At 41.2% G+C, this 131915-nt stretch overlaps 11 protein-coding genes across 12 annotated transcripts; 4 read left to right on the forward strand and 7 right to left on the reverse strand.

The window, feature by feature from the left end:
* Positions 1 to 5890: 5890 nt before the first annotated feature.
* LOC310938585 (DNA-binding protein SATB2-like) lies at positions 5891 to 21265 on the reverse strand (the record flags this gene model as incomplete). The annotated part of the gene is made up of 11 exons (XM_083903108.1): positions 21040 to 21265; positions 18224 to 18412; positions 15021 to 15147; positions 13723 to 13846; positions 12362 to 12464; positions 10882 to 10932; positions 9666 to 10186; positions 9376 to 9588; positions 9138 to 9290; positions 7828 to 8019; positions 5891 to 6514 (listed from the first exon to the last, which is right to left on the reverse strand). Exons 1-11 carry the CDS (start codon positions 21227 to 21229, stop codon positions 5891 to 5893), a joined length of 2487 nt encoding a protein of 828 aa, XP_083759234.1. The 5' UTR covers positions 21230 to 21265.
* Positions 21266 to 28977: 7712 nt separating this feature from the next.
* On the reverse strand, positions 28978 to 55130 carry LOC310938584 (voltage-gated delayed rectifier potassium channel KCNH8-like; the record flags this gene model as incomplete). Its single annotated transcript, XM_083903107.1, has 15 exons — positions 28978 to 29547; positions 29654 to 29688; positions 29782 to 29879; positions 31277 to 31560; positions 35084 to 35298; positions 37298 to 37547; positions 37780 to 37979; positions 40007 to 40390; positions 42507 to 42714; positions 43171 to 43328; positions 44025 to 44283; positions 44375 to 44520; positions 45175 to 45306; positions 45381 to 45614; positions 55055 to 55130. The coding sequence occupies 15 exons, from the start codon at positions 55128 to 55130 to the stop codon at positions 28978 to 28980; spliced, it is 3249 nt and encodes a 1082-aa protein (XP_083759233.1).
* A 1737-nt stretch (positions 55131 to 56867) lies between these two features.
* On the forward strand, positions 56868 to 60241 carry cyp4f3 (cytochrome P450, family 4, subfamily F, polypeptide 3; the record flags this gene model as incomplete). The annotated part of the gene is made up of 13 exons (XM_083902939.1): positions 56868 to 57071; positions 57410 to 57554; positions 57645 to 57698; positions 57849 to 57976; positions 58328 to 58449; positions 58541 to 58687; positions 58827 to 58944; positions 59135 to 59201; positions 59301 to 59430; positions 59513 to 59646; positions 59733 to 59797; positions 59883 to 59965; positions 60034 to 60241. 13 exons carry the CDS (start codon positions 56868 to 56870, stop codon positions 60239 to 60241), a joined length of 1605 nt encoding a protein of 534 aa, XP_083759065.1.
* Positions 60242 to 61173: 932 nt separating this feature from the next.
* On the forward strand, positions 61174 to 66692 carry LOC310938593 (lymphocyte function-associated antigen 3-like). 2 transcript variants are annotated; one of them, XM_083903116.1, is made up of 11 exons: positions 61174 to 61398; positions 61905 to 62060; positions 62155 to 62280; positions 62369 to 62532; positions 63344 to 63446; positions 63549 to 63647; positions 63886 to 63906; positions 64190 to 64210; positions 64313 to 64339; positions 64434 to 64505; positions 65059 to 66692. In XM_083903116.1, exons 1-11 carry the CDS (start codon positions 61335 to 61337, stop codon positions 65085 to 65087), a joined length of 882 nt encoding a protein of 293 aa, XP_083759242.1. In that variant the 5' UTR covers positions 61174 to 61334; the 3' UTR covers positions 65088 to 66692. The 2 variants fall into 2 exon arrangements, with proteins under 2 accessions (XP_083759242.1, XP_083759243.1); XM_083903117.1 differs by having other exon boundaries at positions 64443 to 64505.
* A 2195-nt stretch (positions 66693 to 68887) lies between these two features.
* slc19a1 (solute carrier family 19 member 1) lies at positions 68888 to 71941 on the reverse strand (the record flags this gene model as incomplete). Its single annotated transcript, XM_083903109.1, has 5 exons — positions 68888 to 69088; positions 69296 to 69437; positions 69540 to 69732; positions 70101 to 70887; positions 71666 to 71941. The coding sequence occupies 5 exons, from the start codon at positions 71939 to 71941 to the stop codon at positions 68888 to 68890; spliced, it is 1599 nt and encodes a 532-aa protein (XP_083759235.1).
* A 2802-nt stretch (positions 71942 to 74743) lies between these two features.
* LOC310938591 (C-X-C chemokine receptor type 1-like) lies at positions 74744 to 75820 on the reverse strand (the record flags this gene model as incomplete). The annotated part of the gene is made up of 1 exon (XM_083903114.1): positions 74744 to 75820. The coding sequence occupies one exon, from the start codon at positions 75818 to 75820 to the stop codon at positions 74744 to 74746; it is 1077 nt and encodes a 358-aa protein (XP_083759240.1).
* Positions 75821 to 78643: 2823 nt separating this feature from the next.
* On the forward strand, positions 78644 to 84603 carry arpc2 (actin related protein 2/3 complex, subunit 2). The gene is made up of 10 exons (XM_083903115.1): positions 78644 to 78853; positions 79915 to 79949; positions 80374 to 80486; positions 80940 to 80985; positions 81124 to 81310; positions 81396 to 81489; positions 81770 to 81896; positions 82008 to 82108; positions 82768 to 82868; positions 84147 to 84603. Exons 1-10 carry the CDS (start codon positions 78780 to 78782, stop codon positions 84166 to 84168), a joined length of 900 nt encoding a protein of 299 aa, XP_083759241.1. The 5' UTR covers positions 78644 to 78779; the 3' UTR covers positions 84169 to 84603.
* Positions 84604 to 85822: 1219 nt separating this feature from the next.
* LOC310938447 (keratin, type I cytoskeletal 18-like) lies at positions 85823 to 89779 on the reverse strand (the record flags this gene model as incomplete). The annotated part of the gene is made up of 8 exons (XM_083902940.1): positions 85823 to 86118; positions 86963 to 86997; positions 87601 to 87830; positions 88140 to 88265; positions 88347 to 88508; positions 88606 to 88762; positions 88995 to 89077; positions 89390 to 89779. The coding sequence occupies 8 exons, from the start codon at positions 89777 to 89779 to the stop codon at positions 85823 to 85825; spliced, it is 1479 nt and encodes a 492-aa protein (XP_083759066.1).
* Positions 89780 to 90233: 454 nt separating this feature from the next.
* On the forward strand, positions 90234 to 93198 carry LOC310938448 (intermediate filament protein ON3-like; the record flags this gene model as incomplete). Its single annotated transcript, XM_083902941.1, has 9 exons — positions 90234 to 90293; positions 91130 to 91338; positions 91415 to 91475; positions 91552 to 91647; positions 91731 to 91895; positions 92350 to 92475; positions 92562 to 92782; positions 92880 to 92905; positions 93047 to 93198. The coding sequence occupies exons 1-9, from the start codon at positions 90252 to 90254 to the stop codon at positions 93196 to 93198; spliced, it is 1098 nt and encodes a 365-aa protein (XP_083759067.1). The 5' UTR covers positions 90234 to 90251.
* Positions 93199 to 96334: 3136 nt separating this feature from the next.
* On the reverse strand, positions 96335 to 97372 carry gpbar1 (G protein-coupled bile acid receptor 1; the record flags this gene model as incomplete). The annotated part of the gene is made up of 1 exon (XM_083902942.1): positions 96335 to 97372. One exon carries the CDS (start codon positions 97370 to 97372, stop codon positions 96335 to 96337), a length of 1038 nt encoding a protein of 345 aa, XP_083759068.1.
* A 6633-nt stretch (positions 97373 to 104005) lies between these two features.
* aamp (angio-associated, migratory cell protein) lies at positions 104006 to 107358 on the reverse strand. The gene is made up of 11 exons (XM_083903113.1): positions 107064 to 107358; positions 106747 to 106887; positions 106542 to 106661; positions 106278 to 106417; positions 105969 to 106113; positions 105777 to 105860; positions 105163 to 105278; positions 104960 to 105051; positions 104605 to 104695; positions 104293 to 104447; positions 104006 to 104201 (listed from the first exon to the last, which is right to left on the reverse strand). The coding sequence occupies exons 1-11, from the start codon at positions 107152 to 107154 to the stop codon at positions 104126 to 104128; spliced, it is 1251 nt and encodes a 416-aa protein (XP_083759239.1). The 5' UTR covers positions 107155 to 107358; the 3' UTR covers positions 104006 to 104125.
* Between the last annotated feature and the right edge of the window lie 24557 nt (positions 107359 to 131915).

A 131915-nucleotide genomic window follows, 5' to 3' on the forward strand; every position in this document is an offset into this window, starting at 1 on the left:
AAGGAACGAAGGAAAGAAGGAAGGATCAAACAAATAACATTTCAAACTAGAAAAGCACTTGGAGAGCGCAGACCTCCGCCAAGGCAGCTCAGCTGAATTTTGAATTTGTCATTTTGATGAGAAAAGCAAACAATAATCTACCGCTCTCTATGGATATTATTGTTGGTGGGCCAGCAGTTCTGACCACTGATGTAGAGCGTTGTTATTGACTGGTGTTGCTAACAATGGCTAACAATGGCTAGCTAAATATACGCTTGTTGCTCAACTGGAACACGGTGAACTTGGGGGTGATGTTACGCCCAGTTCCAATGGAAATGGAACGCAGCACATACCAGGTGTGAGCAGAAGTGAAAGGATGATAAATTTGGGCTAAATTTAAGCTATTTCATCCTACATCTCAAATTTCCTTCAGTTTCTGAGTTTTGCCTGGAAGAATTTTCATCACACAAGTGAACATGCAGTGGAGCGTTCGCCATGGGCTCGCGGAGGCACTGTGGAGAAACAGCCGGTGTTAATCCAACCCAGTAATGATTCAACAGGCTGCAGAGAGCGGGAGAGAGGGGAAAAGAGAGTGAAAGAGAGAGCCAGTGAAGGAAGGAAGGAGCATGAAGTCCCAGACACCTGGTGGCTCTTTCTGCAGCTGTCTGCAGTCTGGTGTCAGGAGCCCACAGCCAGCCGGGCCATGCAGCTGTCTCCATGTCGTCTCCACTGGCGTACAGTGAGGTCACATGGGCCCATTTTAGCACCATTTTAGTCCAGTTTCTGTAAGCTGTCAGCCAAAGACGTTCAACAGTCTGCATTTGAGGAAGGAAGGAGTTAGTCCTAAGTTTGTGACAATCTGCTGTCTCAACATTAGAGGTCACTATTTCTTACACACTGGACCTTTAAGTGTGATTTTGCTGGATAGCAGTGTTCATACTGTTATACTGTATGTTTTACCAGTTATAATCAATCTTGTTGTCTATGATCAGCACTATATTTGTGGTTCAATTGAGTGCTTTTCTCATTCACACAAGGAAATAAAACTTATAGGTATCAGAGGTACCGCAGCCTTGTTTTTGTGGGTTGATTTTGTTTTTAAATGTTTCTCTTTTTATTATTTTTAAAGTTGGATTCAAACACGGTGTGAAATCCAGGGGTGGTGAAGCGCACTCGCTGTGCAATGACACAGTTATTTACAGAGCATGAACCAAACCACCCCTGTCTTATGCAACCACAGGATGAGAAATAGCTCATATATACTCTCACTCTTGCTATAGTCAGCAGGCCCAGGGATGTATTACTGCTGAGTGCTGAAACATACTCACTAACCATATTCTCTTTTGTTTGGCTTTTGGTCATGAATGTCCAAGTATGACTGCAGCATTTTAAGGTCAAGTAGGTCAAGAATTGATTCATACACCCAGAAATAAACCAACCTGCATAGAGCAGCAGTTACTTTTTTATAGTTATATTATTTATCTATTTTTAAACATTTATCTAAATCAACCGTACAGTATTTATCCTCTCTTTTTTTTTTTTATCAATTAACTTGAACCATTCATATTGACAATGCATCATTTACAGCTATAAAATGAATTTTTACACAGCCCACACACACAAAATAGTGTGTGTATTATATACGTTTTAAATATTCTTAACTTTTACCACCACATAGTGCACACAAATTATGAATTAAATCACATGTCAAACGTGTTTGAGAAGCAGTCATTGGATTACTGTCTATCAATAACTGAAATGCACACAACTGCATGTGTTTTAGCTCACAAAATCAACTCGTTTAGCTTTGCAGCATTAGCTAGCATATAGCAATAGCGTAGGTCATATATCACGTGACATGTTGTATAGCAAGAGCCCAATTGCTAACACATAGCACTAGTTGATTGGTACAGACAATTATCCACACAGAAATGAAAAAATGTACCACATTCTCAAATTCAACACCTCCGGTTGGTTTTAAACAGTATCTCAGAAGCGTAACGGCACAAAATAATTCATGAAATGAGTGAGTAATTAGCCGTGGTCGGCAGCCATTAGCACGCTATGCTACACGACAATGGTTACTACTCACCAGAATTTTCTCTCGAAATACGACCAAACGGCGATGTCCAACAACCCCAAAACCTCCTCACATGTGCGGATACCTTTCAGAAAGTTTTATCCAATCTTCATCTAATTATTAACATGAACTTGCTCTCTCTCGGCTGTAGCATGTCTGTTCTCCTTGGTGCCGGTAGAGGAAAAAACCCTGGCGCGAGCCGGGAAAAAAACAAAGGAACGATGACCGTGAGTATCGCTTGTGTTTGGCTAATGCGCACCCTGCTGGTGAAAATAAGGAACTACAACAACACTGTGTGTGTAACTGAAGGGCGTCTTTTAAAAGTTAGCGCATGATTAGTTTTTTTGGTCATTTTCCCCCTTAAAAGGATTTGCATTTTTAAGTGTTTTTGTGGGTGTAAAAATCTTATTTCGAGGTGCACATCAAAACGCGATGATGCAGCATTTGCTGCAATAATTAAAAAGTTTGTTTTTGACGGAGATGTGATGTGGTTGTTTATGGATTTGTTTCATGTTTGGGTGTTTTTGGGAGGGTGTTTTTCACCATCTGTGTGGGTGTGTGTGTGTGTGTGGCAGCACTGTTAGGCGTTAAACTCATGCTACACACACAGTCACCCTCCCACACTCTTTACTCTAACCTTAACCATGGGTGTTGCAATTGCCTAAGGCCCACAAGCTGAGAAGGGGCTCACAAAAAAAACCCAGCTGATTACATTTAGCCTGTAGCAACATCTTTGTGAAAATATCCCTTCATTTTATTATTAGGCAAGGGCCAGGTTGCGCAGGTTCGATTCAGTGTAGGGCTCACAGGTCTCTTTTTCCTGCCAGTTAACTCCATGTTGTTTACCCTAACCTAAACCCAAAAACCAGGTCTTAACCTCAAAAAAGCCCTTTAAAGTTGTGGGGCCAAAGGTCAAAATGTCCTCACACAGATATAAATTCATGTAAGTACACACAGAGCCACACGTTGACTTAACTGATTACTGTGTTGTGCTCAATGTTGTGTAAAGTGCTGCCGCTGTGAATATTAACCTGTTTATCAGAGTGTGAATTAACGTGCTGCAGAGCTGGAGAACAGTGTGCGTGTTAGAGAGTGTGCGAGCGAGCTGGCGATCACAGGTGTGTTTGCAAGCTCCACTGAGAGCACAAACCCCCGCCATCCATGCCCCTCCCCTTAGCATCCTGAGTAATATCAGCACATGGAGCACCTGCATCCCTATTCCCCCCCACACACACACACCTCTAATGGCCCTGTATCAGTCTGTCATATGGCTCTAATAGCCAGCTGTGTGAGCACAAATCCACTGGAGCGTACCAACACTCACTGATGCAGTTGTAATATTAGATGTGAGTTCAATATGACACAGTGGACATTTGTAAAGTGGAGTCACGACAACTCCATCCATCAGAAGTCAGAAATCCAGCGATTGCTCCTTTCGACGTGTCGCAGAGAGCACAGGGTGGCAGAGACGAGAAGAGGAGGCACACTTTCGCACATGGCAGCTGTTAAATTGTAATTATTCAAATTGTTATCAGATGCCCCCGACGAGCAGCGAGGACATGAAACTGCGCTGCACTTAGCACGAATCGTAAATTAATCTGTTTCATAATGATTCCCAGAGTGAGGAGAGGAGAAGGAGAAATCAAACCAGATCTCTCTGCACATTGAACCCGCGGTCGTATCGTGACACGAGAGTATAATGGATGTGCGGCAGTTTGACCCACTCGTTTATTAAATATCTGCATTTTCCTCAGAATCAATGTCTATACATCTATACAGTCAATATTTATATATATCTATATCTATCACACACGGTGCTCAGGAGTCACCGTCTGTTTTGAATCAGGGATTTAAAAAGAAGGCCTGTTCCTGCCACTCCTCTGTACAGTAGATTTGGTATTTACATGTTACAGCTGCTGGTTTAGGTCTGAGGGGTCAAAGGTGAGGAATGACATCTTGTCTACTTTTGATATGTGACAAAGTGTGACATTTAGACAATTTAAGACAATAATTAAGTCTTAATCTTGAGAATAAAGTCATAATATTACGAGAATAAAGTCATAATCTTTCAAGAATTAAGTCGTAATCTTTTGAGAATAAAATTGTAATGTTTTGAGGATAAAGTCGTAATATTATGAGAATAAAGTCAATTTTACAAGAATTAAGTCGTAATCTTTTGAGAATAAAGTCGTAATATTATGATGATAAAGTCGTAATATGAGGATGCAGTCGTACTTTTTCGAGAATGAAGTCGTAATCTTTCGAGAATAAAGTCGTAATATTATGAGAATACAGTCAATCTTTCAAGAATTAAGTCGTAATCTTTCGAGAACGGAGTCATAATCCTTCGAGAATAAGATCTAAAATATTATGAGAATAAAGTTGTAATCTTTTGAGAATAGTCGTAATCTTTTGAGAAGAAGATCTAAAATATTATGAGAAAAAAGTCGTAATCTTTCGAGAACGGAGTCATAATCCTTCGAGAATAAGATCTAAAATATTATGAGAATAAAGTCGTAATCTTTTGAGAATAAGATCTAAAATATTATGAGAATAAATTTGTAACCTTATGTGACTAAAGTCATAATCTTTTGAGAATAAAGTCAACAATCTTTTGAGAATAAATACATTCACTTATTCACCACTGCATGCTCGGAAGAAAAATGTTTTTTTTTAAAAAGGGGGCAATTTTTACACAATAATTTGAAAATGTTTTATCAGATTTTCTTGTCCTGAAACAAACAGAGTTAAATATCAAAGTGGAACAAATAAAAAGCTTGTGTGCGCTCGTCCGGCTCTGCGTTACAAACTGAAACAGACTGGGAAAGGAAATGCATTTCATACCCTGTACTTTTGCGGCACAAAATCATTTAAAAACAACGTTGACAGTAATTTGTATCCATGACAACAGATTGTCAGCGTTTACATACATAAGTGTAAATTGACTATTGGATGATTATATATTCGCCAATATCACAGAGTCTATTGTGATAAGATTTGGATCGATACGATTCAGGGAATTCATATGAAAATGATTTACTGTTACATTTATTGCAACTGAAATATGATTTCATGATGTCATGATTTATATTCATTTTCACGTTTAAATATAAATAAGAGTCTTTGTCGTCGTTTTCACTTTTTGAAATTTCATTTCAATTAATCAATATATTGACCCGGATCGATCCAGAAACAGCAAATAAAAAGATCATGATTTCAAAGCTCAAACTTCCTCTCTCGTCACATTTACAAAGATCACAAACAAAAAAACCCATGACAGCAATAATACTTTTTGATTTCCTGAATACAAAGGTGGCAATAAATATTAATACAATGGTTTATTGTCCGTAAGAGTCCCATTCAGTTCAGTCCATGTTGAGAGTCAAAGCAAGACAATAAACGACACGATAGAAAAAAAAGAGTAGAGTAGAAAACTGGCTTCATTTAGTTGTGTGACTCTTTACACGAGCTCCTGGAAGTCGGTTCATCTTCATTTATTTATTCTTTTAAATATCTTAATGGATTTTCCACCACGGCTTCAGGGAGTTGTGATTGTGAATTGTCCTCCCTCTCTCTCCTGAAGTCTGCACGTGTAACTTACGTGAGCTTAAAGCTCTCAGGGAATCAAATCCTCAACTTTAAAAGATAAGTGGACTTTTAAGAATCTGTGTATGTAAAGATACAGTACGTACTGTATTTTCAAGTCATAGGAAAACACCGGTTTTATCTGAAGGGGGCGCTCCTTCAAATGTAGTCATGATTCAGATATGACTGAGCTCTGATCAGCTCTGGTACAGAGCATGTGTGTGTGTACTTCACAGTTGTTTGTTGTTATCTCTGCTGCTCTGCAGAGTGCGGACTGTCCATGCTGCTGTAGGGGGACAGCGAAGACGTCGCAGGGCCTGAGGCTTTACCATCATCCACCTCTTCCTTCTCCAGCTCCATCTCCACCTCTCTCTCCTCTCCTCCTCCCTCTGTTCTGAACACCACTGATCCTCTCCCGTCCTCGCTGGACTCCTCAGACACGGAGAACGCGTCCTCCGCTCTGCTCTGCTCCGTCGCGTTGACGCCGCCGCCCTCGCTGGGGCTCGAGCTCTCGCCGTCGTCCTCGGGGACGGACTCTCTGGACTGGCTGTGGTGCTTCACGTTGTAGCGCTGGTTCTGAAAGAACTTGACGATGGTGTGCTTGGGCAGGTCCAGCTGAGCCGACAGCGTGTGGATGGCCTCCTGGTCAGGGTAGAGGCCCACGTCGCCGATGAAGCTCTGCAGGATTCCCAGCGCCTCCAGAGAGATCCGTGTCCGAGAGCGGGCCTTCTTCGGTCCGCCGAGGCCTGGACTCATCCCGCGCTGGGGCGTCTCCTCTGAGCCATGCAGCACCGGCAGCAGAACAGGCTGTGGCTCTTCATGGACTGGAGATGGGGAGGTCTGAGGTGGCAGGGGCTGTCTGTGGAGAGTCTGTTCAGAAGAATTCAAGGATTATTCATAAGCACAAACAAGTGAAAATTCATAGATAGGACTTTATTAGATTACACTTTTAATGCCCATTAACAGTATCTGGAATCAATAAATATTATTCTTTTTTTATGAAAGGATATTTTACTTTTGCTACTACATAAGTGACACAGACTATATGTGGAACTGTGTGAACACGACTCGTGAACCACTCTTCCTGTGTCCTCGCTGCACCATCACTCAGAGGAAATGTCGTACAAGTGGAAGGGTGATTGACCCGCTTCCATCCGCTGCCAACATGAACACTCCGCTCGTCCCCAATTCATCGCACAGGGCGACCACACTGCTCAAGCCTATTAACAGGGCGGGGCAGCCAGCACACCCAAACACAGGAATTCCAACATGTAAATCTTTGGCCCATCAAAATTAAAGGACCTAAATAAAGATAATGGCAATTCCTTTTTTTCTCTCTCTCTCGGCTTCAATAATTACAGGCTGTGTTCTGAATAATATTGAGGTTAGGGCCTGACTGGAGAGCGTTCTTGGGTTTTGGGGTAGAGGGTGGAATGGAGGAGTGTTTAGCAGGAAATGTGTGGGCAGGTCATTTACCACTTCTATTTTCAATGACTTATGGGATACGGCGATGACAAAGAGGAGGGCAGGTGGTGGGATCACAGGCGCAGAGAGACAAAAACATTTTCTTACTCATAAAAGATGCTTTGATATGGATTGTCATGCACATTTTTTTTGCGTTTTTAACATCAAGTGTACTACAGGCCTGTATGTGTATGTTCTACTGAAATACAGCAGAGGAAGTCAGCTCAGACATTACTATTCTGCTGATTTCAAAGGAAAAATCATTCATACGCTCTTCTACATTTACTTATACTTCTATAACGTTGAAGCAGTTACAGCAATATCCCAGTTCCCACCTTGGTTGACATCAATGTAACTTATTCAAGGACTTTCCAGGATCAATTCCCTCAAATTCAAGGGCCGAATGTGGTGGCACACCTTAAGATGGAACGGCAGCTCGTAAGAGCTGCTTCGCCCATTGGAATCTTGGTCAAAGCCAGTCTTTTTTTGGTGAGCGAGAGACCCTGGCATCACATGTTTTGCTCACTCTTGCTTAACATTACCTACTCATTGTTCTGTTTGGAGTCTCACGGTGGAGAGAGAAAGTAGACAGTGTCCACAACATCGCGAGTAATTACGACTTTGCTTTCTTTTCTTTGCTTCATTTTCACTGGCTGTGCCACGATGAACATCTTAAATAATTGAGTTTCACACCCCTGAGAGGCTCCAATTGTTGGTACCTGCTGGTCTGGGATGAGGAGAACGTTGTGGACTCTGTCGCTGTGCTGCTGCCTCGACTCCTCTTCGTAGACGTGGTCGCGATCCGACTGCGTCAGCGCCAGGAACCGACGGATGGTGCACAGGTTCTCCCACAGCGTGCGGTTGTCAGGGCTCGGACTCTCCTTCCATCTGAGCAGCTCGCACAGCCAACCCTGCAAGACACAGTGGGAGGGAGGAAAAAAAGAGTGAATGACGGCGTAACACAGTGTTGACATGACCATATCGGGCCTGAACATGACACATAACTTTGAAATTAACTCACTCACTCGACAAGTCTTTAACTAGGACAGTGTAATGATCTGGCAAATTACTCCGTGTGTAGAAGCAAAGACTATTTGTCTCAAACCAAAATCACAAACACATTGTTTCATGGAAAACAACTGCAGTGTAAAACATCTGCAGATCTTTTTTTGACTCTGAAAATTCTGATGAGCAGAGAAGGTGGAAGAGAGTGAGACTGAGAGAAACGTGCGTGTGTGCGTGTGTGTAAAGATTGGATTATATCTGCTAGGCTGACCCGGGATCTGCCACCAGCTGTTGTTTATTCACAGCCTTCAGCCTGCAAATTAATGGTAATAATGTGATCATCCCTTCATCATCTAATCTCTTTTCTTCCTCCTTCTGCCCCCCCCATCCCATCCCTCATTCACTCACTTTTTCCTCTCAGACACTTTCACTTCTCGTGCCTCGGTGATGAAGAACTTGCAGGAGGTTTGTGTGACAATATGAAGACATTTCTACAAGCTTGAAAACCATATTGCTCTCTCCCTCTCTCTCTCCCTCCCTCAAAGCACAGACTGAGCTTTGATCTCACCCTCGATCGCCCGCATTGTTTATATGAGGATGGAGACATGATGGCATACCACAGCGGGGTAATCAGATACTCCACACACCCACACACGAAGAAAAATCACTCACACCTCCCCGTTACACCCTCATCGGAAGCTCAGGGAGCAGCTATATGCAACTTCAACTGCAAGATGTTTGTGTATGTAAACATTAAAAAAAAAAGCCTTTATTTCATTGGGGGATAGTCATAAAGATTTATACAAAAAAGCACTACTTGTTATGATGTTTACTTACAGTATAATGACATAAAATAATCAAAAACAAAAAAAAAAAGTAAAATTTTGATGTTGAAGGCAATACATTTAATACTGTGATATAACAACCGAAAGTCTTACTGATACCATCGTCGTCATGTCACATTCACAAAGTTACAGTGCTATCAAATCAAGGACTTTAAAACAACTGTTTGACTGGGACTAACCTGACTTTTATTGGCGGCGACTTTAGCGAACAGAGCCTGCGAGACCTTGGCCCTCTTCATCTCCTGCTGGATCTCGTCATAGATCCCTGACGTGATGTTGACCAGCGAGTCGAGCTTCAGCGGCAGCTCTGCACTGGACACGCTGCACTTTAACTACACACAGTGAGAAACAATGAGAAATGTCATTTTATTTTAGGTGACGTTTCTATGAATGTGTATGTGCGTGTGTATGTGGTACCTGTGTGTGTCTGTGTGCGGTAGGGGTGGAGATGTGGTTGGTGGTGTGGTTGTGGTTGGTGCTGGTGCTCCTCTCTCTCTCCTCCTGGTAGATGCGGTCTCGCTCTCCCTCGGGCAGGTTGAGGAAGTTCTGCATGGCCTTCAGGTTGACGAGCAGCGACTGAGAGGCAGCACGAGGGTCCTCCTCCTTACGCAGGATCTCTGACAGTAAGCCCTGCAGCACACACTCAGTTACTATCACCGTTATCTTCAGTCTGTGGTGGACAGTGGCGTCTTTTTATTTTAGATTACCTGCGTGCGGTTAAAAGCCACACGGGCAAACACTGCTTGGGAAACACTGGCCCTCTTCAGCTCATTCCTGACATGCTGGTAAATGTCTGGCGAGACTTCAGCCCCTGAGCAGTTGAGGCCCGGCTCATTCACTCCCCCGGGGCCTTTGCAGACCCTAGCGATGGGCGGGTGGTTGAGGAACTGCTGGTTGACTCCTTGCGGGTGCTGGTGGGCGAGCAAGCGGCTGACGGCAAGCTGATGGTTGATGAGGTGGGCCATGGCGAGCTGCTGGCGGACAAGCTGAGGGGACAGGAGGCCGCTGTGGCCCATGAGCGGCGGAGCCTGGGGACGCAGCGGAGGACTGGGGTGGTGGTGGCCCGCTGGGTGAGGCAGACCATGAGGATGGGCGGGCGTGGGGGTGTCCCCGAGGCCGCTCTTGATTGGAAGAGTTCCAGGGCCACCAATGGTGGCCAGATGTGCGGCGGAGGGTAAGAGAGCGGGAGGACGGTGGCTGATGATGCCCAGGTCTAAATCCCTCTCCACTGTGTCAACGCACACACACATGCATGAATGTTAGGTGCACCAATGTGACCAAAGAAACATTTTTTGTCGCACTTTTGGTAGCATATGCAACAGAATTGGTCAGTACTCTACATACTAAGACAGACAAATCAGTAGTTCAAATCAGAGCTGGGATGTTTTATTTCAGCCTGGGTTTCAACAGAATCAAACTTGAGCAACATTCCTTTAAATGTGCAATTATATTCTGCAAACAAGCTGAAACTAATTAAACAGACATCTCTTAAAAAACACATCAACAGTTTGGCAGAATTCCCATGCATATTTGAGAGAAATCACTAAATTGTCTCAGTTTTCCCCACCCACTTCCATCCAAAGCCTGGGCATCTCAGGGTCTAGCCAAGGAAGCTGACCTCAACAATGAAAACACACAGTTTTCATGTCATCTGAAGAAGTAAAAATCGAGATATGGGATTCCCTCAAAACCCCTTCTTTAAATATTATGCTTAGGAGTTTCATTTTTGTCCGGACAGAGAAATAGTTTGAAACCTCCTCCCTGCTCCACTCTGGAAGACTCTCTGAGGAGTCATCACAAGTCTTACTGCAACCTAGCAGAGGAGGAAGGGGCTAAAACATGTCGTCTCACCCAAAATCTGATATTTGTTAACTGTAAATATACACACTGTATATGTAAGAGGAAGTGTGCCTTTGAACGTACCTTTTATATCCGACTTGTCCTGTGTGCTCCACATCTTCTCAATGTATTCACCTGAAAAGGAAACATGAGGTCTGCATCAGATTCAACACAGTCATCATAAATCACTAATTTCACTGCACCGCTTTTATTAATTTCTAATACTTTATGTCCAATTTTCACATGACCGGTGACCAAGAGTCATTTTAAACAAGTCACTGTGAGTGGCTGCTGTGTTCTTTATAGTGGGGGAAGTTGGCTACAGGCTGGTAAAGCAGCACCTCAGATGAAAATAAGTGAAATGATTCTCTTCTCTATCACTGAGGTGAACTTTCCTCTTCTGGATTCTTCACGGCCTCGCTCTCTCGCGTTCTCTCTGCTGTGCGGCACATAAATCTGCTTCTTATTACGCTTCAACTGGGTTTGGTTCAGAGTCACATTTTCAGTTATTAAGGGAATAAAAGTTGGAGTGAGGTTTGGCAGCGCTTCAGACTTTTACCTTCCCTGTGTGTGTGTGTAAGACGAGCTTGTGTGTGTGTGCGTGGGGCTACCACTGCTGTTTTCCATTTGGAGTTAAGAGCATTTAGTTTTGTCATGTGTATTAAGGGTGACATTAATGTGAACCATGTGACAGTTCCTTCCTACTGAGAGCTGTCATTGACAGACATCTCATGCTGCAGATTAGACACATACAGGCTGACAAATGCTCGTAAACATGCAGGGGGTGGACAGACAGAAGAATGGGAAAGAACTTCATTAAAATTACACTTCGCTCTTTTTTTGAAGCCGCACAAAAAAAACAAAAAAAACACAAAAGGAAACGAGGCAGGTGAGACCAGTCACGAGTGTCACTTTTGAAAGGGCTCTGCTTTTTTTTGTGTGAAAAGCAACATGAGGCAAATAAAGTATAAACAGCTGAACGGTTTAAGTTGGTCACAGAAACTGTAAAGTTTTTTTTAACAAGGCAGGAGTTGCTGAACATCATAAACCTTACAGCCTGTGTGCACTTAAGGAGTCAGGCAACTGTGAAAAATCAGGATTACATGCGTCTCAATGAACTTTTCTACTTGAGAGATCGATATTTGACGCAAGGGTTCAGTCCACTGAAATTAGACAAAAGAGTCTCCAGTGGTAGTTTTGGATTTGCGCTGAGGCTTTGAGAATTCATAAACCAATTCATACATCCTGACACAAAAGGCGGAGTAACAGCCATTCACTCTCACATTCACACCTACAGTCAGTTTAGAGTGTTCAATTAAGAGCTGCATGTTTCGGGATTGTGGGAGGAAACCAGAGAAACCAGCAAAAAGCAAAAAAAGACCCCAGGTCTTGCTGTAAGTGTGACCACAGTATTGTACGTGTGTTAAATATTCATCCCGTCTATTTGCCGTGGTGCGTCTGGGATCAAAGTGTCTTTTTTTTCACTCAGAGCAGAGGTCGTGTTTCTGTTGGACAGGACAAATCTTCACCGGAGGAACAAAAGCAGAAGAATGCAAGTTTGTACCTTTGAAGCGTTTGTATCTCTTGTACCAGCGTCCAAACTCTTGGCACTTTGAGGTGGAGACGTTGGCGTAGTAGGAGCTGTTCACGATCGCTGAAATCATGCTCTGTCAGAGAGACACAGACAGAGGAAAGGAAGTGTGAGGAATGAAAAACAACCACTGGAAAAAAAAAAGCTTGAAAAGCACAAACTCGCATCCAGCCTGTATTCTCTCCCTCTCATTTAGATTTATATGTCTAGTAAATATTATTGAGTAGAGCAAATTATTGGAGAAACTTGTGACTACAGGCCTGAAATAAAGCAGAGGAAATCAGGTCCAGCAGTACAGTACTGCTGATTTATGTTCTTTTTGTCAGTACTCCAACTGATGTATGTACAACTTTAAAACAGTAGTCCAATGTTGATATTAAGCCCGTCTCACGCTATTCCATGATTAAGTCAATTAAGCATATTTAATGCATTAGCTTGCTTTGTTCTGATATTATTTTGACCTCGTCAGACCCTGGACGCATGTTTTCATTTCAGCCCCTTCAATAATATATAAACATTATTACAGATTTATGACTCCACAAAGAGTCGAACTTTATTTTAATATAATTAGGGCGTTAATAAAAGCCTGAGGTTTGTCCTGGGTGTGGCTCTGCCTCTCGAATAAGTGGGTGATGAGATTTCAGCGTTGACCAACTCTCGGCCGATTCGTGACAACTCTTGAGCCTGACTTTTTCTTTTTTCTTTTTCTTTTTTTTTTCCCCCAGCATGCACTGTGGTCAGTTCCTCAGATAGATGCACCAACTCTTAAAGAGAGCGGTGGAGGCTCCACATGGGAAACAGTGAGGATTAAAACTCACATGAGTCAGGCTGCAAACACACACCACCCACACACTTCCCCCTAATCACTAATTACATCATGACGAAGTCCCGTGTGTAAATCACAAGTCGAAATGACACACTCTCAGGTCTAATGACTGCAGGGTGTGTGTGTGTCTCTCTCTCTCTGTGTGTGTGCAGTATAATTGAGGTGTGTGTGTGTGTGTGTGTATTTGCATCTTTTCCCATGGGATTGTATCAATAACTGTATGTGTATGTGAGACAGATTACATACTGCAAATGTGTGGGTAAACTGATGATGAAACCACATGTTTATAAAAAATATTTTCAGCTCACACACACACACACTGAATCATTTAGCTTAAGCAAAGGAATTTAAAACTCTATCTCTGTTTGCTTGTAACTTCCTGTAACATACTTACAATAAAAGTAATCCATAATGTGGTAATCTGGAAACGAGGAAAGTACCAGTACAGAGTCAAATCATTTAGCTTTTTCGCTCTTTACGTACGTGTTCAGGTAGAGTGAGCGCTCACCTGGGAGAGAGGACACTCTTTAGCCAGAGCGCTCTGGTTGGTCTCTCGCAGCAGCTCTTTGAGGGCGTTCCTCACCGTGGCATGGGTCCACTGCTCTGACGGCAGCTCCTCCAGTCGCGCAAAGCTATGGAACAAAAATGTGCGCGATGACACAACTGGTGACCACTGAATCATTAAGAACACACCAGAAAGAAACTTCCCACACGTTTATTTATTTCAAAGCTGTAATGCGTAACTTTGGATTTGATTTTTGTTGTTGTCATTGGTGGTCTTTGTCAAAAGAATGCAAAATTTTTTGTATGCAGCGTGCTTCATTGTGTGTATACAGCAGCAGTGCTGGGGCGGGTTGGGAACACAAAGTGTTTAATGAGCAGATGAATTCCTGTTTTTGAACTAAACTTAATTAAGAGAGACAAAATTGGAGCACATACATCTTTATCTGATATAATGGACTCCTCCTATCCTATATAGGCTGGTCATTCACCATCTATATTGACTATATTGAATATTATTCAAGTTTTTGGATCTTGATATTTAATAATTTATCCATATTTGTTTTCCTAGAGGTTAACCCTTTAAAACCTAACCCTCAAAAGTTTTTTTTGTTTTACTATATTTTGCTTATTTTAACCATAAAAGGACCAGAACATGTCCTGTGACCAAGTGATTTTTCCCACTTTTCCAGAATAACTTCCAATATTTGGCAGTTATTCATATTAAAATACTGTTTTAACAATTTCAAATGAAGAAAAACAAAAAAGTTGATTATAACACCAGATTGTCGCGTGTTAAATTAGAAATTTAAGTCTCTCAATGTCCAAAAATATGCCAAAAAAATGGAAACGTGTGTACTAGCTGTTCTTCCCACCCTCTCCTCTCTGGCGACAAAGACGGTGATTCGCCCACGTCCTGCAACAGTGCTAGTAAATCTACCATAATAACTAAACATCGGCTTTGACGTGCAACTTCTCAGCTTTCCAGAGGCCGTTGGAATTTTTCCAACAGCACCAAACATCATGAAACTACACTATGTGTCGGTAGCGATTCCAGCTCAGTTTTAAAGGGTTAAAATCCATGTTTGCTATTTATTTATTGTACTTATGATTATCTTTGTTGCTCTAACACCTTATATTTTCCCATTTCGGGACATTAAAGGACTTTCTTTACAGTCGCGGCCAAGCTAACCATTAAAGGAAAGAAAAAAGAAAGAAAGAAAGAAATAGGTGGCTCTGACAATGACAACATTGCTACTATAAGTACTATAATTTAGATACAATAATAAACATTATGCAGCTGACCTGTGCAGCATGATGCGCAGTGTGACCATGTGATAAACGTCCAGCAGCATGTCAGCCACTGTGGCCTCTGGTGCGTCTGTTAGATAGTGGATGGGCATCGGCTTCCAACGGCCCACTTTAATGATACCTGGAGAAAACACAGACACACACACACACACACAGAGCATTTTAATATAATAATTATCCTCTGTTGGACACCGATGTCCAGTCAGTGTGTATGGAAGGAGCTCAAGCTGCTGGACCTGGTCTTGTTGAACATTCTCTCAGTTTGCTCCAACCATGACTACAAGTGCAAATCTAAACAGGCCTAATCACGTTAGGAGCTGCTAAATCAAAGCCAGACGCTGCCTGGCCTGTCAGCCTCAGTCATGTGTTAGTGTGTATGTATGTGTGTGTGTGCTTGATTTTGTTTCCTCGTTTCTGGCATAAACACATTGACCTTGTCAGGACCAGTAGTCCTCATGGAGACCAAAACCTGGTCCTTCTGAGGAAATGGTCAAGTGTTAAGGTTAAGATTTGAATCGTGGTTCGGTTAAGGTTAGGGATAAGGCTTTCAAACAAGATGCACAAACCTGTGTGTGTGTGTGTGTGTGTGTGTGTGTGTGTGTGTGTGTGTGTGTGTGTGTGTGTGTGTGTGTGTGTGTGTGTGTGTGTGTGTGTGTGTGTGTGTGTGTGTGTGTGTGTGTGTGTGGGGCCCAATGGGGGCACAAGAACAAAGACATTTTCACTGGCCTCTACAGCTGATTAATCAGAGAGGGGAAATGTAAAACCAGCTCGACGTTAAACCTGAGAGCAGCTTTTTGATGCTGACGCTCTGAATAAACACAGTCATTGTTCCTCTGTCTGTCTGTCTGTCTGTCTGACAGCAGGATTCTGGCACTTACTGCGTTTTCCCTCTGCTGCCCCAAGCTTCGCTTTTGTCATGTCATCAGTTTGTCATTGATATAAATCAACATTTTAAACTCCTGCTCTTAAATACATTCAGTGAACAGAAGTAAATATAGTTTTGATGACTGCCACTAACGACCATTTTCATCATCAATTCCTAAATTGAGGTCCTAAATCAGGAAAGAAATCAGGAAACTATTCCCCTTTAAGAAGCAGAAAAATCAGACAACTTGTTTTAATTGTTAAAAAAAAAAATCTATGTATTATAATATCAGCTGACGATTCATTTAGTAATCGATTATTTATCGACAGACTTCATTAAATCTCACTTTATAGACATAAAAATGGAGTGTATGTTAGCATGATCAAAAAAAATTATACAAGTACTGTATAACACTGAAAATCAGCAAATTGTTTTCTTTTCTTATTTAAATATTAAATAAACCGCAGTAATTTTCACCAGGTCTGATGCATTGGCAACATTTTGTGAGTTTGAGCATGTTTAGGCCCTCAAAAATACAATTAATTTAGGGGAATAATAATAAAAACAATAATTCCTTTAACTGATGTATAATCAGGTTTTTTTTTCTAACTTCTACTGGGTGAAATTGATGCCCACATCCTCATTTTATTTTCCCAAATGATTCGTTGTTTACGCCATAAAATGCTGATTGTGAGGCCTGAACATGCAAGTCAGTGTCCTGAAACTATTTTCACTCTCTTTGGTGAAGAAACATGTTTGAATCATAGACGTGTAATTACTCAAACTTGTTTTTAAATGATTTAGAAGTCTGGGGAGGGGGGGAGAGGCGTATATAGTTTTAAATATACATGAAATAATTTGGTTTGGAGATAAACGGTCTTAAGTGCAGTTTGTTTCTTAAAAAAAGGGACTTGGTTTGTGTCTGGGATCCACTTAAAAATATAAATTTACCATATTTTAAGGTTTTAAGTGAGTAATCAGTGAATGTTTCCCAAAACATGGCCTCAAATTAGATTCGACATGTCTATTTTTTGCTCGGCAATTTACCTAGGGTCATATTAAACTCGGAGGAGAAACCATATACACCAAATACGAAAGAGCTTCTTTTTAATTAGCCTTAATGTGCGAGTTAATTAAAGAAAAAAAAGGAAAAGGAAAAAAAAAAACCTGTGCCAGTTTAAAAGCTTAAAAATACTCATCCAGCCAAAGTTATGCAAGATGCAATTCAATCGCAGAAGAAAATAGCAGACTGTATAATTTTGGTTGTGACCACACTGGGGGGAAAAAATGCACGACTCCAGCCAAAAAATATTTATTTGAAAAAGAAAAGGCTTATTTCTCAGAACAAAACCTAGCTATTTGAGAGAGGCGAGGGGGGTCGCAGGGCGTCGGCCACTCGGTTACAGGGCCTGTGTTTATGGGGACACACCAGGAATGTCTTTCTGTGTGTGTGTGTGTGAGTGAGTAGGCTGCTGTTTCACGCTCGACTGGATGTTGTCTTGCCTCTTGTTTTGATCTCCAGACGATGAGAAACTTTTGATTCTGGCCCCGAGACGCACGGATTCAGATATTTGGTGGGTGAACTGGATCGGCAGGTAAAAAGTGAGAAAAAGAAGTAAGCCCCAGCCCACTTGGAAAAGCAGTTGCTGCTGCTGGACATGATTAATTACTCATAAATGACCAAACAAAGCAATAATTCCCATTGGCATGTAATAGCAGCAAAGTGAAGCAACATGCACCACAAACGCTGATGAGTCAATATTATAAACGTTCTCTGTAATGATGAGATGTTACTGAAACTCATTACCCAGAACGTTTAAAATATTGACTCATCATTACCGAGAAGGTTAATGATGAGATGTTACTGAAGCTTTTCCCGTTGTCTTATTATGTGAAAACAGAGCAAGGATCCTCAAATGTTGCCATGAATTATCATGTGTATATTCACATATGGAATTAGATTTGTGTCAATATTTTCAAACTTCACTTATCACGAAACAAGCAATGAAATAATTGTTCTAAATCATTCAAAAATATTGGCCGTTGAATTTTTTAAAACAAGCTGCTTTTTTTAACTTTAACTTGAGTACATTTTTAGACCTGTACTTTTACTTGTACTCAAGTAAAATGTTATCAAAGTAGCAGTACTTTTACTTGAGTAGAATATTTCACATGGCCCACTATTTACTATTTTTTAGTAATATTTGCCTTTTTAGTCATTTTAGTATTGATTCAGACACTTTTATTTTGAAATTCTGTGAAATATGATGCTATATTGTGATATAATTTGAACCCCATATAATTTTTATGGATTATAAAACACGATGCTCACCATGTGCCTGCACCGCCAAGCTATGAGAGTATCCGAGAGCGACCAGCACCGTCTCCACCAGCTGAGTGAAGAGGACGTCCCTGCGCACCAACACAAACTCGGCGTGACAGTCGCCGTGGCCGCCGAAGCTCCCCGCGGACCCCGCGGCGTCGCTGTGCTCCACCACACAGTAGACCGGGATCATCAAACCTGGAGGAAACGAGACGGATTGACAGAGGCTTTAGGAGGAGGAGGAGTTCTGATTCTACAAAAAAAATGTAAACTACATCGAATACTTGAAAAGGTCCAGAGTGTAACATTTAAAAGGGTTTATTATCGTTAGAAATTAAATATACACCACATAAGTATTTGTACAATTTGTGCAACTAAACACACTGAATGGCACCTTGGATTTAATCGATATGTTCCGAATGTAAACAGTCGACTATCCTTTAGTTGAGAAAAGTAGGTAGGAGTCAACAATGGACTATCAAAATAAAGCTTTACCAGGTTTATTATCAAGGGATATCATTCTCACTTAGGGTGCGAGTGGTTCAAATCCACAATTTCACAAAACCTTTAGTTTGTTGCAGGTGTTTTCTTGGGAGTTGGGAAGAGGGAGTCTAGAATAAGCCTTTTTATGCACTTAAGCTAAGGGTCTTGTTTTATTGTTTTAAAAATGTAAACCTTGGATTGCATGGACATGTTTAGTTGTTTAGTTTAATTTCATGACATTGTGTGGCAGTGAAGCTGCTTGGTGGTCTCAGTGGAAGCCGCTGGTTTAAACTGGGCAGCTGCCTGTAAGTCGCTGGGAGATTTGTACAACCATATTTGTATTTTCACCACATATTAAAGCCCACAAGGAATACGAGTCAAATCCAGAACCGCTGTTACAGGATATAACGTCTTTATCATGGAGCAGTCAGGACGCAGGGAGGGAGGGAGTGAGGGAGGGATGCCATAACTCCAGTGGTGGGGCTTCTCCTCAAAGAGAATCTAGACCAGACTCATTGGGAAAGTACCAAGAGTTCCTCCAGGCCTGGACCCATTCACACCCAACCAGTCCACTGCTGCGTCCCACAGGAACTGCTCGTTAACCCGCCATCAATCCTGCGCCTGATGAGGGAGTGACAGATCAGCTGGAGCCAAACCAGAGACGTGTTAGGCTCAGGATCAGCCAGTAACAGCCAGTAAGCTCAGTGAGAGGGTGGAGAGAGGTACGACTGTGTGCGTGTGTGTGATGATGCATGATGATGTTTTCAACTGCATGAGAGAATAATGGGCATCTGTGCAGGACTGTTTCCTGTGTCGAGTGCCAGCGCAGAGTGCCAGCGCAGAGTGTGTGTTACCTGTGTGCAGAGTTTGGAAGAAACAGATTACATGTTACAAAATAAGTAACTGTTATCAGCCTGACTGTCAGTGAGGGCATCACTATATATAATGTTCCTTATTCACTGACTAAATACAAGAAAGATGACATTGTGTCAAAGAAATGTACACTATGTCAATGTCAAATGTCAAGTGAAGTGTATGAAAACATGATGAAACCATCATGACCTCCTCCCTTTCCCTCTCCCTAACCACAGTTTCAATCATCGACGTCACTAATCAACTCTCAAAACACTTTCTGCATCTGGTTAATTACACAAAATTCTATGTTTCATTTGCCTGCAAACAGATAAGAGCCTGGATTTGTGCTGCTTTGACAGACAAAGAAACGTGATATCTAACAGGACAGAAGTAAATGAACAGACTGAAGGAAAGACATTAGAATTGACATTTAACCCAGAGTGTCCTCTTAACTTGAGACTTATAGGATAACAGTAGGCGTGGTTCAGTGGTAGAGTGGGTTGTCTTTCAGCTGGAAGGTCATCGGTTTGATCCAGGTTCTGTTAGTGTGTCCCTGGGCAAGACACTTAACCCGCAAGGTGCTCCTGATGGGTGAATGGGTACAACTGAAAAAGTCTTTAACTGGAGTGCAAAGACTAGGTGATCGAGACTAGAGAAGCAGTGTTTTCTCATTTCTAAAAGGCGACAATTACGATGAGAACCCACAAAGAACCAGACAAATTCTGCCTTGTTTCTCTGAGGAATCAATCAAAAAGGAACGCGTGGATTGTCGTCATTGCCGATTACATATAGATTGTATTCCAACAATACATTCAGCCCATTGGAATAGATTCATTATTTAATATACGGTACAGGCCACCATTAGTTGACTTGTTTGTAGCAAGGCTTTAATGACCAAAATGTAATTAAAAATAATTTCTCAGTCACTTTATAGGAACATATCCAGACAATAAACCTGTACTTTAACTAAAATACTCACACTAACACTTGAAACCCATTCAAATCACTATTTTTGATGCACCATGACAAAAACTTGGCAATTTAAGGCCCCCTAAAATATAAAAATAATTAATACTATTTGTATATCTTGAAATGTTATGAGCACATTTTGGTGCCCTAGGTGTAAGTATTTTATAAATTATGACAACGTAAAAAAAAGTCAGCAATAATCAACCCCAAAAAAATCTAGTTTGCATGAATTATATTGAAAATAATTAATTTATGGACCATAAAATGAAGATGCATCATGACAAAACTTGTCAATTTAAGTTTTTAATTTGTATGGAAAGGACTGATGATTTTATGAACATTAATTTTGGTGGTCTAAGTGTGTTATTATTATCATCATTATGACCCCATACATCATGACACACTGCTCTCCCATATATGACAGTACATCAGTATCAGAGATATTTGCCTAATACTGATTGAATCTCTCACATCACTGGTATTAAAATCAGGAGCCTGTGCTCGCCTCGTTGCCTCACCTCCCATTGTTGTCAGCGGCGTGCCATTCTGTCGGCTCTGTGGGTTTGCCGGGCTGCCGTTGACCTCCGCGCGGCTCAGCTTGCAGACGGGGCTCAGGTCTTGCCGCTCCTGCCACTCGGGGCTGGCGCTGACCTGGAGGACAGGGTTCTCTGTCCCTCCTCCTCCTCCTGCACCTCCTCGCTGATCCATCCCCACGAATGCTTCAGGAGGTGCAGGCAGCAGAGTGTGTGAGTGTGCTGGAACGAAAAGAGACAATCACTATGTTTTAAGACCAGCCACATTTACTTAAAACGGTTATAAACTACATTTCATACCTTTTAGCTAAATAGATTAAGGTTGATTCACAGCCACAGCCATATTCATGTGGTTTTAAATGATTAAATTGGACAGTTTTTCACAATTAACAATACATAATTGAAATAAAAATCAAATAGATGTGAATACTTCATAATTAAACTATACTTTTATATAATTTCTGGAGTATGAGGCCAGTTGCATACATTTATTTCACACACAACACAATTTAAATTTTATTTCATTCTGTGGATGTAAAATACTTCTAATGTTGCCAATATGGTAACAAAATATTTTACAATAGAGTATATAAGATGAAATGCCAGTATATTCACGAAAAAGGACGATAACATGTTTTAACTGCTTGTTATCAAGATTTTATCAATATGTGATCAATGTTTCCCGACAGGAAAACCCAGAAGTGACTAATCCACACTGTTTCATCGATCAGATATCGCTGTTGACAGACTGTTTCCATCGCACACTTTCATCCTCTTCCTCCTGAAAGAGACGAACGACCACAACATACACGGGACGGTCGGGATCATCTGGAACAGATCACAACGTCGACAGCCAGTGGCGTTCGACTCGCAGACTAAACACAGACCAGTTTATTGTCCCGAGTTTACACGCAGAAGGAAAAAAAATCACAACATGATGTGAAGGTGTGGAGGGCAAAGATGTTCGGAAAATGACATAGAATTAAGATTCATTGTAAACCAATTGCGTATGACGATTATTCTTCTATATCCAAACATGCTGATTAGAAAGTGACTGAATGTATCGTCGCAGACTTTGCTTTGCAGCAGATTTTATACAGAGAAATAAACAGTGTTCTTTGATGTGTGAATATAAGCAGAAAACAATACACCAAATGTCATCACATTGTGTGACATGATGGGATACAACACCAAAACTGACATAACTTTGCATTTTTACTTTTACTATTAATCAAATAAAAAGATTTAATTCCGCTTTTGTGTCTCTGAAAACCATAAAAGCGTCTCTCTGCTTTGTTGTGCTGTCAGAGAATTTTAAGGCGACATTTGTTTCGCATTCAAATGTCGAGAATGTGCAGCGTCATGCACACGCAAACATCCACTGCCTGGGCTTTGTTTTACCTCCTCGCACAAACTGTGGTTTCCACTCCTTTGACTGGAAAAGACGCTGAGCAACAATTGGTGACCAAAAGCGACACATGATTATCATTAAAAAAAAAAAACACATGCAAAATTAAGTGCTGCCAATTAAAACTCAAAAGAGATGCCGTTAAACGCGATATCACAATTTCTCTCTTTAAGCGTAGCTAAACCGGAAATGTAAAACTGAGATCCTGGTGTCTATATATGAGATAAAATGTGATATCATTTTAAGAGATATTTGGTAAAACTTCCAGTTCTGTTAAAAAGACATCTCCTACGACCCATCTGTGGGTCCTGACCCAGTGTTTGAGAACCACTGCTTTAAGAAAACGTTGACTGTGTGATAACTGTTGCTGAGTATGCTGAGAAGAAGTCTACACTTGGCTTTTTAGAGGCATTTAGTCAGGCAGGTGAAGACCTTTCCTTGTATTACAATGTATTTATCATCTCAGAATCATTGTATCCTGATAGTATCATATTTGTTTATTGTACATGTATCGCAGATTGTCTCTTTAAAAAAATGTGCAATCCTGCAACAGATGCATGATTAGACGCCTGAAAACCAAGGTGTCTGCTCAGTCTTGGCAGAATAAAAGGTTCAAGACAAGTTTGATTATTATATATCGGCGCAATGTCAGTATTGGCTGAGACTGACTTTAAAATGTATTGTTGGATATCGATGACCTGATACAACCCAAAATATCCGATTTGTATCGCATGCTTCACTATGCACAGACTGGATGCAAACATGTAAATTAAAAGCATTTTTAGCCGAGTCCTGCTGTTACACAGTCTTTGAAATAGCGAGTTGAAAAGGTCTAAAATGACTGTATATGACTAATATCGGTACCGGTAGATACTCAAGTTTGTGATATTGGTATCGAGAAAGCGGTATCGTGTCAGCCCCAATATACACACAGTGTTGGTTATCAGCCCAAAAAAAGGCAAAAAATCTGGACGCAGCTGTCTATCCCACACCGTCTTTCCCAATTTCCCCCATCACTCTATTAAAGGATTTAATCATGACTGAGCATTCATTCTCCAGTCCACACAAACCACAAACCTCTCAAGTGTTTCCTCTATTTTTTTTTTCCTCCTGCTGGGACTTAATTTCAACCCCAGGGATGGGGGGGAAAGCAAAAAGTTATCGCTTTATTCCCCGAGTTAGATCGACAACAATAAACAAGGTTACTGTGCAAAAGAAGGGAATGCTACACACACTTATGCTGAATCATGAACAGCTGAGAGAAAAAAAAGAATCAAAGTGTGTTAACTATTTGATTAAAATGTCTTAAACTTAAAAGCGTGCTCATGTGCTCGCTCTGCTTTGAATAAACGCATATTTGGAATATCTGAACCTTGGTAATTTCTCCTCTAAACCAGAGCAATATTTAAGTCATTAATGAGGAGGCAGAAAATGTGCAGCAGGGGAGACGAGGAGGGGAAAAAAAGATAGTTTTGGCATTTGAGAGAAATCTGTGCAAGACAAACTTACAAAACAGAACAGCTGGAAATTTTTACTAGTTAGTAAATGTCATCCCTGGGGGATTATTTCCAGCATCAAACAAATATTTTCCCCAAACTGAGCTCATTTTTAATCGTTTTAGAAATAAAAACATTTGTTTTCTTTTATTAAAAAATGCCTCATATTAATAAAAAATGTGTCATTATTAATTCAATAAATATAAAAAGGTGTAAGACCAAGCCTGGCCTCTGTTTATAACCACTTTTAAAGCATCTGTTACTCACACACACATATATAACCACTTCAAGCAACACATTCAGGGGCACACAGCCATGAGACCACACACTCCTGTTCACTTTAGCAGCACACATGGAGGCCAAATGTACAGTTGCAGTCTCAGTAGCCTGCGACTGACAAATCACATCGAGGCACACGACTTCAGCTGGCTGCAAAAAAAAATTATAATCGCAGACTCATTTAGGCAGGGTCTAATTTACAGGGTCTCTTGAAGTATTTAACTCTAATTAGGTTTAAGTGTGGATTCTCTGTGTGGGCTTTTATGACACCAGAGTGTCCTTGAGAGGTTCCAGGTCATCACGGGGGAATATTAGGATAGAAAAAATTACAGTCTTATCAAATTTAAGTAAATTTAAGGCCATGTTTTTATCACTTTAAATGCCACATAAACCCCACAAACAGCACAGAAACACCTCAGGTCAGTAAAAGCTTCACAAAGTGAGCTAAATGTGGGTCAAGTTTTCCACATGGGGAGAGTGAAGGCAACAACCTCAATGTGAATTAGTCATAGCAAAATGCTAATAATGAATCAATAATAATCATATTTAATCAACATGCTTAACTCAAACACATCTAATTGACCTTAACTTCAATTAAAATCACTTTTAGACAATGTTAATAGATCATATTTTGTTCCTGAAATGTTAATAATAAATAATATCTATATTTTAAACAACTTCAATGGTGCAGCATCAGATTGCTTTTAACCATCATACAGAGACATGGAGCAGCGCCGAAATGTATTTATATTTGTCCACCATTTAGTCTTCAAAGTTGATATATACACAAATATTAGTGCTACTAACACAATTTCCAGAATGTTGCGGTGTACTCGGCTGTCATGTTGAGCTGAATACTTACTTCATTGTGGTGAAATGTTCGACTTTTAGAGCTGGACTCCCCGCAGAGAGTCTGCGCTGAGAGCGGATATTAGAGGCTGAATGTGACAGCAGAGCAAACACAGGTGCAGCTGATATCATAATTAGGCTAATAATGGCTCGGTTTGATTCAGGTGAGCCAAACGAAGCGCTATTGACGACTTGTGCCAATGAACGCGGACGAAACGGTGCCTATTGTTAACGCTCAGTGGTTCAGTAAATCCGAATTGTATTAGCTGCAGCTGTGTTTAACCAACAGAACCTCGGGTTATTAAACTGCCTTCAACAACACAATATTGGAGCCAACTAGCAACAAACCCCATTCACTTTTTGTCTATTTTTTTTTTCTACAGGTACATTTAGCTTAGCTTCAGTTTCTTATTGCTATCTGACGTTAGCACTTGTACGAGCAACACAGAAGTATTTACAGTCAAAGCAAAAGGCGTTAAAGTAAATGTAATAATGTTTAAATTTAGTTTTAGCTTTAGCTTGTTGTTTAGCTCCCCGAAGTTAGCTCTCGCGCAGGCAACACACAAGTAAAAAACATACATTAAAAGTAAATGAACAATTGAATCATGTTTAAATGATAATTCTCCACAATAAACGACATGTTCTTAGTCATTAGTGTAATTAACCTTTTCAAGTCATGTGTCTGCATTTGGCAATAAGTAAAAATAAAACCCAGTTTGCTGAATATTACAAAAAAAATGAAAGCTATATTCAGCAAATTAGAGGTACGATGCCAACCACAACACTGTTTAAAACACGTTTAGATTATCAATTTGAGAATAACAGACTTACAACAGGATCAAAGCTTAATTTAAAGTGTATATTAATTGACCACAATTAGCTCAGATTAAATACTTTATATAAAGTGCAGGTGAAAGAACTTGTGCAGTAAATAGAGGACATTTATTTACATTCTACTATGCATGTTCACATTAAATTAGTAATTCACAACCCTTTGTATTTGTATATAAGTCAAAGCTGACATTAAGTTTTCATCCCACAACTTTTTTTTTTTCCAGTAAAATGCTCACTCACTTTTCAAGATGTCACTGTTCTTGTTGGGGAGTAAAGTCCATCCACTGGTGTAAACGAGTGAATCCAGCCTGAGAGAATATGGATTTCTCCAATGTTTCCTTAAAATTAAAATTAAAAAAAAAAGGGGGGGAAGGAAAGAGGGTAAAAAAACGCAGAGCAGATTAAGAGTGGAGGCGAGGAGATGTAAAGACAAGGAGGGATGAGGAGAGACTGCTGCTGCCTGCTGTGTAAAATGACACATGGACTGACAGAGAGGGAGGGAGGGAGGGATGGAGAGAGAGGAGGGAGAGGGAGGAGGGGAAACATTAGAAAAAAACTTTAATTTATTCATACAATCATCTTTAATGTACACTGATGTGAGGCAAAAAAAAAGTATTTGTAGAATTAAGTGATAAAAATAAAAATGAATAATAATGTGATAAGATTCATTTGTTCACTCCTCAGATGCTGTGGCAGCAAAGAAAATGGGGTAGAAAGAGTTGGTGAGCAATGTTTAAAATATGTCAAAAAAATATAGAATAGTGTCAATAGATAACAAGATATAAGGTACACATAATATCTAGTGATCATATACAGTACTTGTCGATGACGCCACCCAGTGGTGACAGAAAGTTAACTTAAAGGTGACGTTGAATGACCCTTTTCAAATTAAATATGTGAGTTAGCGAGGTCTACTTACAAACATTAGCTTGTTTTTATGGTACAAAAACAACCCAAAAAACTATTATATAGTTTCTACAGAATGAGCCAATCTACTTGCCTGCCTCTGTGAGCTGAGTGGTTTCAGGGCGAGACCACACCCCCAGAGCACATACTTTCTTGTGATTGGCTAGCTACCCGAGGGCATGGCACGTCCCCTTCCAGAGCCACAACTTTGCTTCTTATGGCGCTTTCCCACGACATGGTCCCGGTGCGACTTACCTCAGTACGGCCCGGCTATTTTGCTTTTCCATTAGCTACTAGGTACTTTTTTGTCGTACCTGCACTAATTGAGTGCGGCGTCAGGCACGAGGTTCAAAGCGAACAGTGCCAAACAGTTAAAAAGACTTCGGAAAATCCTGAAAACCTGCGTTTATTTCCAACCTTTAGCACGGAAATGTCAAAAATATCAGCAGTTTGTTAGTTTATTATATACATGTAAAACATAAAGCAATGGTCGGGAGATAGAGATATGTAAATATTATAATCAAATGTATTATTAGGGCCATAGTAGATAAACATGTTCACTTCCTCAGACAGAGACAGTTCATGAAAATGAAAGCAAAGCTTTTGCTGGGAATTTATTACACATCTAAAAAAAATGTCTGCCCATCCATCACTTTCAAGTTTATTTACGTGTCTGTTAAAACAGTAGGTCTGGATTTGACCAGCAGTGGTCAGTGTTCCTTGATTTATTCTCGATGGAAGCGGAGTCACCTATCATTACCACTGAGGCTGTCTGCCTTCTTGTCCTGTGTGTGTGTATGTGTGTGTGTGTTCTTGTATTTGTCACCTCTTCAGGACCTTTCTCTGGCATAAACGCTGACCTTGTCAGGACCAGTAGGTCCTCATGGAGTGCAAAAACCTGGTCCCGGTGAGGCAGTACCTAGAGCTTTGAGGTTTGAATCGTCGTTAGGTTCAGGTTAGGGTTCGACATTAACGAAGTTATGGTTAATTTTAGGGATACGGTTTTGTTCAGGCTGTCCAAATAAATGGAAGTCAGTGCGGTGTGCTGAGAAGAATAGCTGTGCAAACCTGTGTGTGTGTGTGTACTGCCAACACTGATGCCCTACACATCCTTCATCTTAAGTGTCTCTGACAGCTCACCACAAGTTGTTCACCATGAATAAGAGGTATATTTGGTATATTGTGTCATATGCAGTATTTTAATAAATCTTATATATACATATATATTTACTGTTATTCTATCTAATTCCATTATTAATAATAACAATAATAATAATATACACTATACAAATTAAAGATATCCTGCTCTGTTCTGACATTTCACTTCAAACTGTAATAAAAAACCTGGACCCACACGAGAAGCAGGAAGTTGAGCTTGTTTCTTTTCAGTGTGGAAATGCTGCCCCCCTCTGGTATTTAATGTATTCACATGCAAGTCATGTACACACACACTCTTGGATTCAAACTGTTCGCTTCATAAAACCCAAATCACACATGTTGTAAGTTGTATGTATGGCACAAAAAACCCCATTAATTTCAATATAGGAATGTTGATTGACTTTTTAAAAGTGCTATGATCAAATGATAAATATTGTTGTGTGGATAAAAAAGTATTGTGATCATACCAAATTAATGAAATAAATGATCAATTTGGGACAGCAGCATCTAGTGGGGATTTAGAGCAACTACAGCGAAAGACTTGTGAAAACCAGATGTCATGTCTGCAGCCTAAGACACAGCAAAATATGAACAGGACCGGACTTTAAATCCACAGAGATCAACCAATGTATATCGCAAAGCTTGACAGACTTATCCTCGTAATGCCTTCCAGTATGCAGTTTGTAAAGAGGTGGAGAGGACATTACCTGCAGTATCCTGCCATCTTCAACTTAGAAGAGTCCAGATGGAAACCGGAGACGCGTTAGCATGATCCACCATATTCACATTTATGATGAAAAACAGGGTACTGTGTGTCAAACTGTAAAACAAACCCTTTTATTATCAGCTCTGCTCACACCTGGTGCTCATATTCATTTTTAAATCGATGTATTTACATGGCAGAGTTTCGGGAGAAAAAGTTTGGTCATGCAGTAACTGTGTGACATGCTGCCCTCGTCTGTCCGTCCAGTGTCAGTGTCCACGCTTCTCAGCTCACACCGACGGTCGTCCTTCGTCGACAAAGCTGAGCTGCACGCTGTGCTCTGCCCACTCCCGGGGTTGCGATGTCACGCCGCGAGGCTCAGCTCGGGACGTGGCATCGTACCGGGATATGAACCTGGAACTTGGCTGAGACTCGGAGTGGGTCAGTAGCTGGAGGTGAGGTCCTGATAGGTCGACAAAGAGGGGAGCGATGGGTGATGGGCAGCTCGATGAAAGAAGAGAAGGGTTAGAGGAGGATGAGGAGGGAGGTGGCACAAGTGCGTGCTCATGGGGGGAGCTGTGGAGCGATGACGGAGCTGAGGAATGGGACACTCGAGGGGTCACGCTGGTTCTCGAGGGTGAACACATCGGGCCGTTCCCGTCGACCGACGAGTCAGCGGCTGCGTTTTGGGTCAAAAGAGGCGGGGCTGGGGAGCAGCCGTGTGAAGACACGCTTGGAGGCGGAGTCACGGCGCCGGACGTCAGCAGCACGGCAGGGACGTGGAGGAGAGGTTTGAGGAGAAGGGTCACTTCCTGTAGCTCGTGACTCACAGCAGCGACCTGACGGGAGAGGACGCTCATCTGAAAAGTCAGAGGAGAAAACTCAACATTAAAACAAATCTTTGGCTCATTTTTTTTCAACCAATCACGACATTTATTTTTGATTATAAGACATCGGCAGCGTCACCTCATGTTTTAGATTTGTAACAGTCTGCATGGTGTCTGCATCCTCATGAGCCTCTGTGGACACAAACATACACACCTAGAGTGAGTGAATTATTTCAAACGGCGATGAAATTTGTGTATTTTATGTACGGTAACCTGAGCGAGCAGAATCAGGGCTGGGTAAGAAACTCCGAGTTGCACTGGAGGAAAAATCGAACCTCTGAGCTGTCTCAATCCCGTCGACAAACCTGAGGATGGAGTATTTACATGATTTAACAAGAGGTAGTCACGTAAGTCACGTAACGTCTGGCGCACTAATGTTTGACGTGTTAATATTTAATGTCCACTGCTGTAACACAAAGCAAATTTCCCCAGTGTGGGACTCATCATGAATAATCTTGTGAGATGAGATGAGATCAGATGACATGAGGGGAAATATAAAAGAGATGAGACAAAGTCAAATAAAATGAGATTCATTGGGATAAGATGAGATAATTTAAGAGATGAGACGAGACAAATTAACACAATGGAAGATGAGATAGGATGCGATGAGGTAAGACAAGAGATGAGACAGTATGAGATGCGATTATAGATGAGATAGGATGAGAAGTGATGAGCAAAGGCAAGGTGAGACAAGATAAGAGATGAGACAAAGTAAACTAAAATGAGATTAACTGAGATAACATGAGAAGAGATGAAATGAGAAATTACATCGGGTAAAATGAGATGAAATGGGATAAGGTAAGATGAGAAGAGACAAGATAAGAAAAGAGATGAGACAAAGTTAAATAAGATGAGATTAATTGGAATAAGCCGAGATAAGATAACAAAAGAGATGAGACGAGACAACATGACATAAGGTAAAATGAGATTAGATGAGATAAGGTAAGATATGAGAGGAGACAAGGTAAGATAAGAAGCGACTGAATAAGATGAGATAGGATGAGACGAGATGACACCAGAAGAGACAAGGTTAGACAAGATAGGATAAAATGAGATGAAATGAGATAGGACAATGTGAGATAAGAGATGACACAAGACATTATGCGACGAGGTAAAATGAGATTAGATGAGATGAGATGAGACAAGATGAGACAAGGACGAAATGAAATAAAATCACATGGGACTCTGTGAAATGAGATGAGATAAAATGAGATTAATTGGGATAAGATGAGATGGGATGAGATAAGATAACATAAGAGATGAGATGAGACAATATGACATAAGGGAACAGAACAGGAAGCAGCAAACTGCAATAGAAAGTGATAAGAATAGAAATTTGCACAGAAACCAAAGTGACAGCAAAATATAGGTAAACATACACGACCACAAGACTGACATTTATTTCTTTTTGGAAATAAAATGTAAAAAAAAACAAAAAAAAAAAAAACCTGGAGCTGTTCTTTTTCCAAAAATAATGTAATGAACCATAACAGTGTGCAGTCTGCTTGTGTGCATCTGTGCCAGAACTAGAATCATTTCTCTGTCCAAGCGTCTGCTGCCTCGTCTCCAGAGGCCTTATGCAAATGAGCCTGGAGACATTTGAACATGTCCATGACAGATTCAAGTTCAAATTCCCCACCGAGGAGGATTACTTTCAGCCACCGGATTAACACAGTCAGTACCTCAGTGAGTGATTTCCTACCGTGGGCTGAGGTCCGACTGCAGGCAGCTGAAGCTCATCACAGGGATCTGCAGGCTGGAGGGCCGAGGGTGAACACTCGCTGTTCTGAAGGCTCTTGACAGCAGGGGGGAGCGCAGCGGGGAGCGCAGCGGGGAGCGCAGGGGGGAGCACAGGCCCCGGCCCAGCTTTCCAAGAGCAGGAATCTTGGGGAGAGCGGAGCGTTCCCCCTCGGACCCGGGGCCTTCCTCGTCCTCCTTGATGGAAGGAAGCTTCCTCACGATTCCTCCGTTGCTCTCACAGTCAGTCTGAATCATAGAGATAATGGCAGCATTTAAAATTATCTTTTAAATCATCCAAACAAACTATGTATTTTAGCCTTCAATGTTTCATTTGCTCAATTAACTGTTTATTTATGTTTATTCCCATCTCTTTCCTTCTGTTCTTTTTCTCTTCCACTTTTTGTGAATGAAACACCCTTAAAGAGACAGGAAATAAACTTAAAGAGCCAGGAAACTACCTTAAAGAGCCAGGAAACAACATTAAAGAGACAGGAAACAACCTTAAAGAGACAGGAAACAACATAAAAGAGACAGGAAACAACCTTAAAGAGACAGGAAACTACCTTAAAGAGCCAGGAAACAACATTAAAGAGACGGGATACAGTCTCAAAGAGACAGGAAACAACCTCAAAGAGACAGGAAACAATCTCAAAGAGCCAGGAAACAACCTTAAAGAGACAGGAAACAACATTAAAGAGACGAGAAACAACATTAAAGAGATGGGAAACAACCTCAAAGAGACAAGAAGCAACCTCAAAGAGACAGACAGAGAATGAAACATTAAAATGACCTCTGTGATTTGCAAATTGTTTTAAATTGCCATTTGAATTTTAAAACAATTGTTCAGCTCAGTTCCTGAAACCATCGTCACCATCTATCCACTCATTTTTGGCAGATGAAAACGATTCGACTATTCTTTCTTTTTTTTTCCCCCACTATTCTCAGTGACAGTTTGAGCATATTTGCTGACACATTTCCAGGCCAGACTCGTAGTCTGTTTCTGGAAGTGAGTTTATGAATTAATGAGAGGTAAATAAATCTGGTCACTTTTCAGGAGGCGCTCTTTGAGCAGATGGGGGAGCTGCTGAGCCGTGTAAGAAGCCTCACTGAGGGCACGCAGTCTCACATCAAGATGCTGATAATCCATTCAGTTTAGGAGCAAGTGAGCACCGTCATTCAAAATCAAACATCGGCACCATTCACCTACAGTGGCACGCTGTTGCTCTGAGGGATTATTATCATTTCAGATTTATGAAGAGTTTCTAGGAGTTCCGGGATCAATTTTAAGGTCTTTATTGTTTTTTATTATTTTTAAAGTTCTTAATGGTGTTCATATTTATCCGACGTTTATGAAATAACCTTATTAATTATTTTACTTTAGTGAAACATCCATTTTCTTTTCCATGCCATTTCTCTTCTTTGAGCTTTTATTTTATTTATTTGAACCTCTTTGTGCCTTAAGTATCGTACCTTTTATTTTATTTATTTTCCCCTTCATGTTTGGATACTCTCATCCAGCCTCTATCGTGCACGTCTCTCCGTTGATGGTGATGTTTCCTGACAGTTTTGTCTCTTTAAATGTCATTTTGTTGACTCCATGGCCTCAGATTATGGTCCTTCAATGACTATATAACAAGTGGCTGTCCTTTCAAAGTAAAGTTCAGTCAGCGTAATATAGAGAGGCACATTTTTGACACATTTTTCCCGAAACCTCCTGCAGACTGAAATTGAAAGGTAATTATTTCCTTCATTTTTCCCCTACCATCATCATCCCTCTATTTGTTGTCTTCTCCATTCAGTCTTTGACTCACGTGCCAGGCTGGTATTTTTAGATCACAGAGGTTTAATTTTAGCAGAGGTTTGCCTGGAAGGGATGTGAGCGGAGAAGGCACTGTTGGGAATTTCAGTATGTGTGTAATATGTGTGTAAGTGTGTGTGTGTGTAGCACGTGTCACTCTTGGTATGCAGCATGCCTATATAGGAGTTACGTGTGTGCCCTTGTGGGTATAAAACAGAGTGTGTGTGCAGCATGTGAGAGATGCTGCATGTGTTATATGGTCACTGTGTGTGTGTGAGAGTGTGTGTGTGTGTGCGTGTGTGTGTGTGTGTGTGTGTGTGTGTGTATTTCCCTCTTCTTCTCAGCCTGATGTTTTCCCCTCATCTCCTCTATATCTGGGTGCTGCTCTATATTTATTCAGCCAGGGATGAGCCCACCCCCCTCTCCACCCATCTGACAGCGCTATTTTTAGGTACACACCACACTTGGTGGAGGACACACTACTGCTCATGCTGCACATATGTGTGTGTATTGTACATGCATGTTTTTGAGTACCTTTTCCAACTGGTCGTCACTCTGTCACACCTTAAAATGGCTCATTATGGGTTATATAATTGTTTTTTAAGTTCAGGTTAGGTTAAAAAGGTTAGGGTAAGGGGCTCTGGGATGTTTTTTAAATGAGGTCTATGAGTAAACCTGACCTTGACAATGGATAAATAAATACTAAATGACACCACATCATTGTCTCTCTTCTTTGGGTTGAGGCTAAATGTGTCTAAATATCAATGAGCAATATGGTATAGATCGAGAAAACATTAAAACGACTGTTCAGTGACATACAGTGTTAATCTGATAATCACATGTCCAGGTGTTTAAATTATGGTCCCATATTGGCCCGTATACAAGTCAGTGAATTGTAATGATACAGTTTCTCTTGGATGTCTGCTCTAATTACGCAGTAATTTCCAGTATAGGCTGGGTTATTCATGCGCACGCTGCAGCTGAGTTCCATCTTTAAATCCCCAGCATTAGAATTGAGCAAATTTAGCAGAAATCTTATCTGTTGGCTGCATCTCAAGCAGAAGACATTTGCACTTCCTCCTCACTCCCAGTCCAGATGGCTAATCCTTTGCAAGTGCAGAGCCATCACTCCATCACTGTGTAAAATGCTGGGTGGAGGAGATCAATGTACAGCTGAGACTGGTGGGGGGAAACAGAAGGACTCTTATTGTGGAATTGTATTTAAGGCATTTTGAACATGAGACAATGATGATGATGATGATGATGGTAACATATTTAATGTTTATTCAGCAAACCTGAAAGAGACATGCGATGTGGTACCAATGTAGAGACAGGAAACGACCTGAAAGAGACAGGAAACAATACAAGTGACAGGAAATGACCTGAAAGAGACAGGAAACAATACAAGAGACAGGAAATGACCTGAAAGAGACAGGAAGCAACCTCAGAGACAGGAAACAGGCTCAAAGAGACAGGAAACAACATACAAGAGGCAGGAAACAATATACAAAAGACAGGAAACAACCTAAAAGAGACAGGATACAATCTCAAAGAGACAGGAAACAACCTCAAAGAGACAGGAAACAATCTCAAAGAGACAGCAAACTACCTTGAAGAGACAGGAAACAACATAACAAGAGACAGGAAACAGCCTTAAACAGAGAGGAAGCAACATTAAAGAGACATGAAGACGTAGACAACGACACATCACCCAGAAAGTGCAGAACAGCAGACTGCACACTGCCTCGACTGCAAAGGAAAACAGATGAATCTTTAAAAGAGATTTAAAATTAGACAGCAAAGTCCATTCCACGAAGGCTGCAACAGTGAAAGCCCCCGATCCTCTAACCCTCTGAGCTGTGATCGAGGAACAACTAAGAGTAGCTGAGTAGCAACAAACAAACAAACCATCCATCCTCCATTCTGGGGAATAAAGAGTGTTTGATATCAATCTCCTGCTTGTTTTCATACCTCAGTGTCGTGTCCCGCCCGCAGGTTGTACGTCAGGTCGTGCTGGATCTCGGAGATGAACTTCTGAGCGTAGTCCGGGTAGAGACAAAGCACCTCGCGCAGACCTTTAAGGCTGATGTACTGGAGGTCACAGTAGGTCAAGGCCTTCACACAGGCGTTTGTCTTGATCACTTCCTCTTGTGTCAAACAGTCAGAGCCAATCAGGTCACCCCGGCCTGGAAAAAAAAAGGAGATTTCATATAAAAATGTAAAAGTTTTTTATCAAGTAAGTCAGTAAACCTGGACTCTTCCAGTTAGTTCCGTTTGTATCAAAACTGTTGGTTTGTATCACAGTGACACACCATGAAAATAATCTTAAAATCAGCTAAAATGTAGCTGATTCAGTTATGGTGATACACACAGAGTGTATATATATATATACATAAATATATATATATGTATGTATACATATATATATATACACATATATATATACATGTACATATTTATATATATATTTATAGCCTACTTTTATGTACTATCATTGTTAGAGTATGGTTAATACAGGTGATTTCTCTTATGTTAAATTCTATCTTAGATTGAACAAATTGATATATCATTTATATGAGCGTTACATAAAGTTTACACTGTGTGGCACAGATGTCTGTTCTGTGCTATTATCCTTCTCGTTTTTTGAATTCTGCGTCCTCTCTCTCTCTCGTCCTCAGTGCTTCTCTGCAGCCGTAAATCTAAAGTGGCAGTGCCAAAACAATTTGTGCATCTGTGTGTATATGTGTGTGTGTGGCTCTGTTTCTGTTTCAATCCCCATGTGTACTGTATGTGCATGGACTGTACACAGACAGCAGGAACATGACGATGATAAATCCCCCCCCCCATCTTTTGGAGGCAGCAGTCACTTCATTATTTACAGCAGTTAAATCATTAATACAGGAAACAGTATTGCTAATTTGCTCCCTCTGCTTTGTATTGGACTGTTTGTGTTTCCCTATTCTGTTTCATCCATGTACTGGAGAACAGATGTGTATGTGGACGCATTCTGGTATTTGATTGCGTCTATTCTATCTATCTATCTATCTATCTATCTATCTATCTATCTATCTATCTATCTATCTATCTATCTATCTATCTATCTATCTATCTTGTCTTCATAGTGTGTTCCCCTTGCGTCCAAGTGGCAGAATTAAAGCTCCAAATTATGTCAAATCTGATTAATTTAACCCCAGGATTAGCCTTAGTCAGTTCCGTTTTGGACCACCATGTTTTCACCCCAGCCCAGAGTGGACAAACGAAACATCTTTTGAGTCTTCACGCAAACAAAAGGCAAAATATGTATATGTAAGGGGAGCGGTGGGGGGGATCTTTAGCTGCAAAATGCAACGTCAATTCCAATAGAGGTTGCTCAATTTGACACACTGCACCTTTAAAACACAAACTCATTCATTAAATAATGCATTCAAACTGGTTCTTGCTTCTGATTGCTGCCATCGCTGGGTAATGCTCATCCTTTGCCCACAGAGACACTTAAACATGGGGGATGATTGCAGTTTTATCAGCACTGATCGGCTCCTGCTTCATTATATTATTCCTCGTAAAAAAAAAAAAAAAAAATACTGGCTTGGCAACTAAATGCTAGAAATCTAATGATTGGCAATGGTAAGAGCCCTTTCTCATCTTCTCCTCATTAAGAAATAAACCAAAGAGAAGAGATTTTTTTTATAATGAGACAAAACTATTTACAAAATTGACATCATGTTCTGTTCAAGAAGAACTGAAACTAGTGATTGAGACCATGAACGCTGCAGGAAAATGTTTACTCATGTAGTAAATCAAGTGAGAGGTGCCCCCTGGTGGTCATTCAACATATTCTTACTTCCCTCTTGTCTTCACCCACCAAATAGGACTGCTTTTATACAATTTTATATACAGGCTATGGTAATATTCACAATTTTTGGTTTTGTACATATTCACCCAGGGCTGGCCCAACCCTTTATGGGGCCCTATGCTGAATTGGATTTGGGGGCCCCCACTACCTTGGAGTAGCCAGTGCTTGACTATTATTGATACAAATAAACTGCATTAATTGTAGTTGTATTATTTACACCAAACCCATGTCAGTTTTGTTTTTCTGCTTTAACCTTAAAGGGAAGCAAAGTCAAAAAAGTAGCCTAGTGTTAATTTGCACTTATGTATTAAAACAGTAAACCTCTTATTTACCTAGAATGGCCAGCACAGTGTTGTCTTTCAGCACTTCCATGGAGCCGGAGCACACAAAGTAGATCGCGTGGAGGGCGTCTCCTTGGCGGATGAGGAACTCCCCGGGAGCGCAGAAGGACGTCTTGATGATGAGGGACAGGGAGCGGAGGCACCCCCTGCTGGCTGACTCGAAAAGCGGCAGCTGCAGCAGCTCCTTGTTCAGGTGCATGGCGATGTCGGCCCTCAGTTCGTCTGGGAAGTCTTTGAGCAGCTGTGAAGAGGATGGGGAGGAATTAATATGAGCTAATAATAATAATAATAATAATCAACTTAATGACTGTGGTTCATCTCTTTTAGTTTAATTATCACTTGAATGCGAGTGTGTGGGAAGGTGAAGGTAACAGGCAAAATAAAACCTTGCACATTCCAATGTAGTCACACCCGAGGCAATAAAGAACATTATTTGGCAAAGGGAAACAAATACAAATGCAAGCCCCTCCCACCTCGCTGACGTCGATGCCGTTGTTGACGGACCAGGTGGTCTGGAAACACTCCATCATGCGTTGCTCGAGAGCCTTGGGCAGCCGGTGCACGCGGATGAAGTCCTTCAGGTCCTTGGTGCGCGTGTGGTAGAGGGAACGGCGCGAGTACATCCGCTGGATGATGGCGGTGACGTTGCCGAACACGACGGCGTGCATTAGCGCTGCAGAGGAGACGGACAAAGACACACGCACACAAAAAAAGCAGCACTGAATTACAAAAAACTTTATATATATTGATTAGAAAATACTACAAAATCATACTTGAAAAAAGTCACTTAATAAAAAAATTTCCATTTTAAGTGATTTGTTTAACATTTTATGACATTTTATGGACCAAGCGATTAATCGAGAAAATAATCGACAGCTTCATCGTTAGTTGCAGCTCTACAAGTCTTCAGCATCATTTGCACGTCTGCAAGCATGAGGCAGAAAAGGCTGCTCTCATCATGGCTTGTGCTGCTGCTGCTGCGTTTACAGAAAAAGCACGCTCTGGAGGAGGAAGCAGGGCAACTGAAGGAGGAGAAAAGAGCAACTGGAGATTGAAACGGTAATTGCAGCATCCACAGCATGATAACATTCAGTCAAAACTGGGGAAAAAAAGGGTTGAAAACATCAAGATAAAAATACAGATGTAAAGTGGAAAACAGAGTCAAACGTCACGCCAGTCAAATCCTGATGGTCAATGAAGTGACAGCACTACTTGCACAGACACAAAACTCACATTTCTAACCACATAGAGAAATTCCTGCAATTTAAAACCTTTATCAGAGCCTTCCTTCCTTGGTGTGCAAGGAAAAACAAACAGCAAAGGGGATTGTTTGGATTACTGTAGCCCTGTAGATAAGGAAGCCAGTCAGCAGGTAACAACACCCTGAAGGCAGATAAAACCCTAGCAGTGTTAGTGTAAAAAAAAATATCTATAAGTCTTTATTCAATCCTCCAGGTGTTTCCAGATACATTAAAACCAAATTGCATCGACAGGTTGACGTATATCGCACAGTCTGTACACCGGCTGCAAACTCACAGCATCTGGACGATAGCTGGCTTTGAACAACAACCAAGGCTGTAACAAAACAAAACACAGTCGATCAAACTCCAATCAATCCCATCATGAAAAATACAAAAGAATATTCACAATCCACCAGCTGCACAGCGAATACCCAGTACACGCCACACAACTATAAACAAATTACCTGCTGCACCAGCAGTCCCCAAGCACACGGTTGTGCACAGATGCTTTTCTCACAGACCTTGGTCGTTCCCCCCCGACTCACTTTGTCGGACCTAAACCTCTTCTGTGTGTTGATAACACTGCTCAGCCTCAGACAGACAAATACCCGAAAGCCACACTAGTGAGCTGCAAACAGCTGCCTCTCCTCACCTTGATTTTTACTACAAAATCTGTCCCTACCCACACTTCATTACCTAGAGCAATTCACGAGAGGGCAGCCCAGGGATCGAGTGAAAATATCTCTAATGACAGAGAGGAGAAGTCGATGTCAACCCTAAAGTCAGAAGAAACTCAGCTTAAAAAAGGATCTTGTTTGTTTTAAGTAAGAAAAATTCAACTTTTTGAATGTCAGTGTGGAGTTGCAGAGGTTTAAAGAATCACTTGGACGACAAAGGTTGTCTGCAGATTATCTTCTTGAAGCTGAAGTACCAATCAATTAGAAAGATTACCCAATGAATGATTGCTGCACTTAAATCTGGAAAATGGACAGCATTCAGTTTCTAAAGGAGGTGTTCTAAGAGTTGGAGGAAAACAAAGTAAGGCGTCCATGCTTGAAGACAAAACAACATATCTCCATTCTTATACTAATGCCATATAGCTTTGTTTTTCTCCAGTCTGAGAAAAAGGTACTGCATGACAAGCGGTCAGAAAGGTGAATGTTATTTCGGCAGGTGCTGCAGAAGAAAGATGAGAGAACAAAGAGTGGATGACCTAACTACAGACAGAATTGTTCCTTGGGGCAAGACTTAGGGGCAGACCAATGACTTGGTGGAGAAATTATATCTCCTTGCTGGCCTGGAAGAGCTTGGGGATCCCCCAGTCAGAGTTGGACAATGTGGCCACTGATAAGGGAAAGTCTGGGGGCCCCATGCTAGAGCTCCTACCGCCATGACATGATCTCAGCAATCCTATTAATTCATGTGCCAAATGTTGGTGTGTTTGTTTTTTTTACCCCACCTCCAATCAACATGGTGCAGATGGAGAAGATCTTCTCCGCGTCGGTGTTGGCCGAAACGTTGCCAAAGCCCACGCTGGTCAGACTGCTCAGAGCAAAGTACAGCGACGTCACGTAGGAGCTCCTGACAGACGGACCGCCGCTGAGAGTCATCCCTGAGCCGTTCAGCGTCCTCACCCTGGTCCTGCTGCCGTTCCACGGGGCCGAGTCCAGCAAACCGGCCGCCCCTTTCAGCAGCTCCGAGCCCGAGTCATTCCACTGGCTGTGATTGGCGAGCACGGCGGCCATCGCGGTCTCCTGAGGGGAATCGGGAACTCCGAACAGGGAGGTGAGCGGTGCCAGAAAGTATGGCGTTCCCAGACGTTTGGCGAGTTCATGGAGCCAGCCTGGTGGTGGAAGAGGGACAGTTTAATGAGAATGCATCCACGCTCGTTAGATGAACTTTATTCTAGCAGGCTTCATTAGCAGCGGTAACAAGGCTGGAAGGGCAGAGTAATTAGTTCTGTGTTGGTGTTTGTGCAGGGCTGACATTTCACATGTCAGCTCCCATTTATATACAAGTATGAAGTGTTTATACTTTAAAAATGTATGATATTCAGTTTAACATCATTTAGATGTAGAATCCAAACATTTACCATGTTTTCTTTTTCTTCTCTTTTTCTAAACCATTATGGCTAAAAATTATACATGGAAAAGTTCCAAATTAAACAGATTCTTTTTTTTTAACACATTAGTAAAAAAAGAAAATAATTTATAATATACATACATAGTATGTTATATAATAACTAGTGCTGGGCACATTAATGCACTTTAACGTAAACGCGTTTCCATGACCGGAAAATGATGTGCGTGACGTCATGTTTATGTTCCACAGCACCGTTTATCGGTTAGCTCCGTTTAGCCCCTTTAGGGCCGTTAGCGAGCCTACAGTCAAACTGGAGCGGTCTTTTTATGAAACAAAAAGAGCAGCACTACAAATGACCAGTGTACCTGTGTGCTGCGTATGTGTGACTCTGTTTTTAAAGTTTAGCATTAATTTTACCAATCGGGAGTCACGTAAACACGATGTCACGTGGGTCTTTTTCCAGTCAGTCATCATGGAAACGTGTTAACATGCTAACGTGCCCAGCGCTAGTTTTTAGTAGCATGTTAGCACTTTATTAGTAAACATTAAGCACGTATTAACACCTTATGTAGGAAAAACCTTAATTCATGTCGTAATAGAGGTAGAATAAGGTGTTAATACATGCTTAATGACTACTAATAAAGGGCTAGTATGCTACTTATATATGTTAGTAAGCACCTAGTTAACGGTGAATATGTGTTCCCTAATCTTAAGTGTTACCTGACATGCATACATTTTCATTAAGCTACATCAGCATCATTGTATGCAATCAATTAATTGTAGACTTATGTAACATTCAAACAAAAGTATATATTTTTATATATTAAAAAAAGTAATTTACACCATCTCAGTTAAAATAAACAGTTAGTTTACATACTGTGAAAAGGGGCGAGAAAATCAAGCGTTAATGTGGGTTAACGTGTTATTGCTTTTCAAGCCTATGATTAATGAACATCCCACTCTTCCACCTGAGCCATGGTCACTGCACGTGTGCCCATTTCCTCATGTGTGTCACACCACGAGTGGAATCCTTCGCTTTATCACAGCCGGTGCTGGCTCTGCCTTGCCGCTCCTCTCCAATGTTCATTCTAAGCTGCAGAGTTTAATTGCTTGAGCAGGGTGACCAGCATCTCCACATGCACCTCACAGTATTGTTGTTATCTGGCACCCGTGTAGACAGTAGGAGGGGGAGACAGCTCACCAGAATTAGAGGTGTTTTCTCAGTGAAAAGGGACATAATCTCACACCGAGCGCACACAAGCATGTTTTTCCCTGCTCAGAATCAGTCCAAAAAGACTCCGGTGATCTTTGTTTCAATAAGTCAATGGCAATTAAAGATGTAGTACGCGACTTTGAAATACGTTGTTATTAACACAATCTCCATGGCATTCAAACCATTCTAAAAATGAGTTGCACACAATGCTGATTAAGTCTATCTGCACCACATGACTCAATATTGCAATTGTTGGGGTCACTTGGGCCACATTCCAACATTGCTCGCGCTCATTAGCTCGGTTCGCCACATCGGAATTGGTCTTCTAATTCCTCCTCCCAGATGTTTCTATTAACAAACACATTTCTAAAATATATTTTGGGTAACAAATTAGGGAACACATATTGACCGTTAACTACGTGCTTACTAAAATGCATATAAGTAGCATATTTTTAGAGGTTGTACTGAGGCCTTTTAGGTTTGATAAAGTTTGGTATTTACAACAAAGAAAACGTGCTTGCCTCAACACAGCTGAATTAATGCCTTTTAAATCCAAAAATTAGCTAAAAAGTTGTCATCAGTGAGGCCAGTATTTCAATTTAACATGTTTTCTGTCATGTTATTTGTCACGTTCTCATAATGGTAAAAATGAATCCACACAAACCTATATCCCAGGAGCTGGAGCTGTTACTTTCAATCTCGTTGCGTCCGATGAAGTACCAGACGCAGGCCATCCAGTGAGCCAACAGGGCGAAGGTGGACATGAGCAGGGTGAGGACCACGGCGCTGTACTGCGAGTAGCGGTCCAGCTTCTGCAGGAGCCTCAGGAGCCGCAAGAGCCGCACCGTCTTCAGCAGGTGAACCCCAAAGTTCTGGAAGAGAGGTGTTTTCGGTGTCATGTCTATGGGAGTGTAATTTTGGATGGAATCATTTCCTGTCAGTTAAATTTCATGTTAAAGCTTTTTCGCCCTAGCTCCCCCTTACATACATAATTCCATCCATCCATTGTCTGCCTTTATCCTCACTGTTTGCAATAGTGCTGATGCACATGAAACACCATGTCATTACATTCATAAAGTTTCTCATTATACTGATTGATAGGATCTTGTTTTTTTTTTTATCACCAGTAGAAATTGGCTTCTATAGTATGTTAGGATTCATTTGTGTGTGTGTGAGATCTCATTAATCACCGGTGAAAGAGGGTTGAACAGCAGTAAAGCACCTCGTGGTATAAGAAAGTCGATTACCGCTGGCGAGGTGAAGGTATACCTCTACATCGCACACACACATTAATGCATAAATTTAACATAACCTTTACAAAAACTCACCACACTGATGTTGAAGGCGTAGAGCAGGTCAAAGGGCAGGGCGGCAATCAGATCCACAAACAGCCAGGAGGTGACGTAGTGAATGCAGATGGAGCGGGCATCGTACACAACCTGACCCGACGTGCTCACGTAGGTGGTCCGGAAGTTCAGCACGATATCTGACGCACAGGCACAACACCGAGGTTATTATAGTTTTTTCAAATTCTCATTAGTGACATGAAACTCTTTTTGTTTATATAGACCAAGGTTGTCAAACGCTAAATGACCCTGGGGGCGGTGAGCAGTGTTGCCAGATCAGATTGACAGTTTCCAGCCCAATCACATCTTAGAACCCGCCCATTCCAATAAAAACCAGCACAAACCACGAAGTTGCCAGACACCAGTGTAAACCCGTAAAATCATAACACATGCAATAGAAAACAGCACATCCAGAGCTTCATATCGGCATCAAATAAGCACACATAAATGATAGATAAATAGGGTTTTGCAAATTGCAACCAACAAGAGCGCAATAAATCAGTCATAGGCTAAAAAAGGTGCAACATAAGCCGTGTAGGCCTACTAAATATCATTATTTACATCACAAATTACAACAAAAACTCAATAAGCCCAAATTTTGTTCATCTGACTGACAAAAACAAAAGTAGCCCAGGGTGGAAAACTAGTCTGGTCAATAGGGGGCCGGTCTGAGTAAAATAATATCAAAAACAGAGAAATAAATCTAAAATCAAGTTAATAATGTGCAAAAAAATTTGAGTTTTCTATAAGAAAGAGAGATGTAGCACGTAAACGTTTAAAAGAACTAATAAAGACAGAGTGCCAAAAAAGTCCCAAAATGTCAACAACCGTCTTACCGATGATGAAAAGGATCTCCACCAAGATGTCGCTGACGCTCGGCGGATTCCGCGCCACGGAGCTGCCCTCCTCCCGCACCTCCGCGGCAGCGAAGCAGACGTTGTAGGGAACAGTGACGGCGACGTAGAACGTGGCCAGCAGGATCAGCCAATCCCAGCAGGCCTTGAACGCGCCGTAGTGGAGCAGGATGAGACGGGACTTCTGGATGTCTGCTACCTTGTACTCGGGGACGGGGTTGGCATTGGCTCCGAGGACACTCTGGGTATGGAAACACATATTAATATTGTGGAATCACCACTGGGAGCTCTTACTTAGGAAGGATCAGACGATATTAAACCAAATGTCTCACGTTGTTGATCTTGAGCTTGCTCTTGGTCTTGTCCTGCTTCTGTAGGTGTCCCGACAGCTGGTAGAGGACAGCGCGGCTGCGGCGGCGCTCGGCGTTGAAGCCCGACGGGCAGCTGATTGGACGGATCTCCAAGCTCTTCTCCTCATCTAAAAAAGACAAGAGGTCACGAGGACACGTGGAGGGGAGCTGCAGCTGTAAAGTGTGGGCTTCCCAAACCACAAACTAATAGAAAGAGGACTTTAATGTGACTGCGAACGGCCACCATTTCACAGCTTCATGTGTTCTAATGTTGCACAGTCTGCTTTGTGATTCTTTTTATTTTTTTTTGTCTCACTTGATGTCGTTGCTTTTGCTCGCTTCTGCAAACAAAAAACCCCGACCGCAAATGCATGAGGCCGTATACGACACCATTTCACAGCCTGCGGGTAATGAAGGCATTAAATTGCTGTGGTGTACATTCACTTATGCCGCCTGCTACTGTGAGTTAAGCCGACTCTCTAAATATACTGTGAGTTCTGTATGTGTGAAGTTTTTCTCTGGGAAAAATTACTTGAAAAAGAGGCATCTGATCATGTTCTTATGCATAATTTAGATGTCCTATGGGCATCTTACTGATTTTTACAAACCTTTCCTGCCAGAAAAACAAAGACTAAAACAACAACAGCACATAGTTTACAGTATATAAAATAAACTATCACTTGCCACAGTTACAGGAAAGCATGGGAGAATTGAACAACATCAAATCTGTGAAAGCATAACTAGTCACCAGCACGGCTCCAGTAATCGTGTATAACTCTCACCAGTGTCTGATTCATTGCCAGGGTCCAGGTCTTTGTTTTCAGTGATGTCCTTATGTGAGACCAGGAACAGAACCACCTCGCTCTTCTCATTCTTTATTGGCACAATGTCCAAGAGACACCAGAACTTGGAGCCTGAAGAATGAGGATATGGAGATCAGAAAACATCCCAAAAAAAAAACCTCCAAAAACTCCACCATCAGCCTCACCACTCTTCTTGTACAGGACGATCTCGGTCTTGAACTCTCGCCGCTCGTCCAGGGCCTTCTGCATCTGCGACGTGAGGCGGTCGCTGGTCTCGCCGCCGTACAGGAAGTGACACGTGCAGCTCTTCTGCATCAGCTCGCCGCGGGCAAAGCCGCTCAGCTCGCAGAAGCCGTCCGAGCAGTAGACGATGGGGTAGACGGACTGGACCTGAGCGTTCCCCAGGACGAAGTTACTGTCTGAGGTTGACGAAGGACAGACAGACATGGACACAGAGGCAAACACATGGGAGAGGTCACAAGACCACAGGCCTGTGTCATTTGCATTAAAGCTGCAAACTCCAGAGCCATTATAGTGTCCACAGAAACAGAAAAAAGAAAAAATACCTTTCTTAACTGCTGCCCTCTGTTTCTTCAACACCAGTATCACTGTGTCTCTTCCAGAGAAACTAACAGTAACATCAACACTAATATACATGACACGATTTCCCTCATCAATAGTGCAATCACGTGCAGTTTCACATAAGACGTAAAAGTTAATTCAAAGACAGCAGAATTCAACTTTTATGTCCAGTGTCTTCCCCCTTCATGTTGAAGAAATCCCCCTCTGGGAAACTTTAATCCACCTGCTGCTCTCTCTCTCTGACCTCTACAGTGTGTGAGCAGGAGCAGCAGCAGCAGCAGCGTATTCATCACACGTACTGAATCAGGCTACAGAGAGAAACCTTACACAGTCAAAAATAGAAGTAATGCTGTGTATTCAAAAGGGCACAAATGCTTGTTGCCTTGTGACCTTTTTGAAATGGACTTTTTTCCACCATTGGACAGTCTAAATTGTCAATTTTTTTGTACCTTATCAAACTGTACGAGTTAAAGCACATAGCTTGAATATTATTGCTACTAATGTACTATATATTGCATTAATTACAGTGGTTAGATTGTGGGTTTTTTAACCTTAGAGGACAGTAAAATCCTAAAAGTGACCCAATATGTGCAAATACAATTGAATGACTTTGGTTTTTAAAACTTAAAACAGCTGTGCAAACTTCAACAGTAAAATAAAATAAAATAATTTAAGCTTTATTTTCCCACACACTACTAAGCAGTTTGCTTATGTCTATGGTACAGTAATGTACCCACTGAAAAGAGGCAAAAATGAACAATAATTGTCCACATAATAACTACATTTGACCATTTATTAAAATATTATATATTAAAAGCTAATTAATGTGGTTAAATTGGTAAACATACTTAGTGCTGTGGTAATATACAGTAAATAACTTTTATCTTTAAAAAAAAAAAAAAAACATTATAGAAGTTGTGTGTCTGTACCCTTGTGGTGAAAAAGGTAAATTATCTGCACATTATTGCACTCTATGCTAATTGTCTAAGGGTCTTGTATCCCTATTTTTGGCGCACCAACGCAGCTCAGACATCCCAGATTCAAATTATCCAAGTAATTCCTTTATTTTTTACAGCCTTTGGATGTATTTGCAGTGGTCATAATATTTCCATCCGTGCATAATAGAGACAAATGAATTATCGTGCACGGCACATATGAGTGTGGGAATTTGGGATTTTCACTTTTAGCTGCTCGTGGAGCTGCAGACTGTGCAGTATTTCACACTGAAAGTAAAGGGTATAACCAAGATTTTTAAACCCTGGTGAAGCTGCTAACTATAGGTAATTAACACCATTTCCATTGTGAGTGGTGATGCTACACGCAGAAGAATCTGATGTTCTGAAGCCGCCAAAATTGCCATTTGGCCGGTCCACAGACATCACCTCACACGAGCTGCTGAAGTTGGAACTGAGCATCAGAATGAAGAGGAAAGCTGACGTCAATGAGGCGTGGTTGCCTATCTACTGGGATTTTGACACACAACCATCTCCAAAGTTTAAAGTTCAAAAAAAGGTTTGGAATGACCATCTACTGAACATACAACACTTCAAACCTTGAAGAAGACGAGCTAAAGCAGTAGAAAAGGCTGTCCTGTGTAACCTAATGGCCTGGAAGCACGACCTCTGACAAAACAGTTACGACAGGCTCAGTTATGGCCATGGTCTTGAATAACTCATTATGGAGGCGAGTTAGGTACGAGAGGAGACGAGACACTCGCTCCCGCCGAGATCGTTAAAGTTCATACATAAATGAATCTGGAAGGCCAAAGCACTCAATTTGAGGAACGAGAGCAATAAAGGAACAAGGCAGGCGAATGACTGAGAGGAGCGCGACAGACAGAGTGAGAGTTGGATGAATTAGTAATGACAGCGAGGCGGCATGGAAAATGAACGGCTGACAATGAAATTTAATGTCCGCGCATAAATAAAGCGCGTCCAGCGTAAACACTCTCACAAAACCACCACTCACACGAGACGTTAACTACTTTTCTGTGCAGGAAATGCATCAATTTAATAGAGACATTTAAATGCATGTGCAGTAACTTGTCAATTGTGTTTATTCTTAGTGTGTTTGAATACCTGTGTGATTCTTACCTATTATATCTTGCATTGCTTACCAAAACTACGTCAAAGTGGGCGCTGCACACATCGGTGCCCTTAGTAAGTTCCACCCGTCAGTTGGACAGCTATGCTATTAACAGACGCTAACGTTGACGCTCGACATTTTGTGCACACAAACATCGTAGCAACGTCTATGGATAAAAAAAAAAAAGAGTACGACGTGTACGACTGATTTACTGTGAAAGAAATGCGGCAGAAGTGCAGTGTTTGTATTAGGGCGGCCATCTTGGAATCCTAACACGCGGTTGCTCAAACGACTACAAATCAAACACCTGAATAAATATACGGTAGATCAAGACATCTAGCAGATAGATATAGTGCATGGATGTGTTGCCAGGGTTATGACCGTGTGTAGCTAGCAGATGGAATATGTGCTTGCTGTGTATGTCATTCTGCTGGTGTGATATATTACATCATTGATTATACAGTATAATGAACATGAGGAACATAAATTGCATACAAGAGCATTTCACCTATGCTTGTATTGTTGTTTAAAGGACAAATGCCATATTTATTAAGCTGGAATTGTTTATTGTACACATAACTGATGTGTAATACATCAGTGGTAGTTCCTGTTAAAGGGATTTTTGACCACGGGAGTAGAGCAGACGTTGAAACGTTGTTAAATCATTCAACGAGGCTCCGAGAGAAGTAGTTCTGGGAGAGAGTTTGGGACATATAACTAACAGGTTTTAAACCACAAACATGCATGCATTGTGTTACACGTTTGAACAAGAAAACCGAGCCCAACAGTTTGTCAGATAGCACTAACGGTTTGGCACTATTTTCTGGCCCGTATCACTACGCCGCGCAAGTCACAAGTCATGGTTTCTCAGCTGTTTTAGTGAGAGAGAGTGAGGGAAAATAAATAAACAACAATAGCACACAATAGGATTTGACAAAGTGCTCCTCCCAGAAAAATGGACTTGTACTTTTCATGAATTAAGTGGTAGAATAGAGGAATATATGAATATTGAAGATCACAAGAAGAGTGCTTTTTATTTAAGGCTGAAATGTCAGCTTTTCCTGGGACAATTACAGTGCAGCTTTCTTCCTTCAATGATAATGGTAGTTGTTTTTTGAGATGGTCAGGACGGTATATTTACATCGGAATACGACTATATTCATGTGGCTCAGTGGTAGAGTGAGTTGTCGTTCAACTGGATGATTACAGGATGGATTCCCAGCTTTGATGATGCAATAATGAAAACATAAATAAGAGTAAGCTCATGTGTGGTTTTGTGTGGCCCAGTAAATATCCTCCAGAAATCATTTAGCAGATAATCTTATCGAAACTTATTTCACAAGTTACATTTGCCGCCAGGAGCAACTGAAAGTCATGCGCCTTGCTCAGGGACACGTGGCATTTAGACGATTAGAACCCACCAAGACACTCAAAGCAGCCTATTTAAATTCAAGTTTTAACTGCACACTGTCCCTTTTAAATAAACGGAATAACTTAAAGTATTAACTACATTTATATTCAGTCTTCCTCACCAGACTAGATTCAACCCTAAAGGCTCAGACAAATGTGACAGATGTATCTGTCTGCAGAAACATCCTGCACCATGCAAATATTAAATATGTTACTAAAAAAACAGAGCACAAAAGCAGCAACTGCCTCCCAAAAAAGTCACATAATGTGCACCTGGATGTGTGATATATAGTCTCTGCCTGGGCTCATATATAGTGGTCAGCTCCACACATAATAGGGACACTGATATTAATCGACTTCACTTTTAACTGTGCCGTCATGGTCACGTAACCCTGAAGGCTCGGCGACTGTACCATTCAGGGTTTTTGGTCACACTCTCAGGAGCACGAGGAAAATGTGTTAAGTTAATAGGCTTGAGGGTTAAAGGGCAACTAAAAAACCCTCTTCTGAGGCTATCTGTCTGCTTTTGAATAATGCCAAGAAAATGGCTGAGAGAAAAACAGAGGGAGAGAGAATAGCAGTGCAGGGGGGCGTGGTCTGGCTCAACCACTTTGTGACTGGAGCCGAGAATGAGAAATTCAGCAAAAACCTAATTAAACCATTCAAAATCAGTTCAGTTAATCCAGTTTCAGTATTCAGTATTATAATAATAACAGGACAATAGGGCATTTTCGTGCTCCAGCCCTAATAATAACTCCTTTGTACGCTGGGACCCAAATAATAATCGTCATACATATACATAAATTAAACTGGTAGTGTACACAAAATGCCATTTAGAGCATCGTTAATGACTGGTATAAGAATAGTTGACAATAGCTATAGGCCAAGATACGTTTACGTCCATGTTTTTGTGAACTTTATCTGTTGCAGATCAACGCTTTATGTCCTCCACCATTTTGCTTCCACAGTGGCCTTATGCACTGAGCCCTTTTCCCTCTGCGTCATATTCCTTTTTCTGAATCCTTCCCCCAGGCAGGGGGAGATGCCTGTCACATCCACGACGCAAGCCAGGTGTAAAAGCCAAAGCACAGAAGCACCGAGACTCAGCCCCAATAAACCCTGGTAGTGATGGCAGAGACAGTGACAGCCCGTCACAATACATCCACCACCACCATGCACAATGCCCTGCTACACACACACACACACACACACACAAGCTTACTTTTAAGAGGCCAACACTGCAAATCAACAAAAAAAAAACTAAATGTTCACTGAAAGCATTCTCACTCAGCTTCAAAACTTCACAGCCAGAACTCCCCTGACAAAAACACTAAACTCCTGTTACAAGAGCATAAGATCCGGTCTGCAGTGACCTATTTGCCATTTTTAAAAGACTAAAACAGTTTCCAAATAAAGGTGCAGTCTTGCAGTCCCTTGGGGATGAGCATATTTTAGAAAGCAAAATCATTACCACACAGTCGAAAAAACTGTTTGCCTCTCTCCTCAGTCAGCAACAGCAAAATGTGCTCATTATCACCTGAGCTGCATCACCTTGTGCAGATTGACAGCACATCAGCTCCCAACAGCAAAATAACATTTAAAACACCTACACTCAATATGTGTGACCTTCAGAGGATCGTCAATATGAACAAATAATGTTCAAGGCAGTCCCTTCAGGATTGATAATTTTAAATCATAATTCATAGTATACCGTATGTTAAACTTTTAAATTACCCCCCCCCCCCCAAAAAATGAATGCAGATAGAAAAAATAATTAGCACAACCACCTGGGTCTTCTGTTTCCATTTATGCAGATCAAAGCAGAAGCTGTAAAAAAAACATGCGATGCATGCAATGTAGAGTCAATTGACTCAGGAGTGAATGCTGATTAAACACATTCCCAGTGGTCAAAAACCCAATTAATCCAGGATTAAAAGGGGTTTGGACCAGTGGGAACAGGGTATTAGCTGCAGCAGCTGATTGCATGAATTTAAGGACTTCATTACCCATGTAAAGGGAGAATAAAGGTGATAAAAATTGATATTTGGGAAAAAACAGACCTGTATTCCCACAAAGTAATGAGACATCTCTGGGTTACAAAGAGCTCTAACTAAAGCTCTCCACTGCAATATCAGAGAAAGGGGGCGAAAAAAAAAAAGGTGAGAAATCCCTCAGAGACTCTGTGGGTATCGTGCTGCATTAATGTTGTATGGAAAACATGGAAGATCCCATGCAGCTTCTGAGTTGAAAACACTGCTCTGCTCAGCCTGGCTCTGACGACACACTGCAACCGTGATGAACACCGCACTGTGCTGTTTCTCCTGTGAGCCAGATCACAAACTGGAACATGGAACCACAATATCTCAACACTTTTAGGACAGTGCCTTTTACAGTTGTGTGGTCAGTGAAGGACTTCTTTAAAAGTTACTGGAGTACTCAAAAGTATCCCATAAGCGTAATATTTGGGTCCCAAGTGGGGTTAGTTTGTGGTCCAATATGGTTTCAGTATCATGGACTCCACATGGACGTCCCATGGTGGAAAAACAAACCAGTACAAACCCACTTGGGATCCATATTGTCGGCCCATTTTGGTGCCCTTTCCCTAATCATCTGGAAACTACGGTGAACACATACCGAAAAGGTTTATTCTGAGGCAGATTTGATCAAATTAAAGGTCCAGAGTGTAGGAATTAGTGATCTCTAATGGTGAGACTCACCCCTTCCTTTTCCAATCATGTCACTGTCAACTTCAGTGGCCTCCACACACCAGAAAGGCTGTCTTTTACAACTCTCTCCCACGTTCCACGTGATTACATGCATTGATACATATTTGAACCTACTGAGATCGAAGAAAGTTGTTCCAAAGTAAGGTTGTGTCATGATGTCTGAAGCCACTGTTGTTGTTCAGAGCTTCAAACGGAGCGAAGGGAACATGAAATACCAATAAAGCAGCTGTTTTAATTAGACCTCACGAACCAGCAGATGGGGGATCGGCAACATCTACAGTCCTCAGAGCAAATGAGGAGGAAGAAAATAGAGGTCTGAGAGACTGTGAAGTCGCGTCATTAGTCCAGTCGAACTCAGATCCTTGCCAAGGCTTTTCTCCGAGGGAAAGTAGAAATGTCTTGGATTCGTGCAGAAGAACCAATTACAGGAAATGTTGGTGCCAAAACACCCAGAAGGGAGCAGGACTGCTGAGGGCACAGGGGTTTTGAGTGCCTTTTCAATGTCAACAAAGGTTGTTTAAGGTGTGATCTCACATTTCGTGATTACACACTTTCCAGACAGTCTGGTGTTAGCCAAGCTAGCAAAAAGCAAGTTGATCTTTACCAAAGATTGGCACCAATTTGAGTGGACACTGTCCTATTGCAATTAAGTTCCTACTACACCGTGTGATACATAGCTATGATAAGTAAACTAAGGTCTAAAGAGTCAGAATTCCTCAAGTCAGGTTGAGTAAACATACTCCGTAAACCCTGAAGAGTCTAATGGAGAAAACCATCTGGCAGCCTGTACGCAGGGGCTGCAGGGCAAGTACCGAAAGTTGATCAGATCCAGGGGAAGTGCAATCTGTTCCACTTTCTGACCGCTGTTGACAAAACGAAAAAATCCTAATTGAATCAACTCCACCTCATAAAGCAGTGCCTGTAGGGAACGCGCTGCAAACATCACATACCTGCGGAGAATACTAAATAATATTACAGATGCATCTTTGAACATTTAGATCAACATTCAATCTACACTAATGAAATTCTTTATGTTTTCTGCTATACACAGATGTGTTTTTAGGAAATAGACCGAGCCTTCAGGGTCTGTGTGCTGCAGCCTGGTAGACTGTGCCTCCAGAACTGTGTTATGTAACACTGTTCCACTATCCTAATAAATACTGTTTGCAAATTGACGAAGAGTGATTTCCCTGTGGCGCGCCGTTCTGCGGTGAATTCTGTGTGAAAGCAGGCGAGAAAGAGTCTGTTAAACAATATGAAATAAATGTCTGCCTCGGTTTGTTTTTGGAATAGTGTGAAACCGTTGTGATGCAATTCATGAAATGCTTCAATGTCAGGTCTTTTTTTTAAAGCAGAACTATGCAGGATTTGTACCCTAATTTAACAGCTTTGGAGTCATTGTGATGTGGCAAAGGTTGCATTGGAATAGCTTGGTTTAACAAATTTCCACCAAATGGAAATTATTTCACCAAAATCTTACACATGGGACCTTTAAATACCTTTAATTGAAAATGAAATACACCATAATCATCAGGCCTGATATAAAGGCTTTGGAGGGGGGCCTTGCTTTCACATCTGATCATAAAGCCTTGTCTGGTAGGATGTGGGTATTTTGTGTTAACAGTTTAATCCATAACTTTGACTCTGTGAAGTATCTTCAATTAAGGCCATATCCACATTACAAAAGTTTCCCTTAAACACGGCCCCCAAAATGACTAAAATTGGTGTAGTACATATGCCAGGCCTGTAGGTGGTGCTGTAACGCTACGCCAAAAAATGTGAAGAAGACGCAATACACGTTGCAACGTATATAATCACAGAAATGGAGACTGAACGAACCAAGCCAGGGGAAAAAAGGAAATAAAGAAAATCTGTGTGGCTACATCCACACAGAAATGGATTGAAACGTGCGTCTGTCTGTGTGTGTTTTATTCGCATATCTCTCGAACCGATGGTCCGATTGATTTCAAACTAAACAGACGTCTGGCTAAGCGCAAGAGCAAGTGCAGTGGCAAGTTTGACGTTGTTTGGATAAGTAATGCGAAAGATATCGTTAAATATATCAGTAAAAAGCAGCACACATTGGCTTTCGCTGCTCTACTGTAGCCACGCCCCCTCTCGCTCACACAGCACTGTGGACAAAAAACACACGCACACAAAAACAGATTTTGCACGGGCACTGCACTAGTACAGCATCATTTCAGTTTATGTCTCCATCCACACAATCCATCCGCTTAAACATCAAAAAAAGAGAAGCGACTAGCGACAACTGTATAGCAACTTTCTGTCCGTGAAGGAATTTGCCAGTTCTGCAGCACGAGTGAGCTTCATCGAGCTGTATCTACTGCAGACGGACAGTCAGTTTGACATCTCTCACAGAGTCACAGACATGAAGGAGCTGTGGATGTGCAGTGCAGTTGAATGTGCGTGGAACAATTGCTAATCCGTATTGTCCATTCAAGTAAAAATATCACTGTTAATCTTCGACACAGATGACTGGATGGTGTTTTCACAGGCTGGCATTTTCCATTTTTTGTGACAATACATTCATTAATTGGTTACAACAGCGTTGTGAAGAGGATTTTTAAGCAAAACAGTAAAAAAAAAAAATCCTCCAGAAAATGAAACCTTTAAGTGGCTCTGCAGGAGAGCAGACATAAAGATGTCTGGAATTAACCCTTGGAATACAGCCTGACGGTTCAGCTGCAAATCAAAGCCTGTCACTGGTAATTATTATGCTGACTGCATCAATTAAATGGTGAGTCAACATCTTATCACCATTGATACAGTCAGAAACAAGTCATGATTCTGCTCAATAATAAGTTCACACGTTTTTAATTTGGCCCAAAATTGGGCTGTGTGTGTAAATTAATTAATTATTAAATAATTACTTTGTTGATTTTACATTTGTGCATCAGATTATGTTTTACTCCTAATCCTCATCCAACTCCCTGCAGGATTAAGACTTTGCCACAGTTTATTTAAATGTTAAAAGCTCGAACATTTTCAGAGCAAATGCGCTCCAGAAAACGCACATCGAAATTAAATTAACTTACGGGTGCCATCGAAACGAGTGGCGATGGTGTCCAGGAAGGTGTTCTGTGGCGCAATCAGTCCCCGCATCACCGGCATCCGAGAGCGCGTCGAGCCGCGTCTCTCCCGGCGCTCGGAGCCATGGCTCTCCCCGGCGGTGGACACGAAGCCCGGCAGGAACCTGGGCGAGATCCCCGGCGCTCCTCCTAAACCCTGGAGGAGGGCGCCGAGCCGAGACCCCCGCTGGGACTCCAGGGTCCGCGAGTGAGTACCGACCACCGAGCAGGTGATCCGCGGGGAGGAGAGGAGGAGAGAGCAGCCACTTGAGGCTGGAGGAGGGATGGAGGAGAGAGGAACAGTGAGAGGATGCTCACATTTACGCACGGATGCAGCGCGACCTCTCTCCTCCTCTTTCTCTCCCTCTACTCAAACACATTTATTCCCTCTGTCATCTCTTTGATATTCTCCCTCTCTACTCACTGCTCAGTCTTTGATGCTCTGATGAATGAATGAATGAATGAATGAATGAATGCATCCATGAATGGCCCCTTCAAAGAGGGCAAGTGAATTATATATGTTTTCAGCAGTCCAGTCTGTCATGTTTCTGCAAAATCCATGTAAAAATGTTAGAATATTTTACATTATTACATAACATTATCACTAGTTTGTTTGTTTTGTGCTGTTATGTTATGAGATATAAGATATTCGGGACAAAATATTGCATTAAAATGGGATGAACTGTTACTTTTGGACTGCATTCATCACCTAAAATAAAATATTGATATTAAGCAACTTTGAGTTTGTAAAAAGTATATTGATTAGTATGGTTATTTCTGGCAACCAATTGAATTTAATTATTTTATTATTATTTTTTTTACTTTCCAAGTTAAATTCAAAGGGTAAAATACCACGCCACGAAGTCCTTGGATGCGTTTGTGTCAAGTTCACCTCCCGACTTTAACCCTCAGAGGATCAATGGGCTATTTTAACACATATAATATAATATATATATATATTATGTTATATATATAATACAAATATATAAGACATAAATCTTAACTAAAATGTCAAGGAAAATTCAGCAAAACAAGAATTGTCTGCAACCCATCCATGGGTCCCCGACCCAGTGTTTGGGAAAGTAAACCATCACATTAAACTGTCTTCTCACACAGTGGTGCATTTGTAATAAAACAAAACAATGAATATTTCTATGAGGTTACTGATTTGTGCACTCCATACACAGTCATTGTCAAAGTAAAGGAGCATTTAAGTGGGCTTTTTGAGGGGTATTCAAGCTTGTGTAACAGAATTTCAGAGTAAAAAAGGCCCACGTACAGAATCCGCCTGCAGATTAAAGCTGAGCCGACCACTTGTCACCGGCTGGATGAGCTGCTGCAGTGGCTGAACAAAGACGTAGGAGAAGCTGCTGCACAAGATAAAGAGGTCTGGAAGAAAGTATAACGTGGAGGAGAGAAGAATGACCACACACACGTGTGACTGTGGTCCTGATCCTGTGAACAATGTGGTGTAGGTTTGGTAGAGTGGTATTAGTGGGGAAATAGTGCCATCTACAGGATATGGCTACAAATGAAGAATGTCCATGGACATTGGTTCTTAAGAAAAGGGACATTTATGTCATTGGAATAGATTTGTGTGCTGGGGTCTTGGCATATTTTATTATTAATTATACTATTATGAGAAAACTCTCCCCATAGTACTTACATCAGCTGGTTACTCCTCCCTCCATTTCAACATCAGCAGCTTCTCAGTGTGAACACATCTGCTGTTCCTGTCCGTCCGTCTGTCTCCGTGCGTCTCTTTCTCTGCGTTCCCACGATGTCTGTCCTCCAGGGCGTCCTCCACGTGGTCCTCAGCTGGGCCGACCTCTGGCAGATCCTGTGGGTGGTCGGCACAGGGCTGGTTGCCGTGGTGGCGGCGTGGACCGCGAAGCTGCTGGTGCGTCACGCCTGGTACGTGCAGAGACTGTCATGCTTCAGCAGGCCTCGCGCACACTCTTGGCTGATAGGTCACCTGGGCCAGGTAGGACAAAAACACACAGACACACACACATCATCATGGCTGGAGAAAGAAACCACTTCTTTACAACTTTTCTGTATGGAGATGTTTTATGAGAGAGGTTTGCCGTTGACGATGATGAAAGACACAGGAAATGTCTTTTTGTTTCTGTTGCCACACAGTATATTACAAAATGTGAAATGAGAAATCAGAAAGGAAAACCTCTACCAAATCGTACTTTACTCTCTTTATCCAACTTTAAAGAGTATTTTTTTTTAAAACAGAGACTCAATGGATTGTCATCTTGTATTTTAGGAGTAGCAAATGAAAGAAAATGGCTGCTTTTATGTTTTGTGTGCCAGATGCAAAGCACAGAGGAAGGCCTCCTTCAGGTGGACAACCTGGTGCAGACATACAGACACTCCTGCAGCTGGTTCCTCGGTCCTTTCTACCACCTGGTCCGAGTTTTCCACCCCGACTACGTCAAACCTTTGCTGATGGCACCTGGTACTGTCACACTCCTCAGTCATATCAAAACTTAAAAAAAAAAAAGCAGGTTTCCCCAAGCCTCATTTACATTGTTCTCTTTTGTTTAAGCGAGCATCACAGTGAAAGATGAGCTTATCTATGGGCATCTGCGTCCATGGCTTGGTGAGTCAGACGTGGTTCTCTTTAAAGTTTAAATCAAGACAGGAAAAACAGATTATTCTGCTAGATAGATAGATAGTAATGTCTTATTTTAGCTAACTTTAAGCTGTTGCTGTTGTCTGTTATTACAATCCGATTTTCCTTGTGTTCCAGGACAGAGTTTGCTGACAACCAGCGGGGACGAGTGGCTGCGCAGGAGGAAGCTGCTGACTCCAGCTTTTCATTTTAACATCCTGAAGAACTACGTTAGCATGTTTAACGCCTCGGCTAACACCATGCATGTATGAAACACACTTTTACGGAAATGTTCTTTTTTTGCATAATCTCGTTTTTTAAAGTGGGTGGCAACTACCAACTACCAACCCCGACATGGGATTCCAAGATGGCTCCCACCATACAAACACTGCTACCTTTACCGTTAATAGCACTTCTGACGCATTTATTCCATCGTAAATCAGTGGTATTTCTATATGAATAACAACGGCTCGCCCGAAATATGTTTGCATCCATGTATTTTTCCGACTTCTCAACTGGAACGCAGTGATCTCGGGGGCTAACGTCACTCCCGGTTCCTCCGATGTGTAAATGTAACGCAGGATAATGTTACGTGTCCACCTTCTCTCCCACCCCAGGCTAAATGGTGCCGCCTTGTGGCAGAGGGCAGGACCAACGTAGAGATCTTCGACCATGTCACCCTGATGACACTGGACAGTTTACTGAAATGTGCCTTCAGCTACAACAGCAACTGCCAGGAGTGAGGACAGACACTTAACCACCCTCCACATGTATTGCATATATGCTATTTTTGTTTTACTTCTCCATTTTCATTATTTTTTTGTCCGCAGGTCAAACAGCGAGTACGTGTCAGCGATAGTTCAGCTCAGTGACCTCATTATCGACCGTCGCTTTAAATTGTTGCATCACTGGGACTGGATTTACTGGAAAACTCAGCAGGGGAAACGGTTCAAGAAAGCCTTAAGTGTTGTGCACAGGTAGAATACATAAAGATATGATATATATGCATAACAAAAATTAATTATTATGCCTATTATCTACAGTCAGATTATAGTAAGGTATAACATAATGGTAATTTTAAGGGTTTTATATAATATTTTCATGATGCCATGCCAGGTTCACCAGTGAAGTGGTTCAGAGGCGTCGTGCCCTCATTAGCCAGCAGAGGGAGACAGAATTCACCACTTCACCTCAAAGAAAGAGAGACTTTGTGGACCTGATATTGCTGTCAAAGGTAGGACAGAAGAAAGAAAGACTTGTGTTTTACTGGTGCATGTGTATATGGTATAGTCGTATGTTTGTATGCTGCCTTTTATCCACCAAAACAATACAATTTACTGCTTTTTATGAAGAGATAAAATTAATATTGAGCAGAAGTTAGTTCAGCCCATTGTCAACGATGCCTGTGTGTGTGTGTATTGCAGGATGAAGATGGACACGGCCTTACAGATGAGGAGATACAGGCTGAGGCCAACACCTTCATGTTTGCGGGTGAGTCTAGTAACACAGCGCCATCCTGTGGCCACAATTTTAAGTCACAAAAGAATGGAATTAAATTCAAGTGATTTTGCCCAAATCTCTTTCCCACAGGTCACGACACAACAGCCAGTGCCATCTGCTGGACGCTGTATAATTTAGCACGCCACGCTCATCATCAGGACAAATGCAGACAGGAAGTGGTGGATTTGATTCAAGGACGGGACAGAGAGGAAATAGAGTGGTCAGGCAACACACAAAATCGAAACAAAATCTGTTCAGGGTTCTAGTATTTACACGTGAGTGTGTTTGTACATCTCTCCCAGGGAGGATCTGTCAAACCTCACCTTCACCACCATGTGCATCAGAGAAAGCCTCAGACTCCACTCGCCTGTGCAGGCTGTGACGAGGAAATACACCCGGGACATGATGCTGCCTGGGGATCGAACAGTACCTGAGGGTGAGGAGGAACAGACTCAGACACTGTTCTGATGTACAAAAAAAAACAGGTGTTTGACTCTACATTTTTATTTATTATATCCTCAGGTGCCATTTGTTTGGTCAGTATTTATGGAACACACCATAACCCCACTGTCTGGACTGACCCACATGTAAGAAACCAACAAAGATCGATTCATAATTTACTCTGAAACAACTGAGTCATCATACAGTATCTCACCTGTGTTGCTTTATTAGGAGTTCAATCCTCTGCGTTTTGACCCGGCCGCCACAACAACCAGAGCCTCTCATGCCTTCATCCCCTTCTCCTCAGGCCCCAGGTACGCTGTCCTCACTGTCCTCTTATGACCACTTATGAAGAGCTCATACCGACTCTGTGTGTCTGCAGGAACTGCATTGGTCAGAAATTTGCGCTGGCAGAGCTGCGAGCGGTCGTGGCGCTGACCCTGCTCAGGTTTCGTCTGACCCCGGGACTGAACCCAGAGCTGGGCCCAAGCAGCGGTGGTGTCCGCCGTCTGCCCCAGCTGGTCCTGCGCGCCGAGGGAGGACTGTGGCTGCAGCTGGAGCCTCTGACTGCACATGACATGGAGAAATGACACATAAGCTCTGGCCTCACACTGCATGATTTACAGTTACATTAAAGAAAAATGACTGGCTTATTTTTTAAATGACTCCTATTTAACTTTAACTTCCTATTTACAGTTTAATATACTTGAAAAATGCTTTCAAAACGGTTCAAAAAGCTCTGTAATTACAGAATTCAAAGCATAACCGTACATTAAAAAAACAAAAAGTTAATAAAATCATTATAGAGGGGTTTGAAACAGGTTGATGGCTAAAAAATATATACATTTTAAGTGTATATATCATAATGTTGACGTTTTATCCTGTATATTTGCATTAAGTTACAGATTGTTTTTTTGTGTGATTTTTATGTTTTATTCTACTGTGGAATTTTGACTATTTGGTGCAAAATGCTACCTTTTTCTTTCCTTTGTTTTTGCCAGTCCTCCTTTATATCCTCATGGAACTTTTTCCTTCTTTTCTATTATTTTTATTTGTATTTATTTTTTAATCAATAACTTCAAATAAATCCTGCTTTAACATGACCAACTACAATAATGTCATGATAAAAACTACCACAACAGTTATGATGGTGTACTTATATATCGCTGGTGATGTGGAAAGATATATAGTTCCCAATAACAATCTATTTATAAAGCAAAACTAATATATTACAAAAAAATGTGCTGTTTTTGATGTTTCCTGGCTTCAATTACAACATCTCAACGCTAGGAGGCGGAAAAAGGACGACATTGATATTTCATATTTAAACTTATGTATATTTTAAACATTTTAACTTGATAGAGTGTAAGTAGGGTAAATATGAAACAAATACATATATGGCGAGTGTCGGTGAGTTTTTTGCCATTATTATTATTATTTTGTGTTTATTTGGCATGATGATACGTCAGTGAAGGCGGAGTCTGTCGAGGTTGCTATAGGTTGAAGTTACTTTCACTTTCAGCTGTTCGCTAGCTGCTTCGCTTCTCGTCGACGAGCTTCTCCGCCTCTCATGTTTAAGCTGGCATTTTAAAGCTGACATTTTAAAGGTGTCATGTTGTTTTTAGCTTAGTTAAACTACCTGAACCCGAGCTCGTCTTGTCTGTTGGGGAGCAGTGAGGAGACATGTTGCGGACGGTGTCACTGACTGTGTTGCTCTGTTTTCTGGATCCGGTGGCCACTCAGTCCGGTAATCTTTACTGCATTAACTCACTGATTTATTTACATTTTAGCTTAGAAAAAACAGCTGTTTTGTGTATAATCTGTTGTGCTGCTCTCTACGTAGGTACAGTGTTGTGGTTTGTCCACATCCATGACCCCACCCAGTTAACACCGTGGTTAACACCGTGGTTAACACCCGTATACGTCATGTGGTTTTTATCTAACGCGAGATTTGCACTTCTTTGTTATGAAATCATGAGAAATGTCACGATTTTTGGACGGGATTTCGAAACCCGATTGAAAAATCGTCAGATTTTTAACTTTTCCTGTTTTCTGTTGCGTTTGTTAGTAAATCACCAAGTGACCAACAAACAACAACATGTAAAAGATAATTCGGCGCACTTTATTTTAAGAACAAAACCTCTCTTTCAGTCAATTAATCCTTTCATTTACTTATTATAAATAACATCCAACTGCAAAACACAGTGAAAACACATCAGCTTATATTAAAAATGAGTGCTTTTTGTGTTGCAGAAATAACACTCCACAAGAAGGTGGGTGATGATGTCACCCTCACGCCTGGCTCCATCACTGCTCCCATCACCAGCATCATGTGGAAGGTTGGCAAAAACATGGCCGTCCAGTGGGACGACTCCGAGTCTGACGCTGTGTATTATCGTCATTTCAAAGGTGAGCTGGCGACTTGGCTCCAACCTGGTGTCGAACCAGTGTGTGTTTTTTTTCTTGAGAAGGGTTAACTGTGTCCGTTTTTTGATTATTAAAGAACGTGGGAGGCTGGACATTTCAAGCGGAGCGATGACAATAACGGGCGTGACTCCAGGCGACAGCGAGTTGTACACGCCGGAAATAAACGGTGCCGAGGCAACGCCTACTCGTCTGATCGTCATCTGTAAGTACCAGAGTGCCACTCATACAATGTCGATCGAGTGTAGATATGACTTTTTCCTCCTCGTGTTTTTCTCTCTAAACGTCTGCAGCTCCCGTTCCCGTGCCCACCGTCACTGTGTCCTGTGATTACGAGAAGGGCAGCTGTGTTTTGACGTGCGGAGCGAACACCACGGGCGCCGAACCGCTCTCCTACAAATGGAAGTCGGACGACAGCGAGCTGACGACGACGTCCAACGAGTACCGTATTGAGAAGGTCTGTGTCTTTGTTGTTTGTCTTTGTTTCAGCTAATTAAATGTGAACAGTTTCTTAGTTTCTTTGCTCCATGTAACAAAGAAATCATTAATACTGAATCTTTTTGGTTTGTGGACAAAACAAGACATTCGAGAACATCGTCATTTCCATTGGAGCAAGCGATTAATCGAGAAAATAATCGACAGATTAATCGATGATGGAAATAATCGTTAGTTGCAGCTGTAATCTCATGCCCAAAAATCAAGCTAGATACAATCTGGATATGCTTAAAAATCTGATTGAACTGCTCCCCCTTGTACAGCACATAGGCAAATGATTTTAAGGGAAGACACATTTCTTCTTTTAATTCAAATATGATTAGCTACCAATAAGCTACACTATTGAAAATACTTGCATACCTGTGGACTGGGACTAAAACACAGGCCCCGAAATGTTGAAACTAAAATGGAGCAGATTCTATTTATTTTTATTATATTTATTCTCAGTTTTTTTTACCTTTATACTCACCCATTTAAATCCAGGGTCTATGTGTGCATGGCATAAACGGATATGGAGTTGTATGGATGCAGCCTGTTTCCTGTAGACCTGTAAAAGATGGAGTGATTTTTTAATTAAATAAAATAAGTCATTTTCACTAGTTAATGGACAAAACAAGTATGAAATGGTAAAAAAAAAAGTCATATTGTGGTTATTCCTGACTGATATTGCAATGTGATAATCTTAAATCTATCCATTTTGGGGCCAGTTAGTTTCTGCAGCACTGAAATGATATGACTATGATATGAATACAAATCACTCTTATGACTCCCAGGAGAAAAGTTTAAGCGTGAAGGAGTTCAACTGCGAGCTGGGTAATCCAGTGAGTCGGCAGAGCAGCGAAGCCATCGGCAATCCTTTCAACACTAAAGCAACTCGTGAGCTATTTTGTTTGTTTTTATCTCGGGGATATCGTCACATAATGTACACGCACTCGAGGGTGTGAGCGACGCCTCATTGCTTTTGTCGCCGTCTTCCAGCGACTGAAGGAGATCTCAACATCAATGGAGGACTCGTGGTTTTCATCAGTCTGTTGAGCGCTGTGCTGCTGCTGGTGTTCGTACACAGATTGAAAGCAGGTATGATACTATGATTATTAACTTAGAAGGGTTATATATATATATATATGTGTATATATATATATATATATACACTATATATACATATATATACATATATATATATATATATATACACACCATATATATATATATATATACACCATATATATATATATATATATATATATATATGTACATATACATGTATACATTAAAAAATCAATTCTAATCAATAATTCTGCCAATTTCTCTGTAGGGGTGTGGTTCTTCCAAAAAGGTAGGAAATCAATCAATTTTAAACCAGAAATGAATGTTAAAATAAAAAAACTAAATGTATCTATATTATGTATATTTTAAGATATTTTTTACATATTTAGTTTGAATCTGTGTAATAAAGATTCAATATACAGTAACTGTGTCATCGCCACTGTGTACATCAAATGGATAATGGTAAAAGACGTAAATTCAGGTTAAAAAAAATCATACAAATCCTATTCTTCATATCCTAAAATACATCTGATATGTCTAATATGTCCTCTGTTGTGTTTCTGTCCTTGCAGCATCCATGCCATGGACGGCAGGTCAGTAAATTCTCCTTTTTTTTAATAAATTTAAACTGACAAACAAAAAAGGGACTTATTCAGTAACCGTAATGCATCTTGCTTTTCGTCTAAACATTGCAGACTTCTGGAGGAAGCAGGAGAGGACATGTAGGTTCAAGCAACAAACTCTGCTCTTCAGTATAGTATCGTCCCATGTTTTTACTATTCAAAAAATACAATGATGAAAATCTGTCCATATCAGTATCAGCAGTATCAGCAGTATCAGAAGCCTCTGAAGCTAACGGCGGGACAGCTCATCGGGAGGACGTTAACGGTAACAGAAACTATTGTCTTTATAATACGTAATATATAATTACTTTATATGTTTATAATCCACTTTTTTTTTACTTAAAGGTCCAGTGTGTAAGAATTTGTGATATCTAATGGATGGAAAAAAGTAATACTATGTGTACCGGAGTGCGAATACCGTTAAAAGTAGCTGCGTTTGTGTGGAAGCAGCCATCTTGGAATGAGTCCAAGATAGAAATCCGAGTTCAGGGGCTTTCCTGTGTGAGGAAATTTTGTGGAATGTGCCCAAAACACTCTCTGGCTGGTTTGAGCCTTTAGGCCAGGGGTGTAAAAACCTTTTTCAAGGAGGGCCAGATTTAAATGGCAATGTTTCTTTCACATCTGGAGTCAGATCATAATAATATAACAGCAATCACAGAAAGTATGACCTGTTCCTTTTGGAAAACAGGATCTATTCAAATTTCTGCCCATTATGCCCTCATAAATGTTACATACTGGACCTTTAATTGCATGTATCGCTTAGTGTGAAGGTGTAAGCAGCAGCAGTCTGTGACTCTTTTTTTTCTCCTATCTGTCAGAGGAAACAGCGCTGAGGCAGGATGTTTAAAGACGGGGCGACGATCCACAGTCTGTGATATGAAGTGTCGTGGAACTTTTTAATGAAATCCGGAAATGAACAGGTGCTGTGGAATGTGTGGGGAAGCCACAGAATACAATGGGATGGATCATAGCCGTTACAGAAACGTGTGTGCTACCATATACAGTGCTTAACAAATGTATAAGTATCTTTCAAAGCATTTTATTGTTATTTATTTGGCAAATAGCAAATTGAATTCCCCCTTTTATACCCAAATTTGAGCCGGCTCACATGGTATAATAAAGTATAATTAATTAATCAAGTATAACATGTAATCATGGATATCAATAATAATTATGTTTTAGCATTAAAAAATCTGATTTTGAAACATAAAAACTGATTTTGATAATTACCAATTTTGGGCAGCTTGGGTACAAATTTAATACATTTGTTAAGCACTGTATATATAACACCTCTGAAGAGAAAACATGACTGAAAAAGTCTTTGGTTGTTTTTAAAAAATATATATTTTTGGACAAAAATGAATAAAAAGTCCAGATTAAAACAGAGAAACCCAAAGACCTGAATCAACTCTCAGGTATTTGTGGTGGAATTCCAGATAGGCAGGTGTAGCACAAACAAACACAGTCTTCCTCCTGCGATGTACAGCATCACCTGACATTCACCGGTGCCTCGAACTCATTACATCAGCAGCAGAGGATGAGTGGAGGTGGATCTGCTGTGGTTTCATTTGGCTCTGACTATGTGTGCGGAGGAACTCTACTGACAATGAGGTGAAAGAGGGACTCCATTGTTTGTTTGAGGCCACAATAATACAAGCTTTGTACAGTGTAGAGTTTTACTGCAGATTCCACAGCAGCGGCCGCTTGGATTTGTTTTTGTTGCCTTTATTCTGGTATTCATGTATTAAATATCACATATATTACAATATTACAGCTCAAATGTAAATGTAGTAACCCAAAGGTTAGGGTTAGGTATTTAACAGGATATTAAGGTCATGAATGAGGCTATGGCTAAATATGAGATATTGCAACCTTAAGAGCTTCTTTCTTGTGGTTATTATTCTGCCTGCTGTGTGTTCTTGTACAGAAACAATGTCAAATTTTTTAAATGTTGTGGCCTTCATCCGAAGACTGTCAAGCAATACTATCAGACCTGACAGAGTGAGCATTTGCATGTATACAGGGGCAAAGTAGGGGCAGGCAAGGGCATTTCTTGCAGTTTTTGAACCTCATTGAATATGCACTAGTTTTACTTTTTATTTAAGTTTTTAATTCTTGTTTTAAGAGAGGATTTGCTTGTTTTTTTAAATTAGTTTTAGTGTTTTGTAATGAGGAGTATTAGCCAGGTGCAAGATTGAAAAAGGTCACATTAAGTACTGTGTCATAAAAAACGATCAAAATATGCCATTTTAACCCTTATAATCCTTATATTATAAAAAAATGTATAAACTTCATATGAACCCAAGCAGCTTAAGTATGAAATCAATTTACAAAGACAAACATTTTAGTTTTGGTAACACAATTCAGTTTCAGTTATTGTTTTTTGTACACCGACCTATAATACAAACAAAATTGTACGTTTGCATTGAATGTATGCAAACCCTCAATATTAAATTTTAATGTTATAAGCTTGTTGTTTTGTGTATATTTACAGTTGTCCACACATCTTGGCTTCTGATTGTATTTATGATGATACCCCGAGTCGTTTGACAATTGACTTACATACTATAGCTTTAATGTGAATTGTGGTCTCACTGTTGATGGGGTCGCAGGGATCCTCAAACCGGGGGGGGGGGGGGTAATCCAGGCCACTCTCGGTGATTGCTACAAAAGGGAAATGTTGACAGTATGACATGAAGTAGGTCTGCATGTGAGAATGTCCAAATAAATGTAGTCCAGGAATGCATTATAGGTTTCATTAACTCTCCTCCATTTTTGAAAATATTTTTTCAAGTTTTTCTTGGTATATAACATCGCTCCATTTAATAAAAACAACCCTGAACCCCTTTTTTCTTTTACACCTGTAAATCATAAAATAACAAATGAGATATTTCTGTTGTAGCTCAAGGTAAATACAGTCTGAGGTTTGACCACTAGAGGGTAGCACAGGGTCGATAACAGTTTCAAGCATCCTGAAAGAGACATTTTCTCCTATTGTGATATTGCATAATAATATAATAATATATTGCAGAAAAATGTGTCCTTTAATTGCATTGCTCTATACTTTTACATTTGCTGTATTTAACACTTTAAGTGTGTTTTTCATAGCTTATTTTCTCTTTAAAATTGAGCAGATTAATTGCTGAGCAATCATGTTACACTTTGAGAACAGCTCGACAATGTGCCGACTGATTTTGACTGATTTAAAGTGTTTTTAGTCTCACACAAGGTCAAATCATTCAAATGTGTTCCACCAAAAATAAATAAATAAGCTGCTGAGTCATTGCTTACAGAAGTCAGGTCAGAAACCAGGGCCGGACTGACAGCAAACAAGTGGGTAATATATCACTCGTTCCCATGATTCCTTTCTCGGTTCTGGTTCACACATATCGACGTTCAGCTGGAGAAACAGGGGAGGGGGGGAAACACTGGGTGCCTGCTGAGAAATTCAGAAAAACAAACACACATCAGACACAATGCGGTCGTCATGCTGGGAACGGTGACCACAGCTGAAATCACATGGACACAACCCAGTACATCCCAAAAGAGTGGTTTAGAAACGAGTCTGGGGGAGAAAAAAAGCATTTTTATAATTAATTTATTCGCAAATACAAAAAGAATTAAAAACCTGATGAAAACCAGTTTTACAGCATTCACTCAGATCCAGTTATGTCATCTGCCAGCAAATATTTGAATCAAAGAGTTAATAAAATCTATACATATTGATGTATAACACTACAGCACATTTGAGTGGGATGTTACAGGCAAACTCACAATGAACAGCAATACTACCAACGTACTGACTGAGGTACTGATGAAATTAGTGTCAATACAAATAATTTAGTTTATTTTCCTGTATCATTTCTCTAAAGCAGCATATTCTGCAGCCTGTTTCAGTGTCATTTCAAAAACCCTGCTGCAGCTCCGACTACAATCTTCAAATTTCACATTATTACAGCAACAATGAAGATCACAAAATAAATGCTAGAAAATCTGCACCGTGGACTTTCAAAATAATAGCATAGTGAGAAAATTTTGATTATCACTATGTGAAATTACACGTTTGATTGTTTTCTATTGGCACTATTACACGGTAAGGGTGTAAAACTAGGAGCATTTAATTCATTTTAGCGGCCTTTTATTTAAAAGGTCAAACTGAAAAAGAACAGTTAACCATGCTTGTTTCCTGTACAATTTACAAAAAAGAACCCATTACATCAGTGGTCCCTCACTGTGCACGTATGAAACCATATATGCATGTAAAAGTAGTTAAGAGTTCCTAAACTACAGTGCATAAACACGACCATAAGTGCTGGAGAGAAGACGAGGCACTTCTATGATTAAGGCTTAGCAGCCGACACTGAACAAAGACGCCTCTGTTTCACGTCAAAACGGCTGATCCCCCTGAGCCTGAGGAACACGTTACTGCCCGTTCTCATTCCGATGTCCCTCGACGTCGCCTTACAGGCGCACAGGATTTAAAAAACGCGGAAAAGCTACAACATTTGGTAAGGTGGTTACTAACACATTTTCCTGTGTTACATTGGAGGATACCCTGTGTACGGCAATGCAGAGGGACATGACGCGTGAGTGCACAGTTATCAACCACCTCAGTCTTGATCGGATTAGACCCAGGCGGAAACTGTGCTAAGCTATGGCACTTTTGCCGTTAGACAAAGGTTCCGCCTCTGAATTTGCTGCCACAGGACTTAGCTCTGTGGACTCGACCTGGTCACTGGCCCCGCCTCCTGGTCTGTTCTGGTTCCTGTAGTGACGGATGATGACCACAGTGGCGCAGATGAAGTAGACAACAGTCAGGATGACGAAGTAAATGAAGAACACCAGGAACTGTGAAAGGAAAAATTAATCAGTTAACAGGTTATCAATATGGAATAATTCATCCTGAATTAAAAAGCTTTATTTAACATTATAGGTCTGAAAGTTCAATCTTCTCAAAACTTCTTGTGAGTCGCAATGAACTAGAACTTGCTGTGACACTGTAAACCTTTTTTAAAGATAAGCTTTTCATCTTCTATAATGAAGTCACTGTTTCACCTGACTGTGTACATCAAACGCCAGGCCCCTCTTATCAATAAATATCAGGCTGATAATAGTCTTCAGTATGGTCCCCAGGAATGCGTTGATGCCAAACACCAGCGCGCACAGCTCCTTTGTGAGTGAGGAGGCGATCTGGAAACTGCAGAAAGACAATTCACAAAGCCAGATCATTAATGATACAAACACAAAAATGGACACACACAAAATGAATGTTTTTGGAGTTCAATGGTCAAATACTCACGTGGCAATTGGCACCAGGAGCTGATAGAAGCCTCTGAAGATAATGTAGGAAATGTAGCACACCCAGATGTTGCCCGTGGTGCCCATGAGCAGCAGCAGACCCGCCTGCAACGCCGTGATGGCGCCGATGACCAGCTCAGACCAAAGGTTCCATCGGATTTTCAAAAATCCCGCCATGAAGGACATTATAGCACCTGGACAGAGACAAACGTCAGTCACTCCTCTCCATCTTGAGATTTAACACCGTGTCAAACACACACTTAGTCACTGTCCTGCACTTCTTAAATAAAGTGAAAGCCCAGTGTTAACACCACTAAAATAAAGATTCCATTAACATCATTAACCATCACTAGATTTGACTTTGCCATTTGCAAATTACATCCAAGGTGCTGCCTTTGTCCCTTTACAGCTAATTGAAGGTCAATAACATGAATATTTGATTATATACTTGATTATGAGAAGTCTATTAGAGAGCTGGTAATGCACCAATATGCATGAAAGATTTAAAATGTCTAATCTATTCTTAGAAAAACTACATTCTGGAGCTCCAAAAATGTCTCACTCAGTAAGGTAGAAGCTGCCTCCACTCCTCCATTGTAAACGTTCTTGTTCTCAGTGGCGGGGTAGACGGTGTTCCACAGGATGTGGACGTAGAACAACACCAGGTAGTACCCGGTGGAGTTGAACACCCACCACAGGCACCACAGTCTCAGGTTCGGAATCCTGACAACATTTCTCAGCTCAAGCAGCATCTGCACAAAGATAGAATCCTTCCAGCGTGACGCAGAGCACAGGGGCGCTACAGAAGGAAGCTTACTCTCTTTCGGCTTCATTTGGTCCAGTTCTGCCTTGGAACCTGCCGACGCTGCTTTTTCCATTTGCTCCTTTTTACGCATTTGATTAAAAAACAGGGAGCGTTTTGGCCATGGCATGCACAGAGCCAGCAAAAGGCCAAAGCTAACGAAACCCAGTGATATAGCGTTGAGGGTGTAGAAGCTGATGTTGCCCACGGACAGGCAGAGCTGACCCAGCACCGAGCTGGTGAACACACCCAAGAGGACTGAGCAGCGCGAGTATCCAGCCACTCGCTGGTAGAGGACTGGGCTGACCAGGGAGAAGATGTATGAGGAGTAGGCCACGCGGCAGGCCATGGTGATGCCGTAGAAGAACTCCATGAGCTGCATCTCAAAGAGAGAGGTGCCCAGGAGCAGAATGACCCAAATGATCACATGACTAATGCCCTGGATGACCAGGACTGGTTTGTAGCGCAGGAGATCGGTCAGCAGGAAGGCTGGCACCAGCACGGCCATGTAGGAGTAGGTCAGCACCGGGGTGATCTCATTGGTCACCTGGCAATGTCAAAAATCAAGATGAGAAATCATGGCAGTGGATGAAAAATCCACTTATCACTGTGTGTAAACTAAGAGTCTATATCAGGAGCACACTGCTGGTCTGCTGAAGCTGGTCAACTGCAAAATCTGACACTGCAGATCTGTAACTGAGTGTTTTTTGCTGACTGTCACATTCTATAAACGTTGAAAATACTCATTATTTATTTTTCTCTGGCCGACAGTTAAACAGGAAACTAACTGTTGGTACAAAATAAACCTGGCAAATTGCAGTAATTCTCATTCAAATCCCTAATCCCTCATTATAAAACTCTACAAACGTGTTGCAGCGATTCCTGCTTGGAGGAATGTGAACTTGGACCCCAGTGTGATGGATCAAAAACTAACCACAGGCCACTCATTAATTCCACTGTGTAATGACTACCTAAATGCAAAGTGGAAAGAGTTATAGAGGCAAGGAATGCAGGCTTTTCAGACTTTGGTGGGCAACTATAATCTCTCTTTGATTACTGACTAATGTATTTACTGGACTATATATATTCCAATCATTGCTGCACTATTGTCATTTTACTTTACAAATTCATTGACAAGTTGTGATTTTTTTTAAAAGGGAGTCGCTGATTATGAAGTTTGTCGGAAGCCACGTGTAGCATACATTAAAGGAACAATTTCCAAATCTGTGGCTATTGTGTACAAAGCAAGTGATATGCTAAATAAATAATAATGATGCTTTTTATTCAAAATGTTTTCAAATTTTACAGCACGTGTGTAGACAAACCTGTTTAGTGGTGAAGTTCTTCTCAGGGCTGAGCAGAAGCGGTGTGATGAAAGGCTCCCCGGGCCTTATCGATGACATGAAGCCAAAGAAACACAAAAACATCACCCATTTCCACTTTCTTGGTTCACTGGTTCCTTCCGGGGGACCATCAGTGGAGGACAGGGCCTCTGCCATTTTTTCATCTCCTCTAGCGTCCTCAGATGTGAGCACTTTCCGGACCATGTCTTTCTCCTCGTCTGATCTGTCCACACATCCTGCTGTGTCACCTTCTACCATTATGTCAGCTGGTTGTGATTGGGAGGGTTCGCACAGTGATGCAGAGTACAGGGTCGGTTAAACCAGCATGCAGTGGCATGAAAAGCTGCTGATTTCCACTTTAAAATCGAATGAGAAATGTCATAACCCAAACTTTCTGGATACTCAGATAGTGGTTTCTGCTCTGCCGCTGTGTTTCTCCAGTGCCAGAGAAGCCTCACACACTGACAACGAATCATTGAACAGGGCAGTGAGATGGAAGTTAAAGCACAACATGCTGCTGATCACATGTAAGAGAAAATGTTGACCTTTGCTTCATTCCACTCTGTGACATAGTCTGGACACAAGGCTACACAGCAGCCAAGTGTGGTGTCATTGTTAACCTGGAAAGATAACACTGTTGTGAGTCACACTGTTATGACACTGGGAAGACGAAGGCATTACAGCACAGCTGTGTTTTCTACACTATATACATCAAAACATGGCTCTGTTATTTTGTCTATTGCGTATTCTATTTATATGTTACATTGTATTTCTATATGTTATATTTGTCTAAATGACTGCTGTTTATTCTATATAATTGTCACAATGTGAAATTCCCCAGTACATATATAAATAATCTAATCACATCTAAGACTTTATTCATGTAATTTTGGTTGTGACATCTGACTGAAAGAAGCAATTATTTGATGGATTGTGTGAAAATTAGACTTCATATTAATTCAATCAACTGGAAAATCAGTGTAGTAGTATCATCAGATTAGAGGAATCAACAACTAGTGCAACCCAGTGACTCGTTACATCATCTCTAATGTCAGACATGTGAGGCTGTGACTGTTAAATAGAAAAACAAGCTCGTTTTATAACACCAGGACGTTATTGTTTGTTTTTAACAAAACGTTAAATATGTATTTCTAAATGATGTGTCTTTTTCGGTGAATGTGTAAACAGGGACAAGTTGAGCCAGTTTCCCTGTGAGTACTGTTTGTGTGTGTGTGGGTGGGGGGGGTGAACTCATGTTAGCATACATAAGATATTAGCATGCCGTTTTGTTAGCTAAAAATGTGCGAAACCTCGCGTTAAACACGGGGTTTCTGTGTCGGACACCAATACACATACATGTGAAATTACCACAGAATTACCACCTGCTAACCGAGGAGCTAATGATACACGGAGTATTACAAACTTTACGCTCTTCTATCAACTGTGTTGACTGTATTCAACGTATCGCAATAATGTCAATTCACTGACATCAATATACAACGACACACACATCACTTTCTACATTAACAGGCACAATAAATGTGTCTTTAATATCAACGTGCGCTATAACGAGTGAACGTACCGTACCTCATGTGCTGGAGCGCTCAACAGTCTTTATAACACCGCATTGGCTTCTGGGAAGTGTCCCACGGTAAAATAAAATATATTTTTTAAATGACGCCGTAAAACGGCATTGTAAAACTTTGTGACCTGTCTGTGATAAGTTATGAAACAAACTTGTAAAACAAACGTATAATGGTCTGTTTCATTCCAGCAAAGATGACATTTCATTCATTTGTATGACATAAACTGGCAATGAATGACCGCTTTGCGTTTCATTATCGCCATCTGCTGGACAAATTATGTTACTGCAGTTTAGTTTCTTCAGTAGTTGGCTGTACTGTTTTCTCTAGTAGTAGTACTACACACTACCACTACTAATAACAATAATAACAGTAGTAATAATAATAATAATAATTATCATAATAATAATAATAATAATAATAATGATAATAATAATACTACACACATACTGACCGGACACTTTCTCTGGTACACCTGCTCAACTGCTTATCAAGGTTATAATAGTTTTAGTTTTTATTTAGTTTTAAAAGAAGTTAGTTTTAAAAGTGGGTTTGCCAGGTTTTTTGTTTGTTTGTTTGTTTGTTTGTTTTTGCTTAGTTTTAGTGGCGTAGATGTCATTTTAAAAATCTATTAGGACAGATGATCAAATAAAACAGTCTACAAGAAAGTAACTTGAAGTGCAAAATGTGCATCATAGTGCAGAGGCTGGATGCAACTACTAATAATCTTGCTGCTTATCCACTCTTGTATCTAATCAGCCAGTCACATGATCACAACTTCATGAGGCCTATTAAAGGTTGAGATGACCTGCTAAAGTTCAAACTCTGCATTTGACCAGCATGTCGACACTGCTGCATTGCAAATGTATTTATAATTCTTAATTATAAGCTACAGTGCTGGCCCATTTAGAATCATCAACATTTGAAAAAGTTGTTATCAAAGAATGGTATCTCACGCATGTGGATTTAGCAGCTGGGCCATCAATTTTCAGTGAAACACTATATACAAACATCACTTCTGTTCAAATTGATACAACAACAACAACAAAATAGTGGCTGTAAATCAGATTTGTTTTTTATTAGAGGATGTGGACGACAGGGAGGTCAATAGAGGGCAGCAGTGTGCCACATAAATCAGAGACAGCTCATCAGCACACTCTGCAAAAGCCTGAAAACCACCCCTTCGTTTGATTCAGGTGTCTTGGAGCGAGGAAACATCTGAAATGTGCAGAGCAGTGGGTCCCCAGGAACAGGATTGAGGAACCCTGCCTTGAAAATCACTGTATAGCCCAGAGTTTCTCAAAGTTTGGGTATATTTACACATGAGCTGAATTTTTACATCCTTTTACTTGATATGTATCTGTCTTAAATAAGATCATAACACGGCAACATGTTGTATGTTTATTCAAGAGTCAGATGAGATCAGAGTCAGGATGCATTGAGGATTCTTGACATGCTGTAAAAGAGACCAGAACATTCAGAGCAAAGCTCCGTTCCCCTCTGAGGTCTGAGATGTTGACCTGCTGACCTTAGCTGATGAAGCTCTCTCTTGCTTGACTCTCTTCAGGCAGAGCAGCATCATTTTCTTCCTGAACCTCTCGCCCACAAACGCATACAGCACAGGGTTGATGCAGCTGTGGAGCAGAGCAACACAGTTGGTTGCAATCAGAGCCAGGTTTAACGACATCCTCATTTCACAGTCAAACCGGACCAACTTAGCCGTCAGGACTGTGTCTATGATCATGGTGACATGGTACGGTATCCAGCAGAGCAGAAACGCAATCACCACAGCTATGATCACCTTCATGGCCCGGTGCTTCCGGAAACTTTGAGTGTGCAGCAACCTTGCAACGGTGATGCTGTAGCAGACTACCATGACGCCAAGTGGGAGCAAAAAGCCAAGGATGTGGCAGAACGCCCTCGTGGCAAGTCTCCATGAGCTGGCGTGCCCGATGTCGAAGGTTTCATAGCAAATCATCACGTCCGAGTCGTCGCTGAGCTTGGTAGCATCTTTGAAAAGTGCAGGCAGACCGAGCGCCCAACCAACTGCCCAGACTGCAGCGCAGAGGACGCGGCTGCACATCCTATGGTGGCTGCTCAGGGTCTCATTGGCATGCACGATCACGAGATAGCGGTCGATGCTGATGCACGCCAAGAAGATGATGCTGGTGTAGAAGTTGGCTTCGATGATCAGGCTGAGGAGTTTGCACATGAAGTCGCCAAAGATCCATCCTTGCACCACCGCCACTGCACAGAAGGGCAGGGTGAGAGCCATGAGGCCATCAGCCACGGTCAGATGAAACAGGTAGACGTCAGACGGAGTCAGGGCCTGTCTGTTGGCGCCTATCACCCACAGCACCAGCAGGTTTCCCGGCACCGCCAGGAGAAAGATGACTATGAGGAGGAGACACATCGCCACGGCCACTGCGGGATCCAGTACTTTGGGCTCGCATGGTGATTTCCCCGGGTCGATGACGAGGGTTTGGTTAATTCCGACGGTGTCATTGAACAGGTCATAGAAGAAGTCGTCAGGGAAGACGTAGGAGTAGGACATGGCTGTGGATGGAAAACAAAGAGATATATGCACACTGACATGGCAGCACATAGATAGATAGATAGATAGATAGATAGATAGATAGATAGATAGATAGATAGATAGATAGATAGATAGATAGATAGATAGATAGATAGATAGATAGATAGATAGATAGATAGATAGATAGATAGATAGATAGATAGATAGATAGATAGATAGATAGATAGATAGATAGATAGATAGATAGATAGATAGAGTTAGGGTTACCTCAGGTACTTGCCTCCTGCACTGGATCGGTTGGTTTTTTCGGGGTAAACAGCTCAAGAAACAAGTTTGTGCTGCAGAACAACCTTTTATGTTTAACACAACATCTGTGCCAATAATGTCGCGTTTCCTTCCCCACGATAACGTAACTCTGTCCTGTTTCCTATACGTTAGCGACCATATGAAACTCCCTGTGTTTGCGTCATGCAGTGTTTCTACACATTCTGACATGACACGGTGAGAAGAGTACAAGTCTAATTGATAAATATACGGTTAAATAAACCATGGCTGAGTTTGATTCAACTGTTCAAACTATCAAAGGCACCATAACCCAAATGATTCATCAGAAACCATAGAAATGTGAACGTTTAAATCCTAAATAAAAGTTCAAGTTGACATGGCAACTTCGCCGCATCATGAGACCCTGTGTGGTGGAGTTGTTGAGCAATTGGGTTTTTGAAAACATTCCCAGGTCAGCTGCGAAACTTCCTGGTAATAAAAGTGTGCAATATTCTCGCTCTTGCTGTCACAATAGCCAGGTGTTACCGCTTTCATTCTGATCTGGTTTATTTTCACTTTTTCTTCCCTTTTTTTGATAAATAATCTCACTTTAATAGATGATGTGGAGGGATAAGCACCTGCAGCATTTTCACTACTTTCACATATGTTTTTATGTGTTTCATTTGTCTTATATATACACCATAGATTTGTAGTAAAATTTAATTAACGGTGCCATATGTAAGAATGTGGCCAAAAACGGTTACTACATTCAAATTCAAAATACCGAGGACTTTTAGGTTTCGTTTTTTGACATAACTGGCTAAGTGGTTGCTCAGCAGCTGAGACTCTACTGACTGCAATGATTGGTAGACGGCGGTAGGTGGCGCCACATGCCAAAAACATGATTTCAAAACATAAACATGATTTGCAGTCTGCAAAATATTTTTTTTAATGCAAATATTTTGGCTGTACTGTTGTTGTTGGTGAGTTCAGTTTGTTATATGAACATTATTCCTGAGTCTCTGTGACATATTAAGAGGATTTTATGGCCAGTTCTACCCTTGCAGCCACATTCAACTATATAATGTATACAAACTTTGAAATGATGTATGAAATGAAATGAACTATGGAGCTTAAACAAAAACAAAAACTGTATTCTAGCTGAATTATATTGAAATGTCAAAGGGAAAACATTTTCAGACACCATTTCAACCTAAGTTTGACTCCACAGATATAAGATCTTTGTCATTTCTGTGATTTTCTAAACCGTGTCAGACATCACTTTGCATAAACAGGAGACAAATGACAAATAACCACTCATCAGTAATAATAGGTTCTGCCACATCTATTCTCTCCAAAGCCAAATATGCTTTTAAAGACAAATAAATCACTCCACTCATACCAGAGTGCTATATCACCATTATTGCCCCCACACACCTGTCTCCACATACAGTACAGCACCTGTGAGTAAACAGAGACTTCATGGCTCCACATGAATGACAGTACTGTCATATTGTCGGTCCACAAACAAGAATGGCTTGTTTTTAGTTTCCGGTTACGTTGGCAACTTGTGTTTCGGTATATCGTCAGTTTTTGATTGTATAAAACATTTTTCCTAAGGCTAATTGAGTTTATGCAAGAGGATTATGTGACTGTGTCTCTGCTATTTCTACAGCCACAGCACTTTTTTATGAGTTTTTACTGTTTTACAAGACACTAACTTTGTGACATCACTCTGTCACCATCCCAGTGTCCTCTCAGCTACCAATGATACTAATGATTGCATAAACAATACTATGATATTCTGATATCTGCAACTTGTCATTATAAAAGGTTTTTTGGTATCAATTATTCAAAACCCTGAGGTGAATGCCTGCCATGTTATTTGATTATATGATTTGGAGCCGAATTTGCTCACTCGTCGAATGACAGTGAAGAGTTAGTTCATTAAATTTTTTAACTTCTTCTTTTAAGCTGGAAATGACTGGACAATAGCCGTGACACACGTCTGTAAAACACAGCCTGTATTGTGTTGACTGCATGAACCACTGATACTTGTCTCAACCTGCCTTGTAATTTGGCAGAAACATACTTTTCATTTTATTGCTCCTCATACTTAAAATAACATACTTAACAAGCAAATGTGTCTCTGTTGATGTGTGTTTGTCTTGTTTGACAGATGATGCTTACTATCTACGTCATAAATAATACCTCATATGCAGTCAGTGGTCAGTTTATTAGGTACACTGCTGCAGTTTAGAGATCATTTTGGAGAATAATTAACACCTACAATCTACATTAAATGTGAACATTGAAATAAGCATTGATTTGATATAATCCCCTTCAAATGTAGTTTGCAAAACGCTCCCTTTTTGTTTTCCTTTTATATTTTTTTTAATTAGTATTAGTATTAGCTGTTGTACCTAATAAGACCATTGCTTCATCCAGTCTTGCCTGTATCTTAAAAAGAAAAAAGAAAAAGAATAATTGTCACAATTAATTTATTGTAGGCAACATCGCGGCCACCCTCTTCTCATGGGGTCCTCTGTGTAAAAATATGCGGAAGTAACAGGCGGAAGCAGCCTCAGCGGAAGCGGTCTGTTCTGTCAAGGGAGGAAAAATTTGCAGAATTTTGAGACAAAGCGGTCGATCTCATCACTTAGCTTCATTTCGCCATTTCCCCCCTTTTCCTCGACACCGGCGCTCCACTGCGATGATCCTGTTAGAAATCAATAACCGCATTATAGAGGAGACGTTGGCGCTGAAGTTCGACGGCGCATCAAACGGGTGAGGAATGATCGTTACACCTGGCTAGCACTGCTAACGACAGCTAGCTTTTCCCCCAGTAGCATTTCACTCAACAAGATGCCTGGACTATGACAAAGCAGCAGATAAACGATCACAGTGGTGCACATTACCGCGTAGGTTGTGTTTTTATGGTCGTGAAATTTGGGAGAATACATCGTGAGTTAGCTTCCAGATCCACCGACAGTGCTTTGCCTGGAGCTGGGGTGTGTCTGCACGGACGGTGTTGTGCCAAAAAATGTCACCACAAAGATTTATATATCCAATACCCTTAAATATTATTAACATATTTAAGGGTATTGCAACCTGTGTCCCAACTGATATTAAAAATGCATTTACAATGTAAATGAGGTAACAGTTTTGCTAGCTTATTAAATAACATAGCATATTCAGAATACTAATTGCAGTCTAAGTGTAATTCAGTACATTTCCTCCTCCTTAAAAAGTGAACTGAAACGTGATTTAGCCACAATTAGTCGCATGCTGTCAGGACTTGTTCGTGTGTATCTCTGCACTGGAGACATTTATCAGCTACCTGTGCTCGAACCACCGTTGGAGCTGCTTCCGCATTCCACCAGTCGAGCCGAGTCAAGTCTGTGCAGCAGAATAATAACACGGCAGCTTCAACAAGTTGCTGCAGGGTCCGTCTTTTAAAAAGTATCCCCGCATGTTACTATGCACCTCCTAAATAGGGTTATTCATTTTAAAGTATTTAATGTATTCTGGGTGATTGTTGCGAGTTGTATTCATGTCTGTTTTCACTTGCCCACACTTCACAACATGAAAGCCTGGTGCTCAAAATTATTTGGGATAAAATATTTTTTTTGCAATATAGGTCCATTGCATAACGTCTAGGATGTATTGGAATAAACTGAAAGTGTGTACTACAGTAGCCCAAATGGATAAACCAACCAGATTGCACGTTCCACACAAACAATTAAATACCCAATATATTTCATCATCTTTCAGCATTTTTCCTGAAGGAGTTATTCTGATTTTTGCTGCACTGTGTCTCATCAATGTCCTAATTTGTCTCTTTTTAGGAACAAACCAGAGGCGGTCGATGTGACGTTTGCAGGTAAGATTGTATAAAGATACAAATGTGAGATTATACAGAGCCAAATATTCAGGAAACCTATGCACAATGTTGCTCTTTGGTACTTTCCTATATTTTTATTTGTACTGTAGTGCATTGTCATTTGCATACTGTCCCTCTAGCATTTGGTTTAATATTTGTGGAAAGAGGTGTGTCAGCTGTGGTCAGTAGCTTTGTGTGGGATTTAGGTCAGCTGTTTCTTTCAGGGCGCATCAGCACTTTTGTGAAACTGATGACGATACAGATTTCTAGTTATCATTGCAGCTGTGTTTCCTGTGATGTCATTTGCCAGTCAGCAATGACTTCCAAATGACACGGAGTGTTCGTTCTCCCCGTGTGAAATTGAAATTGAAAGTGACGGATCAGGTCTTCTTCTGAATCATCTGACGTTGTATCTCTGCTGCAGATTTCGATGGCGTCCTGTACCACATTTCCAACCCCAATGGGGACAAGACTAAAGTGATGGTCAGCATCTCCCTGAAGTTCTACAAGGAGCTGCAGGAGCATGGAGCTGACGAGGTAACACAATGAGCCTGCTTCTGTCGTCAATCTGATGTAATGAAGTATCTAAAAGGAAAAAGTAGAACTGGCCCATGACACATGCACACAGACTTCTCTACTATGAGCTGTGTTGCCATGTAAGGAAGAAAGCAGCTTAGTGGAGCCTCTGTACGAAACAGGAAGTCAGTATGGGTGTCTCATAGCAGACGAGGACGTGCTCAGTGTTAGCGCCAGCAGCCTCTGTGTGTGTGTGTTCTTGTATTTATTACACCATAAGGACCTTTTGTGGCATACATACTGACATTGTCAGGACAAGTAGTCCTCATTTTAGTCCTGATTTTAAGTATTTCTTTTATTTCCTGAAACTAAATAGCTGTAAATAGCTTCCATAACTGTGTGACGTCAGTGCTTCTTTTTTACAACCACATTTAGAGAAGTATGATTCAAAATAAATGTCTACTTTTTTTTCAGCTGCTCAAGAGAGTCTATGAGAACTTCCTGGTCTCACCAGAGGCTGGTAAGTTACAGAGCTCCTTTTAGAAGCCAGTGTAAAAACTTGATTGGAGCAACTTTAACAGACTGTGGTAGCTCCTTTCTAATAAAAAATAATCTGGATTTTTCCCCATCCTTCTGTGTCCCGTCGTCTTCCCCTCAGGCTACAACGTGTCCCTCCTGTACGACCTGGACGCGTTACCAGCCAACAAAGATGAGGTCGTCCACCAGGCGGGGATCCTCAAGAGGAACTGCTTCGCCTCCGTGTTCGAGAAGTACTTCAAGTACCAGGAGGAGGGAATCGAGGGCGAGAGGAGGGCCGTGGTCCACTACAGGGACGACGAGACCATGTACGTGTAGCTTTAGAGATGCAAAGGCGGTTAAGTTTGGACCGTTTTGGACGATCCTCGTGTCTGACATGTCGTGTCTCCTCAGGTACGTGGAGGCCAAGAAAGACAGAGTGACCGTCGTGTTCAGCACGGTGTTCAAAGACGACGACGACGTCATCATCGGCAAAGTCTTCATGCAGGTCGGTGGGAACATTCATTCATCCGTTTTCTACCCTTTTATCCTCCGCGTGAGGGTTGTGCGGCAGCTAAAGCCAAAGCCGTCCTACATTTTACAAAATTTTACAAAACCTCAAAAAGATGATGTCCTCGAATGTCTTGTTTTGTCTTTGGACACTGGAGCACAAAACTACATTACAAGCTACTCTTAGTTATTCTTGGTTTCCTTAGTACAATCACAATAGTTTTTAACAATAAAAATGTTCAATATAGCTAAATGTAAATGTGTTTTTTTCTGTGTAGGAGTTTAAAGAGGGTCGGCGAGCCAGCCACACGGCCCCTCAGGTGCTGTTCAGTCACCGGGAGCCGCCACTGGAGCTGAAGGACACAGACGCTGCCGTCGGCGACAACATCGGATACATCACCTTCGGTCAGCGTCCGCTGAGTTTTGCCGTCTATTTCTCACCTGTACGGCAACTGTGCCGATAACCTGAGTAACAATAACAAAAATAATGGTTATTGTTGTTGTTTTTATCCCCAGTCCTCTTCCCACGTCACACCAACGCCAATGCCAGAGACAACACCATCAACCTCATCCACACCTTCAGGGACTACCTGCACTATCATATAAAGTGTTCCAAGGTGAGTTTACACAAGAAATGCTCGATTTTAATGAAAAGTATTTTTTCCAGAAATTTAACTCTGGTGGCCCTGATCTTGCAAGGCTGTTTTTTTTCACTAGCAGTGCCACCAATCAAAACACATGTACATTGAGTAAAAATATTGTAGAAAACTTTTGTGTTTGTAAAGTCGGCTTTAATTACAGGTCACAGAAAGTCAGCATGTCGCTCCTGTACTTGTACATTCTTGTCTTCACTATAAAACCTCCACAATAGAGAGTCCAGCTACAGGAGTGAAGACTTGCTCTACCGGGCCTTTGTAGTCGTCTGGATATTTTTCTTTGCTGTGTGTGGGCGTTTGTGTACTCACGAGAAAAACACACATATGCTTGAAATGGCCTCCGATAATGGACCCCGTCTCGACTGTAAACCCTAATCAGAGTTTGGTTTGCACGATGTTGAAGTCGCAAGGCAGGTTTTTTTTTTGTGTGTCGTTCCGTAAGTATCTGGCTCTCAGACAGGCAGATAATGGATTCTGGATGTCCGGATGTTTCCGCCTCAGACAAGAAGGAGACTAAGTGGGTGTCACAAAAGGGCTGTGTGTTTTAAGAGTCTGGCACAGACACAAATAAAAAAAATTAAAAAAACCTCGTCATTCACGTCCACGTCTCTCTTCCGCAGGCTTACATTCACACACGCATGAGGGCCAAGACGTCAGACTTCCTCAAGGTGCTGAACCGCGCCCGACCTGACGCCGAGAAGAAGGAGATGAAGACCATCTCGTAAGTTCTCCATCACCTCATGCCCACACCTACCCCCTTCTAAACTGTCATTACCTTGATTTGTTCTCCACAATAGTCAATCAGCAAATCTTGCATAGCACCACTTCCTCTCAACCTGGCTTTCAAAATAAGAGCCACATAGAAAATGTCTAACGATAAAAATAGCTTTTTTTTCAATGTTATCTTAGTGTTAGTTGTTGTGTGACGACTGACCGGAAAAAGATGTGCGTGACATCGTATTTACGCGACTCCCGATTGTTAAAACGAGTCTAAAATAATGCAAAACTTTAAAAACAGAGGCACACATACGTAGCACACAGGTTCTCTGGTTAGTTGTAGTGGCGCTCTTTTCATTTAATAAACAGACCGCTCCTGTTCGACTGTGGGCGCGCTAAAGGAGCTAACTGGTAAACGGTGTTTGGACTCTGGTGCCATGGCACGTAAACATGACGTCACACAAGTCGTTTTCCGGTCAGTCGCCGTGGAAACGCGTTATGCGCCGTGTGTTACCGTTATGGCCGTTAACTGCCGATAGCGGGATAATGTGCCCAGCACTAGTTGGTCGTCATCATACAGTATATCTTACATTCATTACTCTTAAAAATAATAACGTTTTTGTCGTATATTACGTCGTATTACTTAATGCTGTGAAATTAAATGCACGTTCGATTTCATTCCGCAAAAGTAAGTCGTCACACTTTCAAAAGACGCTCTTTGAGACCTTTGAAACTTCGGGAGCTTTAGCCCCCAAAAATAATATTCAGGCTCATATTTGTACATCAGCAAAAATTTCAAATAAACTGGACCCACCACCTTCACCTCATAGACCTAGCGGGACCCAGATGCTCAGAGCATCCAGCAGTCTCACAAGGGCCTGGAGATACCAATCCCAGGGATTATAGTATCTGAGGTCATTTTAGTGTGGAAGATGCTTTCGTCATTTTTGCCATCATGATACTGGATGTACTTTTTACGAGTGGACGTCTGGACCTATGTGTGTTTTTCAGGTGTGTATCAACTACTCCCTACGTGGTTGGAAAAAAAAAACAAAAAAAAAACAGTGCTGAAACATGTTGTGTCACAAAGAGAGTCTTTGTTCTGCAGTTAATGTGTCACTGGAAGAAGCAAGGAATCCCCCACCACACACACACACACACAGTCTACAGATACATGTCACATGACTCACAGGTTGGGCAACACGGTAGAAAATTAGAGGTTCTCGGAAAACAAAGACTGAGCACAATCAAGATTTTTTTTTTGTTTGTTTGTTTTTGCTAGTGGAAAGACCTTCTCCCGCTGAGGCTGACCCCGTCCCCATCACAGGAATCCCCTCGTGGACACGCCCACCCCCCGCATCGGAGAATCGGGGACTCCACGATGCCTCAAGAACCCCCTTCATAAAGTTCACTCTTTTTTTTTTTAAATGAATAATAATGTTGGCTCCACTTAGAGAAAGCCAAGGCTGAAGAAAACCTGGAAATCAAAGGGCATTCCTTGCTTTGGATAGTTAAAGAGAATTATAAGTCCTATATAAATATATATATGAAAAAAAAAGAATACAATTTTTGATACAATATCTTGTGTACTCCATTTGGTACTCCACCTTTCCCCTCAACCGTATAATCTCCATGTTCTAGATGAATTCAAGTCCTCCCTCCTTCTTCTTCTTCTTCTTCCTCCTCTCTGTGCTTTCATGTCTGTTCCATTGTCATTTGAAAGACAATAAATAAATCACTCTTTAAAAAAAACAAAAACCTGAAACTTGTGCTTATTTTACTTACTTTGAACAGAAAATGAATATGGTAGCATGTTTGTATTATTATAATTACGTGACTTGTGACTGATAAAGTAGTAACTTTTCAAACTAACTTAAACTATGTCTTAAGGTTGGGAATATTCTGTGATTTTTGGTGGGACGGGACAAACAAATTCTTTTGAAAAGGTATTTGGTACATAAATTAAAACCTTATTTCTGGCTGTTATTCAATATTACTGTGTTTTGACAAAAAAAATTATATGGATTTTTTTTTTTTTTATATACCAAATAAGGAACTCTAAAATTACAAATTAACAATTTCACATGTACAATTTGAACTTTGATCTATTTTATGTACAAAAAATATTGTCAGTCCTGGACTTTTAGTTGTTTATATGGGAACCCAGTTGTGATTATAAGTATTTGACTTTTGTGATTTAATGGTTTTTATATAACAAAAAAACAACAACAATTATGATATTTCACTTGCGTTTTTTTGGATATTTAACTCGGTTTACATCCACATTATTACTACAATGACGTTTTAATGAAAATATTCTGAAATTGAGTTATACTAATGTTTAAAACAACTTGTGAATGTAGCTTAAAACAAGGGAAATCGAGCCAAAAATTTACAGTATAAAAATACAGTATATGTTAACTTAAAATGAGTCTTCCAATCGGGATTTCATAATTGCAGCTTAAAGTAACCATATAATCTTATGTCGAAGTTTAATTTTTTTTTTTCTTAAAATTTGATTATTTTTTTTACTGGAGCAAAAGTTTCTTCAAAATCTATTTTTACAGTGTACTGAATTCACTTATACGTATATTTACATTAACTTAAAGATTTAATAATGTTGCCTTTACAAGGTTAAAGATTTTCTTAAACTGTGTTTGACTCTCTTGTACTGAACCTTTAAACTTCTTGTTTCTTTACTTGACAATTTCTCTACCTTTCTTTTGTAGTAAGAAAGTGGAATTCATGCAATTTATTTTTGTATTTTTATTCCTCATTTTCATGCACTCTGTCTCTCGGCAGCAGCTCACATGATGCATTGATCTATTGTCGTAAGTGAAGAACAGAAGACACTGGAGAAATTCAATTTCAAAATTCAAAGTTTTTATTTTTTTCCCCTGATATCTGAGAAAGAAAAACACCTCAGGTTTAGGCAGCATCAACCCAATATGTTAAACATCAAGTTTCGGCGACTTCATTTTTCGGCTTTTCGTCCTCTTTCTCCGACTCGGAGGAAGAGGAGGAGGAGGAGGAAGAGGAGGAGGAGGATGAGGAGGAAGAACTCTTCTTAGTTTTGGGCTTTTTGTTTTTTTTCTTATGGTTTTGAGCTGCCTCGATGACGTCTACCTCAGCTGGAGCCTCCTCCTCCTCCTGGGCGGTAGATTTATTAGCGGGGCTGCTTTCTTGCTTCATGATGGCTTCTTCTTGTTCTTCCTCCTGCTGTTCGAGCACCAGGTTGTCAGGCATCTGTTGCTCTGCAAGCAAAAACACACAACAAAGAGTTTGCATGCAATTCACAACATGACAGTAAAAGAGTGGAGGAGTTCAGCATGCAGAGAATTTCGGTCTCTCGCTGAGAGTTAAATCATAAGATCGATGGAGTTGGGTCGTTTGTAAGCAGGGGTGTGCCAAGACCTTTTGGGGACATCCTGGGACCCTACGTTGTACCAAAACCGAAGCAAACTAGTGGCATTGGACTTTTAGTGCGTTCCAGTTAAAGTCGTAATTTCCGAGTTGAAGTCATCAACTCCCGACATGGGATTCCAAAATGGCCGCTTACAAACACTGCTACTTTTACTGTTATTAGCATGTCTATCACATTAATTCAGTCCTAAATACCATGTACATTGCTAACAATGGCTCGCTGACCTAATTGGAACGTGATCGAGTTGACTGAATTATTTCTTATAATCCAGCTATGGTGTCAATATTTGGTGTTAATGCTGTGGGCTAACCAATGCTAATCATCTGCTCTTGGGTAGGAGTGGGGGGTACTTGGCAGGCCCAGGTGTTATATATTTCCGATGCTAAGCTAACCAGCTGCCGACTGCGCTTCCCACAAACCAAACACCTCGATCGGCTCATTTAACTCTCAAATAGCGAGAAAGTCAACACGCAGTGCACATTTCTTTGAATCACATGTGATAAGTGTGTTAAGGTGCTGTTGATTCAGTACGAGGTGCATTCACATCAACGTTTAATGCTAACACTTTTCCAGCCTCTTTTTTGTAGAGTCAGGAAAGAGGGAAGTCATTAGTTTGAAAGGACTAAACCAAGCATCTGGGTCATTACTGACCCCCCTGATTTTACATAACTTACCACTCTGCAGTGCTTCCTCTAAAGAGAACTCCAAGCTGTCGGGGAAGAAAAGGATAAGTATGCAGGTGGGGGGGGGGGGGTTTCACCAATGCGTGGTACATTTGTCGTTTAAAAGAGATTCAACTCGTTTTTCAGTTATTCTTTGGTTTTCCATCACAGTACAGTTCAGTTTGGTACAGCACAGGAAGGTTTATAATGGTAAAGCCTTGGGTTGGGCTTGGGTTTCAACTGAGAACTGTACCTTTACTCGGTTGGCAAGGTACGTACCGCAATTGTCGAAAAAACGATGCTCGTGTTTGGCTGACTGTCATGGAGCCGGCCTAGCTCCACCCTGACCTTACCGTACCAATTTACTCTGGTACCCCAAGGGAAGGGGAAATGGTTGGGGCGGATTATTTTGGTACTACTGTATTCCTGATTGTACCATACTGTACCAAACTGTTTCCACTCAATTGAAAGCTTTAGGCGCCCTACTTTTAACAAGAAAACATGTGAGGGTGTTCTCCAACAGAATGTCAACCTTTAAAGATACATTTGTCAAGAATTATAAGATAGAAATTAGTAACCATAAAAAATTGATGGGTTACAAATATCTAGTACAAGTCCAAGCATGGGGGACTTCTTCTGACCATCCTCACCTGTCAGTGTCACTGGTCATCCCAATGATCAGCTGCTGGTAGTTATTGATTTCCGACTCCAACTTCATCTTGACGCACAGCAGGTCCTGGTTGGTTTCCACCTGGCGCTCCACCTGGGACCTCACCTTCTCCAGCTCCTCCGACAGGTCCAGGATCAGCTTGTTGAGAGGTGCGAGCCTCTGGCCATTCTCATCTCCTGTGTTCCGCAGGCTCTCCTCCAGATTTTGGATCTGAAAGAGAAAGACAATTTTAACTCCCATTTTTGGAACCCTACCTTGGAAAACACGCAACTGCTTTTCAGTTCTCGGTGTTGTTACGCAACAGGAGAACCAGGTGGTTTGTTTGTCCAGAGCAAGACTCAGTCTGGTTTAAAGTAGCAAGTTGACACAGTAATGACAGGAAAGGCAGGAATGCTTGTGAGATGAACAGGTAGACAAACACACCTGCAGGTCATTTTGACATTCCTGACAAAAGATACTGGTTAATATTATGTTGTTTGCACTTCCTGGATTGAGATTATGCTGTGTTTGTGTGGTTACCTTGCTCTGCAAACCCTGGATCTTAATTTCCAGGATTTGTTTCTCTTTGAGCAGATCCTTGAGCTCTTTCTTTCCAGAATGCATGGCTTCCACATTTTGGGCCTCCTCCACCTTGATATTTTCAAACTGAAAAGGATAAAACAAGATGAATATGGTCACAGGAGATGGACAAGGAGAGTGGTCCAACATCTGGAGGACATGGCGTACCTTGGTCTGGTACCACTCGTCAGTCTCCTGCCGGTTCTTCTGGGCTAGTTTATCATACTGGCCGCGGATCTTGTTGAGATTCTCAGCCAGGTTGGAATTCTGAGAATCGATCTCGACCGTCACCACGGACTCCCTGATCTTCTCACGCAAGACGCCCACATCCTGCAACAGCCACAGTTACAGCTAACCGTCCTTCAACACGGACACAATTCTGTTGATGTAAAAAAAAGTAGGGCTGCTCTTATTAAAAGTGTCTCACATCCTTGTGTTCCAGCTTGAGACGCGCAATCTCGTCCTTCACCAACGCGATCTCCTTGTGTTTCTGCTCGCAGTTCAGCCTGGTGTCCTCGGCAGTCTTCCTCAGGTCGTCCAGGTCGCGTTCCAATTCCCCACGGGTCTTTTGTTCATGATCCGCCCTGGAAACAGGATGGATAAATAACCCAACAACAGACACCGAAGTCACTTCATGCATACACTTCTTAAGACAAGTGAGTGTAGAGAAAAAATGCTGATCTTTGAGTATCAAGGAAATGTTTCGTCGGGGACGTTCATCTGGCAAATCATTTATCTGATGCCTGACGAAGGTCCTTTCACATTAATAAAATCACTTCCTGAGGCCAATATTTGTCTCGACTTCATAAAACCTACTTATCCTTGAAGTCATCGTTGGCCATTTTGGTATTGTCAATCTGGAGTATCAGCTTGGCGTTGTCCATGGTGATGTCTTTTATCTGACAAAAAAAAGAGCGAGGTTAGGGTTAAATTGATTCAGTTAGTTATTTCTGTGCGATGTTAGGGAAATTAATCACAACTTCATTGTTTGCATGTTATTTAAAATATATACACGTTTGGGAAAATTCTGGGTCCCAAAAGAATCTCCCACAACCCATCTATGGGTCCCGACCCAGACTTCGAGAACCACCTATATTGTATATATTATCCCAGCTCTGACTTCTGAAGTAAATGGAACGTAGCTTTAAAATGATATGTTCTTTAATATTATCAAGAAGATAGTTACTTATGAATATGTGCAGTATACCGACCTTGATCTTGAGGACATCCAGAGGTGTCTCTGTCTCGTCCCAGTCCCTGCCCTGAAGTTCTCTCCTCTTGGCCAAAATCTCATCGATCTGTTTCTCCACGTTCTCGTTCTCCTCCCTCAGCTGTTTCACTCTGAACAGGTAACCGGACAGTCGGTCGTTCAGACCGCGCAGTGTCTGCTTGTCATCCACGGGGACGGTGGCGGCGGCAGGCGCGGCGGCGGCGGCAGACGCGGCGGGAGCGGCAGGTGCTGCCGGAGCGGCAGGCGCGGCCCGTGCGCTCTCGCTCTCTTTGCGCAGGACGCTCCGCAGACCCTGCAGACTCGCCACGGACGCTCTGGAGCCTCGTCCCCCGGCTCCACCGAACATGCTGGCGGCGGTGTTTGAAGGCATGATGCTGTCAGACTGAGAGAGTTTCAGTGAATGAGTTCAGCAGATATGGATGTGAATGGCACAGGTGAGGTTTTTTTATACCTGCTTTTACGCACGGAGTCCTCCCACAGTGATGCCCATTGGTTCCGAGTGTCCAGCGCCACTCCTGGACAAACTGGATCAGAGTGGAAAATCAAGTTTTTCATGGCAACTTTTTTCCATGTTATGCGCGTCTCTTGTTTTGATTGGAGCAGTGAGGAGGTGATGGGTGGTCCCATCCACCTTTATAACAGGTGAGGAGCCTCAGTGTCCGCACTTCTCCACCTTCTTCTTCTCCTTCTCCTCATCGTGGTTACACTGAACCTGCATCATGTCTCAGCCAGGAGGTTACAGCAGCCAGTCCTTCTCACCCAGCACCGGAGCCGCCAAGAGACAGAGTCAACCCGGCCTCAACAACATCAACTCCACCGGCAAGACCAGAGAGAAGGAGGACATGGTGGGACTCAACGACAAGTTTGTCCAGTTGATTGACAAGGTAAGGTGTATTATTGTTAATATTATTATTATAATAGTCATTATTATTTGTAGTAGGATAGTAGTAGTATTACTCACATAAGGGGTATTAATAGTAGTACTCACATTTTTTTAATTAAGGGCAGTAATTGTAGCAGTAGTAGTAGTAGTCACATATCTGTTATAAAGGGCATCCTTACATGTTTTTTTTATTTTATTTAGGGCAGTAATAGTAGTACTTACAGTACTTTTTTTTTTTATTAAGGGCAGTAGTCCTAGTAGTAGTACTACTCACATGTTTTTTTTTTATTAAGGGCAGTAATAGTAGTACTTACAGAACATATTTTCTTTTATTTAGGGCAGTAGTCTGAGGAGTAGTACTCACATGTTTTTTATTTATTTATCATTATTATTATTATTATTATCATTATTATTTTTATTATTATTAATATTTCATGTTTAACCATGCATGTATATGTAAAATGTAAAAGTTGTGTTGTTTTCGTTGGATTTCAAAGTAACCAATTAAAACCAAATATGGCACCTTTCATAGAAGGATTGCAGCTCAAATTGCTTCACAATAAAAGCAATAACATTTAAAAAGAAAAGAGATGCAAATACAACAATAAAACACAACACAAGGTGGAATAAAATAGGAAAAGGCTATACAGTCGAGAGGTTAAAACCCTGTTTTGAGTTTGAAATAAACCAAAAATGCAAATAAAACACAACACAGGGTGTCTTAACATTCCTTTTACCACATGATAACAAGCATGCTCACACACTGTAACCTCGCCTGTCATTATTAATACGACACATAGAATTACATTACATCACTCGTTTCCACCCGTGTCTCAGGTGAAACACCTGGAGGACGAGAACAAGAAGCTGGACACCAAGCTGAAGATCCTCAAGGAGCAGGACGCGTACAAGGGCAAGGTGGACGACGTCGTGAGGCAGCTGCAGAACGAGCTGGAGCAGCAGATCGAGACCTTGCTCCACGACCAAGAGAAGCTGCAGGCGGAGCTCTTCAAGAACCAGGAGGAGGTGGAGGACACCAAGCAGAGGTCAGCAGCCACTATGCTCCTCCCAATTCACTGTCTTGATAAAAACACAATAATTATGAATATGTGTGTGTTTCAGGTTTGAGTACGAGATTTTAAAGAAAGCCGATGCGGAGAACGATTTTATTGTCACCAAAAAGGTAACGTGAGCTGCTTTATGAGTGAGTTGTGCTATATAACCTACCTCAACCTGCATTCATATTATGTGTGTGACAGGAAGTGGATGAAGGTCACTTGGAGGAAGTAAACTTGGCTCTGGAGCTGGAAGACCTGATGGGAAAACTGGACTTTCTCCGAGTTGGATATGATGAGGTAATCAATCAATCAATCAATCAGTCAAATAAAATGATGAAACATACAAATACATCTGATTTGCTCATGTCTGCCCCCTGCAGGAGATCAAAGAGCTGGAATCCATGGTCCAGAACAAGACGGTGATTCTTCCTGACAACAGCAAACGGTACCTGGACATGGACGAGGTGGTGGAGACTGTGAAGAACCAGTACGCCAGGGTGGCTGCTCGCACCAGAGAGGAGGCCGAGCTGTGGAACCAGAGGAAGGTGAGAAGAGGAAGTGCTGCGCTCTCCGCAGGAAGTGTCTGGGGTTTTTTTTTTGTACTTTTGTCAGATCAGAACGAACTTCTTCAAACTCTACGTCATTTATGCCACTTGTTTCTTGGTGTTTTTGACCAAATTGTATAGCAATTGTCGTAGTGTTTGTCCGAGTGGCAGCCATTATGGAATCCCAAGTTGTTGGTGAGTTTGCTCCGACTTCCGACTTGGAAATTCCGACTTCTGACGACAAATGGAACGCACCAATGTTTTCCCTGACTGGCTTGGGAAAGGAATTAAGTGCAATTAGTCGTTAAAGTAGCAGTGTTTATACAAGTGGCGGGCATCTTGGAATCCCATGTTGGGATGGTGACGTTGCTCCCGACTTTCTGACGATAACTGGAATGCAACATTAACGCTATAGTAAATACATCTTCTTGCTATATTTCTGTCTCTCACTCAGATGGATGCCTTGGTGGTAAGCGCAGGACAACATGAGCAGGACGTGCGCGATTTAAAGAGGGAGCTCTCTGATACTCAGCGTCTCATCCAGAGACTCAACGCAGACATAGAAGCTCTCAAAAGGAAGGTGGGAATCGCGCAGATTTGAAAACGTCCATCCAAACCAAGCCAAACTCTGATCTTCTTCGTCTTCTTCTTCATTATTCTGTGTAGGAAGAATCTCTGATGAAGGACATCAGCAGCCTGAGGACAGAAGGGGACAACAACCTGGATAAGGCCCGCGTGGACATCGCTCAGCTGGAGGAGGCTTTGAGGCGCGCCAAGCAGGACCTGGCCGGACAGATCAGAGAGCACCAGATGCTGATGAACCTGAAGCTGTCCATGGACATCGAGATCGCCACGTACCGCAAGCTGCTGGAGGGCGAGGAAGAGAGGTATTCAAACGTCTGTGTGTGTGTGGATTCACTCACTTCCTGTTCAAATACGTCGCAATCATTACTAATTCACTGTCTTTGCTCCACCTGCGTGAAGAATGAACCAACTCCTGCGCCGCACAGGTGAGGACGTTTTTGTTACTGTTCAAGTTCAAATCTCAACTGATGATGATGTGTTCCACTAAAACCAAACCTCTCTTTTGCTCAGATTTCTAAAAAAAAACAAAAAAACCCCCACCAATCCAAGTTCTTCATTGCGCGCAGACGTTCCCCCGCCAGAGAAGCAGTTCCCCCGCCAAGCCATTGCTCCCCCGCCGCCGCCGCCGTACCCCACCTCAAAGAAACGTGTGATGATCCGAGTGGAAGTGGATTCAGGCAGAGAGGTGTCCCAGAGCTCCCGCTATATCGACGACTGACCGCCACAACTGCAAAACATACTCAAAAGATGACTTTATAGTAGAAAAACATCAGTATGACACATTTGTTTACTATAATAAGTTAGTTTATACTGCAATATGTGCTCTCTGTAGTTTTTTTCTTCAGTAAATCATCTTGGGAGGTTGACTTTTTTTTCCTTCTTTTTCTTCTGTGCTTGAACTTGGAAAAGGATTTGTTTGGACGGAGCAGTGTTTTTTTTTTCCAGCGTAACTTATCTCCTTCTGTCCCTGGATCAGTTTACTCTTCATCTTCCTTGCTTCTGCTTCTCTCGTCCAATTGTGACCCAAATATGACTCTTGAGTTTATTTTTCTTTGTGTGTGACGGCCTGTGGCTCCGTGGGGCTCAGATTCTTCTCTGTGAAGTGAACAATAAAACAAGGTGGACACGTGATCGAGCAGGTGGTTTAAGGAGTGTTTCTGTTCTGTTTGCGCCACAAATGTGTTTATACCAGGAGAAAAATCCTGAGATAGTGTTTCTTAGAATCACACAGGGTCACTGTGAGGGCAGCGACTGTCTGCTTTTCCCATGTCTTATTTGTCCTCTAATAGTTATCATCGACTTTGTTTGAACCAATCAATTCAATTTAATGTTACAGATACGGCTGTAAATTAGTAATTTCCTTATGAACAAATCAGCTCTTGTCAGGATTTACATTGTAATTTGTGTCAATAATAGTTTGCTATTTAAAAAAAGAAAATATATACAAAATTTCCATTGATCTCTTTAGTAACTGTATCTGTGCAGAGTACCTTAGCACCCTCTACTGGCCATAAGCTGCTATAGCACACAAATGTCACTCTACAGGAGAATCCTTCCATCTTCTATCTTCTCTACAGCAAGTATTCTTTTTATTTGTTTATTTCAAAGTGGGTTCATTTAATTTATGTAATTCTGTGTTTTATTTCTACACAGGCCCAAGAAATGCAGCTCTAAACATCAATCAAATCAAAGTACAACATCGTCTCGTATAAAACCGCTTATTTAATTTTTTAGATCACTAGTAGTGTTTTATAAACCAGTTTATGGCTCTGTTCCAAAGTTCAATTAGACTTATATGTATTTCCCATTCCACAAATGAACACAAGGTGGCAGGATTGAGCTGTATCCCGGTACACAGGCCCCCCATAAAAAGAGATTGACAGCACTGTCATCAGGAATCAGGAGAACGTCGTTAAGTGACCGGGACAGGCTGCAGCTGCTGCGTATCGAGATAGGAACGCTCCCCGCGGGGTATGTCAGTTATAGATGCCCGGAATTATTTGAGTGTAACACAGGAAGTGCGTCTGACCACTTACAGAGTTGTTTTCGCTGTGATATCAACTTCTGACAGAGAAACATGAACAGTAAGAGCAATTTTAAGCAGTCTTTCCGTTCTGTTGTCTTTATTTTTTGGCTTTTATCTCTCTGGTGATTTGGTGTTGAGTGTTTTGACGTATTATCCTGAGAAACCGTGGCGTCTCTGCTTTCATTCGAGGTCTGTGTTGTGTTTTCAGAAGAACGTGTCGTACCGTTAGCCAGAAATGTGTGTTGTGCGTTGACACAGCAGTGCCGTACAGAGTTTGATATGTCAGAATTCATTTAGTTGTTATTTGCGCTTTCCCCCAATTGGGGCACATCCGGGATTAAAATGAGTTGTGGTTGGTCACATTATTGGCGCGTTGCTATCTTTAAAGGAAGTAGAAAACCAACAACCCTGGTCTAAAAGTTAACTTGTACCCCGAAAGAGACTATGTGACCTCACTTTACATCCATAATAATGACTTTAAACCTCAAAATAACTGTTTTCAATACTTTCCATCATCCTCTCACATGAATCTGGACTCTTATATTTGTATTTGGGATGATCTCAGACAAAAAAAAATGCCATAAATGAACGAAAATAAACCAGTCTTTCAAACTGCACATCACAGGGTAGTGAAATATGTAATCCATTTAGAAAATATGTTTGAGATGGGATGTCTGATAAGTGTAAAGTAAATCTCACTTATCTTTGTATAAATCCAAGAAAGAGCAGGACACAATCGGCTTGCAAAATGTCTGAAAGCTCCTGTTGATATTTGAATGCGTCAGACTATAAATCCAGGCACAATGTGTTTGTTTTAAAGCTGAGAGCATGAAGAGTTTTCCCCTCTTCTTCACCCTGTTTATTCTCCGTCTTTACTGACATGTACATGACATTCTGATGTGGAAAAGCAACGTACAGGAACATGACCTCGTACAGATGGCGTACATGATACGATAATATCTCCTAATGTCCCCCGACGGATCGGGACCTCATTTGTCGTTTAATTTGATCAGCGTCTGTGTCTCTTTTTCCACCCACACGCATGTGAAACTGCATTTTGCTCGGCGAGACAAATACCACGACACACTGTACATGCGGTACAGTGCGTGCGCTTAATGTTTAATGAAGTTAGAGAGGGAAATCAAATTGTGTGCAGGCGTGTAACTTCCTCCTCTGACATTCTTTTATCTAAAAGCAGGAACTGGTAAAGACATGTTTTTTTTATTCATTTTGTACGTCGTGTTGTAGCTGAAATCCTAATCTCCTCATGCCTTGCATACCAGTATGTAGATAAAGGGCGGTGAGGGAGGCAGAGGTAAACATTGCATACATATGGAGGAAACAGCATTTGTACTGATTAGATTTTTACATTTGCAACTAACGATTATTTTCGTAATAATTCGTTGGCCCATGGAAATGAAGATGTTCTCGAATGAGGAATGATTCAGTTTGAATGATTTATTCTTTGTTATGTGGAGCAAAGAAACAAAGAAAATATTCACCTTTAAGAAGCTAAAACAATCAGAAACGATTATTAAAATAGTTGACGATTAATTACTGATACCTTGCTCAGGGGTACTTGAACTGGCAACCCTACTGTTACAAGAAAAGTTGCCTTTCCCTATCATTTCTGTGTGGATTTCCACTTGGCCATGGGAAGTCTTCTCCGGTTTTGGCAAATTTCTGTAGCAGCGCCACATACAGGCCTGGCCCATGCACTACAGCGTCTAGAGTCACTCTCGCATTCGCACCTTCGGTCAGTTTAGAATGTCCAAAAAAACCCTCTTGTGGATCCATCCTCATAAATATTCAGTTTGTCGGTATTTTCTCAGACTGCCGCCTCCTCTGTCTCCTGTGTGCTCCTCCTCCTCCTCCTCCACCTGTCCCTGAGTTTCTGGAGGAGTTTGTACGCCGGCTCCGTGTACTGCTTGTTGGCGAGACCGAGCACCAGCGGCACCACGGCCATGCTTCCGATGCCAGTGCAGGACAGCACGATGTGCGTGGTGGCGCTCCACTTGGTGTCGCTGATCAGGAACGCGATGCAGGCATGCATGTAAATGAGGTAGGGCACCCAGCAAGCGAGGAAGGTGAGCGACACAGCCACCACACAGCGAGTGTAGCGCAGGTTCAGCCTCTGCTCCCGGTCTGACGCCTGACTTCCCCGATCCACCGAGCGATGGAGACGACAAATGTCCCTCAGCTGACCTCGGGTGATCCACAGGACATGGCCGGTCATTCCAGCGATGGTGAGGATAGCAGGCAGGACGAGCCCGTACACTTCCAAGTATATGAAAGCGTTGGGAAATACTCGACGATACGAGCAGCACATGGTTTCATTTGTTGAAGTGTTTGAAAGCAGAGCGACATTTTGGCTACTTGTGCAACAGCTGTTCCAATCTGGTCCAGTCCAGTTATTCCACCCAAAGGCAGGAAGACATGCAAAGAGAAGCGGAGGCACCCACACCACCAGCAACGCCAGGGGAAGGCTGCGGTGCATCCACAGGTTGTTGTAATGCAGGGGGTCCACGATGCAAATGTAGCGCTCGTAGTGAACCATCACCAGGTTGAAAAGGAAAGCCAAGAAGAGGAAGTTCGGGAACACGTGAGCCAGCAAACAGGAGCTAAAACTTAGCTCCCGGTTCAGGCCCATTAAGGGTATGAAGGGCAGCGCCACGCCCGTGCACATGTCTGCCACCAACAGGCTGAGGAAGAAGTAGTTGGGCGTGTTGTGGAGCTGCCGGTTCCAGACGATGCCCAGGATGATGACGAGGTTCGCCAGGATGATGGAGGTGGACAGTGGCACGGTGATGGCGTAGATGAGCTGCTCCTCAGAGGGAACAGCAGCATTTGAGTTGTCCTCATCCATCTTATGTGGAATCCAGAGAATCTGGAGACGACACGGCCATCAAGGGTCGGCTAACCTGTTGAGGAGGCGAAGGATTGTTAATGTGGTAGAGGGCGCGACACAAAATAAGTTCCCCACACAAAAGTTTGTCTGGGTATTTGAACAGTGGGAAAGCTAGAGGCCGAAATTGTGTCAGAATTAGTCACATCGACAGGGAACTATGGGAACTTTTTCTTATTGCATAAACCAGGAATAAATGACCTCACGCTCACTGCAATACACATATTATATCACTTTTTGACAATTTTCACCATAAAAGCGTCACTTTTGCTTTTGTTTTCGGATCCAAAGCCCGAAGCAGACACTCAAGACGGCACGTTTGACTTAAGCTGTCTGAAAGGAGATTGAAGGAGTCATGTAACAACGACTGTCTTCCTGTCTGTCTCCTCTTGACCACCCAAACAAATTTTACTTTGTCTGTTAACTGGCTGCTGTCGATCAATAATTCATGAGTGGAGACTCTGGAGTTACAGTCATTTTGTATCTATTATAATCTAGAAAGTGATATACTTAGTTTATCTGCTTCATGTCTGTTTGCTCGTTCACCCAGCTTACTTTACTGTGTCCAACAGTATGTGCTAACATAGAAAATAAACATTGCAACATGCCAATATGTTCAATGCCCATATGTGCACGTAAAAAGCAAACAGTGGTTTACAAGCAAAAATTGAATGAGGGGAATTTTATAGTATCAAAGTCCTCTTACAGTTTCTGCAGATATGCAGAAACAAGGCACATGCAGTTTGGTTTTATCTGAAGCTTATTAGGGAAAGTTTAGAAAATACGTATGTCTCCTACCTTTTGGAGATAAACAGTACAGCCATGTCTCCTTTGCCATGAGAAATTCAAATAAATTAATTACAATCTCCTGTTCCTCCCGCATGTCATATCCAACCAGCGCAGCCTTCACCATCAACTAAATCAGCCACTTTTATCATTGGAGAGCCTTTTTTTTCACACCACTATCTATGAGTGTGAGAGAGAAGTGTATGCGGCGCCGTTCCTCTCTGTAGGGGAAGTGCACACTGAAAGAGGAGGAGGTACGTCACAGTTCTTACTGTCTTTTCCTGAGGGTGGGGGGATGGGGTTTCAGTGCACTGGTCATGTCTGGGATGAGACAATCTTCATCACCCCCAACCCTTTGACCTATAACTAGTACTCACTCTTCCATCCATTGACCTTTTTATTGCCTCTACCACTGTCCAGGGTGGAAAACGGTGTATTACTGCAGCCTGAGAATGATAAGAAGTCGGGCTTGACATGTGGTTTTTGTCTTCATGTCCCCGTCATGGTCCTTGTAATCTCTTGCTGTATTTATATCACGGATATTTATGAGCCAATTTTTAATGAAGGTCACGGTCACCCAGAGTATGTAGTGATGTTGCATTGGTTTTAAAGCAGCACCTGATATAAATACTAAAGGCTCATACTGGGCTAATGAATATAGCAAGTGATACATCCAGGTGATTATACAGTTATATTTATGTATAATATACATACTGGACCTTTAAAGTAATTGCATATATGATATATGCACTTTGCGTGTATATTGTACATACATAATTTGTGAATGTGTTTTATTTCTGTGTGTATATATATATATGTATGTATGTATATACGGTATATATGTATATATGTGTGCATATATTTGTGTATATGTAATTATATGTATACATGTATATATACATGTATGTATATATATGTATACATATATACACATATATGTGTATATATATGTATATATATATATATATATGTACGTATATATATGTCCCAAAGAGTATGTGCTACATACTGTGCACACTAAGTAGGTTAAAGCCATTGTGAAGATGAATTTGCGCCTTGTATTTGGCCCTGGACTGCCCTAAACGTATACATTCTACAGGGTGTACACGTGATTTCATACCAGCTGTCTCAGGCGTCGCATATTTAAACACAGCTTTGGATGGAGGGCCAGAGGCAAACGGCTCCGTTAGCCAAACACGGAAGACTCCTTCGCTGATAGTTTGGAGCAGAGCTGGTGCAGGGCGGAGATGGACGAGCAGCAGTCAGATAGTGCTTTTAAACAGAAATGTTCCCGAGCCTCACGGCGTCTGGGAAGACACTACGCAGGGAGGACAAGCTGGACAGGAAACCACAACATCTTCACATTACAAAGGAGCAGAGGGAGAGTTTGGATTTTCCTGGAACGCACGGGTCCCAAGCGGCAGTAAATCAGTGCTCTAATCTGGATTATTTCGAGAAAAATTCAAATGTGATATGAGGGGTCAGAGGTGCCATCCACAGACTTGAGCTTGTGCAAAAACAAAAACATGTTTTCTTTTGAAGGTCCAGCATGAAAGAATTAGTCAGTATGATTACATGACATTTAAAAAAATTAAAAAGAAAGAAAGAAAATTGTACTAAACTCAGTCGGTGACATCACCCCTGAGTTCACCGCGTTCCACGTCTCTTAGGCTAGCCGTTGTTGGCAATTGTTAGCAATACCAGTCAATAACGGCGTCCTATATTAGTATTTTGTGCACACAAACACGGTAGCAACAAGTGTACGGTTAAAAATTAGACGGTACTATGTGTAAAACTGATTTACTATAAAAGAAATACATAGAAACAAAATAACGGTGAAAGTGTGGTGGCAGCCATCTTGGAATCCCATTTGTTGAGCTAGCTCCGAGTAGTAAATCTAAATGGAATGCACCGTTAGTCCGGCTTAAATTGAAATTTTAAATAACATGTTAGTCTGACTGGATTAAAGGCGTTTGTTTTTAACGGCAACATTATTAATTTTGATGCAATTATACGCTCAAAAAAGTACTAATGTACAGTGTCTAATTGTGACTAAGTAGTGACTATAGTGACTAATTGATAATAATAATGATGTTGGTGGACCAGCATAATGCTGGACCAGTCAATTAAGCAAGCCACAAAAAAACAATTTATTGACGAGTTAAAAGATAAATGGAGGATGTGTCTGTACAGTAAACCTACACTATAAGACTCCTACTACAATGCATATTTGTCCTGATGTCTACAAATGCTGTGTCGCCCGTCACGTTTGTTTACCTTGACAGTGAAATCCAGCAGTCTCTCTCTCCTCTCTTTGTTCAGTTAGTTCAGCATCTGTTGTCAGGAGCTTCAGTTTCCATAGATTAGTGCGTCGAGGACTGAAGGTGATCCTCCGTTAGGCCACTCCTCGTCTTTCTCTCCTCTCTGGGTTGACCTTTGAGGCCAAACACGGCGCTGCCGTGACGGATAAGGAAGATATCCTGCCACCAATTGACAGGTGTTATTTTCCCCCCGCAGTTGCTAGTTGCCAGGTTTCAGGCCAGCTATGTGAAATAATGCTAACACTTTACATTACAGTACAATAACAATGATGTCGTACCATCTTGTTTCTACAGTGAGCTCCAAGTCATAGTTTGGTGATAATAACGGACATAACGGAGTTTGGATCTGGACATTATAATATGATAATTGTCAATTTATCAATTTAAAACGTTGACATTATTTATTATTGTGAATCTACAGCCAATTTCAGACTGTCATGTGCCTTAAAATGAGGAAAAACAGGCCAAAAATAGATGTTTCAAAAAGTAGAAATTCAGTCATGTAAGAATGTTGACTGAAAATTAGTCTTACTTTACAGATTCATATCTTACCATTTCCTATATTTGCACACACAACAATCACACAAAAGTTTTTGCCGTGTACAGCCCCCAAACTGGTTATCCATGACAGGAAAAGAGTGGCTGGCGAACAGCACATGCGATGGTGGAATGACCTTGCGTGCGTGCAAGTGTGTCACGGCGTGTGAGTTATGGCGTGTACATAAGTAAAACCCTTCGGTCTCACACAATGACCGCGTGAGCTGAGAAACCCAGGTGCGAGGAAGAAGCACTTGGTGGACAGGAACCCCATCCACAGTTGTTTTTCCTGTGGGACAATCGGACGGCGAAGACGAGGAGAGGAACCCAAAAAATAACTCCGGCCAATGCCTGGTTTTGAAAACTGTCAAGAAGTGGGCTGTGGTTATCACTTACAACACAAATACATTTAATAATACTAGGGGATGCACCGATCCACTTTATGTCACTTCCGATACCTGAATTTGGATATCTGCCGATACCGGTTCTATTATATGGATGCTCTAATACAATTGCTTTAATATTATTATCATCATAATTGTTGATTTTATATAAGGCTTTAATAAACTCTGTATGTCGTATGATATGTACGATTTACAGACACCTGGCGACTGTTTTTGAAATTTTCTTTTAGACAAATCCAGCAACTTTCTGTCATAAACCTAAATACTACGCGAATGCACTCTCATTGAGATGCGCCTCCGTTCGGGAAATCCATTCCACTTTTTGCAGCCAGCTAGCAGAACAGTCAGGGACAGTCAGAAATCTTTACACCCGATACTGGATCGGATCGGCCCCATCCCTAAATTCTACCTCGTCTTTACTTCTTCTAAATAGTATAGATCCACAAATGTGTACTTTCACAAATGTAGAAACACAACAAAGAAAAGATATATATGAGACTTAAATAAGATGTTATATGTAGGGTGTAGTTGCATTATTATTGGCAGCTTGGAATCGTGTCCCTGATAAATGAGTTTCAAATGTTCTTTTTGCGTCTATAAAATGGGGGAAACAAATAAAAGGCTGGTCCCACGACCCAACGTGGCTCCTGACCCAGTCTGTGGGAATGACTCGGCAAAAAAAAAAGTGCATATAATTAGCATCCTTTGCCTGTTATCTTCATACTTTGTATTGAGTAATATTAGCCAGGAACAGATGTGCAGAAAACAAGACAGAGGACAGCACAGATTGTTTTTCTTTTAATCTGATAATGAGCTTCAATTAATAATCGATTCATCGAGTAAATTGTTTTATTATAAGAACAGGATAGAGTCGCCTCCCATTTGGCACCATTAATTCCTATGAAGGATCGTGTTAGAGAAATGATTTCATCCAGGCACAGGGTTTCAATCTTTTGCCATAAATAGCTGGAGGATAGTCTGTGTTATTTGGCGCCGATTACCTAAGTGCAAATTGTCTTTGTCTGGCTTTAGGTATTAGAGAAATAAGACCTTGTTTCATTGATTCTGTTCGCTCTCCATTTTTAGCACATTCCTTGGATATATCCATCATCATTTATCATAAGGTTTATTCAAAAATATCATTTTTATTCATAATATTAGGATTTTTAGTATGTTCTCATTCGGAAATATATGATCACTCATACCTGGACTTTATTTACAATTCCTTCCTCTGAGCAGTAGGAGGAATTCTGCAGAAGAGAGGAATTAAGTTTCCAGCATCCAGGAATTCTTGGTTTACTGGATTGAACTTGAGAGGAGTAAATCAATCACGGCACGGTCCGTTAGAGGAGCAGGAGAATCAGAGACAAAGCCAAAGATCAATGCCAGATTTCGGAGATATGTCCGCTTTGAATCATATAAATGAATTTGGATGTGCATATATATCCGAACACATCTAGCAAAGACAGACGACAACAGAAGTCATGACTTACTCATCTGTGAGGATGATGTTTTTTGATTTCTCCAGTGCTTTCAACGCCATTCTCCAAACTGAGGACAGGAAGAGGCTTGACATACTGATTTAAAAAAAAAAAAAAAAAAAAAAAAAAAAAGCTCTGTCCTGGGATGCCCCGTTGACTGTGTGGCGATGGGGGGGAAGGAAAATTAAAATATGATGGATGAATCTCTCCCCACTCCCTGCAGGAGACTCACAACAGCTTCCCTCCCTGCTGCTGTTAGACTACACATTGCGGCTCCAATTAACTTCCGGATCTAAGATTTGGGCTGCAGTCTTAACAACAACTAATAAAGGGCTATCTTATCTTATTAGATCAAGGGTCTATAAAGCTACTGTTAATGTTATACATTTAGGGTTTTTGTGTCTTTAAAGTTGAATGTTTGTTTCCCTTAACGTGTAACAGCACTAAATTATAATGTTAAGCATTACTTAAGCATACTTTACCTTTGTTAATGCTCCTTGTGACCCTTATTGTTAAGTGTACATCCCTAAACCCAGTTATTCATCCATTAAACTTGAGCTTCATTTAAGTAGAAAGGACACAGATCTACAACGTCACCGCTTTAAGCATTAAAAACGTATGACTAGCCTTCTCCCTTGACTCATATCTGATAAAGAATAAATAAAAAGAATTGGATAAAGGCTCTAAACAAACCACTTGAATTCGGTTGCGTCCCAACTTTCCATGTCATCGTGACCCACGTGAAACTCGTAAACACAGACAGAAATAGATGCTATGTATAAATGATTCAGTACAACAAACATTTAGGTTTCGAAGATAAAACACAGGACTTGGTCGAAAATGAAGAGGCATATTTATATTTTTGTATTTTAGTTTACATAATGGTAAAATAATCCTCATGATCAAAGGATTCTTTTGGAGAACACCATGATGAATTACTGAATTCTCTCTTCTTTTAGAGATTGAATGACTCAAAAGCTTCTGTGTGGACAATATCGACTTCCTGTCACTTAAACCAGGCCAGGATCTCCACTGATGACAGGAGAAAAATCATGATTTTTGGGACGCTACAATCCTACTACAACAGGTCATATCCTGAGGAGATGCGAGACACGTTCAGTCTGAATAATCCAATGTTTTTCTTGATATTTCTTGTAAAAATAATATTTCCTCGTCTTCCTGCTTTTACCGGTCAGGTCTTTGGAGGCAGAAGACTTTGGCGTGGTTATCTCCTGAGGCTGTGACAGCCACAGATCCTTCCCTGGACAAAGGATAAGAAAAACATCAAAACCTGCACAGTTGTCTACGCGCAAAAAAAAGAAAGAAAAGAACACATTCCCTGAAATCGGTACCTGTTGATGGCAAAGTCGAGGATCTCCGCAGTGTGGCCGTGGTACTCCGACACCATGTTGCCGGAACGAGCGTCCCATAAACGCAGAGCTCCGTCCAAACTGCAGGTGGACACCATGGAGGAAGACTCCTCCCACTTTAGGTGGACGAGGCCGGCCTTGGCAGAAAGGAAAAACAATCACAATCACAATCACAAACTTTTAAAACTAATGATTATGAGTTACCAAATAGTGGAGAACATTAAATACATTTACTTTTCTTCCTACTAACACAATTTAAATTTTTGGATACATCAGTGGCTACAGTAAAGTTACCTCATGCTGGCACCGGTGCCTCAGAGTCTGCGTGGAAAGGTCGTATATGGCCAGAGTTCCATCGATGTACGCCACAGCTACGAGAGGCAAACTGTGAAGAAAAAAAAATATAAATAGATTAAAGAAGAGTCTCTTTCAGAAAGTGGAGGATTTTTGGACAAATATAGACCATTTGGGAGAGAAGTGAGATAAAAAAAAAAACCTAATACAAAACAACATTAAGATCCATTTTAATATGTATAACTAGCGCTAGCGCATAGAAGCATGTAGTTCTGTTTATTTAACTTAATGATATAAAGAAGAAAAAGCTTCTTTCTCGAGTCAGCGTTAAAAAAAACAAAAAACTCCTTCTCACATGTTGCAGAACCCCACAGACTCAACCGAGTTGGTCTCTTCGTCTTTCGATCCTTTCGCTTTGCCTCCTTCCACAGAGAACGCGCCAACCACCTTCACACACACAGCAAATATTAACAGAGAGACTAATATAATTACACTGGATGTTTTCTCTTTATTCTACAGGTTGAATGGGTGCGAGTGTATATCGCCGCGCTTCCCCACCTTGCCTGTGGTGGTACTGATGAGCTTGGCACCACCGTCCACTGAACCCGTCAGCACCAAAGAGCCGTCCTTGTTGAACGCCAGGCAGGTCAGCGCTCCCCGATGTCCATCCTGACCTGTTAGCGAACAAATAAATAAAAAAAGAAATAGATAAAACGGTTAAGTACAGCGGTTGGCTTGGTAGTTTTTCTTCGTAATCTAATCTATCCCATGTACAAAAATGCCTAATTTAGGAAATTGTTACTAGTGCCTTTAAAAAATGTCAAATTACTGTTAATAATTATTTTGCATCATTATCATCAGTCATTTATTGATCTCTTCCTCTTCTTCTTTCGGGCTTCTCCCTTTAGGGGTCGCCACAGCGGATCACCTGCCTCCATCTTGTGCTATCCCCTTGCGTCCTCTTCTGTTACACCAACAGTCCAACTTCACCCATTATTGATCTCTTCTGTTTGTATATTACTTTTCTAACAATGATGAAAGCAGCGTTTTAATATCTGTCAAATGACATGTTGAGGAGGAGAAGGAGCCAAGTTCATGTAAATACTCGCTTTCATAACAAAGAGCTGCTAAAAAAGGAGGATGAAACTACGTGTTAGAGCTGCCAGACTCACCTTTAATGACGTGGACTGCGTTGCCTTGCTTTAAATCCCACACACGAACAGTTCCGTCCTCATAACCCACCACAGCTCGTTTACCTGAGGATCAATGACACAGAAATTCACATTTAAAACACACAAAAAGGGCTAAAAGTACCCCATTTCTACTGCCGATCGATTTTTGTGTCTTGTTTCAGTATCTCTCACCATCGGGTAGGACTTTGCCGCTGGTCGCCTGAGACGCAGGGCTCTGGAAGGTTTTGCAGTCGCCTGACGGAATCTTCCACATCCACACGTTGCCGTCGTCTGTTCCTGCCAGCAGCACCGGAGCGCAGGGATGCCAGTCCAACCACTGAGGAGAGGAAAGTGGGAAAGCAGGCCAGATGACCACAAACACATTATATGTAGAGAGCAAATCTTAACAATTGTTTTCTTAAGGATTGTTTTTCCACACCAGACGAAGAACACGCCAACATGTGGACGTTGGAGGTTTCTGAAACCACTTAAGCTCTTTACCTCCAGATCTCCCACTTCGTAGGACCAGATCTCCTCTTTGGTGTCCAGTTTCCAAACTTTAATCAAGCCGCTCATGTCGCCTGAAGCCACCAGAGAGGAGTCGTGGCTGAACACGGCACACGTCACAGAGTCTTTATGACCTGTTAAAAAAAAACGTCAGCAAATACAAGACAATGCAACAGATTGGTGAGAGTATAACGTAAAATCTGAAGAAAGAACATGTATATATATATATATACATGTCATTCTGCGACTGAAATGTACCGGTGCACTCCAGCAGGATCTCTCCATCGCTCACTCTCCAAACAAAGGCTTTATCATCTTCTCCTCCCGTCACAGCCAAGCTGTTTGTCTCAGGATCCAAACTCACACAGAACACCGAGCCTGGGGAGAGGATTGTGTTTGATCAGACTCGACTAAGACTCACCTGTCAACAACAACAACAACAGCAACAGCACACACCCCTCACCTGTGTGTTTGGAAAAGGTGAACTCGCTATCGTCCTGCAGCTCAGCGTCTGCTTCCATCTCGTCCTCCGTCTCCCAACCTTCATCTTCAGGATCTCCAGCATCTTCGAAGTCGACGTCCTCCAGGTCTTCGGCCAAATCATCTGTCACAGGACACGCACACAGAGGGGATAAGTCATCGACTGAAGTCTCCCAGAAAAGTGAGGGGTAAGTCTTTATTGTCAAATGCCACCAGCAAAAACGTACATAAAAAGTAACAGTCGTGAGTTAACGTTACGGAAGATGCCAATAAAGGTTATACACGGTTTTATTTACCCACCAGGACCAGGTTCCGTCTCATTTAAGTCAATGACTTCAATAATTTCCTCGTCTCCGTGGAGCTCGATGGCATTTCTCTCTGTGTTCTCCATGCTGCGAGTGGGCTACACGCTAGTTTTGACAACCGAACAGCGAGCGTGCGAGCTACCAGTAGAAGTAGGACGACCTGTCTTCCGTATCCGTAGTTTTTTTTCACTTTTTAAAAAAAATTGAGTTAAACTCAAGCTCGCAAACGTCGCATTTATCGCTATGTGTATTTTAATGTCAAAATAAAACTGTTTTCTTCACATGTTGCGGCGACCGTAGAAATGGGCGCACATTGATGACGACATATCTAGAGCCCCGCCTTCTTCCTTGTTCACCTTCGAGTCCACAAGATGGCGACCTTACACCGACGAAACACGTCAATAATGTCATCAAACGGGACCAAGTTATCACTTGTAAGTGTTTTAAGTCGTAATTTTGCAGTCATTATGTAACCAATGTACTTCAGGTACATAGGTTTTTATAGCTTTATTACTTTTAGCACTGTTTCTTACGTCTATTTTATTACACTTCCGTTGACTCTTAAAAGCCAGCACACAAATTCATAGGCACTCATACTGTAAATGTGTGTAGAAAATGAAATGAATTCAGGCATGTAGACATGGTATTTTCAAAAATGATGGCCCCACAGCAACAGAATACCACACTGAATGCCACTCCTGCCACATTGTGACATGTCATTTGTACCTAATAAAATGGCCAACAACAACAACAACATATTGCTGCATTATAATTAGTGATGCATTCAGGTGTAATCTGCACTAAAGTTGCAGCTTGAATTAGTTTACCGCATTATTAGTTTCTTCTATAATGAATGCATTTGCCCTTCAGTCAATGCAAAAAAAGAAGCGTCATTTACAGCTTTATTGTGTTTATATCTGCGTGTAAATGTCCTCAAGTCATCATTATGGAACAAAGAAAAGTCAGTTCATTAAAGTATTACCTCCTGGAAACAAAAGTTCCTGCATGTGCAAAAATGCAGCATTCCTCATTGTACAATTGTAATATTTTTACTTTCCGTCAGTTTGTTATGAAAGGATTATTTTTCTGCTCCTTCTTGTCGTAACAGCTGTTTGAAATCATCCCCTTTCACTACTCCATTTCCAACATGCTCGCACTGATTTCTCTGTAATGAGCTGTAAAGTGACTCAGTGCAGACACACACATTTATGAATCATCACTGCCATTCTGCTTCACCACTGATAGGTGCCGTGTCATAAAACCATAAATTACTCCTTCTGTTATTGCAGAGGCAAAGGTGAAGCGGCACACTGTGGTGTCTTAGACTTTAACACGGGTCCATGCCAGTAAAACCCATTATGTCTTAATTTACTTGTGGTGATTATTAAGGCTGTTCAAGCATGCATCGCATTCAATGGTTGGAAGCGAATACAAGGCAAATAAGAACAATTTTTTACACTTTATTTTGAAGATTTTCTCGCTTTAATCCTTCAGTTACGGCACAACCCAACTATAGATGGGGTTTAATGTCGTAAATATAACATTCATAACAACAATAGAATCACAAACTAATGCAGAATGCTCCAGTTGAATTGAAGTCAATGGGAAAATTAGCCTCTAATTCTTGATTTATAACATTTCAGGTCTTCTTCAATAGCATGTCCATCCATCCATCCATCCATCTTCTACTGCTTTATCCTGAGGGTTGCGGAGGTCACTGGTGCCAATCCCAGCTGAAATGGGGCGTAAGGTAGGGGTCAAACCCAGGGCCACATAGAGACAAACAACTATTCACTCTCACACTCAGACCTGTAGTCAATTCAGTGTTCAATTTGCATAATATCCAAATTAGCATGTTTTTGGACTGTGAAAAAACACATAGAACAGTTGATTTCATTTTTATTGTGTCAGGGTTAGGGTCTGTAACATGTAGGACCTCTCTTTCTCAATCCTCCGGTCTAACATTCGCTTGGCCACAGATATTTTATGAACACTTAACACAGTTTGTCTACTTCAGGTTTTCTGGGTTGGGGTTTTATGTCTCTTGCTATATGCTCCTGGCAGCGCTCGCAGGCCCAGACTGCATGCCCAAATAAGTTTTACTGGCTTCCTTCTCAAACCGCCCTCCCCTGGAAAAATACAACCATCGCTGATGTTGTGGAGAGACGTGGAAACACCAGGGTGTACGTTATTTAGGTGTTTGAAATCTGCACTGAGTGAGAGATTTATAAACCCTCCGTTGGGTTATGAGTAATGCTGGAGGAGGCTGTTGAACTTTCACGCGAGAATGGTCCCACACACTTTATTTCATCAATCTGTTTCTGTAGTGCATCAGGTTTTTTTTCATCTGGCTGTTGTGCCAGCAAAGGACTCCATTCAGTTCCTTTTCACAAAAGCTGAAAGGTCTAACATTGTCGGATTAATTCGAGCATATGAATCACATTTCACTGCAGCTGATTTTGAAGGATGAGACGCATTATGGATCCAAGAGATTTCCCACACACACGGAAATTAAATTTTCATCCCAAATCTTGGCAACGACTCACATTTGTCACCTTTGAAATAGCAGTTGACACTAACGTCTGTCCTATCAAGGACTGACGACATGGCTGAAAGAATAATGAGATGACTGTTTAAACCGTTAGTGACCATCAGCTGCTTTGACCTCACACATGCAGCTTGTGATTCAGCAACCATGAAATGCAATGAAGCACCAAGCATGGGGGGGAGGAAGTTGCTTCACCACTTTCACGATCTTGACTTCTTCCTCTGTTCTCTGGAAAACCTTGAGGTTACAATCAGATTCAAGGCACATTCTCATTCTCAGGTTAGCTGTTTTTTTTGCAGAGTTAAGAATATTTGCTCATTGCATTTGCGGGAAGTCATTTACGTGGTATTTACTTTTCTGATTTGACCTTAAAAACATAAGCTGCAACACTGTTTTTTGTCGATTCAAAGCAGTGATTCAACAGGATTTGGGGATTTTCCTTCTGATATTTACAGTTTAAACGGTAGTGCATCCAAACCTATTTCCAAGTCGGTAGCCGTAGCACCCCAACTGCCTTATAAAGTGGTGTTAGGTCATGACCTTCCACTTCTATGTGACCTCGTCTCAGGAGCCCAAAGAAGTACTCGTGAGGAGATGAGGGCACTTCCTTTGGCAAATGCTTTTTGTCCACATCTGTGCTCTCTTAGTCAGGTCTGATAGTATTGCTTGACAAAAATGGAGCCAGAATACTAATATCAACAACAATCACTCAATGTTATGCACTGCATCTTTAAAAAATATTGCTCAAGGCTTAAAGAAGATGTCACAGAGGACAGATGTTGGAGTAAAACTTCTTGTTTTGTTGATATGAATGATGCCTTTTAGGTGTCGCAGCATGTCTGCTGCTGCTGCTACTGCTGGTGGTTTTCCTCCTGCTATGGTTTTGTCTCAGTCCTCTGAATCTGCCTCTTTTTCCTGCGGCTCTTCTCTCTGCCGTCATCAGGACAGCACAGACCAGGAGTGGACCCCCATCATGACAACAAATTCTTGGTTTATCACTGCTGCAAGCTGGTTTCTGTCTGAGAAACATGGACACTCTGGGGTGTTGTTACTTTATTGGCACACACGCACACATGGCCTGACCAGGAAATGGAGGCATATTCATCCACTGTGTGTGTTTGTGTGTGTGTACCTTTTACACAGACTGTATCAGCAATAAGGCCTGGGAGCTGTTGCTGTGTGAGAGGTAATTACTCCATGCAGCTCAGCAAGGCTTTGATGGAAAGTTTTAGACTAACTGGCTTGACTCTGCTTTTTTTTTTTTAACAAGCCCTCTTTATGGCTCCATTTTGCTCCCATTTCTCTCTTAAACACTCCAGTTTCATGGCATCCTGGAAAGATTTTATGTCTTTGAAATAAAAGCAAACACTGATGAAAACCCAGCCATTTACGTTGGAAGCCGAGTCCTGTCACATGCTGTCAAATGCACGGAGGTGTTTAGAATTGTTTTCTTTCTGGCTGAGGCTCTTTATGACGCTGAGGTCTGCTTCCTTTTGTCTGCACGCTGCGTCTGACTCATGTGGGACCGTGCTGGGCGAGATGACGAGACCACTAACAGCCAGTTGTATGTGTACGGCAAGTGGTCTGGTCCACAGCCTGTTTGTGATGTGTCTGCTGTGGTAGCAGAGCGGCATTTTGCGCAGGCCTGACACACACAGCCTGTTGACTTTCTAGCCTCATTGCTGCTGCTCTTCCAGCCGCAGGCCCCCCCTAAAAAATATCATGTATTTTTTGAACATCATCACTCGGGATCTGTTTGTTTGTTTTTTTCAGCCAGAGTCAAGTAAGTTACTTTGGAATACAAGGACTCATAGAATGCACCTGCACTGGACGCAGGTGATGCCACTCCACTGGATGCAAAACAGTTAAACTAACATAATCAGACATTTGGCAACTCCAGGGTGATGTTCACTGAATTGCAAATGTGCTGCTCTCGCCATTATAAGCCAATGTAATCCCTGCTTTGACATCACAGCTCTGGACACACACACACACAGTCTGGTTTCCATGACTTCAGAGGACATTACGTTGACGTTCATTAATTTCCTGGAGACTTACTGTAGTCTAACCTTAACCATAACTTCTTCTGGCCTAACCCCAACCATAACCCTAATCTCATTCTAACCATATAACACATGTCCACCTTCAAATGTTCTGCTAAACAGGCTTTAGGCAAAGCTGAGCTAAATCAAGCTGATAGCTTCATATTTGCTATGCAGAGCAGAAGGAAAACAAACAACTATAACTCTTTAAATTTCACCACCATGATAAGTCCATGATAATGGTCTTGATTGACATGTTTGTAAACCGGTTCATAACAGGAGCACCAGACTAAATAAGCTAGCTGTTTCCTATGCAGGCTGTTTGCTAAGCTAAACAAAGCTAAATAGCTACTAGTAATAGCTTCGTTACCAGGCAAAGGCAAACCGATGCAAACAGCTAGCTCGCTGTATCTCTATCCAAAAGGTCAGTAATAAAATAATATGAGCCACCACCACCTCTACAGCTTGTTTGTTAAATGTGTGTATATGCAATATTTTTACAGAAAATTATGTTGTTTATGTCTGGGCATTACCCAGCGTTATGTCTAAAATGGCTTGGCTTTAAAGTGACCACAAGCTAAATCCTTAAATCTTTAAATCTAAAAAATATTTAAGGATCTGCTGATTTTCCCCCTCTCTTGTGCATTCATGAGGTTAGATTTGTTGTTTTGACTATCAGTCTCAATTACCACTGACTCGATTGCTGTAACGTTGAGTACAAATAATTATGTTAATGTCAGATTTAATTCGAACAACCTCAGTGCTTCGTGGAGCATGTTCAATGTGTAGGAGGGGGAAAAAACATCCCATCAGCCTTGGTGTAACTTTCTCTCTAGTGCTAATTAACTGGTGTTAGCACGATAATGGGTGAAGACGCTGAACGCGCTACTACAGTGACAGTAGTGTGAGCACATTTGCATGCAAATGACAGTATTTAGCTAGCGTCAGTAAAGATGCTAACACTTTTGTCTGTACTAGCCTCGGGTAGGTTTGTTTACTTTGCATTTGAAATTAAGTCTTAGCTGAGGGAAACATTTTTAATGGTAGAAACAATTAGATTCAAGCATTTGGTCATGTCATCACAAATTCAAGCAGAATGAACACTGAAAACAAAGTATCTTTTTTAAAAGTGGTACTTTGCCTTTAAATGACATATGAAATGATGCTGTCTGACATGTAAACAGGAGGAATATATAGGGGACACAGGTGTTTGGGTTCAAACAGAGAGGAAGTTCGCAGTCATAGCCCTCAAGAGTTTACTCAAGCACAAGACCGCCTTATGTAACCGATGCTCCATAGCTCGTCCACAGAAAAAATATAATCCTTTGTTGCTATGGATACCGCTGTCCCAACAGGCTTTCCTTGCACTCCAAAAGAGGAGTGACCTGAATTAATACATCCAACTTGTAGCTGAGCAACACAATGCCGGCACTTATGTTAAAAAAAACATTTTTGAAATTGTATTTTGACCGTGTTGAAAAGCATCTGTCCTGCTGAAGTGTCCTTGAGCAAGAACATACTGGACCTTGACAAGTGATTTTAATCTTCCTCCTGCAGAATTGTAAGTAATAAATCAAAATAGTTAGAGAAAATCTCATTTAAAATTACCCTTCAGGTAATATATATATTCCAAATGAGACTAATGATGAAAGTAATATATCAGCTCTCGGAGGGGAAATGACGGTAAATGCAACATTCCAGGCATTATGACGTCTGTTAAAGCTTTCTTTCCCCTCCTGAGTGGCACCCTGGCACAAATCTGGGCAGTAATGAAGTTCAGTCATGTTTCAACAGTTTCGATTCATTCAGGCCCAAAAATCTAATCCTCCTCCCAAATTTCTGCAGGAGCAATCAGAGGGGCCTGAGGCTGTGAGAGGGAACCGGCACATGCACAGCTACCACCACCACCTGTACTCTGTGAAGAATAACCCCGTCTCGTACAGAAAACTGGTTAGTATACAGTAATTGAGTTAGCGAGCAGTGATGCTGCAGCTGTGTCTCATTTTGTCAGGGAAAACTGTGAATACCAGAAGGGAGATTAGAAATCAGCGTTTTCCTAACATACATTCTCCAGCGAGACTTAATGCAATGTGTAAAACGTATTATTCCATTTAAACAATCGCTTTATTTGCTTCATAATCATCATAAAAATCTCCTTTTTACACAGCTGTAACATCCAGAAGTACAGTTTACAAGCATATATAACGAAAACCACAGCAGCACGACAGGAGATAATGAGAAATGTAGACACGCTAATGAGTAGTTTAAATGTATTGCGGGGACGTTTAAGCACAAAAAGTTGGCATAAAGTTATCCTGAACTCGCTGATAAATCCCACTGTAAACGAAGTGGGAAGTATATGGATGAATCAAATGCAATAAATTAGGACACAAGAGCATAATAATGATCAGAGTCAATAAAAGTGCAGCAGTAAATGATGAATTAAAAATTCATCATCGAGCACCACAGACACCCATGCTCCTATATGAATATTAAAGAAGCTATTATTTAAGTTAAAGTTATTTATACCAAAGGAACTGACAGTGGATGCTTTTTTTCAATACACATACACTCAATATTTAATGGCTAAAAATAGAATAAAACAATAGACAAGCTTATGAATGTAATATTATGGTTAATATTGTTTTAAAAAATATTGTTCAACGTTGGTCAGTTTGGGCCACTTTACGTGATCATTTTAAAATAAATGTAGGGCCGCAAGATATCGACTGGAGGGCTGCATGTGGCCCGTGGGCTGAGTGTTTGAGACCCCTGACCTAACAACTAAAATGAATGCAATTTCTAATGTTACATTTGTATCAATAACAGTCAAGCACATGTGACTCTGAGATGGTGGGATAGGGGGGCCCCAAATTAAAGACCCTCATAAGGACTATGGCCGGCACTGATTCTCAGTCAATGCGATTTGTTTAGATATAAATCAAATGTGATGTTTGTTATCTGTCATTTCAGTGAAATAGTGAAAGTGTTGTCCATGTGCTGCTGTGGAAAAGCAGATGATCACATTTTTTTCATCACGCTGTAACCCCGCCTCTGCTAAATGCAGGGGCGCTCCATATGACGCTGCTGGGGCTGTTTAAAAAAAATCCAGTATGGCGGAATCTGTCAGGAGATGATTTTTTTTTTTTTTTTTAATGTCGTCCCTCGTCCTGCGCGGAGAAAAAGCCTCAGTTTTGAACATGGGAGAGGATTAACAACGGTGCTGGGACGCTGCTGGTCGGTGTAGGTGAGCTGCTGCTGCTGCTGCTGCTGTTGCTCTCTGGATGTGTGTGTGTGTAGCCGAGCTGCAGCTTGTGTGCAAGCAGGGATGCGCACACACACATACACGCACATACACACACACGGGATTCATCAAAACAATGTCCGCCTGAAGTTTCCACTCTGCTCCGCCTCGGCTTCTGCTTCCCGGTTCTTTTCTAACGGCTTCTCTTGGGGTCTGAGCAGCGTGTAAACCCGGTAGGAGAAACTCCACATCCTTTTAAACCGCGCCGCTAACGTTCTGTTCACGTTTTTTTTGTCACTGCACTGTTAGCGGGCGGGAAGTATGTAGGCAACAAGAGGGGGAGAGAGAATGTACAGGCGGTGTTTATTATGCCGATTGTTGCTGAGCTATTTATAGACCACGGCCGAGCTTTAGGCTCCGGTGCAGCGCACACTGTGATTGTGTTGTGTTACTGACGTGTTATTGTTCCAACAGAGTTGAATAAGATGAAGCTATAAGGCCTGTGTGTGTTTGAAGTATGTGTGTATGGATCGGGATGGGCGGTGGTAATGCTCCGCATGCGCCCACATTTCTTTTTTTCTTCCTTTTTTATTTTGTGAATGGGAGCGTACGTGAACGCAACACGATGTCAGCATATTTACAGCTGCTGCTTTTAGGTGCTAAGCTAACTATCCATAAACAACATATATTAGTAAGAAAAGAAAGATGCGTTAAAGTCTGGACTGGACGTGCAGTGTTAAGACATGCGTGTAATGCATTGCAAGTTGTTATTGGTGCTCATTGTAGATGTATTTATGGACGTACAGCCGCATTTGCTAGTTTTTACACCTGTCAAATGCCAGTATCATAACCTTGTGTATTTAATGAGATTGCATTAGTCCAATGCAGTTGTTTTTACCTATTTTTAAAGAACATTTGAAACATTTCTTCCTTAAAATATGTAAAAACATCAATACTTATGTTACATATTTTGTTGAGATAAGGTATTTTGAGTAGTCAAAACTTTGCCAAAATCATAGAAATACACATTTATGTTCAAGGTAACATTTTTGTCACTTTTAAAAGATGTCACCCATGTCTGCTTCCGGTTGTTGGGGCCGTGAACGCAACACGGAGTCAGTATATTACTGCTGCTTCTGCTTTCAGGTGCTGCTAAGCTAACTAAACAACCTTTATTAGTAAGAAAAGAAAGATGCATTAAAGAGTCAAAGTCTGGACTGGTCGTGCAATGTAGAAGGCATGCGTGTAAAACAAGTGCAAGTTGTTGTAGGTGCTCACTGTTGATGTATTTATGGACGTTCAGCTGCATTTGCAAAAGGAAATTACTTTTTCTTGTCAAATGTGGATATGTTTCACTTCATGGATGCAAGGAAGACTCGGAATGGTGCTTGATATGCTAACAACTAGCCACTCGCTAAACTGGTAACCACCTAAATGCCCTGGTATGCTTTCGTGCACAGGTGTATAGAAATATAGTGTTTGAAATATCAGCATTAAGAGGGAAATATTCGGTACGACTCAGCCAGTGTGTTGTGTTGTGCTTTTCTCATGTTGTGTGTATTTGTGACTATCATGGATCATGACTGCTTTTCTTGTAAAGTGCAAGTGCATAGGGGAGAACCAAGCAAGACAACAGTTCCCATGATCCCCTGCTGCTTCCCGATGTCATCAACCTACATCTTTTGTCACTGTTTTAATTGAGAGACCCACAGTTGCAGAAATTATTTACTGTACAATTAAACTACCAAACCGTTAGCAACACATTTTGTGCTGATGCATTTACCACCCAACTATAAACGGCCCTTTCAGAAACATAAAAGTTTCAACTCTATAACGAATGCTCTGCTACTACAAAGAAGAAATAAGCAGCCCACGCTTTTACAGTCTGAGTTTAGTGAAGCATTAATGTGAAATGTTGTGTTTTTAAACCGTATTGGATGTTTTTTTTCTTTTCTTTTTCCCATGTAGTTTTGATGTTATTTTTTTTAAATTTGTGTCCAATTTTTTCCCTTGGGCTTCAGGGCTCCCCCACATCTGTCACCCTGCATCAAGCAAGCTCTTTTTAGCCACAATAGCCTAACACAGCTACTCCCCTTGACACACTCACTTGTGCCCACTGCCCCTCCTTGCCTTGGTTTTTTTCTCTGTCACAAAGCGCAAGACTGCATCCACTGTGCACTGACCGACTTTTTATCGAGGGGGGGCGGGGGGTTGTCCTGCGGCTGCACTGTCTGGCCCTCTTGTCTTGACACCCCCTCCCCTCACACACACACACACTCTTGCATACATCCTTCTGCTCAGGACCTCTGAGACCTCTGCCAGCTCACACACATGGGCGTGAACATGCTCAGATCCTGCCCCCCAACTCCCTCATGCCCCTGTGGGCACCTGCCACCGACCTCCCCCACCCACCTTGCCCTGGGGCAGTTTTACCCCCTTATATTTGTGGTGGCGGAGTTGACTTGATGCCCTGGGCTTGGGCTGTGATTATATCTGACAATCCTGCTGCACAACTGAGGAATTCTGACTCGGCTCTGAAAACAAAGAAAAGACCAATCATTTATTTACAGAGACAACAAAAAGAAAAATCACTGACTTTGCAAAATTTTGAAAAACGCATTTATTAGTGGAACGTATAATCTGACATTTCTGCTTTGTTAAATTCACATTTACTTAAAACTAACTGGACTGTTTGGCCAATTTCGTATTTAAAAAAGTATTTATTTCTTGAGGGTATTACTTAATCTTGGAGCACCTTTCTCTTAAAGAATATTATGTTCAGGGCAAGTAATTTATTGCCTGAATGGTTCAGGGCTTCTTACAGGGTAAGCAGCAGTGGACTTAAGTTCATATTGAGTTTTTGACTCTGGTCTTGTATCCTCTTGGCAACAAAAAACCTTGGGAACATTTATACATGTCACCCTTCGGATATCTTAGATGTAATAAAAATATTTATGGATGATGTTCACTGGCTAACATACTTCAGAATTCAGGAATTCTGTTTTTCAGCTGGCCAATAGAAATCCCATACTGGTGCTTAATTGTCAGACGCCAATTTGTATTCCAGCCTGCTGGAAATCTAGTTGGTGCTGGCGGCAACCCCAGCCAATCCTTGCCAAACAGACCAGGACAGCGTGAAGGCATTTGGTGGAAACAGAGGGAGGAAGAAAGGGGAATAATGAAACAATAATAACATGGCAAAACCACAAGACAAGTTGAGGTAACGGTCGTTTATCCATTGTTTAGCCATCTTTATCCTCCACATGACATCGGGCTGAAGGCAGGGAACACCCCTTGACAGGTCGTCAATCCATTGCAATTTGTCCAATTAACCACCAAGAACATGTTAACGCCACACAAATTTGCTATAGTGCAATTTCAATTTCAGATTTACATGTTTAGATGTGTTTATTTGATTTTATTTTTGGATTTGTTTGAAAAACACCTGTTAATTGAAAGGGGAGTTTTCCCCGACAGTAAAAAGATCATGTAATAATACATCATACAGATTTATATTACTGTTTAGGTTGCTTAAAATAAGCAATCATAATTTGTAATGACACTGTGGGCCTCAAAGGAGGTTTGTACTCTCTGAGCTAAAAAAGATGTGAATTTTATTAAGGATCTATTATCCTTGGCTTTAAAATCACTCTCTATTTGTTTGTCTAAGTATACAATCATAGTAAATTCATTATTTTTGAGTGTTAGACTGTTTAAATGACACAGCTTATCAAGATATTTTAAATGTACTGGTTATTCATGATGGCCAGTGCTCACAACTGTCTGAAATTTTATATAGTGATTAATTAAGAAAATAAGATTTTAGCTGAGTTCTTATAACAATCATGAAACAAATTTGTGTCATCAAGTACTTATATGACTGCATCAGGAACAAGAGAAGCTAAAAACAGAAAAGAAAAAGTATTAATGAGGTGTTTTTTATCCTCTTCGTTAAGGTCTGTACCGGTGTGAGACATCAAGCTGCCGCTCGCTCTGATCGGTGTAACCATATCGAAAGCCTCATGGGGATTAGCGGCTGCTGCTGCTGGTGGATGCCTTCTTCCTGTTTCCAGCCTTAAGGAGATTCTTGTGGGGTGGCCTCCCGGGTGTTGGACCAGCCTGAAGACACACACACAGATTCAAACACACGCACACTGAGTTGGTCGCTCTTGCCTGCCGCTCTCCGTGAGCACCCACTTCCCCGCCCTGCCAGCGATGACATCACACAGCCACCAAGGTAACATCTTGAACTTTACACTGTTGCTTTTAAGACACAATCGAGACAATGTTATTGTCAGTAACTTTACAGCTCCACTGCTGAATCTCTATCGCCCCCTATGGATTACGGAGTAATTACCAAAACAGTCTGTACCTTGAGGTCTGTGGCCTAGTTTTCTCTCCCACCTGCCACCAAGTTATGTATTGTATATCTGTCCCTTAATGTAGCAACCAGGAGACTTACTTAGAGCTGCGTGGTGAAGGAAACAGCAGCAGCTGTACTTGGCAGGTCTTTTGGTACTCATTTTCAATATTGCACGATTACGTTGGCGTGATGCCAGTGATTAAAATACCTAAAATTTAATGTACATGAATTGAGTTGAAATTATTTTCATTTGACAGAAATTAAAAATGTAAATATTTATGATATTTGTACAATATAATTTATTATTAGTGTATAATTATCTGATTGTATGAACTCTCTACAGAGGCTTCCATTTTAGATTAGCATGTTTTTACAATAGCCCACAATGGCAACATGTATCTTCATCAGCAAATGTTGCCAAATTTTACACACTGTAGCTTCAATCAGTCAATGTCAGTCAATTACTTACTATTAAGTAATAATATTCACATAATTAGCTGTGAATTCTGAGTCAGTCATTCCTAACTATTGTTTCCCTTTTTTGTTAATTTTTCGAAATGTTCTTTTCACAATTAGCTAACGTTTTTGTAGAATTTCAATTCCTAGCATTGTATAAATTCTGGAAAAAAGCTTTAAAATGGTTTTAGTATGTTGACAACAACATAAATGCTTATGTACGAGTGAGACGGAACAACACCGGCTTGTTTGTAAGGACTCTGGTTCTAAAAGTGTCAGACAGTAAATTTTGTTGCATCTTCTCAGCTCCTGCACCCCTGAAACCGTGATCCATCCCAGCTGCTGATGAAACATGCTGGGAATTGTCAATAAGATTTCTGTCACGTGTGAAGCAATAAGAATTGAGCTGCCCCTTACAGTCACATTAAAATGAGTCCCTTTTGCCTCCCTGTCCGCTACGCTGATGTACGCGGACATTTTGTTTAGCAACAGAGACAGATTGCTGCTCACTAAAATGCAATAAAACATTTTAATCTGGTCTTATGGCTGTTAATTGGCCTGATTCAATATGAATGAGCTCCAGAGGGTGAGAGAGAAAGTCCATAACACAGGCTCATTAAGAGAGTCTGCTTTTCTCTTTGACACCTAATCAAGCTCACTTTAGAAGCTTTGGCTTGTGTTTTACTGAGCTGATAAATAATTTGGTAAGCAGCTGGCAGAGGAGAAGGTTAGCTTCCTACCTGACAATGTCGAACATGTTTGCTTTGTACACCTTGGAGTGTATGCACTATAAATACCTCAGATAAGATAACCAATGTGTCCCAAGGGACATGAGTGAACTGCCGCCATGGTTGGTGTCCTCAGCTCTCCAACATCTCCATTACTGACAACATCTGGATGCACACGAGTGGGTGGCTGCGATATATACTCCCTACTCGCTCACTTGGCTCGGGCTTGTATCTCCTCCAAGCTTGGGTCCTCTACCAGAGGCCTTGGAGCGTTAAGGTTCTGCACAATTTCTTCGCTGTTCCCCCAGGACTACACTCTTCTGGATAGAGATCTGTTGTGATCTCTTGGAGATTGGGACCTTTACCCCCCCCACATCTTCTCTTCTTAACTTCTCTTTCAGCCTTTTCTGGTGCTTTTCAAGCTTCTTGTGTTCCTTATCCTTGATTTAGTACCACTGCCCTCCTCTGCTGTTTATCAACCACCTCTATGCCTGGTTGATTAGTCGACACCAGTCTCGATCTGGAATTCCCACATGATCTTAGCTCAACCACCTTTATTGGTGCCTTCCACTTTTTGACCCCGGGAACCTCCAGTCCCAACTTGGAGCAGATATTTCCTCTCTGGCCTAGTGAAGAGGGAACTTGGCTGTCATTAAACTGTCAGGATTTAACTTGGTTTGTATCCTGACAGGTCACTGAGCAGGTTATCCATTGTGGTAACTCCTAGGGAGGGAGAAGCCTTCCTAGCAAGCATCTTACAGGCCAAATCTGGGGGTCCCACCTTGTGTGATAGACCCCCAGATTCTATTTATCTCCTTCGGCTGAGGGCCTGTTCTTGTGTGGCCATGATTAGTTGCTGTCTTTCAGTCTAGCTGCTCTTCACCCATTGGTGTGTTTTTGTGATATCAGACATTATGTGCATGATTTCCCTTGGCGTCACATTACTTTCTCTGTCTTCGAGCAGTGCATTATATTGTTAGATCAACCTGGGATTAGTGCAGCTCAGCAGTCATCATGAGAAAGTCCTGAAAGAAACAAAAATCTAATTCTGTTTGCCAAAATTGATGTGCTCCTAATCTCAAAATATGATTCTTGCTAACATCTACAAATTGACCATCTACTTTGAGATAAATGATAATATGCAGCAAATGATAAGAGCTTGGCTCTTAATTCTCTACCAGCCTATTTGTCTTGAGTCTTAATAGTAGTCGAGAAAACAGAAATATAAACCAGTCATGCGCTCTATCGTAGTTCTTCCCCAACTTGCTTTTAAGATAATTTTGTGAGAAAATGTAATATAGTTCATTTTAGGCTGCAATTTAGAAGTTTTGAAAATGTCTTGAGAATGATATTAAACTCTTTTCCAAATGATTTTGTATATGCTTATGTTTTTAGAAAATAAAAATTCCTCATTCAAAACCAGCCCATACGCTTAGTCTTCCCCTAATCTCTTCCCTAAACTCTTTAATCATAAGTGTGTCTTCAAGGCACTGAAAGGTTTAAATCTCAAATTGTATCTGTGAATGGCATTTAAGGTAGTTAGACCAAGCTGTATATCATGAAGGTTTAATTTGCTCCTGTTACGCTTGTGAAGAAAGAAAATAAAAGGTCAAAATTTGCTCGGCACAGGGTGAGGAGACAACTTGATCTCACTTTTCCTTCTTTAGAAACAGTAAACAGAGCTCCTCATCATGCACTCGTGCTTCTTTCAACAATAAAATTCTGTCATTATTGTATCACGATACTTCAGTAGGAAGAAGACAAACAGTGATTTTTGAATCGGCGCCCAGTCAGTGCTGCACACAGCCAAGCCAGGAAGCGTCATTCTTTTTTGGCCAGTGGTGGCAGCAGCTGATATAACAGATAAATTAACCAGCTCCAGTCAGAAATATCATAATTTTTTTGGACTTCCCTCTGACTGTCATCCCCACAATTTACTTCACACAGGAGCGCCACAGGATCTGACCCTGTATGAACTCACCTCTCGCCAACACAAAAACCTAAAAGCTGTGATCTCTCTGCGCGAAGTCCGGGAGACATCCATACCTGCAGCTGCTTTCCCCTCCGCCCTCTCGCTTTTTCTCTCGAAAAGCCTGCAGAGGAGAAGATCTGGGTCCTCGCCGCGCTGCCAAGTGTGGGCGTCAATTCGAGGTGTTGCTTCTCTTGTTTGAGTGACAGCCTTGTTGGAAGTGAGCGAGACGGGAACAGGCAGCCAAGACGCATTTAAAGACGTGAAATGTGGGAAAAATGGGCAAAAACTCTGGCCTCGTTTCGCCTTGTCAAGCTTGTCCTGTGGCTTTTTTTTTGCACTAAGATGTTTATATTTACACAGGGGGAGAGGAATTAGCTCTGTTGTAAGACATACACCCGTTTGATTCCTCTTTTATAGTTGTTCTTGTGAGGAAATTTGAGCTTTTGGCTTCAGGTTGCACCAGGTTTGTCTGCTGCTGCTGTCACTGTTGGATTTACGGTTTTTTTCGGCTTCTTAAAATACTTTCTTGTTTCTTTGCATCACAAAACAAGACATTTGAAAACATTTATGGACCAAATGATTACTCGGTTAATTGAACAATGACTTGATTATGAAAATGATCGTTATCTTCAGCCCCAGAAACCTCAAGATGAGCCTTGACGTTGAGGCATTGTTGAAAAGATATATATATATATATAAAAAAGACATTGAATCACAAATCAAAGAGAATCATTCATCAGCCAGTGAATTATTCAGCTATTAGTTATGATGTAAAGTTACTGCTTTGGTTTTCAGGTCTTAGAACAAATCTATCAAAAGTTCTTTTGTGTGCTTTTCAACCAAGTTTCAGAAAACTCTTTTCGACGCTCCGTCACCGTTGCTTATCATAATGATTTGAATCCATGAGCCTGACATTTACATTTCCTTGTGTGAGCCTTCTGTCCCGGGAGGATGTAAGGTCAAAGGTCAGTCTCAGAATTACCGTTAAATCAGATTAAAACGTGGACTATTCTGATCTCGGTTACTTAATATATCCATTTTCTGCAGTGGACAGCATCATAGGCACGAGTCATGATCAGCCCTTGCTCTGTAGCAATAGGAATATGTTGTAATATTGTACAAGCCACATTTTTCAGAATTAGGCTACAAATCGTCGTCCTCAGGTGCATTGGGAGCAAGAAGTGGGTCGAGGTCAAGGTCAAGTTCAGGATCAAATTGATTTATATTTATATAGTGCATTTAAAAACAACCCCTCTGGCGGTCCGTGTACTTGACGGCCAACAGATTTTCAGATTTTAGTTCACTGAATGGAATAAAGGTGGTGTGCTGGGCTCCAAAAAGTCACGCAGCAGAAATCCAACATCGGCTCACTTAACCGCGGTCAAGCCCCTGCTCAGCACATTCCGCTCAGAAAAACCCCTGTCTCTCCATACTGAGTGTTTAACTCAGCGGAAGTTTCACCACAGGACTTTCTACTCGGTCTGTTTTCTGCTGTGAAACTAGGAAATTGGTGTAAAGACATGTTTTAGACTGCGGGCAAAAATCCATTCAGCACAGTCACGCTATCATAACGATAGTTTCCTGGTCACAAGAAAATAAACAGTCATTTTGTTTCCCGATTTCCGATTATTTACACATCCAGACAACTGATCATTCGGTCTATTTGGCTGTCAAGTACAGGGACTAATATGTCACAGAGACTCAGGAATAACAATAATAGTAATATTCATATAACATACTGAACTCACCAACAGCCAAAATATTCGCATTTAAAAAAAATTTTTAGACTGCAAATTATGTTTATGTTTATGTTATGATGTTGAAATCATGCCACCTACCACCGTCTACCAATCATTGCAGTCAGTAGAGTCTCAGCTGCCGAGCAACCACGGGTTGCCAGTTACGTCTGAGTTACAATGTCGTAGAAAACGAAACCTAAAAGACCTTGGTATTTTGAATTTGAGTGTAGTAACCGTTTTTGGCCACATTCTTACATATGGCGCCTTAAGCAATAAAATACAAAAAGTAAAGTCACGGCAATGGAAATGACACATAAAAATAGAGAACAATAGACCTGTTTAAATAAGAATAATAATAAGAAAATAAATATAAAAGCTTAACTGCAAAAGGAAATAAATGAGGTGACAGGAAGCCAGTGTAGTGAAGCCATGTAAATAAGTGCCATGTTACAGTAAGTCATTATTAGTTAGCGTGTACCAAAAAAATTAATAAAAACAAAGATTAACAAATCCTATAAGCATACTATCAAACATACGCTTGCAGATCTCGGGTGACATTTTACTGCTTTATTTTGCCGAGGCGTGTGTAGGCGTGAGGCCTTTTTAGTGGCTCCGAAACAGGTGAAGTTTACACAGTGCTCCTCGAAAAAGGCTCAACTGTATCTAGGTTACAAGTGCAACAGGTTCTGTGCAACCGTGAAACAACTGCAACAAAAAAAAGAAAAACAGCAGTGGAAATGAATTGTAGTAAAATAAACAACGTGTAGTGTCAGGACTCGGGAGGTTGTGTTGCATTCACTGGTACCTAACACTGCAGGCCTCAGGCACTTGTATTTGTGTTGCTTGTCTTGTATAAACTTGTTGAATATTTTGAATTTCTAGTTTAGTTTTGTGTGACAAAGGAATAGGATTGTGTGTATATTGGTGAACATTGTGAAACCATCAGCCTACTTTTACTATCAGGTCAGTTGTTATAATGGCTAATAAATAATATCTGATTATTTTTAGGCTATATCCCAATATACGAGATATAAATTATGTGGATCCTCTGTTTATAATCTGTATTACATGATCAAAATACAGTTATTACCTTTCATTTCAGATCATATCTGGTTTATTTTATTTTTTAAGGTTAAATAAATGTGTAGGAAACGGTGACATTGCCTATAAATATGTCCAAATTATGCTTTTACATAAATAACTGGGCTTAAAATTTAAATACAATGAATCCATATTTTTTTTCACAATTTGATAGGGATGCATGTGTGAAAGGACTAATACACACAGTTTTAAACTGTAATCACGTTTGAGGACTGAGCTCCTGGGGTGTGATAAATGCTCATATTCAAGCGATTAAGGCCTTTTTGGTTTTAAGTCCTCTGCTGCTGCTGTTTCTGCTGTAACGCTTCCAACTTCTCCTCACGGTCCAATCTGAAGTGTTGATAAAAAAAGGAATCCCATGGGCAGTGTCTAGCGTTCTAGGTAATTGTAGTCGTGACCAAAAACTAATCTTGTACGTTTATTGGCACAGGCTCTAATAAGACTCTCCCATCTATCACAGCTCTTATTTTTGCCTTTGGAGACAGAAAAATCTTCATATTAAATTCTAAATTGTGTTATTTTTCCCTATCTAAACTAGAGGTGGAAAGATATAGGTTATTCTATAGGTGATGCAGATGCTGATTTTTAAAAATCAGGGCAGTCGATGGTTGATAATTGTTTTTTTTTTTTGCCTCATTTGTCGCCAATTTTCTTTTTTTTTTCTCCAAATAATACAAAACGCTGCTGATCTAAATAATGCTTAAGCTAAAAATTAAATACTTGAAAAAAGGTCATTAAAATATGACAAAAAAAACACAAACTCAAGTGTCTGCGAACAAAAATGCATAATTTGTCTAAAAATTTAAATTAATAGTAAATTTTTTTGTTGACATTTGACATATTTGGTCACAAAACTGTAAAATTAGAAGATTTATCATCATATAATTATTATCAGCTGATCCTGATTATAGAAATGTTCATTTATTCAGTGGTCAACATTGGTGGATTATTATTTCTTAATCAGCCAATTATTATACAAATGACCCATCTGACACAGCACAGCACGGTTATTTGAGTTTCTGTTACCTGGTGCATTTTTAGTATATGTATTTTTTATATATAATCAGCTTAATATACAGAATGGATAAAAAAAAAGAAAAACCTGTATCTGTCAACCTTTTTAGCTTGTTTCCTTTCCCAAGGAGCAAGAGAAGAAATTGGGATTCCCTTAAAGCAAAATGTATCACTCATTACTAGTCCATTGGAGCAGCCATATTGACTGTGGTTTCAACATGTATCTGTTAAGAAGACCAGTGTAAAATCTTCTTAGATGTGTAAAATAAAATGAATATTAGGTGAGAAATATATGAATAATTCAGGTTTTACAGTTCTATATTCCACTCAGTGACCCCTTTTGCATCCACACGATCACACGCTGCTTTAAATCCAGGGGGGAAGGGGTTAAAAGCTTTCGCTGCAATAAAGAGGGCCCGGCTTACCCATGAGTCTATTTTTAGAAACGTACACACAAGATATGTGCACGTGCATTCACGGGGAACAAACAGTCATTATTCTTGGGCTCCCGTGTTGATTCTCCTCTTCACAACTGAGTGTTTTCAGCTAAGAATTGATTGCAGGACGAGTGCATGCATGACACAACTGCTGCTTCTTTTGTGGGGAGCGATGTGATCGGAGCATGACTTTCGGGAATTTCAAGCCCTCATTGTCACGTTTCTGCTGTCCACTTGTGCCGACACGTCGCTTCTATTTTGGCAGAACCAAGTGTTGTAATTGTTGCCGATTTGCAAAAATGCACTCGCCACATCCTTCCTTGCACAGATGATGAGGCTCCCTGCCAGACACACAGTCCATCAGCTCTGACCTCCCCATGTGCCAACACCACCACCAGCTTTAGCTGAACATGACTATGCAAAGCACACACCTCATGGGTGGGTATCCTGGTACAATCGAGGGACTATTTTTTAATTGGTAGTAGGACAGAGACGGCGCAGAGAGAAAACATGAGCTAATGAAAGGAATGGGACACAGCTTTTTGTCCCCGTGTCTTTTGTCTCGTCCCCGGCCGAGAAACTGGATACACTGTGTTCTGCCAACGAGCTGTCAGTGGCAATTACGGTTTACACTGCCGCCCCGGAGCCCCGTCCTTGTGCCTTTTGACATAGTGCTCCACAGTGCTTGACACCAGGCATGGGATGTCTGGCCCTGGCGTCCAGTAAATACTACTGTTTAAGAAAGAAAAGAAAAAGATAAGTGGATCAGATTATAACCTGGGGTTTGGCAATATATTGAATATCATCACATTGGACTTTTTGCCGATATTCGATACGCCAGTAACTGATATCGATACCAATATATAGAGTACATATATGTAGGTGTATATATATATATGTATGTATATATATATGTGTATATGTATGTGTATATGTCTGTATATATGTCTATATATATATATATACATATTTCTCTACGCCCAACTGCAGTCATTTAGTCTATTCTGTAGTGAAATTAACATAATTTAATATATTTTCATGTCACAGCAGACGTAGATATACATTTTCTTCATTGCGCGAAATAAATACACAGAAAAATAGTCAATTGTCAATATTGTGCTGGTCATATTGTGCATCCCTATTTAACTAACACGTAAATATCCTTCATTTAACATTGAAAAGCCACACTGTATGTATTTTACACCTATAACACAGATCATAAACAATAGACATTTTATTTTAAGAGTGTATTTACAGTGTATTGCCACTCTCCTTTGAGAAGCACAAACATCTGAAAAAGAAAACTTTTCATGAGCCCAGAGAAACAGCCCCGGGCTATAGGCTAAAAATATTGACATGTTAATTATAAGGCATTTGATTTATATTGTGATATGTATCGATATTAAATTATTAAAAAAAAAGTATCCCAGCACTAGTATAATCTTTAGGACATTAAACGATCATAAAAAACAATAAAACAAATCATAAATTGTGCATAATTTCTGCTGCAGCGCAACTGTAATCTCGCATGTTGTGTGGGTGTTTGTTGTTGTGAGGCATTAAAGTCCAGCTACAGAGGCTTTAAAGCCGCATCATAAATCTCTTAGCAACCATGTGAAGCACCATCGTGGACATTAAAAATCGACTTTGCCCAAATGATCACTAAATGTATGAAAACCCACTCTGGATAAAGAGAGATAATGTTCATGGAAAGTGGAGGCTGCAGGTTAGCTCAATAATTCATGCATCTATCTGCCTCCAGTGCCTAATTACTGCTGCACTGGGTCACTGTAGGGGGTTGCAATTGATCCCAGAATGCACGGGGTAAAAATTCATAGTAACACCCTTCACAGCTTTACTCATATAGTGAGAATGTGATTCTCTCCGACTAATACTTAAGATCTTTGGACTTCCATTATGGCTTCAACACAGTCATACTTAGTTTTGTGCAGTTAACTTTGAATAATTCCCTTAAAATAGTAATTGAACGATAATTTATATCACTGATAATGTTGTTCATAATGAAGACACAACCACTGCACTGAAGTTTTCGCACGTTTTGTTGAGATGCGATGAACGAGCTCCCACTTAAGCCCATAAATTTGCTGCTTTTTGAACACAAGCTCTAAACTTGAAGCTCTCGTTAAATTATAAATGAGCTAGCAAATCACATACAACCCCTACCCAACAGCCACGGTCATATTAAAGACGTAAATCTGTAGCTGCAGATTTTGCGCTGACATTAACACTGATGCTGACTCCCGAGAAAGCGCCAGTTCGATTGCGAAACATCTCCCCCATGCATGTTAGGTTTTTGTGACTTTGTGAATAAATTAGTCTGCCAACCTCACAGTTCCTGACGATACCAGCATTCTAATGAGCAACCAGTGCGTTTCAACAAGTGATTTTTGTTTTTTTTAAAATATATATATGTGTGTGTGTGTGTGTGTGCATATATGTGTGTGTATATATGTGTGTGTGTGTGTATATATGTATTTATGCATATATATGTGCATGTATATACTGTGCACGTGTGCATATGTTTATATACTGTGTATATATAAACTGTATATATACAGTATATATTAATGGAATATAAAAATATAAAAATCACATTAATCAAAATGTGAACTTAGCCCATGACCCCACCCCAAATTTCATCACAACTGTGTTTTTTTTCATGCTCTAGCCTAATCAGAATGAAATGAAGGTCAGAGGGTGACTTCCGAATGTTCATGGGATACAAACTGGTGGCTTGCTCTCACAGGGGTCACCCCAATCTCTCTTATCAGTCGCCATGACATCAGCCAGTGCCCTCGGGAAGCAAATTTTGCGACCCAGAGGAAAATGCTCTTCAAGGAGAGGCGTGTTTGATTAATCGCATTGTTCCTGTCTGGATCACCTTGCTAGCTGGAGTCACCCGGGACGAAAAGCAGCCAGAAAGGAAGCGCCGAGAATGTAATGAGGCCGGAGCATCCTTCCTCTCTTTCTCTTGTCACTGTCCCTCTGTGTCAATGCCACTGTTGCACAGACAGACATCTCATTCTCCTGCATAACAAAGGCCTCTGTCAGCAGAGAGTGCACAGTCCTGGGTCAAACCTGCCGGTCCCTTCATACAGTCACAAAACTGCATTTAGCGACGTGGCAGACCCAGCTCTCCACCATTTGGCGAGCTCATTATTCTTTCGTTCTTCCCCCTCTTTAACAGCGCTGATCAGAACATGCATGTTTTTTTGACGAGCGCTAGCTGCATTAGCTCAAGTCGACTGACTCTCTGCCTGAGGCTTGCTGAGGCTATTTATAGCTCCCCGTCTCCCGATGCTTGCCCAGTGGGACCAAGAGGAGAGGAGGATGAAAAAAGAGTGAAAGAAAGAGAGGGAGGGAGGAGGAGGGGGGGCTGCTGGGTAACTAGGCTACATTCAAGATTGATGGACTCCGTTGCCACGGTATAGATCACATCTCTGCACGTGTGTTGTTTGTTAATGTGGTTGTGTTGCTTTGTTGCGATGCCCTCCCTTGCTGTTTCTCTCCAACGTGTGTGTCCTGTGCTCACACACCTGTGTGCTCCCTCCTCGGCGTCTCAGGTATCAACCGCACAGTTTCCAACGGAGGCTTATGCACTTTGCCTAACCGACCACAGACAAAGACTGTCCGTCCCCCTTGATTCCCATATTTGCCCGGGATGCAAAGCCCGCTGCCGGTGCAGTTTGTGCAAAAACAGGCGTAGAATTACCCACAGGTGTGATTGCATGGAGATGAACCTCATTTCCATTGCAAAACACAGCAAGCGTGTATGTGTGTGTGTGTCATTTGAATGGGCTCATCAGGAGATATCAGCTAACATTTATGTGGATTGGTTTGTTTTGGAGGGGCTCGGATCCTGCGGAGCTCAACTCTTGGGATGTTTCCTGGCTTTTTGCATAAAGTTTGACACAGTGTTTGTATTATTGTACCACTGATTTAACCTGTGCCTTTTAGTGTCAGTTTTAATTTGAATAATTTGGTTATTGAGAATGGTAAATACATTGGTTGGGGTTCTTCATTGGTCAGTGCTAGGATTGGGTACTTGTCTGTCGTTGATAAATACCAAATCAATCGCAATTAGCATCTGTACACATTCAGGCTGCACGACAAACGGTTTGAAGCTTTTATCATTATTAAAACAAGACTTCTGATTGTTTTAGCTTCTTAAATGTGAATATTTTCTTTGTTTCTTTGCTCTACATAACACAGAAATCATTAAAACCGAATCATTTTGGTTTGTGGACAAAACAAGACATTCAGGAACATCGTCATTATAGGTTTGACAAACACTGATCAACTTTTTTTAAATGTTTTCTGACATATAATCGTTATTTGCAGCTCTAGTTAATTCTATGTTCGTGTACAATGTAACCGATTACCCTAATGATGACAAAGCTACCAATGTTGGGGCAATTAGGTGTGACGTGCTGTCTTATTTACTCCAGTCATAAAGGTGAATTTAGGGAACACTTAAATGCTAAACTTTGCAAAAATGCAACTTGTATCATGCTAGGAAAACTTGCAACCCCCAAAAATGACTTGTATATACAATGCAATTATCAACAATGTTAATCATTACCATTCCTAATATCAATAAGTATCGATTAGCGTTACTACTATCAGTGATTGCATGGATGAATATTAACGGTACCATCCCTACTGTTGTGAAACTTGAGGAAGTGATGTTTGAGTACTCGCAGAGGCTGATGCAACACGGGGTGCAGCCGTTCACGCATGGCAGTGCAGGATGAAAACACACACATTCAGTGTGTGTGTGTGTGTGTGTGTGTGATGCTTCCTCCAACTTCATGGCTAATTAAGTGTGCATGTGTGTGTGTATGTTTTGCACGCATCTCATCCAGAGTGAATTCCCGAAATAGATCACGCACAGTGAGAGACGCTCCCCTGTTTTCCCCCCTCTCTCTGTTATTCCTCCAAAGAGATTTTACATGGGTTTTCATCTCCCATCAAAAGGAATAATTGCATGTTTGCCTGAGATATTTTTAAGCCTCATGCTCAGAATACATGGCTCAGGTGCATGCAAGCACCAAAAATACATACGTGTGTGTATATGTACTGTATATATGAGTAGGTGTTGATCATTCTATTATTAATCATCCACTATTTATTTATTTTTGGTATTATGGTTTTGCTTGATTAATTTAAACATGTTATCTGA

Source organism: Microchirus variegatus (genome assembly GCF_963457635.1).
Source record: "Microchirus variegatus genome assembly, chromosome: 16".
Taxonomy (NCBI): Eukaryota; Metazoa; Chordata; class Actinopteri; order Pleuronectiformes; family Soleidae; genus Microchirus; species Microchirus variegatus.

Bases quoted from the DNA above. Each gene is read 5' to 3' on its own strand.
- LOC310938593 (XM_083903116.1), top strand. From the start codon at position 61,335: ATGTTGCGGACGGTGTCACTGACTGTGTTGCTCTGTTTTCTGGATCCG. The intron at 63,907-64,189 runs GTAGGAAATCAA...CTGTCCTTGCAG, and splicing joins GGTGTGGTTCTTCCAAAAAG to CATCCATGCCATGGACGGCA. The intron at 64,506-65,058 runs GTAACAGAAACT...CCTATCTGTCAG, and splicing joins TCATCGGGAGGACGTTAACG to AGGAAACAGCGCTGAGGCAG.
- arpc2 (XM_083903115.1), top strand. From the start codon at position 78,780: ATGATCCTGTTAGAAATCAATAACCGCATTATAGAGGAGACGTTGGCG. The intron at 81,897-82,007 runs GTCAGCGTCCGC...TTTTATCCCCAG, and splicing joins CATCGGATACATCACCTTCG to TCCTCTTCCCACGTCACACC. The intron at 82,109-82,767 runs GTGAGTTTACAC...TCTCTTCCGCAG, and splicing joins ATCATATAAAGTGTTCCAAG to GCTTACATTCACACACGCAT.
- aamp (XM_083903113.1), bottom strand. From the start codon at position 107,154: ATGGAGAACACAGAGAGAAATGCCATCGAGCTCCACGGAGACGAGGAA. The intron at 104,448-104,604 runs GTAACTTTACTG...CTTTCTGCCAAG, and splicing joins GGCACCGGTGCCAGCATGAG to GCCGGCCTCGTCCACCTAAA. The intron at 104,202-104,292 runs GTACCGATTTCA...TCCTTTGTCCAG, and splicing joins CTCGACTTTGCCATCAACAG to GGAAGGATCTGTGGCTGTCA.